Here is a 144,179-nt window from a genome sequence, read left to right on the forward strand (position 1 = left end):
AAAATTCCAAAAGAAAGAAATGCTTACCACAGAAAGAAAATGTGTCCTGCTGTGCACCCTCCTCCCACCCCGTGGTGCAACAGATGTCCCTTTCTCCAAAAATGTACTCAATGGGATCGTAATGTTGCTACCACACACAAGTTGACCTGCTGTGAGGAAAAAACGAGTTAGTACATTTCAAACATGATAAAGGTCATTTTAAAATCAACATGAAAAACCAAAATTCCAAAAGAAAGAAATGCTTACCACAGAAAGAAAATGTGTCCTGCTGTGCACCCTCCTCCCACCCCGTGGCGCAACAGATGTCCCTTTCTCCAAAAATGTACTCAATGGGATCGTAATGTTGCCACCACACACAAGTTGACCTGCTGTGAGGAAAAAACGAGTTAGTACATTTCAAACATGGTAAAGGTCATTTTAAAATCAACATGAAAAACCAAAATTAAAAAGAAAGAAATGCTTACCACAGAAAGAAAATGTGTCCTGCTGTGCACCCTCCTCCCACCCCGTGGTGCAACAGATGTCCCTTTCTCCAAAAATGTTCTCAATGGGATCGTAATGTTGCTACCACACACAAGTTGACCTGCTGTGAGGAAAAAACGAGTTAGTACATTTGAAACATGATAAAGGTCATTTTAAAATCAACATGAAAAACCAAAATTAAAAAGAAAAAAATGCTTATCACAGAAAGAAAATGTGTCCTGCTGTGCATCCTCCTCCCACCCCTTGATGCAACAGATGTCACTTTCTCCAAAAATGTACTCAATGGGATCGTAATGTTGCTACCACACACAAGTTGACCTGCTGTGAGGAAAAAACGAGTTAGTACATTTCAAACATGATAAAGGTCATTTTAAAATCAACATGAAAAACCAAAATTCCAAAAGAAAGAAATGCTTACCACAGAAAGAAAATGTGTCCTGCTGTGCACCCTCCTCCCACCCCGTGGTGCAACAGATGTCCCTTTCTCCAAAAATGTACTCAATGGGATCGTAATGTTGCTACCACACACAAGTTGACCTGCTGTGAGGAAACAACGAGTTAGTACATTTCAAACATGATAAAGGTCATTTTAAAATCAACATGAAAAACCAAAATTCCAAAAGAAAGAAATGCTTACCACAGAAAGAAAATGTGTCCTGCTGTGCACCCTCCTCCCACCCCGTGGTGCAACAGATGTCCCTTTCTCCAAAAATGTACTCAATGGGATCGTAATGTTGCTACCACACACAAGGTGACCTGCTGTGAGGAAAAAATGAGTTAGTACATTTCAAACATGATAAAGGTCATTTTAAAAACAACATGAAAACCAAAATTCCAAAAGAAAGAAATGCTTACCACAGAAAGAAAATGTGTCCTGCTGTGCACCCTCCTCCCACCCCGTGGTGCAACAGATGTCCCTTTCTCCAAAAATGTACTCAATGGGATCGTAATGTTGCTACCTCACTCACGTTGACCTGCTGTGAGGAAAAAACGAGTTAGTACATTTCAAACATGATAAAGGTCATTTTAAAATCAACATGAAAAACCAAAATTCCAAAAGAAAGAAATGCTTACCACAGAAAGAAAATGTGTCCTGCTGTGCACCCTCCTCCCACCCCGTGGTGCAACAGATGTCCCTTTCTCCAAAAATGTACTCAATGGGATCGTAATGTTGCTACCACACACAAGTTGACCTGCTGTGAGGAAAAAACGAGTTAGTACATTTCAAACATGATAAAGGTCATTTTAAAATCAACATGAAAAACCAAAATTCCAAAAGAAAGAAATGCTTACCACAGAAAGCAAATGTGTCCTGCTGTGCACCCTCCTCCCACCCCGTGGTGCAACAGATGTCCCTTTCTCCAAAAATGTACTCAATGGGATCGTAATGTTGCTACCACACACAAGTTGACCTGCTGTGAGGAAAAAACGAGTTAGTACATTTCAAACATGATAAAGGTCATTTTAAAATCAACATGAAAAACCAAAATTCCAAAAGAAAGAAATGCTTACCACAGAAAGAAAATGTGTCCTGCTGTGCACCCTCCTCCCACCCCGTGGTGCAACAGATGTCCCTTTCTCCAAAAATGTACTCAATGGGATCGTAATGTTGCTACCACACACAAGTTGAACTGCTGTGAGGAAAAAATGAGTTACTACATTTCAAACATGATAGAGGTCATTTTAAAATCAACATGAAAAACCAAAATTCCAAAAGAAAGAAATGCTTACCACAGAAAGAAAATGTGTCCTGCTGTGCACCCTCCTCCCACCCCGTGGTGCAACAGATGTCCCTTTCTCCAAAAATGTACTCAATGGGATCGTAATGTTGCTACCTCACTCAAGTTGACCTGTTGTGAGGAAAAAACGAGTTAGTACATTTCAAACATGATAAAGGTCATTTTAAAATCAACATGAAAAACCAAAATTCCAAAAGAAAGAAATGCTTACCACAGAAAGAAAATGTGTCCTGCTGTGCACCCTCCTCCCACCCCGTGGTGCAACAGATGTCCCTTTCTCCAAAAATGTACTCAATGGGATCGTAATGTTGCTACCACACACAAGTTGACCTGCTGTGAGGAAAAAACGAGTTAGTACATTTCAAACATGATAAAGGTCATTTTAAAATCAACATGAAAAACCAAAATTCCAAAAGAAAGAAATGCTTACCACAGAAAGAAAATGTGTCCTGCTGTGCACCCTCCTCCCACCCCGTGGTGCAACAGATGTCCCTTTCTCCAAAAATGTACTCAATGGGATCGTAATGTTGCTACCACACACAAGTTGACCTGCTGTGAGGAAAAAACGAGTTAGTACATTTCAAACATGATAAAGGTCATTTTAAAATCAACATGAAAAACCAAAATTCCAAATGAAAGAAATGCTTACCACAGAAAGAAAATGTGTCGTGCTGTGCACCCTCCTCCCACCCCATGGTGCAACAGATGTCCCTTTCTCCAAAAATGTACTCAATGGGATCGTAATGTTGCTACCACACACAAGTTGATCTGCTGTGAGGAAAAAACGAGTTAGTACATTTCAAACATGATAAAGGTCATTTTAAAATCAACATGAAAAACCAAAATTCCAAAAGAAAGAAATGCTTACCACAGAAAGAAAATGTGTCCTGCTGTGCACCCTCCTCCCACCCCGTGGTGCAACAGATGTCCCTTTCTCCAAAAATGTACTCAATGGGATCGTAATGTTGCTACCACACACAAGTTGACCTGCTGTGAGGAAAAAACGAGTTAGTACATTTCAAACATGATAAAGGTCATTTTAAAATCAACATGAAAAACCAAAATTTCAAAAGAAAGAAATGCTTACCACAGAAAGAAAATGTGTCCTGCTGTGCACCCTCCTCCCACCCCGTGGCGCAACAGATGTCCCTTTCTCCAAAAATGTACTCAATGGGATCGTAATGTTGCTACCACACACAAGTTGACCTGCTGTGAGGAAAAAACGAGTTAGTACATTTCAAACATGGTAAAGGTCATTTTAAAATCAACATGAAAAACCAAAATTCCAAAAGAAAGAAATGCTTACCACAGAAAGAAAATGTGTCCTGCTGTGCACCCTCCTCCCACCCCGTGGTGCAACAGATGTCCCTTTCTCCAAAAATGTACTCAATGGGATCGTAATGTTGCTACCACACACAAGTTGACGTGCTGTGAGGAAAAAACGAGTTAGTACATTTCAAACATGATATAGGTCATTTTAAAATCAACATGAAAAACCAAAATTCCAAAAGAAAGAAATGCGTACCACAGAAAGAAAATGTGTCCTGCTGTGCACCCTCCTCCCACCCCATGGTACAACAGATGTCCCTTTCTCCAAAAATGTACTCAATGGGATCGTAATGTTGCTACCACACACAAGTTGACCTGCTGTGAGGAAAAAACGAGTTAGCACATCTAAAACAGATAAAGGTCATTTTAAAATCAACATGAAAAACCAAAATTCCAAAAGAAAGAAATGCGTACCACAGAAAGAAAATGTGTCCTGCTGTGCACCCTCCTCCCACCCCGTGGTGCAACAGATGTCCCTTTCTCCAAAAATGTACTCAATGGGATCGTAATGTTGCTACCACACACAAGTTGACCTGCTGTGAGGAAAAAACGAGTTTGTACATTTCAAACATGATAAAGGTCATTTTAAAATCAACATGAAAAACCAAAATTCCAAAAGAAAGAAATGCTTACCACAGAAAGAAAATGTGTCCTCCTGTGCACCTTCCTCCCACCCAGTGGTGCAACAGATGTCCCTTTCTCCAAAAATGTACTCAATGGGATCGTAATGTTGCTACCACACACAAGTTGACCTGCTGTGAGGAAAAAACGAGTTAGTACATTTCAAACATGATAAAGGTCATTTTAAAATCAACATGAAAAACCAAAATTCCAAAAGAAAGAAATGCTTACCACAGAAAGAAAATGTGTCCTGCTGTGCACCCTCCTCCCACCCCGTGGTGCAACAGATGTCCCTTTCTCCAAAAATGTACTCAATGGGATCGTAATGTTGCTACCACACACAAGTTGACCTGCTGTGAGGAAAAAACGAGTTAGTACATTTCAAACATGATAAAGGTCATTTTAAAATCAACATGAAAAACCAAAATTCCAAAAGAAAGAAATGCTTACCACAGAAAGAAAATGTGTCCTGCTGTGCACCCTCCTCCCACCCCGTGGTGCAACAGATGTCCCTTTCTCCAAAAATGTACTCAATGGGATCCTAATGTTGCTACAACACACAAGTTGACCTGCTGTGAGGAAAAAACGAGTTAGTACATTTCAAACATGATAAAGCTCATTTTAAAATCAACATAAAGAACCAAAATTCCAAAAGAAGGAAATGCTTACCACAGAAAGAAAATGTGTCCTGCTGTGCACCCCCTCCCACCCCGTGGTGCAACAGATGTCCCTTTCTCCAAAAATGTACTCAATGGGATCGTAATGTTGCTACCACACACAAGTTGACCTGCTGTGAGGAAAAAACGAGTTAGTACATTTCAAACATGATAAAGGTCATTTTAAAATCAACATGAAAAACCAAAATTCCAAAAGAAAGAAATGCTTACCACAGAAAGAAAATGTGTCCTGCTGTGCACCCTCCTCCCACCCCGTGGTGCAACAGATGTCCCTTTCTCCAAAAATGTACTCAATGGGATCGTAATGTTGCTACCACACACAAGTTGACCTGCTGTGAGGAAAAAACGAGTTAGTACATTTCAAACATGATAAAGGTCATTTTAAAATCAACATGAAAAACCAAAATTCCAAAAGAAAGAAATGCTTACCACAGAAAGAAAATGTGTCCTGCTGTGCACCCTCCTCCCACCCCGTGGTGCAACAGATGTCCCTTTCTCCAAAAATGTACTCAATGGGATCGTAATGTTGCTACCACACACAAGTTGACCTGCTGTGAGGAAAAAACGAGTTAGTACATTTCAAACATGATAAAGGTCATTTTAAAATCAACATGAAAAACCAAAATTCCAAAAGAAAGAAATGCTTACCACAGAAAGAAAATGTGTCCTGCTGTGCACCCTCCTCCCACCCCGTGGTGCAACAGATGTCCCTTTCTCCAAAAATGTACTCAATGGGATCGTAATGTTGCTACCACACACAAGTTGACCTGCTGTGAGGAAAAAACGAGTTAGTACATTTCAAACATGATAAAGGTCATTTTAAAATCAACATGAAAAACCAAAATTCCAAATGAAAGAAATGCTTACCACAGAAAGAAAATGTGTCGTGCTGTGCACCCTCCTCCCACCCCATGGTGCAACAGATGTCCCTTTCTCCAAAAATGTACTCAATGGGATCGTAATGTTGCTACCACACACAAGTTGATCTGCTGTGAGGAAAAAACGAGTTAGTACATTTCAAACATGATAAAGGTCATTTTAAAATCAACATGAAAAACCAAAATTCCAAAAGAAAGAAATGCTTACCACAGAAAGAAAATGTGTCCTGCTGTGCACCCTCCTCCCACCCCGTGGTGCAACAGATGTCCCTTTCTCCAAAAATGTACTCAATGGGATCGTAATGTTGCTACCACACACAAGTTGACCTGCTGTGAGGAAAAAACGAGTTAGTACATTTCAAACATGATAAAGGTCATTTTAAAATCAACATGAAAAAACAAAATTTCAAAAGAAAGAAATGCTTACCACAGAAAGAAAATGTGTCCTGCTGTGCACCCTCCTCCCACCCTGTGGCGCAACAGATGTCCCTTTCTCCAAAAATGTACTCAATGGGATCGTAATGTTGCTACCACACACAAGTTGACCTGCTGTGAGGAAAAAACGAGTTAGTACATTTCAAACATGGTAAAGGTCATTTTAAAATCAACATGAAAAACCAAAATTCCAAAAGAAAGAAATGCTTACCACAGAAAGAAAATGTGTCCTGCTGTGCACCCTCCTCCCACCCCGTGGTGCAACAGATGTCCCTTTCTCCAAAAATGTTCGCAATGGGATCGTAATGTTGCTACCACACACAAGTTGACCTGCTGTGAGGAAAAAACGAGTTAGTACATTTGAAACATGATAAAGGTCATTTTAAAATCAACATGAAAAACCAAAATTAAAAAGAAAAAAATGCTTATCACAGAAAGAAAATGTGTCCTGCTGTGTAACCTCCTCCCACCCCTTGATGCAACAGATGTCCCTTTCTCCAAAAATGTACTCAATGGGATCGTAATGTTGCTACCACACACAAGTTGACCTGCTGTGAGGAAAAAACGAGTTAGTACATTTCAAACATGATAAAGGTCATTTTAAAATCAACATGAAAAACCAAAATTCCAAAAGAAAGAAATGCTTACCACAGAAAGAAAATGTGTCCTGCTGTGCACCCTCCTCCCACCCCGTGGTGCAACAGATGTCCCTTTCTCCAAAAATGTACTCAATGGGATCGTAATGTTGCTACCACACACAAGTTGACCTGCTGTGAGGAAACAACGAGTTAGTACATTTCAAACATGATAAAGGTCTTTTTAAAATCAACATGAAAAACCAAAATTCCAAAAGAAAGAAATGCATACCACAGAAAGCAAATGTGTCCTGCTGTGCACCCTCCTCCCACCCCGTGGTGCAACAGATGTCCCTTTCTCCAAAAATGTACTCAATGGGATCGTAATGTTGCTACCACACACAAGTTGACCTGCTGTGAGGAAAAAACGAGTTAGTACATTTCAAACATGATAAAGGTCATTTTAAAATCAACATGAAAAACCAAAATTCCAAAAGAAAGAAATGCTTACCACAGAAAGAAAATGTGTCGTCCTGTGCACCCTCCTCCCACCCCGTGGTGCAACAGATGTCCCTTTCTCCAAAAATGTACTCAATGGGATCGTAATGTTGCTACCACACACAAGTTGACCTGCTGTGAGGAAAAAACGAGATAGTACATTTCAAACATGATAAAGGTCATTTTAAAATCAACATGAAAAACCAAAATTCCAAAAGCAAGAAATGCTTACCACAGAAAGAAAATGTGTCCTGCTGTGCACCCTCCTCCCACCCCGTGGTGCAACAGATGTCCCTTTCTCCAAAAATGTACTCAATGGGATCGTAATGTTGCTACCACACACAAGTTGAACTGCTGTGAGGAAAAAATGAGTTAGTACATTTCAAACATGATAGAGGTCATTTTAAAATCAACATGAAAAACCAAAATTCCAAAAGAGAGAAATGCTTACCACAGAAAGAAAATGTGTCGTGCTGTGCACCCTCCTCCCACCCCGTGGCGCAACAGATGTCCCTTTCTCCAAAAATGTACTCAATGGGATCATAATGTTGCTACCTCACTCAAGTTGACCTGTTGTGAGGAAAAAACGAGTTAGTACATTTCAAACATGATAAAGGTCATTTTAAAATCAACATGAAAAACCAAAATTCCAAAAGAAAGAAATGCTTACCACAGAAAGAAAATGTGTCGTGCTGTGCACCCTCCTCCCACCCCGTGGTGCAACAGATGTCCCTTTCTCCAAAAATGTACTCAATGGGATCGTAATGTTGCTACCACACACAAGTTGACCTGCTGTGAGGAAAAATCGAGTTAGTACATTTCAAACATGATAAAGGTCATTTTAAAATCAACATGAAAAACCAAAATTCCAAAAGAAAGAAATGCTTACCACAGAAAGAAAATGTGTCCTGCTGTGCACCCTCCTCCCACCCCGTGGTGCAACAGATGTCCCTTTCTCCAAAAATGTACTCAATGGGATCGTAATGTTGCTACCACACACAAGTTGACCTGCTGTGAGGAAAAAACGAGTTAGTACATTTCAAACATGATAAAGGTCATTTTAAAATCAACATGAAAAACCAAAATTCCAAAAAAAAGAAATGCTTACCACAGAAAGAAAATGTGTCCTGCTGTGCACCCTCCTCCCACCCCGTGGTGCAACAGATGTCCCTTTCTCCAAAAATGTACTCAATGGGATCGTAATGTTGCTACCACACACAAGTTGACCTGCTGTGAGGAAAAAACGAGTTAGTACATTTCAAACATGATATAGGTCATTTTAAAATCAACATGAAAAACCAAAATTCCAAAAGAAAGAAATGCTTACCACAGAAAGAAAATGTGTCCTGCTGTGCACCCTCCTCCCACCCCATGGTACAACAGATGTCCCTTTCTCCAAAAATGTACTCAATGGGATCGTAATGTTGCTACCACACACAAGTTGACCTGCTGTGAGGAAAAAACGAGTTAGCACATCTCAAACATGATAAAGGTCATTTTAAAATCAACATGAAAAACCAAAATTCCAAAAGAAAGAAATGCGTACCACAGAAAGAAAATGTGCCCTGCTGTGCACCCTCCTCCCACCCCGTGGTGCAACAGATGTCCCTTTCTCCAAAAATGTACTCAATGGGATCGTAATGTTGCTACCACACACAAGTTGACCTGCTGTGAGGAAAAAACTTGTTAGTACATTTCAAACATGATAAAGGTCATTTTAAAATCAACATGAAAAACCAAAATTCCAAAAGAAAGAAATGCTTACCACATAAAGAAAATGTGTCCTGCTGTGCACCCTCGTCCCACCCCGTGGCGCAACAGATGTCCCTTTCTCCAAAAATGTACTCAATGGGATCGTAATGTTGCTACCACACACAAGTTGAACTGCTGTGAGGAAAAAACGAGTTAGTACATTTCAAACATGGTAAAGGTCATTTTAAAATCAACATGAAAAACCAAAATTCCAAAAGAAAGAAATGCTTACCACAGAAAGAAAATGTGTCCTGCTGTGCACCCTCCTCCCACCCCGTGGTGCAACAGATGTCCCTTTCTCCAAAAATGTTCTCAATGGGATCGTAATGTTGCTACCACACACAAGTTGACCTGCTGTGAGGAAAAAACGAGTTAGTACATTTGAAACATGATAAAGGTCATTTTAAAATCAACATGAAAAACCAAAATTAAAAAGAAAAAAATGCTTATCACAGAAAGAAAATGTGTCCTGCTGTGCAGCCTCCTCCCACCCCTTGATGCAACAGACGTCCCTTTCTCCAAAAATGTACTCAATGGGATCGTAATGTTGCTACCACACACAAGTTGACCTGCTGTGAGGAAAAAACGAGTTAGTACATTTCAAACATGATAAAGGTCATTTTAAAATCAACATGAAAAACCAAAATTCCAAAAGAAAGAAATGCTTACCACAGAAAGAAAATGTGTCCTGCTGTGCACCCTCCTCCCACCCCGTGGTGCAACAGATGTCCCTTTCTCCAAAAATGTACTCAATGGGATCGTAATGTTGCTACCACACACAAGTTGACCTGCTGTGAGGAAAAAACGAGTTTGTACATTTCAAACATGATAAAGGTCATTTTAAAATCAACATGAAAAACCAAAATTCCAAAAGAAAGAAATGCTTACCACAGAAAGAAAATGTGTCCTGCTGTGCACCTTCCTCCCACCCCGTGGTGCAACAGATGTCCCTTTCTCCAAAAATGTACTCAATGGGATCGTAATGTTGTTACCACACACAAGTTGACCTGCTGTGAGGAAAAAACGAGTTAGTACATTTCAAACATGATAAAGGTCATTTTAAAATCAACATGAAAAACCAAAATTCCAAAAGAAAGAAATGCTTACCACAGAAAGAAAATGTGTCCTGCTGTGCACCCTCCTCCCACCCCGTGGTGCAACAGATGTCCCTTTCTCCAAAAATGTACTCAATGGGATCGTAATGTTGCTACCACACACAAGTTGACCTGCTGTGAGGAAAAAACGAGTTAGTACATTTCAAACATGATAAAGGTCATTTTAAAATCAACATGAAAAACCAAAATTCCAAAAGAAAGAAATGCTTACCACAGAAAGAAAATGTGTCCTGCTGTGCACCCTCCTCCCACCCCGTGGTGCAACAGATGTCCCTTTCTCCAAAAATGTACTCAATGGGATCGTAATGTTGCTACCACACACAAGTTGACCTGCTGTGAGGAAAAAACGAGTTAGTACATTTCAAACATGATAAAGGTCATTTTAAAATCAACATAAAGAACCAAAATTCCAAAAGAAGGAAATGCTTACCACAGAAAGAAAATGTGTCCTGTTGTGCACCCCCTCCCACCCCGTGGTGCAACAGATGTCCCTTTCTCCAAAAATGTACTCAATGGGATCGTAATGTTGCTACCACACACAAGTTGACCTGCTGTGAGGAAAAAACGAGTTAGTACATTTCAAACATGATAAAGGTCATTTTAAAATCAACATGAAAAACCAAAATTCCAAAAGAAAGAAATGCTTACCACAGAAAGAAAATGTGTCCTGCTGTGCACCCTCCTCCCACCCCGTGGTGCAACAGATGTCCCTTTCTCCAAAAATGTACTCAATGGGATCGTAATGTTGCTACCACACACAAGTTGACCTGCTGTGAGGAAAAAACGAGTTAGTACATTTCAAACATGATAAAGGTCATTTTAAAATCAACATGAAAAACCAAAATTCCAAAAGAAAGAAATGCTTACCACAGAAAGAAAATGTGTCCTGCTGTGCACCCTCCTCCCACCCCGTGGTGCAACAGATGTCCCTTTCTCCAAAAATGTACTCAATGGGATCGTAATGTTGCTACCACACACAAGTTGACCTGCTGTGAGGAAAAAACGAGTTAGTACATTTCAAACATGATAAAGGTCATTTAAAAATCAACATGAAAAACCAAAATTCCAAAAGAAAGAAATGCTTACCACAGAAAGAAAATGTGTCCTGCTGTGCACCCTCCTCCCACCCCGTGGTGCAACAGATGTCCCTTTCTCCAAAAATGTACTCAATGGGATCGTAATGTTGCTACCACACACAAGTTGACGTGCTGTGAGGAAAAAACGAGTTAGTGCATTTCAAACATGATAAAGGTCATTTTAAAATCAACATGAAAAACCAAAATTCCAAAAGAAAGAAATGCTTACCACAGAAAGAAAATGTGTCCTGCTGTGCACCCTCCTCCCACCCCGTGGTGCAACAGATGTCCCTTTCTCCAAAAATGTACTCAATGGGATCGTAATGTTGCTACCACACACAAGTTGACCTGCTGTGAGGAAGAAACGAGTTAGTACATTTCAAACATGATAAAGGTCATTTTAAAATCAACATGAAAAACCAAAATTCCAAAAGAAAGAAATGCTTACCACAGAAAGAAAATGTGTCCTGCTGTGCACCCTCCTCCCACCCCGTGGCGCAACAGATGTCCCTTTCTCCAAAAATGTACTCAATGGGATCGTAATGTTGCCACCACACACAAGTTGACCTGCTGTGAGGAAATAACGAGTTAGTACATTTCAAACATGGTAAAGGTCATTTTAAAATCAACATGAAAAACCAAAATTAAAAAGAAAGAAATGCTTACCACAGAAAGAAAATGTGTCCTGCTGTGCACCCTCCTCCCACCCCGTGGTGCAACAGATGTCCCTTTCTCCAAAAATGTTCTCAATGGGATCGTAATGTTGCTACCACACACAAGTTGACCTGCTGTGAGGAAAAAACGAGTTAGTACATTTGAAACATGATAAAGGTCATTTTAAAATCAACATGAAAAACCAAAATTAAAAAGAAAAAAATGCTTATCACAGAAAGAAAATGTGTCCTGCTGTGCATCCTCCTCCCACCCCTTGATGCAACAGATGTCACTTTCTCCAAAAATGTACTCAATGGGATCGTAATGTTGCTACCACACACAAGTTGACCTGCTGTGAGGAAAAAACGAGTTAGTACATTTCAAACATGATAAAGGTCATTTTAAAATCAACATGAAAAACCAAAATTCCAAAAGAAAGAAATGCTTACCACAGAAAGAAAATGTGTCCTGCTGTGCACCCTCCTCCCACCCCGTGGTGCAACAGATGTCCCTTTCTCCAAAAATGTACTCAATGGGATCGTAATGTTGCTACCACACACAAGTTGACCTGCTGTGAGGAAACAACGAGTTAGTACATTTCAAACATGATAAAGGTCATTTTAAAATCAACATGAAAAACCAAAATTCCAAAAGAAAGAAATGCTTACCACAGAAAGAAAATGTGTCCTGCTGTGCACCCTCCTCCCACCCCGTGGTGCAACAGATGTCCCTTTCTCCAAAAATGTACTCAATGGGATCGTAATGTTGCTACCACACACAAGGTGACCTGCTGTGAGGAAAAAATGAGTTAGTACATTTCAAACATGATAAAGGTCATTTTAAAAACAACATGAAAACCAAAATTCCAAAAGAAAGAAATGCTTACCACAGAAAGAAAATGTGTCCTGCTGTGCACCCTCCTCCCACCCCGTGGTGCAACAGATGTCCCTTTCTCCAAAAATGTACTCAATGGGATCGTAATGTTGCTACCTCACTCACGTTGACCTGCTGTGAGGAAAAAACGAGTTAGTACATTTCAAACATGATAAAGGTCATTTTAAAATCAACATGAAAAACCAAAATTCCAAAAGAAAGAAATGCTTACCACAGAAAGAAAATGTGTCCTGCTGTGCACCCTCCTCCCACCCCGTGGTGCAACAGATGTCCCTTTCTCCAAAAATGTACTCAATGGGATCGTAATGTTGCTACCACACACAAGTTGACCTGCTGTGAGGAAAAAACGAGTTAGTACATTTCAAACATGATAAAGGTCATTTTAAAATCAACATGAAAAACCAAAATTCCAAAAGAAAGAAATGCTTACCACAGAAAGCAAATGTGTCCTGCTGTGCACCCTCCTCCCACCCCGTGGTGCAACAGATGTCCCTTTCTCCAAAAATGTACTCAATGGGATCGTAATGTTGCTACCACACACAAGTTGACCTGCTGTGAGGAAAAAACGAGTTAGTACATTTCAAACATGATAAAGGTCATTTTAAAATCAACATGAAAAACCAAAATTCCAAAAGAAAGAAATGCTTACCACAGAAAGAAAATGTGTCCTGCTGTGCACCCTCCTCCCACCCCGTGGTGCAACAGATGTCCCTTTCTCCAAAAATGTACTCAATGGGATCGTAATGTTGCTACCACACACAAGTTGAACTGCTGTGAGGAAAAAATGAGTTACTACATTTCAAACATGATAGAGGTCATTTTAAAATCAACATGAAAAACCAAAATTCCAAAAGAAAGAAATGCTTACCACAGAAAGAAAATGTGTCCTGCTGTGCACCCTCCTCCCACCCCGTGGTGCAACAGATGTCCCTTTCTCCAAAAATGTACTCAATGGGATCGTAATGTTGCTACCTCACTCAAGTTGACCTGTTGTGAGGAAAAAACGAGTTAGTACATTTCAAACATGATAAAGGTCATTTTAAAATCAACATGAAAAACCAAAATTCCAAAAGAAAGAAATGCTTACCACAGAAAGAAAATGTGTCCTGCTGTGCACCCTCCTCCCACCCCGTGGTGCAACTGATGTCCCTTTCTCCAAAAATGTACTCAATGGGATCGTAATGTTGCTACCACACACAAGTTGACCCGCTGTGAGGAAAAAACAAGTTAGTACATTTCAAACATGGTAAAGGTCATTTCAAAATCAACATGAAAAACCAAAATTCCAAAAGAAAGAAATGCTTACCACAGAAAGAAAATGTGTCCTGCTGTGCACCCTCCTCCCACCCCGTGGTGCAACAGATGTCCCTTTCTCCAAAAATGTACTCAATGGGATCGTAATGTTGCTACCACACACAAGTTGACCTGCTGTGAGGAAAAAACGAGTTAGTACATTTCAAACATGATAAAGGTCATTTTAAAATCAACATGAAAAACCAAAATTCCAAAAGAAAGAAATGCTTACCACAGAAAGAAAATGTGTCCTGCTGTGCACCCTCCTCCCACCCCGTGGTGCAACAGATGTCCCTTTCTCCAAAAATGTACTCAATGGGATCGTAATGTTGCTACCACACACAAGTTGACCTGCTGTGAGGAAAAAACGAGTTAGTACATTTCAAACATGATAAAGGTCATTTTAAAATCAACATGAAAAACCAAAATTCCAAAAGAAAGAAATGCTTACCACAGAAAGAAAATGTGTCCTGCTGTGCACCCTCCTCCCACCCCGTGGTGCAACAGATGTCCCTTTCTCCAAAAATGTACTCAATGGGATCGTAATGTTGCTACCACACACAAGTTGACCTGCTGTGAGGAAAAAACGAGTTAGTACATTTCAAACATGATAAAGGTCATTTTAAAATCAACATGAAAAACCAAAATTCCAAAAGAAAGAAATGCTTACCACAGAAAGAAAATGTGTCCTGCTGTGCACCCTCCTCCCACCCCGTGGCGCAACAGATGTCCCTTTCTCCAAAAATGTACTCAATGGGATCGTAATGTTGCTACCACACACAAGTTGACCTGCTGTGAGGAAAAAACGAGTTAGTACATTTCAAACATGGTAAAGGTCATTTCAAAATCAACATGAAAAACCAAAATTCCAAAAGAAAGAAATGCTTACCACAGAAAGAAAATGTGTCCTGCTGTGCACCCTCCTCCCACCCCGTGGTGCAACAGATGTCCCTTTCTCCAAAAATGTACTCAATGGGATCGTAATGTTGCTACCACACACAAGTTGACCTGCTGTGAGGAAAAAACGAGTTAGTACATTTCAAACATGATAAAGGTCATTTTAAAATCAACATGAAAAACCAAAATTCCAAAAGAAAGAAATGCTTACCACAGAAAGAAAATGTGTCCTGCTGTGCACCCTCCTCCCACCCCGTGGTGCAACAGATGTCCCTTTCTCCAAAAATGTACTCAATGGGATCGTAATGTTGCTACCACACACAAGTTGACCTGCTGTGAGGAAAAAACGAGATAGTACATTTCAAACATGATAAAGGTCATTTTAAAATCAACATGAAAAACCAAAATTCCAAAAGAAAGAAATGCTTACCACAGAAAGAAAATGTGTCCTGCTGTGCACCCTCCTCCCACCCCGTGGTGCAACAGATGTCCCTTTCTCCAAAAATGTACTCAATGGGATCGTAATGTTGCTACCACACACAAGTTGACCTGCTGTGAGGAAAAAACGAGTTAGTACATTTCAAACATGATAAAGGTCATTTTAAAATCAACATGAAAAACCAAAATTCCAAAAGAAAGAAATGCTTACCACAGAAAGAAAATGTGTCCTGCTGTGCACCCTCCTCCCACCCCGTGGTGCAACAGATGTCCCTTTCTCCAAAAATGTACTCAATGGGATCGTAATGTTGCTACCACACACAAGTTGACCTGCTGTGAGGAAAAAACGAGATAGTACATTTCAAACATGATAAAGGTCATTTTAAAATCAACATGAAAAACCAAAATTCCAAAAGAAAGAAATGCTTACCACAGAAAGAAAATGTGTCCTGCTGTGCACCCTCCTCCCACCCCGTGGTGCAACAGATGTCCCTTTCTCCAAAAATGTACTCAATGGGATCGAAATGTTGCTACCACACACAAGTTGACCTGCTGTGAGGAAAAAACGAGTTAGTACATTTCAAACATGATAAAGGTCATTTTAAAATCAACATGAAAAACCAAAATTCCAAAAGAAAGAAATGCTTACCACAGAAAGAAAATGTGTCCTGCTGTGCACCCTCCTCCCACCCCGTGGTGCAACAGATGTCCCTTTCTCCAAAAATGTACTCAATGGGATCGTAATGTTGCTACCACACACAAGTTGACCTGCTGTGAGGAAAAAACGAGTTAGTACATTTCAAACATGATAAAGGTCATTTTAAAATCAACATGAAAACCCAAAATTCCAAAAGAAAGAAATGCTTACCCCAGAAAGAAAATGTGTCCTGCTGTGCACCCTCCTCCCACCCCGTGGTGCAACAGATGTCCCTTTCTCCAAAAATGTACTCAATGGGATCGTAATGTTGCTACCACACACAAGTTGACCTGCTGTGAGGAAAAAACGAGTTAGTACATTTCAAACATGATAAAGGTCATTTTAAAATCAACATGAAAAACCAAAATTCCAAAAGAAAGAAATGCTTACCCAGAAAGAAAATGTGTCCTGCTGTGCACCCTCCTCCCACCCCGTGGTGCAACAGATGTCCCTTTCTCCAAAAATGTACTCAATGGGATCGTAATGTTGCTACCACACACAAGTTGACCTGCTGTGAGGAAAAAACGAGTTAGTACATTTCAAACATGATAAAGGTCATTTTAAAATCAACATGAAAAACCAAAATTCCAAAAGAAAGAAATGCTTACCACAGAAAGAAAATGTGTCCTGCTGTGCACCCTCCTCCCACCCCGTGGTGCAACAGATGTCCCTTTCTCCAAAAATGTACTCAATGGGATCGTAATGTTGCTACCACACACAAGTTGACCTGCTGTGAGGAAAAAACGAGTTAGTACATTTCAAACATGATAAAGGTCATTTTAAAATCAACATGAAAAACCAAAATTCCAAAAGAAAGAAATGCTTACCACAGAAAGAAAATGTGTCGTGCTGTGCACCCTCCTCCCACCCCGTGGTGCAACAGATGTCCCTTTCTCCACAAATGTACTCAATGGGATCGTAATGTTGCTACCACACACAAGTTGACCTGCTGTGAGGAAAAAACGAGTTAGTACATTTCAAACATGATAAAGGTCATTTTAAAATCAACATGAAAAACCAAAATTCCAAAAGAAAGAAATGCTTACCACAGAAAGAAAATGTGTCCTGCTGTGCACCCTCCTCCCACTCCGTGGTGCAACAGATGTCCCTATCTCAAAAATGTACTCAATGGGATCGTAATGTTGCTACCACACACAAGTTGACCTGCTGTGAGGAAAAAACGAGTTAGTACATTTCAAACATGATAAAGGTCATTTTAAAATCAACATGAAAAACCAAAGTTCCAAAAGAAAGAAATGCTTACCACAGAAAGAAAATGTGTCCTGCTGTGCACCCTCCTCCCACCCCGTGGTGCAACAGATGTCCCTTTCTCCAAAAATGTACTCAATGGGATCGTAATGTTGCTACCACACACAAGTTGACCTGCTGTGAGGAAACAACGAGTTAGTACATTTCAAACATGATAAAGGTCATTTTAAAATCAACATGAAAAACCAAAATTCCAAAAGAAAGAAATGCTTACCACAGAAAGAAAATGTGTCCTGCTGTGCACCCTCCTCCCACCCCGTGGTGCAACAGATGTCCCTTTCTCCAAAAATGTACTCAATGGGATCGTAATGTTGCTACCACACACAAGGTGACCTGCTGTGAGGAAAAAATGAGTTAGTACATTTCAAACATGATAAAGGTCATTTTAAAATCAACATGAAAAACCAAAATTCCAAAAGAAAGAAATGCTTACCACAGAAAGCAAATGTGTCCTGCTGTGCACCCTCCTCCCACCCCGTGGTGCAACAGATGTCCCTTTCTCCAAAAATGAACTCAATGGGATCGTAATGTTGCTACCACACACAAGTTGACCTGCTGTGAGGAAAAAACGAGTTAGTACATTTCAAACATGATAAAGGTCATTTTAAAATCAACATGAAAAACCAAAATTCCAAAAGAAAGAAATGCTTACCACAGAAAGAAAATGTGTCCTGCTGTGCACCCTCCTCCCACCCCGTGGTGCAACAGATGTCCCTTTCTCCAAAAATGTACTCAATGGGATCGTAATGTTGCTACCACACACAAGTTGACCTGCTGTGAGGAAAAAACGAGATAGTACATTTCAAACATGATAAAGGTCATTTTTAAATCAACATGAAAAACCAAAATTCCAAAAGAAAGAAATGCTTACCACAGAAAGAAAATGTGTCCTGCTGTGCACCCTCCTCCCACCCCGTGGTGCAACAGATGTCCCTTTCTCCAAAAATGAACTCAATGGGATCGTAATGTTGCTACCACACACAAGTTGACCTGCTGTGAGGAAAAAACGAGTTAGTACATTTCAAACATGATAAAGGTCATTTTAAAATCAACATGAAAAACCAAAATTCCAAAAGAAAGAAATGCTTACCACAGAAAGAAAATGTGTCCTGCTGTGCACCCTCCTCCCACCCCGTGGTGCAACAGATGTCCCTTTCTCCAAAAATGTACTCAATGGGATCGTAATGTTGCTACCACACACAAGTTGACCTGCTGTGAGGAAAAAACGAGATAGTACATTTCAAACATGATAAAGGTCATTTTAAAATCAACATGAAAAACCAAAATTCCAAAAGAAAGAAATGCTTACCACAGAAAGAAAATGTGTCCTGCTGTGCACCCTCCTCCCACCCCGTGGTGCAACAGATGTCCCTTTCTCCAAAAATGTACTCAATGGGATCGTAATGTTGCTACCACACACAAGTTGAACTGCTGTGAGGAAAAAATGAGTTAGTACATTTCAAACATGATAGAGGTCATTTTAAAATCAACATGAAAAACCAAAATTCCAAAAGAAAGAAATGCTTACCACAGAAAGAAAATGTGTCCTGCTGTGCACCCTCCTCCCACCCCGTGGTGCAACAGATGTCCCTTTCTCCAAAAATGTACTCAATGGGATCGTAATGTTGCTACCTCACTCAAGTTGACCTGTTGTGAGGAAAAAACGAGTTAGTACATTTCAAACATGATAAAGGTCATTTTAAAATCAACATGAAAAACCAAAATTCCAAAAGAAAGAAATGCTTACCACAGAAAGAAAATGTGTCCTGCTGTGCACCCTCCTCCCACCCCGTGGTGCAACAGATGTCCCTTTCTCCAAAAATGTACTCAATGGGATCGTAATGTTGCTACCACACACAAGTTGACCTGCTGTGAGGAAAAAACGAGTTAGTACATTTCAAACATGGTAAAGGTCATTTCAAAATCAACATGAAAAACCAAAATTCCAAAAGAAAGAAATGCTTACCACAGAAAGAAAATGTGTCCTGCTGTGCACCCTCCTCCCACCCCGTGGTGCAACAGATGTCCCTTTCTCCAAAAATGTACTCAATGGGATCGTAATGTTGCTACCACACACAAGTTGACCTGCTGTGAGGAAAAAACGAGTTAGTACATTTCAAACATGATAAAGGTCATTTTAAAATCAACATGAAAAACCAAAATTCCAAAAGAAAGAAATGCTTACCACAGAAAGAAAATGTGTCCTGCTGTGCACCCTCCTCCCACCCCGTGGTGCAACAGATGTCCCTTTCTCCAAAAATGTACTCAATGGGATCGTAATGTTGCTACCACACACAAGTTGACCTGTTGTGAGGAAACAACGAGTTAGTACATTTCAAACATGATAAAGGTCATTTTAAAATCAACATGAAAAACCAAAATTCCAAAAGAAAGAAATGCTTACCACAGAAAGAAAATGTGTCCTGCTGTGCACCCTCCTCCCACCCCGTGGTGCAACAGATGTCCCTTTCTCCAAAAATGTACTCAATGGGATCGTAATGTTGCTACCACACACAAGGTGACCTGCTGTGAGGAAAAAATGAGTTAGTACATTTCAAACATGATAAAGGTCATTTTAAAAACAACATGAAAACCAAAATTCCAAAAGAAAGAAATGCTTACCACAGAAAGAAAATGTGTCCTGCTGTGCACCCTCCTCCCACCCCGTGGTGCAACAGATGTCCCTTTCTCCAAAAATGTACTCAATGGGATCGTAATGTTGCTACCTCACTCACGTTGACCTGCTGTGAGGAAAAAACGAGTTAGTACATTTCAAACATGATAAAGGTCATTTTAAAATCAACATGAAAAACCAAAATTCCAAAAGAAAGAAATGCTTACCACAGAAAGAAAATGTGTCGTGCTGTGCACCCTCCTCCCACCCCGTGGTGCAACAGATGTCCCTTTCTCCAAAAATGTACTCAATGGGATCGTAATGTTGCTACCACACACAAGTTGACCTGCTGTGAGGAAAAAACGAGTTAGTACATTTCAAACATGATAAAGGTCATTTTAAAATCAACATGAAAAACCAAAATTCCAAAAGAAAGAAATGCTTACCACAGAAAGAAAATGTGTCCTGCTGTGCACCCTCCTCCCACCCCGTGGTGCAACAGATGTCCCTTTCTCCAAAAATGTACTCAATGGGATCGTAATGTTGCTACCACACACAAGTTGACCTGCTGTGAGGAAAAAACGAGTTAGTACATTTCAAACATGATAAAGGTCATTTTAAAATCAACATGAAAAACCAAAATTCCAAAAGAAAGAAATGCTTACCACAGAAAGAAAATGTGTCCTGCTGTGCACCCTCCTCCCACCCCGTGGTGCAACAGATGTCCCTTTCTCCAAAAATGTACTCAATGGGATCGTAATGTTGCTACCACACACAAGTTGACCTGCTGTGAGGAAAAAACGAGTTAGTACATTTCAAACATGATAGAGGTCATTTTAAAATCAACATGAAAAACCAAAATCCCAAAAGAAAGAAATGCTTACCACAGAAAGAAAATGTGTCCTGCTGTGCACCCTCCTCCCACCCCGTGGCGCAACAGATGTCCCTTTCTCCAAAAATGTACTCAATGGGATCGTAATGTTGCTACCACACACAAGTTGACCTGCTGTGAGGAAAAAACGAGTTAGTACATTTCAAACATGGTAAAGGTCATTTCAAAATCAACATGAAAAACCAAAATTCCAAAAGAAAGAAATGCTTACCACAGAAAGAAAATGTGTCCTGCTGTGCACCCTCCTCCCACCCCGTGGTGCAACAGATGTCCCTTTCTCCAAAAATGTACTCAATGGGATCGTAATGTTGCTACCACACACAAGTTGACCTGCTGTGAGGAAAAAACGAGTTAGTACATTTCAAACATGATAAAGGTCATTTTAAAATCAACATGAAAAACCAAAATTCCAAAAGAAAGAAATGCTTACCACAGAAAGAAAATGTGTCCTGCTGTGCACCCTCCTCCCACCCCGTGGTGCAACAGATGTCCCTTTCTCCAAAAATGTACTCAATGGGATCGTAATGTTGCTACCACACACAAGTTGACCTGCTGTGAGGAAAAAACGAGATAGTACATTTCAAACATGATAAAGGTCATTTTAAAATCAACATGAAAAACCAAAATTCCAAAAGAAAGAAATGCTTACCACAGAAAGAAAATGTGTCCTGCTGTGCACCCTCCTCCCACCCCGTGGTGCAACAGATGTCCCTTTCTCCAAAAATGTACTCAATGGGATCGTAATGTTGCTACCACACACAAGTTGACCTGCTGTGAGGAAAAAACGAGTTAGTACATTTCAAACATGATAAAGGTCATTTTAAAATCAACATGAAAAACCAAAATTCCAAAAGAAAGAAATGCTTACCACAGAAAGAAAATGTGTCCTGCTGTGCACCCTCCTCCCACCCCGTGGTGCAACAGATGTCCCTTTCTCCAAAAATGTACTCAATGGGATCGTAATGTTGCTACCACACACAAGTTGACCTGCTGTGAGGAAAAAACGAGATAGTACATTTCAAACATGATAAAGGTCATTTTAAAATCAACATGAAAAACCAAAATTCCAAAAGAAAGAAATGCTTACCACAGAAAGAAAATGTGTCCTGCTGTGCACCCTCCTCCCACCCCGTGGTGCAACAGATGTCCCTTTCTCCAAAAATGTACTCAATGGGATCGAAATGTTGCTACCACACACAAGTTGACCTGCTGTGAGGAAAAAACGAGTTAGTACATTTCAAACATGATAAAGGTCATTTTAAAATCAACATGAAAAACCAAAATTCCAAAAGAAAGAAATGCTTACCACAGAAAGAAAATGTGTCCTGCTGTGCACCCTCCTCCCACCCCGTGGTGCAACAGATGTCCCTTTCTCCAAAAATGTACTCAATGGGATCGTAATGTTGCTACCACACACAAGTTGACCTGCTGTGAGGAAAAAACGAGTTAGTACATTTCAAACATGATAAAGGTCATTTTAAAATCAACATGAAAACCCAAAATTCCAAAAGAAAGAAATGCTTACCCCAGAAAGAAAATGTGTCCTGCTGTGCACCCTCCTCCCACCCCGTGGTGCAACAGATGTCCCTTTCTCCAAAAATGTACTCAATGGGATCGTAATGTTGCTACCACACACAAGTTGACCTGCTGTGAGGAAAAAATGAGTTAGTACATTTCAAACATGATAAAGGTCATTTTAAAATCAACATGAAAAACCAAAATTCCAAAAGAAAGAAATGCTTACCCAGAAAGAAAATGTGTCCTGCTGTGCACCCTCCTCCCACCCCGTGGTGCAACAGATGTCCCTTTCTCCAAAAATGTACTCAATGGGATCGTAATGTTGCTACCACACACAAGTTGACCTGCTGTGAGGAAAAAACGAGTTAGTACATTTCAACCATGATAAAGGTCATTTTAAAATCAACATGAAAAACCAAAATTCCAAAAGAAAGAAATGCTTACCACAGAAAGAAAATGTGTCCTGCTGTGCACCCTCCTCCCACCCCGTGGTGCAACAGATGTCCCTTTCTCCAAAAATGTACTCAATGGGATCGTAATGTTGCTACCACACACAAGTTGACCTGCTGTGAGGAAAAAACGAGTTAGTACATTTCAAACATGATAAAGGTCATTTTAAAATCAACATGAAAAACCAAAATTCCAAAAGAAAGAAATGCTTACCACAGAAAGAAAATGTGTCGTGCTGTGCACCCTCCTCCCACCCCGTGGTGCAACAGATGTCCCTTTCTCCACAAATGTACTCAATGGGATCGTAATGTTGCTACCACACACAAGTTGACCTGCTGTGAGGAAAAAACGAGTTAGTACATTTCAAACATGATAAAGGTCATTTTAAAATCAACATGAAAAACCAAAATTCCAAAAGAAAGAAATGCTTACCACAGAAAGAAAATGTGTCCTGCTGTGCACCCTCCTCCCACTCCGTGGTGCAACAGATGTCCCTATCTCAAAAATGTACTCAATGGGATCGTAATGTTGCTACCACACACAAGTTGACCTGCTGTGAGGAAAAAACGAGTTAGTACATTTCAAACATGATAAAGGTCATTTTAAAATCAACATGAAAAACCAAAGTTCCAAAAGAAAGAAATGCTTACCACAGAAAGAAAATGTGTCCTGCTGTGCACCCTCCTCCCACCCCGTGGTGCAACAGATGTCCCTTTCTCCAAAAATGTACTCAATGGGATCGTAATGTTGCTACCACACACAAGTTGACCTGCTGTGAGGAAACAACGAGTTAGTACATTTCAAACATGATAAAGGTCATTTTAAAATCAACATGAAAAACCAAAATTCCAAAAGAAAGAAATGCTTACCACAGAAAGAAAATGTGTCCTGCTGTGCACCCTCCTCCCACCCCGTGGTGCAACAGATGTCCCTTTCTCCAAAAATGTACTCAATGGGATCGTAATGTTGCTACCACACACAAGGTGACCTGCTGTGAGGAAAAAATGAGTTAGTACATTTCAAACATGATAAAGGTCATTTTAAAATCAACATGAAAAACCAAAATTCCAAAAGAAAGAAATGCTTACCACAGAAAGCAAATGTGTCCTGCTGTGCACCCTCCTCCCACCCCGTGGTGCAACAGATGTCCCTTTCTCCAAAAATGAACTCAATGGGATCGTAATGTTGCTACCACACACAAGTTGACCTGCTGTGAGGAAAAAACGAGTTAGTACATTTCAAACATGATAAAGGTCATTTTAAAATCAACATGAAAAACCAAAATTCCAAAAGAAAGAAATGCTTACCACAGAAAGAAAATGTGTCCTGCTGTGCACCCTCCTCCCACCCCGTGGTGCAACAGATGTCCCTTTCTCCAAAAATGTACTCAATGGGATCGTAATGTTGCTACCACACACAAGTTGACCTGCTGTGAGGAAAAAACGAGATACTACATTTCAAACATGATAAAGGTCATTTTAAAATCAACATGAAAAACCAAAATTCCAAAAGAAAGAAATGCTTACCACAGAAAGAAAATGTGTCCTGCTGTGCACCCTCCTCCCACCCCGTGGTGCAACAGATGTCCCTTTCTCCAAAAATGAACTCAATGGGATCGTAATGTTGCTACCACACACAAGTTGACCTGCTGTGAGGAAAAAACGAGTTAGTACATTTCAAACATGATAAAGGTCATTTTAAAATCAACATGAAAAACCAAAATTCCAAAAGAAAGAAATGCTTACCACAGAAAGAAAATGTGTCCTGCTGTGCACCCTCCTCCCACCCCGTGGTGCAACAGATGTCCCTTTCTCCAAAAATGTACTCAATGGGATCGTAATGTTGCTACCACACACAAGTTGACCTGCTGTGAGGAAAAAACGAGATAGTACATTTCAAACATGATAAAGGTCATTTTAAAATCAACATGAAAAACCAAAATTCCAAAAGAAAGAAATGCTTACCACAGAAAGAAAATGTGTCCTGCTGTGCACCCTCCTCCCACCCCGTGGTGCAACAGATGTCCCTTTCTCCAAAAATGTACTCAATGGGATCGTAATGTTGCTACCACACACAAGTTGAACTGCTGTGAGGAAAAAATGAGTTAGTACATTTCAAACATGATAGAGGTCATTTTAAAATCAACATGAAAAACCAAAATTCCAAAAGAAAGAAATGCTTACCACAGAAAGAAAATGTGTCCTGCTGTGCACCCTCCTCCCACCCCGTGGTGCAACAGATGTCCCTTTCTCCAAAAATGTACTCAATGGGATCGTAATGTTGCTACCTCACTCAAGTTGACCTGTTGTGAGGAAAAAACGAGTTAGTACATTTCAAACATGATAAAGGTCATTTTAAAATCAACATGAAAAACCAAAATTCCAAAAGAAAGAAATGCTTACCACAGAAAGAAAATGTGTCCTGCTGTGCACCCTCCTCCCACCCCGTGGTGCAACAGATGTCCCTTTCTCCAAAAATGTACTCAATGGGATCGTAATGTTGCTACCACACACAAGTTGACCTGCTGTGAGGAAAAAACGAGTTAGTACATTTCAAACATGGTAAAGGTCATTTCAAAATCAACATGAAAAACCAAAATTCCAAAAGAAAGAAATGCTTACCACAGAAAGAAAATGTGTCCTGCTGTGCACCCTCCTCCCACCCCGTGGTGCAACAGATGTCCCTTTCTCCAAAAATGTACTCAATGGGATCGTAATGTTGCTACCACACACAAGTTGACCTGCTGTGAGGAAAAAACGAGTTAGTACATTTCAAACATGATAAAGGTCATTTTAAAATCAACATGAAAAACCAAAATTCCAAAAGAAAGAAATGCTTACCACAGAAAGAAAATGTGTCCTGCTGTGCACCCTCCTCCCACCCCGTGGTGCAACAGATGTCCCTTTCTCCAAAAATGTACTCAATGGGATCGTAATGTTGCTACCACACACAAGTTGACCTGCTGTGAGGAAAAAACGAGTTAGTACATTTCAAACATGATAGAGGTCATTTTAAAATCAACATGAAAAACCAAAATTCCAAAAGAAAGAAATGCTTACCACAGAAAGAAAATGTGTCCTGCTGTGCACCCTCCTCCCACCCCGTGGCGCAACAGATGTCCCTTTCTCCAAAAATGTACTCAATGGGATCGTAATGTTGCTACCTCACTCAAGTTGACCTGTTGTAAGGAAAAAACGAGGTAGTACATTTCAAACATGATAAAGGTCATTTTAAAGTCAACATGAAAAACCAAAATTCCAAAAGAAAGAAATGCTTACCACAGAAAGAAAATGTGTCCTGCTGTGCACCCTCCTCCCACCCCGTGGTGCAACAGATGTCCCTTTCTCCAAAAATGTACTCAATGGGATCGTAATGTTGCTACCACACACAAGTTGACCTGCTGTGAGGAAAAAACGAGTTAGTACATTTCAAACATGGTAAAGGTCATTTCAAAATCAACATGAAAAACCAAAATTCCAAAAGAAAGAAATGCTTACCACAGAAAGAAAATGTGTCCTGCTGTGCACCCTCCTCCCACCCCGTGGTGCAACAGATGTCCCTTTCTCCAAAAATGTACTCAATGGGATCGTAATGTTGCTACCACACACAAGTTGACCTGCTGTGAGGAAAAAACGAGTTAGTACATTTCAAACATGGTAAAGGTCATTTCAAAATCAACATGAAAAACCAAAATTCCAAAAGAAAGAAATGCTTACCACAGAAAGAAAATGTGTCCTGCTGTGCACCCTCCTCCCACCCCGTGGTGCAACAGATGTCCCTTTCTCCAAAAATGTACTCAATGGGATCGTAATGTTGCTACCACACACAAGTTGACCTGCTGTGAGGAAAAAACGAGTTAGTACATTTCAAACATGATAAAGGTCATTTTAAAATCAACATGAAAACCCAAAATTCCAAAAGAAAGAAATGCTTACCCCAGAAAGAAAATGTGTCCTGCTGTGCACCCTCCTCCCACCCCGTGGTGCAACAGATGTCCCTTTCTCCAAAAATGTACTCAATGGGATCGTAATGTTGCTACCACACACAAGTTGACCTGCTGTGAGGAAAAAACGAGTTAGTACATTTCAAACATGGTAAAGGTCATTTTAAAATCAACATGAAAAACCAAAATTCCAAAAGAAAGAAATGCTTACCCAGAAAGAAAATGTGTCCTGCTGTGCACCCTCCTCCCACCCCGTGGTGCAACAGATGTCCCTTTCTCCAAAAATGTACTCAATGGGATCGTAATGTTGCTACCACACACAAGTTGACCTGCTGTGAGGAAAAAACGAGTTAGTACATTTCAACCATGATAAAGGTCATTTTAAAATCAACATGAAAAACCAAAATTCCAAAAGAAAGAAATGCTTACCACAGAAAGAAAATGTGTCCTGCTGTGCACCCTCCTCCCACCCCGTGGTGCAACAGATGTCCCTTTCTCCAAAAATGTACTCAATGGGATCGTAATGTTGCTACCACACACAAGTTGACCTGCTGTGAGGAAAAAACGAGTTAGTACATTTCAAACATGATAAAGGTCATTTTAAAATCAACATGAAAAACCAAAATTCCAAAAGAAAGAAATGCTTACCACAGAAAGAAAATGTGTCGTGCTGTGCACCCTCCTCCCACCCCGTGGTGCAACAGATGTCCCTTTCTCCACAAATGTACTCAATGGGATCGTAATGTTGCTACCACACACAAGTTGACCTGCTGTGAGGAAAAAACGAGTTAGTACATTTCAAACATGATAAAGGTCATTTTAAAATCAACATGAAAAACCAAAATTCCAAAAGAAAGAAATGCTTACCACAGAAAGAAAATGTGTCCTGCTGTGCACCCTCCTCCCACCCCGTGGTGCAACAGATGTCCCTTTCTCCAAAAATGTACTCAATGGGATCGTAATGTTGCTACCACACACAAGTTGACCTGCTGTGAGGAAAAAACGAGTTAGTACATTTCAAACATGATAAAGGTCATTTTAAAATCAACATGAAAACCCAAAATTCCAAAAGAAAGAAATGCTTACCCCAGAAAGAAAATGTGTCCTGCTGTGCACCCTCCTCCCACCCCGTGGTGCAACAGATGTCCCTTTCTCCAAAAATGTACTCAATGGGATCGTAATGTTGCTACCACACACAAGTTGACCTGCTGTGAGGAAAAAACGAGTTAGTACATTTCAAACATGATAAAGGTCATTTTAAAATCAACATGAAAAACCAAAATTCCAAAAGAAAGAAATGCTTACCCAGAAAGAAAATGTGTCCTGCTGTGCACCCTCCTCCCACCCCGTGGTGCAACAGATGTCCCTTTCTCCAAAAATGTACTCAATGGGATCGTAATGTTGCTACCACACACAAGTTGACCTGCTGTGAGGAAAAAACGAGTTAGTACATTTCAACCATGATAAAGGTCATTTTAAAATCAACATGAAAAACCAAAATTCCAAAAGAAAGAAATGCTTACCACAGAAAGAAAATGTGTCCTGCTGTGCACCCTCCTCCCACCCCGTGGTGCAACAGATGTCCCTTTCTCCAAAAATGTACTCAATGGGATCGTAATGTTGCTACCACACACAAGTTGACCTGCTGTGAGGAAAAAACGAGTTAGTACATTTCAAACATGATAAAGGTCATTTTAAAATCAACATGAAAAACCAAAATTCCAAAAGAAAGAAATGCTTACCACAGAAAGAAAATGTGTCCTGCTGTGCACCCTCCTCCCACCCCGTGGTGCAACAGATGTCCCTTTCTCCACAAATGTACTCAATGGGATCGTAATGTTGCTACCACACATAAGTTGACCTGCTGTGAGGAAAAAACGAGTTAGTACATTTCAAACATGATAAAGGTCATTTTAAAATCAACATGAAAAACCAAAATTCCAAAAGAAAGAAATGCTTACCACAGAAAGAAAATGTGTCCTGCTGTGCACCCTCCTCCCACTCCGTGGTGCAACAGATGTCCCTATCTCAAAAATGTACTCAATGGGATCGTAATGTTGCTACCACAAACAAGTTGACCTGCTGTGAGGAAAAAACGAGTTAGTACATTTCAAACATGATAAAGGTCATTTTAAAATCAACATGAAAAACCAAAGTTCCAAAAGAAAGAAATGCTTACCACAGAAAGAAAATGTGTCGTGCTGTGCACCCTCCTCCCACCCCGTGGTGCAACAGATGTCCCTTTCTCCAAAAATGTACTCAATGGGATCGTAATGTTGCTACCACACGCAAGTTGGCCTGCTGTGAGGAAAAAACGAGTTAGTACATTTCAATCATGATAAAGGTCATTTTACAATCAACATGAAAAACCAAAATTCCAAAAGAAAGAAATGCTTACCACAGAAAGAAAATGTGTCCTGCTGTGCACCCTCCTCCCACCCCGTGGTGCAACAGATGTCCCTTTCTCCAAAAATGTACTCAATGGGATCGTAATGTTGCTACCACACACAAGTTGAACTGCTGTGAGGAGAAAATGAGTTAGTACATTTCAAACATGATAAAGGTCATTTTAAAATCAACATGAAAAACCAAAATTCCAAAAGAAAGAAATGCTTACCACAGAAAGAAAATGTGTCGTCCTGTGCACCCTCCTCCCACCCCGTGGTGCAACAGATGTCCCTTTCTCCAAAAATGTACTCAATGGGATCGTAATGTTGCTACCACACACAAGTTGACCTGCTGTGAGGAAAAAACGAGTTAGTACATTTCAAACATGATAAAGGTCATTTTAAAATCAACATGAAAAACCAAAATTCCGAAAGAAAGAAATGCTTACCACAGAAAGAAAATGTGTCCTGCTGTGCACCCTCCTCCCACCCTGTGGTGCAACAGATGTCCCTTTCTCCAAAAATGTACTCAATGGGATCGTAATGTTGCTACCACACACAAGTTGACCTGCTGTGAGGAAAAAACGAGTTAGTACATTTCAAACATGATAAAGGTCATTTTAAAATCAACATGAAAAACCAAAATTCCAAAAGAAAGAAATGCTTACCACAGAAAGAAAATATGTCCTGCTGTGCACCCTCCTCCCACCCCGTGGCGCAACAGATGTCCCTTTCTCCAAAAATGTACTCAATTGGATCGTAATGTTGCTACCACACACAAGTTGACCTGCTGTGAGGAAAAAACGAGATAGTACATTTCAAACATGATAAAGGTCATTTTAAAATCAACATGTAAAACCAAAATTCCAAAAGAAAGAAATGCTTACCACTGAAAGAAAATGTGTCCTGCTGTGCACCCTCCTCCCACCCCGTGGTGCAACAGATGTCCCTTTCTCCAAAAATGTACTCAATGGGATCGTAATGTTGCTACCACACACAAGTTGACCTGCTGTGAGGAAAAAACAAGTTAGTACATTTCAAACATGATAAAGGTCATTTTAAAATCAACATGTAAAACCAAAATTCCAAAAGAATGAAATGCTTACCACAGAAAGAAAATGTGTCCTGCTGTGCACCCTCCTCCCACCCCGTGGTGCAACCGATGTCCCTTTCTCCAAAAACGTACTCAATGGGATCGTAATGTTGCTACCACACACAAGTTGACCTGCTGTGAGGAAAAAACGAGTTAGTACATTTCAAACATGATAAAGGTCATTTTAAAATCAACATGAAGAACCAAAATTCCAAAAGAAAGAAATGCTTACCACAGAAAGAAAATGTGTCCTGCTGTGCACCCTCCTCCCACCCCGTGGTGCAACAGATGTCCCTTTCTCCAAAAATGTACTCAATGGGATCGTAATGTTGCTACCACACACAAGTTGACCTGCTGTGAGGAAAAAACGAGTTAGTACATTTCAAACATGATAAAGGTCATTTTAAAATCAACATGAAAAACCAAAATTCCAAAAGAAAGAAATGCATACCACAGAAAGAAAATGTGTCCTGCTGTGCACCCTCCTCCCACCCCGTGGTGCAACAGATGTCCCTTTCTCCAAAAATGTACTCAATGGGATCGTAATGTTGCTACCACACACAAGTTGACCTGCTGTGAGGAAAAAACGAGTTAGTACATTTCAAACATGATAAAGGTCATTTTAAAATCAACATGAAAAACCAAAATTCCAAAAGAAAGAAATGCTTACCACAGAAAGAAAATGTGTCCTGCTGTGCACCCTCCTCCCACCCCGTGGTGCAACAGATGTCCCTTTCTCCAAAAATGTACTCAATGGGATCGTAATGTTGCTACCACACACAAGTTGACCTGCTGTGAGGAAAAAACGAGTTAGTACATTTCAAACATGATAAAGGTCATTTTAAAATCAACATGAAAAACCAAAATTCCAAAAGAAAGAAATGCTTACCACAGAAAGAAAATATGTCCTGCTGTGCACCCTCCTCCCATCCCGTGGCGCAACAGATGTCCCTTTCTCCAAAAATGTACTCAATTGGATCGTAATGTTGCTACCACACACAAGTTGACCTGCTGTGAGGAAAAAACGAGATAGTACATTTCAAACATGATAAAGGTCATTTTAAAATCAACATGTAAAACCAAAATTCCAAAAGAAAGAAATGCTTACCACAGAAAGAAAATGTGTCGTGCTGTGCACCCTCCTCCCACCCCGTGGTGCAACAGATGTCCCTTTCTCCAAAAATGTACTCAATGGGATCGTAATGTTGCTACCACACACAAGTTGACCTGCTGTGAGGAAAAAACGAGTTAGTACATTTCAAACATGATAAAGGTCATTTTAAAATCAACATGTAAAACCAAAATTCCAAAAGAAAGAAATGCTTACCACAGAAAGAAAATGTGTCCTGCTGTGCACCCTCCTCCCACCCCGTGGTGCAACAGATGTCCCTTTCTCCAAAAATGTACTCAATGGGATCGTAATGTTGCTACCACACACAAGTTGACCTGCTGTGAGGAAAAAACGAGTTAGTACATTTCAAACATGATAAAGGTCATTTTAAAATCAACATAAAAAACCAAAATTCCAAAAGAAAGAAATGCTTACCACAGAAAGAAAATGTGTCCTGCTGTGCACCCTCCTCCCACCCCGTGGTGCAACAGATATCCCTTTCTACAAAAATGTACTCAATGGGATCGTAACGTTGCTACCACACACAAGTTGACCTGCTGTGAGGAAAAAACGAGTTAGTACATTTCAAACATGATAAAGGTCATTTTAAAATCAACATGAAAAACCAAAATTCCAAAAGAAAGAAATGCTTACCACAGAAAGAAAATGTGTCCTGCTGTGCACCCTCCTCCCACCCCGTGGTGCAACAGATGTCCCTTTCTCCAAAAATGTACTCAATGGGATCGTAATGTTGCTACCACACACAAGTTGACCTGCTGTGAGGAAAAAACGAGTTAGTACATTTCAAACATGATAAAGGTCATTTTAAAATCAACATGAAAAACCAAAATTCCAAAAGAAAGAAATGCTTACCACAGAAAGAAAATGTGTCCTGCTGTGCACCCTCCTCCCACACCATGGTGCAACAGATGGCCCTTTCTCCAAAATTTACTCAATGGGATCGTAATGTTGCTACCACACACAAGTTGACCTGCAGTGAGGAAAAAACGAGTTAGTACATTTCAAACATGATAAAGGTCATTTAAAAATCAACATGAAAAACCAAAATTCCAAAAGAAAGAAATGCTTACCACAGAAAGAAAATGTGTCCTGCTGTGCACCCTCCTCCCACCCCGTGGTGCAACAGATGTCCCATTCTCCAAAAATGTACTCAATAGGATCGAAATGTTGCTACCACACACAAGTTGACCTGCTGTGAGGAAAAAACGAGTTAGTACATTTCAAACATGATAAAGGTCATTTTAAAATCAACATGAAAAACCAAAATTCCAAAAGAAAGAAATGCTTACCACAGAAAGAAAATGTGTCCTGCTGTGCACCCTCCTCCCACCCCGTGGTGCAACAGATGTCCCTTTCTCCAAAAATGTACTCAATGGGATCGTAATGTTGCTACCACACACAAATTGACCTGCTGTGAGGAAAAAATGAGTTAGTACATTTCAAACATGATAAAGGTCATTTTAAAATCAACATGAAAATCCAAAATTCCAAAAGAAAGAAATGCTTACCACAGAAATAATATGTGTCCTGCTGTGCACCCTCCTCCCACCCCGTGGTGCAACAGATGTCCCTTTCTCCAAAAATGTACTCAATGGGATCGTAATGTTGCTACCACACACAAGTTGACCTGCTGTGAGGAAAAAACGAGTTAGTACATTTCAAACATGATAAAGGTCATTTTAAAATCAACATGAAAAACCAAAATTCCAAAAGAAAGAAATGCTTACCACAGAAAGAAAATGTGTCCTGCTGTGCACCCTCTTCCCATCCCGTGGTGCAACAGATGTCCCTTTCTCCAAAAATGTACTCAATGGGATCGTAATGTTGCTACCACACACAAGTTGACCTGCTGTGAGGAAAAAACGAGTTAGTACATTTCAAACATGATAAAGGTCATTTTAAAATCAACATGAAAAACCAAAATTCCAAAAGAAAGAAATGCTTACCACAGAAAGAAAATGTGTCCTGCTGTGCACCCTCCTCCCACCCCGTGGTGCAACACATGTCCCTTTCTCCAAAAATGTACTCAATGGGATCGTAATGTTGCTACCACACACAAGTTGCCCTCTGTGAGGTAAAAACGAGTTTGTACATTTCAAACATGATAAAGGTCATTTTAAAATCAACATGAAAAACCAAAATTCCAAAAGAAAGAAATGCTTACCACAGAAAGAAAATGTGTCCTGCTGTGCACCCTCCTCCCACCCCGTGGTGCAACAGATGTCCCTTTCTCCAAAAATGTACTCAATGGGATCGTAATGTTGCTACCACACACAAGTTGACCTGCTGTGAGGAAAAAACGAGTTAGTACATTTCAAACATGATAAAGGTCATTTTAAAATCAACATGAAAAACCAAAATTCCAAAAGAAAGAAATGCTTACCACAGAAAGAAAATGTGTCCTGCTGTGCACCCTCCTCCCACCCCGTGGTGCAACAGATGTCCCTTTCTCCAAAAATGTACTCAATGGGATCGTAATGTTGCTACCACACACAAGTTGGCCTGCTGTGAGGAAAAAACGAGTTAGTACATTTCAAACATGATAAAGGTCATTTTAAAATCAACATGAAAAACCAAAATTCCAAAAGAAAGAAATGCTTACCACAGAAAGAAAATGTGTCCTGCTGTGCACCCTCCTCCCACCCCGTGGTGCAACAGATGTCCCTTTCTCCAAAAATGTTCTCAATGGGATCGTAATGTTGCTACCACACACACGTTGACCTGCTGTGAGGAAAAAACGAGTTAGTACATTTCAAACATGATAAAGGTCATTTTAAAATCAACATGAAAAACCAAAATTCCAAAAGAAAGAAATGCTTACCACAGAAAGAAAATGTGTCCTGCTGTGCACCCTCCTCCCACCCCGTGGTGCAACAGATGTCCCTTTCTCCAAAAATGTACTCAATGGGATCGTAATGTTGCTACCACACACAAGTTGACCTGCTGTGAGGAAAAAACGAGTTAGTACATTTCAAACATGATAAAGGTCATTTTAAAATCAACATGAAAAACCAAAATTCCAAAAGAAAGAAATGCTTACCACAGAAAGAAAATGTGTCCTGCTGTGCACCCTCCTCCCACCCCGTGGCGCAACAGATGTCCCTTTCTCCAAAAATGTACTCAATGGGATCGTAATGTTGCTACCTCACTCAATTTGACCTGCTGTGAGGAAAAAACGAGTTAGTACATTTCAAACATGATAAAGGTCATTTTAAAATCAACATGAAAAACCAAAATTCCAAAAGAAAGAAATGCTTACCACAGAAAGAAAATGTGTCCTGCTGTGCACCCACCTCCCACCCCGTGGTGCAACAGATGTCCCTTTCTCGAAAAATGTACTCAATGGGATCATAATGTTGCTACCACACACAAGTTGACCTGCTGTGAGGAAAAAACGAGTTAGTACATTTCAAACATGATAAAGGTCATTTTAAAATCAACATGAAAAACCAAAATTCCAAAAGAAAGAAATGCTTACCACAGAAAGAAAATGTGTCCTGCTATGCACCCTCCTCCCACCCCGTGGTGCAACAGATGTCCCTTTCTCCAAAAATGTACTCAATGGGATCGTAATGTTGCTACCACACACAAGTTGACCTGCTGTGAGGAAAAAACGAGTTAGTACATTTAAAACATGATAAAGGTCATTTTAAAATCAACATGAAAAACCAAAATTCCAAAAGAAAGAAATGCTTACCACAGAAAGAAAATGTGTCCTGCTGTGCACCCTCCTCCCACCCCGTGGTGCAACAGATGTCCCTTTCTCCAAAAATGTACTCAATGGGATCGTAATGTTGCTACCACACACAAGTTGACCTGCTGTGAGGAAAAAACGAGTTAGTACATTTCAAACATGATAAAGGTCATTTTAAAATCAACATGAAAATCCAAAATTCCAAAAGAAAGAAATGCTTACCACAGAAAGAAAATGTGTCCTGCTGTGCACCCTCCTCCCACCCCGTGGTGCAACAGATGTCCCTTTCTCCAAAAATGTACTCAATGGGATCGTAATGTTGCTACCACACACAAGTTGACCTGCTGTGAGGAAAAAACGAGTTAGTACATTTCAAACATGATAAAGGTCATTTTAAAATCAACATGAAAAACCAAAATTCCAAAAGAAAGAAATGCTTACCACAGAAAGAAAATGTGTCCTGCTGTGCACCCTCCTCCCACCCCGTGGTGCAACAGATGTCCCTTTCTCCAAAAATGTACTCAATGGGATCGTAATGTTGCTACCACACACAAGTCGACCTGCTGTGAGGAAAAAACGAGTTAGTACATTTCAAACATGATAAAGGTCATTTTAAAATCAACATGAAAAACCAAAATTCCAAAAGAAAGAAATGCTTACCACAGAAAGAAAATGTGTCGTGCTGTGCACCCTCCTCCCACCCCGTGGTGCAACAGATGTCCCTTTCTCCAAAAATGTACTCAATGGGATCGTAATGTTGCTACCACACACAAGTTGACCTGCTGTGAGGAAAAAACGAGTTAGTACATTTCAAACATGATAAAGGTCATTTTACAATCAACATGAAAAACCAAAATTCCAAAAGAAAGAAATGCTTACCACAGAAAGAAAATGTGTCCTGCTGTGCACCCTCCTCCCACCCCGTGGTGCAACAGATGTCCCTATCTCCAAAAATGTACTCAATGGGATCGTAATGTTGCTACCACACACAAGTTGACCTGCTGTGAGGAAAAAACGAGTTAGTACATTTCAAACATGATAAAGGTCATTTTAAAATCAACATGTAAAACCAAAATTCCAAAAGAAAGAAATGCTTACCACAGAAAGAAAATGTGTCCTGCTGTGCACCCTCCTCCCACCCCGTGGTGCAACACATGTCCCTTTCTCCAAAAATGTACTCAATGGGATCGTAATGTTGCTACCACACACAAGTTGACCTGCTGTGAGGAAAAAACGAGTTAGTACATTTCAAACATGATAAAGGTCATTTTAAAATCAACGTGAAAAACCAAAATTCCAAAAGAAAGAAATGCTTACCACAGAAAGAAAATGTTTCCTGCTGTGCACCCTCCTCCCACCCTGTGGTGCAACAGATATCCCTTTCTCCAAAAATGTACTCAATGGGATCGTAATGTTGCTACCTCACACAAGTTGACCTGCTGTGAGGAAAAAACGAGTTAGTACATTTCAAACATGATAAAGGTCATTTTAAAATCAACATGAAAAACCAAAATTCCAAAAGAAAGAAATGCTTACCACAGAAAGAAAATGTGTCCTGCTGTGCACCCTCCTCCCACCCTGTGGTGCAACAGATGTCCCTTTCTCCAAAAATGTACTCAATGGGATCGTAATGTTGCTACCACACACAAGTTGACCTGCTGTGAGGAAAAAACGAGTTAGTACATTTCAAACATGATAAAGGTCATTTTAAAATCAACATGTAAAACCAAAATTCCAAAAGAAAGAAATGCTTACCACAGAAAGAAAATATGTCCTGCTGTGCACCCTCCTCCCACCCCGTGGCGCAACAGATGTCCCTTTCTCCAAAAATGTACTCAATTGGATCGTAATGTTGCTACCACACACAAGTTGACCTGCTGTGAGGAAAAAACGAGATAGTACATTTCAAACATGATAAAGGTCATTTTAAAATCAACATGTAAAACCAAAATTCCAAAAGAAAGAAATGCTTACCACAGAAAGAAAATGTGTCCTGCTGTGCACCCTCCTCCCACCCCGTGGTGCAACAGATGTCCCTTTCTCCAAAAATGTACTCAATGGGATCGTAATGTTGCTACCACACACAAGTTGACCTGCTGTGAGGAAAAAACGAGTTAGTACATTTCAAACATGATAAAGGTCATTTTAAAATCAACATGTAAAACCAAAATTACAAAAGAAAGAAATGCTTACCACAGAAAGAAAATGTGTCCTGCTGTGCACCCTCCTCCCACCCCGTGGTGCAACCGATGTCCCTTTCTCCAAAAATGTACTCAATGGGATCGTAATGTTGCTACCACACACAAGTTGACCTGCTCTGAGGAAAAAACGAGTTAGTACATTTCAAACATGATAAAGGTCATTTTAAAATCAACATGAAAAACCAAAATTCCAAAAGAAAGAAATGCTTACCACAGAAAGAAAATGTGTCCTGCTGTGCACCCTCCTCCCACCCCGTGGTGCAACAGATGTCCCTTTCTCCAAAAATGTACTCAATGGGATCGTAATGTTGCTACCACGCACAAGTTGACCTGCTGTGAGGAAAAAACGAGTTAGTACATTTCAAACATGATAAAGGTCATTTTAAAATCAACATGAAAAACCAAAATTCCAAAAGAAAGAAATGCTTACCACAGAAAGAAAATGTGTCCTGCTGTGCACCCTCCTCCCACCCCGTGGTGCAACAGATGTCCCTTTCTCCAAAAATGTACTCAATGGGATCGTAATGTTGCTACCACACACAAGTTGACCTGCTGTGAGGAAAAAACGAGTTAGTACATTTCAAACATGATAAAGGTCATTTTAAAATCAACATGAAAAACCAAAATTCCAAAAGAAAGAAATGCTTACCACAGAAAGAAAATGTGTCCTGCTGTGCACCCTCCTCCCACCCCGTGGTGCAACAGATGTCCCTTTCTCCAAAAATGTACTCAATGGGATCGTAATGTTGCTACCACACACAAGTTGACCTGCTGTGAGGAAAAAACGAGTTAGTACATTTCAAACATGATAAAGGTCATTTTAAAATCAACATGAAAAACCAAAATTCCAAAAGAAAGAAATGCTTACCACAGAAAGAAAATATGTCATGCTGTGCACCCTCCTCCCATCCCGTGGCGCAACAGATGTCCCTTTCTCCAAAAATGTACTCAATTGGATCGTAATGTTGCTACCACACACAAGTTGACCTGCTGTGAGGAAAAAACGAGATAGTACATTTCAAACATGATAAAGGTCATTTTAAAATCAACATGTAAAACCAAAATTCCAAAAGAAAGAAATGCTTACCACAGAAAGAAAATGTGTCCTGCTGTGCACCCTCCTCCCACCCCGTGGTGCAACAGATGTCCCTTTCTCCAAAAATGTACTCAATGGGATCGTAATGTTGCTACCACACACAAGTTGACCTGCTGTGAGGAAAAAACGAGTTAGTACATTTCAAACATGATAAAGGTCATTTTAAAATCAACATGTAAAACCAAAATTCCAAAAGAAAGAAATGCTTACCACAGAAAGAAAATGTGTCCTGCTGTGCACGCTCCTCCCACCCCGTGGTGCAACAGATGTCCCTTTCTCCAAAAATGTACTCAATGGGATCGTAATGTTGCTACCACACACAAGTTGACCTGCTGTGAGGAAAAAACGAGTTAGTACATTTCAAACATGATAAAGGTCATTTTAAAATCAACATGAAAAACCAAAATTCCAAAAGAAAGAAATGCTTACCACAGAAAGAAAATGTGTCCTGCTGTGCACCCTCCTCCCACCCCGTGGTGCAACAGATATCCCTTTCTCCCAAAATGTACTCAATGGGATCGTAATGTTGCTACCACACACAAGTTGTCCTGCTGTGAGGAAAAAACGAGTTAGTACATTTCAAACATGATAAAGGTCATTTTAAAATCAACATGAAAAACCAAAATTCCAAAAGAAAGAAATGCTTACCACAGAAAGAAAATGTATCCTGCTGTGCACCCTCCTCCCACCCCGTGGTGCAACAGATGTCCCTTTCTCCAAAAATGTACTCAATGGGATCGTAATGTTGCTACCACACACAAGTTGACCTGCTGTGAGGAAAAAACGAGTTAGTACATTTCAAACATGATAAAGGTCATTTTAAAATCAACATGAAAAACCAAAATTCCAAAAGAAAGAAATGCTTACCACAGAAAGAAAATGTGTCCTGCTGTGCACCCTCCTCCCACCCCATGGTGCAACAGATGGCCCTTTCTCCAAAATTTACTCAATGGGATCGTAATGTTGCTACCACACACAAGTTGACCTGCAGTGAGGAAAAAACGAGTTAGTACATTTCAAACATGATAAAGGTCATTTAAAAATCAACATGAAAAACCAAAATTCCAAAAGAAAGAAATGCTTACCACAGAAAGAAAATGTGTCCTGCTGTGCACCCTCCTCCCACCCCGTGGTGCAACAGATGTCCCATTCTCCAAAAATGTACTCAATGGGATCGTAATGTTGCTACCACACACAATTTGACCTGCTGTGAGGAAAAAACGAGTTAGTACATTTCAAACATGATAAAGGTCATTTTAAAATCAACATGAAAAACCAAAATTCCAAAAAAAGAAATGCTTATCACAGAAAGAAAATGTGTCCTGCTGTGCATCCTCCTCCCACCCCGTGGTGCAACAGATGTCCCTTTCTCCAAAAATGTACTCAATGGGATCGTAATGTTGCTACCACACACAAATTGACCTGCTGTGAGGAAAAAATGAGTTAGTACATTTCAAACATGATAAAGGTCATTTTAAAATCAACATGAAAATCCAAAATTCCAAAAGAAAGAAATGCTTAACATAGAAAGAAAATGTGTCCTGCTGTGCACCCTCCTCCCACCCCGTGGTGCAACACATGTCCCTTTCTCCAAAAATGTACTCAATGGGATCGTAATGTTGCTACCACACACAAGTTGACCTGCTGTGAGGAAAAAACGAGTTTGTACATTTCAAACATGATAAAGGTCATTTTAAAATCAACATGAAAAACCAAAATTCCAAAAGAAATAAATGCTTACCACAGAAAGAAAATGTGTCCTGCTGTGCACCCTCCTCCCACCCCGTGGTGCAACAGATGTCCCTTTCCTCAAAAATGTACTCAATGGGATCGTAATGTTGCTACCACACACAAGTTGACCTGCTGTGAGGAAAAAACGAGTTAGTACATTTCAAACATGATAAAGGTCATTTTAAAATCAACATGTAAAACCAAAATTCCAAAAGAAAGAAATGCTTACCACAGAAAGAAAATGTGTCCTGCTGTGCACCCTCCCCCACCCCGTGGTGCAACAGATGGCCCTTTCTCCAAAAATGTACTCAATGGGATCGTAATGTTGCTACCACACACAAGTTGGCCTGCTGTGAGGAAAAAACGAGTTAGTACATTTCAAACATGATAAAGGTCATTTTAAAATCAACATGAAAAACCAAAATTCCAAAAGAAAGAAATGCTTACCACAGAAAGAAAATGTGTCCTGCTGTGCACCCTCCTCCCACCCCGTGGTGCAACAGATGTCCCTTTCTCCAAAAATGTACTCAATGGGATCGTAATGTTGCTACCACACACACGTTGACCTGCTGTGAGGAAAAAACGAGTTAGTACATTTCAAACATGATAAAGGTCATTTTAAAATCAACATGAAAAACCAAAATTCCAAAAGAAAGAAATGCTTACCACAGAAAGAAAATGTGTCCTGCTGTGCACCCTCCTCCCACCCCGTGGTGCAACAGATGTCCCTTTCTCCAAAAATGTACTCAATGGGATCGTAATGTTGCTACCACACACAAGTTGACCTGCTGTGAGGAAAAAACGAGTTAGTACATTTCAAACATGATAAAGGTCATTTTAAAATCAACATGAAAAACCAAAATTCCAAAAGAAAGAAATGCTTACCACAGAAAGAAAATGTGTCCTGCTGTGCACCCTCCTCCCACCCCGTGGTGCAACAGATGTCCCTTTCTCCAAAAATGTAGTCAATGGGATCGTAATGTTGCTACCACACACAAGTTGACCTGCTGTGAGGAAAAAACGAGTTAGTACATTTCAAACATGATAAAGGTCATTTTAAAATCAACATGAAAAACCAAAATTCCAAAAGAAAGAAATGCTTACCACAGAAAGAAAATGTGTCCTGCTGTGCACCCTCCACCCAGCCTGTGGTGCAACAGATGTCCCTTTCTCCAAAAATGTACTCAATGGGATCGTAATGTTGCTACCACACACAAGTTGACCTGCTGTGAGGAAAAAACGAGTTAGTACATTTCAAACATGATAAAGGTCATTTTAAAATCAACATGAAAAACCAAAATTCCAAAAGAAAGAAATGCTTACCACAGAAAGAAAATGTGTCCTGCTGTGCACCCTCCTCCCACCCCGTGGTGCAACAGATGTCCCTTTCTCCAAAAATGTACTCAATGGGATCGTAATGTTGCTACCACACACAAGTTGACCTGCTGTGAGGAAAAAACGAGTTAGTACATTTCAAACATGATAAAGGTCATTTTAAAATCAACATGAAAATCCAAAATTCCAAAAGAAAGAAATGCTTACCACAGAAAGAAAATGTGTCGTGCTGTGCACCCTCCTCCCACCCCGTGGTGCAACAGATGTCCCTTTCTCCAAAAATGTACTCAATGGGATCGTAATGTTGCTACCACACACAAGTTGACCTGCTGTGAGGAAAAAACGAGTTAGTACATTTCAAACATGATAAAGGTCATTTTAAAATCAACATGAAAAACCAAAATTCCAAAAGAAAGAAATGCTTACCACAGAAAGAAAATGTGTCCTGCTGTGCACCCTCCTCCCACCCCGTGGTGCAACAGATGTCCCTTTCTCCAAAAATGTACTCAATGGGATCGTAATGTTGCTACCACACACAAGTCGACCTGCTGTGAGGAAAAAACGAGTTAGTACATTTCAAACATGATAAAGGTCATTTTAAAATCAACATGAAAAACCAAAATTCCAAAAGAAAGAAATGCTTACCACAGAAAGAAAATGTGTCGTGCTGTGCACCCTCCTCCCACCCCGTGGTGCAACAGATGTCCCTTTCTCCAAAAATGTACTCAATGGGATCGTAATGTTGCTACCACACACAAGTTGACCTGCTGTGAGGAAAAAACGAGTTAGTACATTTCAAACATGATAAAGGTCATTTTACAATCAACATGAAAAACCAAAATTCCAAAAGAAAGAAATGCTTACCACAGAAAGAAAATGTGTCCTGCTGTGCACCCTCCTCCCACCCCGTGGTGCAACAGATGTCCCTATCTCCAAAAATGTACTCAATGGGATCGTAATGTTGCTACCACACACAAGTTGACCTGCTGTGAGGAAAAAACGAGTTAGTACATTTCAAACATGATAAAGGTCATTTTAAAATCAACATGTAAAACCAAAATTCCAAAAGAAAGAAATGCTTACCACAGAAAGAAAATGTGTCCTGCTGTGCACCCTCCTCCCACCCCGTGGTGCAACAGATGTCCCTTTCTCCAAAAATGTACTCAATGGGATCGTAATGTTGCTACCACACACAAGTTGACCTGCTGTGAGGAAAAAACGAGTTAGTACATTTCAAACATGATAAAGGTCATTTTAAAATCAACGTGAAAAACCAAAATTCCAAAAGAAAGAAATGCTTACCACAGAAAGAAAATGTTTCCTGCTGTGCACCCTCCTCCCACCCTGTGGTGCAACAGATATCCCTTTCTCCAAAAATGTACTCAATGGGATCGTAATGTTGCTACCTCACACAAGTTGACCTGCTGTGAGGAAAAAACGAGTTAGTACATTTCAAACATGATAAAGGTCATTTTAAAATCAACATGAAAAACCAAAATTCCAAAAGAAAGAAATGCTTACCACAGAAAGAAAATGTGTCCTGCTGTGCACCCTCCTCCCACCCTGTGGTGCAACAGATGTCCCTTTCTCCAAAAATGTACTCAATGGGATCGTAATGTTGCTACCACACACAAGTTGACCTGCTGTGAGGAAAAAACGAGTTAGTACATTTCAAACATGATAAAGGTCATTTTAAAATCAACATGTAAAACCAAAATTCCAAAAGAAAGAAATGCTTACCACAGAAAGAAAATATGTCCTGCTGTGCACCCTCCTCCCACCCCGTGGCGCAACAGATGTCCCTTTCTCCAAAAATGTACTCAATTGGATCGTAATGTTGCTACCACACACAAGTTGACCTGCTGTGAGGAAAAAACGAGATAGTACATTTCAAACATGATAAAGGTCATTTTAAAATCAACATGTAAAACCAAAATTCCAAAAGAAAGAAATGCTTACCACAGAAAGAAAATGTGTCCTGCTGTGCACCCTCCTCCCACCCCGTGGTGCAACAGATGTCCCTTTCTCCAAAAATGTACTCAATGGGATCGTAATGTTGCTACCACACACAAGTTGACCTGCTGTGAGGAAAAAACGAGTTAGTACATTTCAAACATGATAAAGGTCATTTTAAAATCAACATGTAAAACCAAAATTACAAAAGAAAGAAATGCTTACCACAGAAAGAAAATGTGTCCTGCTGTGCACCCTCCTCCCACCCCGTGGTGCAACCGATGTCCCTTTCTCCAAAAATGTACTCAATGGGATCGTAATGTTGCTACCACACACAAGTTGACCTGCTCTGAGGAAAAAACGAGTTAGTACATTTCAAACATGATAAAGGTCATTTTAAAATCAACATGAAAAACCAAAATTCCAAAAGAAAGAAATGCTTACCACAGAAAGAAAATGTGTCCTGCTGTGCACCCTCCTCCCACCCCGTGGTGCAACAGATGTCCCTTTCTCCAAAAATGTACTCAATGGGATCGTAATGTTGCTACCACACACAAGTTGACCTGCTGTGAGGAAAAAACGAGTTAGTACATTTCAAACATGATAAAGGTCATTTTAAAATCAACATGAAAAACCAAAATTCCAAAAGAAAGAAATGCTTACCACAGAAAGAAAATGTGTCCTGCTGTGCACCCTCCTCCCACCCCGTGGTGCAACAGATGTCCCTTTCTCCAAAAATGTACTCAATGGGATCGTAATGTTGCTACCACACACAAGTTGACCTGCTGTGAGGAAAAAACGAGTTAGTACATTTCAAACATGATAAAGGTCATTTTAAAATCAACATGAAAAACCAAAATTCCAAAAGAAAGAAATGCTTACCACAGAAAGAAAATGTGTCCTGCTGTGCACCCACCTCCCACCCCGTGGTGCAACAGATGTCCCTTTCTCCAAAAATGTACTCAATGGGATCGTAATGTTGCTACCACACACAAGTTGACCTGCTGTGAGGAAAAAACGAGTTAGTACATTTCAAACATGATAAAGGTCATTTTAAAATCAACATGAAAAACCAAAATTCCAAAAGAAAGAAATGCTTACCACAGAAAGAAAATATGTCATGCTGTGCACCCTCCTCCCATCCCGTGGCGCAACAGATGTCCCTTTCTCCAAAAATGTACTCAATTGGATCGTAATGTTGCTACCACACACAAGTTGACCTGCTGTGAGGAAAAAACGAGATAGTACATTTCAAACATGATAAAGGTCATTTTAAAATCAACATGTAAAACCAAAATTCCAAAAGAAAGAAATGCTTACCACAGAAAGAAAATGTGTCCTGCTGTGCACCCTCCTCCCACCCCGTGGTGCAACAGATGTCCCTTTCTCCAAAAATGTACTCAATGGGATCGTAATGTTGCTACCACACACAAGTTGACCTGCTGTGAGGAAAAAACGAGTTAGTACATTTCAAACATGATAAAGGTCATTTTAAAATCAACATGTAAAACCAAAATTCCAAAAGAAAGAAATGCTTACCACAGAAAGAAAATGTGTCGTGCTGTGCACCCTCCTCCCACCCCGTGGTGCAACAGATGTCCCTTTCTCCAAAAATGTACTCAATGGGATCGTAATGTTGCTACCACACACAAGTTGACCTGCTGTGAGGAAAAAACGAGTTAGTACATTTCAAACATGATAAAGGTCATTTTAAAATCAACATGAAAAACCAAAATTCCAAAAGAAAGAAATGCTTACCACAGAAAGAAAATGTGTCCTGCTGTGCACCCTCCTCCCACCCCGTGGTGCAACAGATATCCCTTTCTCCCAAAATGTACTCAATGGGATCGTAATGTTGCTACCACACACAAGTTGTCCTGCTGTGAGGAAAAAACGAGTTAGTACATTTCAAACATGATAAAGGTCATTTTAAAATCAACATGAAAAACCAAAATTCCAAAAGAAAGAAATGCTTACCACAGAAAGAAAATGTATCCTGCTGTGCACCCTCCTCCCACCCCGTGGTGCAACAGATGTCCCTTTCTCCAAAAATGTACTCAATGGGATCGTAATGTTGCTACCACACACAAGTTGACCTGCTGTGAGGAAAAAACGAGTTAGTACATTTCAAACATGATAAAGGTCATTTTAAAATCAACATGAAAAACCAAAATTCCAAAAGAAAGAAATGCTTACCACAGAAAGAAAATGTGTCCTGCTGTGCACCCTCCTCCCACCCCATGGTGCAACAGATGGCCCTTTCTCCAAAATTTACTCAATGGGATCGTAATGTTGCTACCACACACAAGTTGACCTGCAGTGAGGAAAAAACGAGTTAGTACATTTCAAACATGATAAAGGTCATTTAAAAATCAACATGAAAAACCAAAATTCCAAAAGAAAGAAATGCTTACCACAGAAAGAAAATGTGTCCTGCTGTGCACCCTCCTCCCACCCCGTGGTGCAACAGATGTCCCATTCTCCAAAAATGTACTCAATGGGATCGTAATGTTGCTACCACACACAATTTGACCTGCTGTGAGGAAAAAACGAGTTAGTACATTTCAAACATGATAAAGGTCATTTTAAAATCAACATGAAAAACCAAAATTCCAAAAAAAGAAATGCTTATCACAGAAAGAAAATGTGTCCTGCTGTGCATCCTCCTCCCACCCCGTGGTGCAACAGATGTCCCTTTCTCCAAAAATGTACTCAATGGGATCGTAATGTTGCTACCACACACAAATTGACCTGCTGTGAGGAAAAAATGAGTTAGTACATTTCAAACATGATAAAGGTCATTTTAAAATCAACATGAAAATCCAAAATTCCAAAAGAAAGAAATGCTTAACATAGAAAGAAAATGTGTCCTGCTGTGCACCCTCCTCCCACCCCGTGGTGCAACACATGTCCCTTTCTCCAAAAATGTACTCAATGGGATCGTAATGTTGCTACCACACACAAGTTGACCTGCTGTGAGGAAAAAACGAGTTTGTACATTTCAAACATGATAAAGGTCATTTTAAAATCAACATGAAAAACCAAAATTCCAAAAGAAAGAAATGCTTACCACAGAAAGAAAATGTGTCCTGCTGTGCACCCTCCTCCCACCCCGTGGTGCAACAGATGTCCCTTTCCTCAAAAATGTACTCAATGGGATCGTAATGTTGCTACCACACACAAGTTGACCTGCTGTGAGGAAAAAACGAGTTAGTACATTTCAAACATGATAAAGGTCATTTTAAAATCAACATGTAAAACCAAAATTCCAAAAGAAAGAAATGCTTACCACAGAAAGAAAATGTGTCCTGCTGTGCACCCTCCCCCACCCCGTGGTGCAACAGATGGCCCTTTCTCCAAAAATGTACTCAATGGGATCGTAATGTTGCTACCACACACAAGTTGGCCTGCTGTGAGGAAAAAACGAGTTAGTACATTTCAAACATGATAAAGGTCATTTTAAAATCAACATGAAAAACCAAAATTCCAAAAGAAAGAAATGCTTACCACAGAAAGAAAATGTGTCCTGCTGTGCACCCTCCTCCCACCCCGTGGTGCAACAGATGTCCCTTTCTCCAAAAATGTACTCAATGGGATCGTAATGTTGCTACCACACACACGTTGACCTGCTGTGAGGAAAAAACGAGTTAGTACATTTCAAACATGATAAAGGTCATTTTAAAATCAACATGAAAAACCAAAATTCCAAAAGAAAGAAATGCTTACCACAGAAAGAAAATGTGTCCTGCTGTGCACCCTCCTCCCACCCCGTGGTGCAACAGATGTCCCTTTCTCCAAAAATGTACTCAATGGGATCGTAATGTTGCTACCACACACAAGTTGACCTGCTGTGAGGAAAAAACGAGTTAGTACATTTCAAACATGATAAAGGTCATTTTAAAATCAACATGAAAAACCAAAATTCCAAAAGAAAGAAATGCTTACCACAGAAAGAAAATGTGTCCTGCTGTGCACCCTCCTCCCACCCCGTGGCGCAACAGATGTCCCTTTCTCCAAAAATGTACTCAATGGGATCGTAATGTTGCTACCTCACTCAATTTGACCTGCTGTGAGGAAAAAACGAGTTAGTACATTTCAAACATGATAAAGGTCATTTTAAAATCAACATGAAAAACCAAAATTCCAAAAGAAAGAAATGCTTACCACAGAAAGAAAATGTGTCCTGCTGTGCACCCACCTCCCACCCCGTGGTGCAACAGATGTCCCTTTCTCGAAAAATGTACTCAATGGGATCATAATGTTGCTACCACACACAAGTTGACCTGCTGTGAGGAAAAAACGAGTTAGTACATTTCAAACATGATAAAGGTCATTTTAAAATCAACATGAAAAACCAAAATTCCAAAAGAAAGAAATGCTTACCACAGAAAGAAAATGTGTCCTGCTATGCACCCTCCTCCCACCCCGTGGTGCAACAGATGTCCCTTTCTCCAAAAATGTACTCAATGGGATCGTAATGTTGCTACCACACACAAGTTGACCTGCTGTGAGGAAAAAACGAGTTAGTACATTTCAAACATGATAAAGGTCATTTTAAAATCAACATGAAAAACCAAAATTCCAAAAGAAAGAAATGCTTACCACAGAAAGAAAATGTGTCCTGCTGTGCACCCTCCTCCCACCCCGTGGTGCAACAGATGTCCCTTTCTCCAAAAATGTACTCAATGGGATCGTAATGTTGCTACCACACACAAGTTGACCTGCTGTGAGGAAAAAACGAGTTAGTACATTTCAAACATGATAAAGGTCATTTTAAAATCAACATGAAAATCCAAAATTCCAAAAGAAAGAAATGCTTACCACAGAAAGAAAATGTGTCGTGCTGTGCACCCTCCTCCCACCCCGTGGTGCAACAGATGTCCCTTTCTCCAAAAATGTACTCAATGGGATCGTAATGTTGCTACCACACACAAGTTGACCTGCTGTGAGGAAAAAACGAGTTAGTACATTTCAAACATGATAAAGGTCATTTTAAAATCAACATGAAAAACCAAAATTCCAAAAGAAAGAAATGCTTACCACAGAAAGAAAATGTGTCCTGCTGTGCACCCTCCTCCCACCCCGTGGTGCAACAGATGTCCCTTTCTCCAAAAATGTACTCAATGGGATCGTAATGTTGCTACCACACACAAGTCGACCTGCTGTGAGGAAAAAACGAGTTAGTACATTTCAAACATGATAAAGGTCATTTTAAAATCAACATGAAAAACCAAAATTCCAAAAGAAAGAAATGCTTACCACAGAAAGAAAATGTGTCGTGCTGTGCACCCTCCTCCCACCCCGTGGTGCAACAGATGTCCCTTTCTCCAAAAATGTACTCAATGGGATCGTAATGTTGCTACCACACACAAGTTGACCTGCTGTGAGGAAAAAACGAGTTAGTACATTTCAAACATGATAAAGGTCATTTTACAATCAACATGAAAAACCAAAATTCCAAAAGAAAGAAATGCTTACCACAGAAAGAAAATGTGTCCTGCTGTGCACCCTCCTCCCACCCCGTGGTGCAACAGATGTCCCTATCTCCAAAAATGTACTCAATGGGATCGTAATGTTGCTACCACACACAAGTTGACCTGCTGTGAGGAAAAAACGAGTTAGTACATTTCAAACATGATAAAGGTCATTTTAAAATCAACATGTAAAACCAAAATTCCAAAAGAAAGAAATGCTTACCACAGAAAGAAAATGTGTCCTGCTGTGCACCCTCCTCCCACCCCGTGGTGCAACAGATGTCCCTTTCTCCAAAAATGTACTCAATGGGATCGTAATGTTGCTACCACACACAAGTTGACCTGCTGTGAGGAAAAAACGAGTTAGTACATTTCAAACATGATAAAGGTCATTTTAAAATCAACGTGAAAAACCAAAATTCCAAAAGAAAGAAATGCTTACCACAGAAAGAAAATGTTTCCTGCTGTGCACCCTCCTCCCACCCTGTGGTGCAACAGATATCCCTTTCTCCAAAAATGTACTCAATGGGATCGTAATGTTGCTACCTCACACAAGTTGACCTGCTGTGAGGAAAAAACGAGTTAGTACATTTCAAACATGATAAAGGTCATTTTAAAATCAACATGAAAAACCAAAATTCCAAAAGAAAGAAATGCTTACCACAGAAAGAAAATGTGTCCTGCTGTGCACCCTCCTCCCACCCTGTGGTGCAACAGATGTCCCTTTCTCCAAAAATGTACTCAATGGGATCGTAATGTTGCTACCACACACAAGTTGACCTGCTGTGAGGAAAAAACGAGTTAGTACATTTCAAACATGATAAAGGTCATTTTAAAATCAACATGTAAAACCAAAATTCCAAAAGAAAGAAATGCTTACCACAGATAGAAAATATGTCCTGCTGTGCACCCTCCTCCCACCCCGTGGCGCAACAGATGTCCCTTTCTCCAAAAATGTACTCAATTGGATCGTAATGTTGCTACCACACACAAGTTGACCTGCTGTGAGGAAAAAACGAGATAGTACATTTCAAACATGATAAAGGTCATTTTAAAATCAACATGTAAAACCAAAATTCCAAAAGAAAGAAATGCTTACCACAGAAAGAAAATGTGTCCTGCTGTGCACCCTCCTCCCACCCCGTGGTGCAACAGATGTCCCTTTCTCCAAAAATGTACTCAATGGGATCGTAATGTTGCTACCACACACAAGTCGACCTGCTGTGAGGAAAAAACGAGTTAGTACATTTCAAACATGATAAAGGTCATTTTAAAATCAACATGTAAAACCAAAATTACAAAAGAAAGAAATGCTTACCACAGAAAGAAAATGTGTCCTGCTGTGCACCCTCCTCCCACCCCGTGGTGCAACCGATGTCCCTTTCTCCAAAAATGTACTCAATGGGATCGTAATGTTGCTACCACACACAAGTTGACCTGCTCTGAGGAAAAAACGAGTTAGTACATTTCAAACATGATAAAGGTCATTTTAAAATCAACATGAAAAACCAAAATTCCAAAAGAAAGAAATGCTTACCACAGAAAGAAAATGTGTCCTGCTGTGCACCCTCCTCCCACCCCGTGGTGCAACAGATGTCCCTTTCTCCAAAAATGTACTCAATGGGATCGTAATGTTGCTACCACGCACAAGTTGACCTGCTGTGAGGAAAAAACGAGTTAGTACATTTCAAACATGATAAAGGTCATTTTAAAATCAACATGAAAAACCAAAATTCCAAAAGAAAGAAATGCTTACCACAGAAAGAAAATGTGTCCTGCTGTGCACCCTCCTCCCACCCCGTGGTGCAACAGATGTCCCTTTCTCCAAAAATGTACTCAATGGGATCGTAATGTTGCTACCACACACAAGTTGACCTGCTGTGAGGAAAAAACGAGTTAGTACATTTCAAACATGATAAAGGTCATTTTAAAATCAACATGAAAAACCAAAATTCCAAAAGAAAGAAATGCTTACCACAGAAAGAAAATGTGTCCTGCTGTGCACCCTCCTCCCACCCCGTGGTGCAACAGATGTCCCTTTCTCCAAAAATGTACTCAATGGGATCGTAATGTTGCTACCACACACAAGTTGACCTGCTGTGAGGAAAAAACGAGTTAGTACATTTCAAACATGATAAAGGTCATTTTAAAATAAACATGAAAAACCAAAATTCCAAAAGAAAGAAATGCTTACCACAGAAAGAAAATATGTCATGCTGTGCACCCTCCTCCCATCCCGTGGCGCAACAGATGTCCCTTTCTCCAAAAATGTACTCAATTGGATCGTAATGTTGCTACCACACACAAGTTGACCTGCTGTGAGGAAAAAACGAGATAGTACATTTCAAACATGATAAAGGTCATTTTAAAATCAACATGTAAAACCAAAATTCCAAAAGAAAGAAATGCTTACCACAGAAAGAAAATGTGTCCTGCTGTGCACCCTCCTCCCACCCCGTGGTGCAACAGATGTCCCTTTCTCCAAAAATGTACTCAATGGGATCGTAATGTTGCTACCACACACAAGTTGACCTGCTGTGAGGAAAAAACGAGTTAGTACATTTCAAACATGATAAAGGTCATTTTAAAATCAACATGTAAAACCAAAATTCCAAAAGAAAGAAATGCTTACCACAGAAAGAAAATGTGTCCTGCTGTGCACGCTCCTCCCACCCCGTGGTGCAACAGATGTCCCTTTCTCCAAAAATGTACTCAATGGGATCGTAATGTTGCTACCACACACAAGTTGACCTGCTGTGAGGAAAAAACGAGTTAGTACATTTCAAACATGATAAAGGTCATTTTAAAATCAACATGAAAAACCAAAATTCCAAAAGAAAGAAATGCTTACCACAGAAAGAAAATGTGTCCTGCTGTGCACCCTCCTCCCACCCCGTGGTGCAACAGATATCCCTTTCTCCCAAAATGTACTCAATGGGATCGTAATGTTGCTACCACACACAAGTTGTCCTGCTGTGAGGAAAAAACGAGTTAGTACATTTCAAACATGATAAAGGTCATTTTAAAATCAACATGAAAAACCAAAATTCCAAAAGAAAGAAATGCTTACCACAGAAAGAAAATGTATCCTGCTGTGCACCCTCCTCCCACCCCGTGGTGCAACAGATGTCCCTTTCTCCAAAAATGTACTCAATGGGATCGTAATGTTGCTACCACACACAAGTTGACCTGCTGTGAGGAAAAAACGAGTTAGTACATTTCAAACATGATAAAGGTCATTTTAAAATCAACATGAAAAACCAAAATTCCAAAAGAAAGAAATGCTTACCACAGAAAGAAAATGTGTCCTGCTGTGCACCCTCCTCCCACCCCATGGTGCAACAGATGGCCCTTTCTCCAAAATTTACTCAATGGGATCGTAATGTTGCTACCACACACAAGTTGACCTGCAGTGAGGAAAAAACGAGTTAGTACATTTCAAACATGATAAAGGTCATTTAAAAATCAACATGAAAAACCAAAATTCCAAAAGAAAGAAATGCTTACCACAGAAAGAAAATGTGTCCTGCTGTGCACCCTCCTCCCACCCCGTGGTGCAACAGATGTCCCATTCTCCAAAAATGTACTCAATGGGATCGTAATGTTGCTACCACACACAATTTGACCTGCTGTGAGGAAAAAACGAGTTAGTACATTTCAAACATGATAAAGGTCATTTTAAAATCAACATGAAAAACCAAAATTCCAAAAAAAGAAATGCTTATCACAGAAAGAAAATGTGTCCTGCTGTGCATCCTCCTCCCACCCCGTGGTGCAACAGATGTCCCTTTCTCCAAAAATGTACTCAATGGGATCGTAATGTTGCTACCACACACAAATTGACCTGCTGTGAGGAAAAAATGAGTTAGTACATTTCAAACATGATAAAGGTCATTTTAAAATCAACATGAAAATCCAAAATTCCAAAAGAAAGAAATGCTTAACATAGAAAGAAAATGTGTCCTGCTGTGCACCCTCCTCCCACCCCGTGGTGCAACACATGTCCCTTTCTCCAAAAATGTACTCAATGGGATCGTAATGTTGCTACCACACACAAGTTGACCTGCTGTGAGGAAAAAACGAGTTTGTACATTTCAAACATGATAAAGGTCATTTTAAAATCAACATGAAAAACCAAAATTCCAAAAGAAAGAAATGCTTACCACAGAAAGAAAATGTGTCCTGCTGTGCACCCTCCTCCCACCCCGTGGTGCAACAGATGTCCCTTTCCTCAAAAATGTACTCAATGGGATCGTAATGTTGCTACCACACACAAGTTGACCTGCTGTGAGGAAAAAACGAGTTAGTACATTTCAAACATGATAAAGGTCATTTTAAAATCAACATGTAAAACCAAAATTCCAAAAGAAAGAAATGCTTACCACAGAAAGAAAATGTGTCCTGCTGTGCACCCTCCCCCACCCCGTGGTGCAACAGATGGCCCTTTCTCCAAAAATGTACTCAATGGGATCGTAATGTTGCTACCACACACAAGTTGGCGTGCTGTGAGGAAAAAACGAGTTAGTACATTTCAAACATGATAAAGGTCATTTTAAAATCAACATGAAAAACCAAAATTCCAAAAGAAAGAAATGCTTACCACAGAAAGAAAATGTGTCCTGCTGTGCACCCTCCTCCCACCCCGTGGTGCAACAGATGTCCCTTTCTCCAAAAATGTACTCAATGGGATCGTAATGTTGCTACCACACACACGTTGACCTGCTGTGAGGAAAAAACGAGTTAGTACATTTCAAACATGATAAAGGTCATTTTAAAATCAACATGAAAAACCAAAATTCCAAAAGAAAGAAATGCTTACCACAGAAAGAAAATGTGTCCTGCTGTGCACCCTCCTCCCACCCTGTGGTGCAACAGATGTCCCTTTCTCCAAAAATGTACTCAATGGGATCGTAATGTTGCTACCACACACAAGTTGACCTGCTGTGAGGAAAAAACGAGTTAGTACATTTCAAACATGATAAAGGTCATTTTAAAATCAACATGAAAAACCAAAATTCCAAAAGAAAGAAATGCTTACCACAGAAAGAAAATGTGTCCTGCTGTGCACCCTCCTCCCACCCCGTGGTGCAACAGATGTCCCTTTCTCCAAAAATGTAGTCAATGGGATCGTAATGTTGCTACCACACACAAGTTGACCTGCTGTGAGGAAAAAACGAGTTAGTACATTTCAAACATGATAAAGGTCATTTTAAAATCAACATGAAAAACCAAAATTCCAAAAGAAAGAAATGCTTACCACAGAAAGAAAATGTGTCCTGCTGTGCACCCTCCACCCACCCTGTGGTGCAACAGATGTCCCTTTCTCCAAAAATGTACTCAATGGGATCGTAATGTTGCTACCACACACAAGTTGACCTGCTGTGAGGAAAAAACGAGTTAGTACATTTCAAACATGATAAAGGTCATTTTAAAATCAACATGAAAAACCAAAATTCCAAAAGAAAGAAATGCTTACCACAGAAAGAAAATGTGTCCTGCTGTGCACCCTCCTCCCACCCCGTGGTGCAACAGATGTCCCTTTCTCCAAAAATGTACTCAATGGGATCGTAATGTTGCTACCACACACAAGTTGACCTGCTGTGAGGAAAAAACGAGTTAGTACATTTCAAACATGATAAAGGTCATTTTAAAATCAACATGAAAATCCAAAATTCCAAAAGAAAGAAATGCTTACCACAGAAAGAAAATGTGTCGTGCTGTGCACCCTCCTCCCACCCCGTGGTGCAACAGATGTCCCTTTCTCCAAAAATGTACTCAATGGGATCGTAATGTTGCTACCACACACAAGTTGACCTGCTGTGAGGAAAAAACGAGTTAGTACATTTCAAACATGATAAAGGTCATTTTAAAATCAACATGAAAAACCAAAATTCCAAAAGAAAGAAATGCTTACCACAGAAAGAAAATGTGTCCTGCTGTGCACCCTCCTCCCACCCCGTGGTGCAACAGATGTCCCTTTCTCCAAAAATGTACTCAATGGGATCGTAATGTTGCTACCACACACAAGTCGACCTGCTGTGAGGAAAAAACGAGTTAGTACATTTCAAACATGATAAAGGTCATTTTAAAATCAACATGAAAAACCAAAATTCCAAAAGAAAGAAATGCTTACCACAGAAAGAAAATGTGTCGTGCTGTGCACCCTCCTCCCACCCCGTGGTGCAACAGATGTCCCTTTCTCCAAAAATGTACTCAATGGGATCGTAATGTTGCTACCACACACAAGTTGACCTGCTGTGAGGAAAAAACGAGTTAGTACATTTCAAACATGATAAAGGTCATTTTACAATCAACATGAAAAACCAAAATTCCAAAAGAAAGAAATGCTTACCACAGAAAGAAAATGTGTCCTGCTGTGCACCCTCCTCCCACCCCGTGGTGCAACAGATGTCCCTATCTCCAAAAATGTACTCAATGGGATCGTAATGTTGCTACCACACACAAGTTGACCTGCTGTGAGGAAAAAACGAGTTAGTACATTTCAAACATGATAAAGGTCATTTTAAAATCAACATGTAAAACCAAAATTCCAAAAGAAAGAAATGCTTACCACAGAAAGAAAATGTGTCCTGCTGTGCACCCTCCTCCCACCCCGTGGTGCAACAGATGTCCCTTTCTCCAAAAATGTACTCAATGGGATCGTAATGTTGCTACCACACACAAGTTGACCTGCTGTGAGGAAAAAACGAGTTAGTACATTTCAAACATGATAAAGGTCATTTTAAAATCAACGTGAAAAACCAAAATTCCAAAAGAAAGAAATGCTTACCACAGAAAGAAAATGTTTCCTGCTGTGCACCCTCCTCCCACCCTGTGGTGCAACAGATATCCCTTTCTCCAAAAATGTACTCAATGGGATCGTAATGTTGCTACCACACACAAGTTGACCTGCTGTGAGGAAAAAACGAGTTAGTACATTTCAAACATGATAAAGGTCATTTTAAAATCAACATGAAAAACCAAAATTCCAAAAGAAAGAAATGCTTACCACAGAAAGAAAATGTGTCCTGCTGTGCACCCTCCTCCCACCCTGTGGTGCAACAGATGTCCCTTTCTCCAAAAATGTACTCAATGGGATCGTAATGTTGCTACCACACACAAGTTGACCTGCTGTGAGGAAAAAACGAGTTAGTACATTTCAAACATGATAAAGGTCATTTTAAAATCAACATGTAAAACCAAAATTCCAAAAGAAAGAAATGCTTACCACAGAAAGAAAATATGTCCTGCTGTGCACCCTCCTCCCACCCCGTGGCGCAACAGATGTCCCTTTCTCCAAAAATGTACTCAATTGGATCGTAATGTTGCTACCACACACAAGTTGACCTGCTGTGAGGAAAAAACGAGATAGTACATTTCAAACATGATAAAGGTCATTTCAAAATCAACATGTAAAACCAAAATTCCAAAAGAAAGAAATGCTTACCACAGAAAGAAAATGTGTCCTGCTGTGCACCCTCCTCCCACCCCGTGGTGCAACAGATGTCCCTTTCTCCAAAAATGTACTCAATGGGATCGTAATGTTGCTACCACACACAAGTTGACCTGCTGTGAGGAAAAAACGAGTTAGTACATTTCAAACATGATAAAGGTCATTTTAAAATCAACATGTAAAACCAAAATTACAAAAGAAAGAAATGCTTACCACAGAAAGAAAATGTGTCCTGCTGTGCACCCTCCTCCCACCCCGTGGTGCAACCGATGTCCCTTTCTCCAAAAATGTACTCAATGGGATCGTAATGTTGCTACCACACACAAGTTGACCTGCTCTGAGGAAAAAACGAGTTAGTACATTTCAAACATGATAAAGGTCATTTTAAAATCAACATGAAAAACCAAAATTCCAAAAGAAAGAAATGCTTACCACAGAAAGAAAATGTGTCCTGCTGTGCACCCTCCTCCCACCCCGTGGTGCAACAGATGTCCCTTTCTCCAAAAATGTACTCAATTGGATCGTAATGTTGCTACCACACACAAGTTGACCTGCTCTGAGGAAAAAACGAGTTAGTACATTTCAAACATGATAAAGGTCATTTTAAAATCAACATGAAAAACCAAAATTCCAAAAGAAAGAAATGCTTACCACAGAAAGAAAATGTGTCCTGCTGTGCACCCTCCTCCCACCCCGTGGTGCAACAGATGTCCCTTTCTCCAAAAATGTACTCAATGGGATCGTAATGTTGCTACCACACACAAGTTGACCTGCTGTGAGGAAAAAACGAGTTAGTACATTTCAAACATGATAAAGGTCATTTTAAAATCAACATGAAAAACCAAAATTCCAAAAGAAAGAAATGCTTACCACAGAAAGAAAATGTGTCCTGCTGTGCACCCTCCTCCCACCCCGTGGTGCAACAGATGTCCCTTTCTCCAAAAATGTACTCAATGGGATCGTAATGTTGCTACCACACACAAGTTGACCTGCTGTGAGTAAAAAACGAGTTAGTACATTTCAAACATGATAAAGGTCATTTTAAAATCAACATGTAAAACCAAAATTCCAAAAGAAAGAAATGCTTACCACAGAAAGAAAATATGTCATGCTGTGCACCCTCCTCCCATCCCGTGGCGCAACAGATGTCCCTTTCTCCAAAAATGTACTCAATTGGATCGTAATGTTGCTACCACACACAAGTTGACCTGCTGTGAGGAAAAAACGAGATAGTACATTTCAAACATGATAAAGGTCATTTTAAAATCAACATGTAAAACCAAAATTCCAAAAGAAAGAAATGCTTACCACAGAAAGAAAATGTGTCCTGCTGTGCACCCTCCTCCCACCCCGTGGTGCAACAGATGTCCCTTTCTCCAAAAATGTACTCAATGGGATCGTAATGTTGCTACCACACACAAGTTGACCTGCTGTGAGGAAAAAACGAGTTAGTACATTTCAAACATGATAAAGGTCATTTTAAAATCAACATGTAAAACCAAAATTCCAAAAGAAAGAAATGCTTACCACAGAAAGAAAATGTGTCCTGCTGTGCACCCTCCTCCCACCCCGTGGTGCAACAGATGTCCCTTTCTCCAAAAATGTACTCAATGGGATCGTAATGTTGCTACCACACACAAGTTGACCTGCTGTGAGGAAAAAACGAGTTAGTACATTTCAAACATGATAAAGGTCATTTTAAAATCAACATGAAAAACCAAAATTCCAAAAGAAAGAAATGCTTACCACAGAAAGAAAATGTGTCCTGCTGTGCACCCTCCTCCCACCCCGTGGTGCAACAGATATCCCTTTCTCCCAAAATGTACTCAATGGGATCGTAATGTTGCTACCACACACAAGTTGTCCTGCTGTGAGGAAAAAACGAGTTAGTACATTTCAAACATGATAAAGGTCATTTTAAAATCAACATGAAAAACCAAAATTCCAAAAGAAAGAAATGCTTACCACAGAAAGAAAATGTATCCTGCTGTGCACCCTCCTCCCACCCCGTGGTGCAACAGATGTCCCTTTCTCCAAAAATGTACTCAATGGGATCGTAATGTTGCTACCACACACAAGTTGACCTGCTGTGAGGAAAAAACGAGTTAGTACATTTCAAACATGATAAAGGTCATTTTAAAATCAACATGAAAAACCAAAATTCCAAAAGAAAGAAATGCTTACCACAGAAAGAAAATGTGTCCTGCTGTGCACCCTCCTCCCACCCCATGGTGCAACAGATGGCCCTTTCTCCAAAATTTACTCAATGGGATCGTAATGTTGCTACCACACACAAGTTGACCTGCAGTGAGGAAAAAACGAGTTAGTACATTTCAAACATGATAAAGGTCATTTAAAAATCAACATGAAAAACCAAAATTCCAAAAGAAAGAAATGCTTACCACAGAAAGAAAATGTGTCCTGCTGTGCACCCTCCTCCCACCCCGTGGTGCAACAGATGTCCCATTCTCCAAAAATGTACTCAATGGGATCGTAATGTTGCTACCACACACAATTTGACCTGCTGTGAGGAAAAAACGAGTTAGTACATTTCAAACATGATAAAGGTCATTTTAAAATCAACATGAAAAACCAAAATTCCAAAAAAAGAAATGCTTATCACAGAAAGAAAATGTGTCCTGCTGTGCATCCTCCTCCCACCCCGTGGTGCAACAGATGTCCCTTTCTCCAAAAATGTACTCAATGGGATCGTAATGTTGCTACCACACACAAATTGACCTGCTGTGAGGAAAAAATGAGTTAGTACATTTCAAACATGATAAAGGTCATTTTAAAATCAACATGAAAATCCAAAATTCCAAAAGAAAGAAATGCTTAACATAGAAAGAAAATGTGTCCTGCTGTGCACCCTCCTCCCACCCCGTGGTGCAACACATGTCCCTTTCTCCAAAAATGTACTCAATGGGATCGTAATGTTGCTACCACACACAAGTTGACCTGCTGTGAGGAAAAAACGAGTTTGTACATTTCAAACATGATAAAGGTCATTTTAAAATCAACATGAAAAACCAAAATTCCAAAAGAAAGAAATGCTTACCACAGAAAGAAAATGTGTCCTGCTGTGCACCCTCCTCCCACCCCGTGGTGCAACAGATGTCCCTTTCCTCAAAAATGTACTCAATGGGATCGTAATGTTGCTACCACACACAAGTTGACCTGCTGTGAGGAAAAAACGAGTTAGTACATTTCAAACATGATAAAGGTCATTTTAAAATCAACATGTAAAACCAAAATTACAAAAGAAAGAAATGCTTACCACAGAAAGAAAATGTGTCCTGCTGTGCACCCTCCTCCCACCCCGTGGTGCAACCGATGTCCCTTTCTCCAAAAATGTACTCAATGGGATCGTAATGTTGCTACCACACACAAGTTGACCTGCTCTGAGGAAAAAACGAGTTAGTACATTTCAAACATGATAAAGGTCATTTTAAAATCAACATGAAAAACCAAAATTCCAAAAGAAAGAAATGCTTACCACAGAAAGAAAATGTGTCCTGCTGTGCACCCTCCTCCCACCCCGTGGTGCAACAGATGTCCCTTTCTCCAAAAATGTACTCAATTGGATCGTAATGTTGCTACCACACACAAGTTGACCTGCTCTGAGGAAAAAACGAGTTAGTACATTTCAAACATGATAAAGGTCATTTTAAAATCAACATGAAAAACCAAAATTCCAAAAGAAAGAAATGCTTACCACAGAAAGAAAATGTGTCCTGCTGTGCACCCTCCTCCCACCCCGTGGTGCAACAGATGTCCCTTTCTCCAAAAATGTACTCAATGGGATCGTAATGTTGCTACCACACACAAGTTGACCTGCTGTGAGGAAAAAACGAGTTAGTACATTTCAAACATGATAAAGGTCATTTTAAAATCAACATGAAAAACCAAAATTCCAAAAGAAAGAAATGCTTACCACAGAAAGAAAATGTGTCCTGCTGTGCACCCTCCTCCCACCCCGTGGTGCAACAGATGTCCCTTTCTCCAAAAATGTACTCAATGGGATCGTAATGTTGCTACCACACACAAGTTGACCTGCTGTGAGTAAAAAACGAGTTAGTACATTTCAAACATGATAAAGGTCATTTTAAAATCAACATGAAAAACCAAAAATCCAAAAGAAAGAAATGCTTACCACAGAAAGAAAATATGTCATGCTGTGCACCCTCCTCCCATCCCGTGGCGCAACAGATGTCCCTTTCTCCAAAAATGTACTCAATTGGATCGTAATGTTGCTACCACACACAAGTTGACCTGCTGTGAGGAAAAAACGAGATAGTACATTTCAAACATGATAAAGGTCATTTTAAAATCAACATGTAAAACCAAAATTCCAAAAGAAAGAAATGCTTACCACAGAAAGAAAATGTGTCCTGCTGTGCACCCTCCTCCCACCCCGTGGTGCAACAGATGTCCCTTTCTCCAAAAATGTACTCAATGGGATCGTAATGTTGCTACCACACACAAGTTGACCTGCTGTGAGGATAAAACGAGTTAGTACATTTCAAACATGATAAAGGTCATTTTAAAATCAACATGTAAAACCAAAATTCCAAAAGAAAGAAATGCTTACCACAGAAAGAAAATGTGTCCTGCTGTGCACCCTCCTCCCACCCCGTGGTGCAACAGATGTCCCTTTCTCCAAAAATGTACTCAATGGGATCGTAATGTTGCTACCACACACAAGTTGACCTGCTGTGAGGAAAAAACGAGTTAGTACATTTCAAACATGATAAAGGTCATTTTAAAATAAACATGAAAAACCAAAATTCCAAAAGAAAGAAATGCTTACCACAGAAAGAAAATGTGTCCTGCTGTGCACCCTCCTCCCACCCCGTGGTGCAACAGATATCCCTTTCTCCCAAAATGTACTCAATGGGATCGTAATGTTGCTACCACACACAAGTTGTCCTGCTGTGAGGAAAAAACGAGTTAGTACATTTCAAACATGATAAAGGTCATTTTAAAATCAACATGAAAAACCAAAATTCCAAAAGAAAGAAATGCTTACCACAGAAAGAAAATGTATCCTGCTGTGCACCCTCCTCCCACCCCGTGGTGCAACAGATGTCCCTTTCTCCAAAAATGTACTCAATGGGATCGTAATGTTGCTACCACACACAAGTTGACCTGCTGTGAGGAAAAAACGAGTTAGTACATTTCAAACATGATAAAGGTCATTTTAAAATCAACATGAAAAACCAAAATTCCAAAAGAAAGAAATGCTTACCACAGAAAGAAAATGTGTCCTGCTGTGCACCCTCCTCCCACCCCATGGTGCAACAGATGGCCCTTTCTCCAAAATTTACTCAATGGGATCGTAATGTTGCTACCACACACAAGTTGACCTGCAGTGAGGAAAAAACGAGTTAGTACATTTCAAACATGATAAAGGTCATTTAAAAATCAACATGAAAAACCAAAATTCCAAAAGAAAGAAATGCTTACCACAGAAAGAAAATGTGTCCTGCTGTGCACCCTCCTCCCACCCCGTGGTGCAACAGATGTCCCATTCTCCAAAAATGTACTCAATGGGATCGTAATGTTGCTACCACACACAATTTGACCTGCTGTGAGGAAAAAACGAGTTAGTACATTTCAAACATGATAAAGGTCATTTTAAAATCAACATGAAAAACCAAAATTCCAAAAAAAGAAATGCTTATCACAGAAAGAAAATGTGTCCTGCTGTGCATCCTCCTCCCACCCCGTGGTGCAACAGATGTCCCTTTCTCCAAAAATGTACTCAATGGGATCGTAATGTTGCTACCACACACAAATTGACCTGCTGTGAGGAAAAAATGAGTTAGTACATTTCAAACATGATAAAGGTCATTTTAAAATCAACATGAAAATCCAAAATTCCAAAAGAAAGAAATGCTTAACATAGAAAGAAAATGTGTCCTGCTGTGCACCCTCCTCCCACCCCGTGGTGCAACACATGTCCCTTTCTCCAAAAATGTACTCAATGGGATCGTAATGTTGCTACCACACACAAGTTGACCTGCTGTGAGGAAAAAACGAGTTTGTACATTTCAAACATGATAAAGGTCATTTTAAAATCAACATGAAAAACCAAAATTCCAAAAGAAAGAAATGCTTACCACAGAAAGAAAATGTGTCCTGCTGTGCACCCTCCTCCCACCCCGTGGTGCAACAGATGTCCCTTTCCTCAAAAATGTACTCAATGGGATCGTAATGTTGCTACCACACACAAGTTGACCTGCTGTGAGGAAAAAACGAGTTAGTACATTTCAAACATGATAAAGGTCATTTTAAAATCAACATGTAAAACCAAAATTCCAAAAGAAAGAAATGCTTACCACAGAAAGAAAATGTGTCCTGCTGTGCACCCTCCCCCACCCCGTGGTGCAACAGATGGCCCTTTCTCCAAAAATGTACTCAATGGGATCGTAATGTTGCTACCACACACAAGTTGGCCTGCTGTGAGGAAAAAACGAGTTAGTACATTTCAAACATGATAAAGGTCATTTTAAAATCAACATGAAAAACCAAAATTCCAAAAGAAAGAAATGCTTACCACAGAAAGAAAATGTGTCCTGCTGTGCACCCTCCTCCCACCCCGTGGTGCAACAGATGTCCCTTTCTCCAAAAATGTACTCAATGGGATCGTAATGTTGCTACCACACACACGTTGACCTGCTGTGAGGAAAAAACGAGTTAGTACATTTCAAACATGATAAAGGTCATTTTAAAATCAACATGAAAAACCAAAATTCCAAAAGAAAGAAATGCTTACCACAGAAAGAAAATGTGTCCTGCTGTGCACCCTCCTCCCACCCCGTGGTGCAACAGATGTCCCTTTCTCCAAAAATGTACTCAATGGGATCGTAATGTTGCTACCACACACAAGTTGACCTGCTGTGAGGAAAAAACGAGTTAGTACATTTCAAACATGATAAAGGTCATTTTAAAATCAACATGAAAAACCAAAATTCCAAAAGAAAGAAATGCTTACCACAGAAAGAAAATGTGTCCTGCTGTGCACCCTCCTCCCACCCCGTGGTGCAACAGATGTCCCTTTCTCCAAAAATGTAGTCAATGGGATCGTAATGTTGCTACCACACACAAGTTGACCTGCTGTGAGGAAAAAACGAGTTAGTACATTTCAAACATGATAAAGGTCATTTTAAAATCAACATGAAAAACCAAAATTCCAAAAGAAAGAAATGCTTACCACAGAAAGAAAATGTGTCCTGCTGTGCACCCTCCACCCACCCTGTGGTGCAACAGATGTCCCTTTCTCCAAAAATGTACTCAATGGGATCGTAATGTTGCTACCACACACAAGTTGACCTGCTGTGAGGAAAAAACGAGTTAGTACATTTCAAACATGATAAAGGTCATTTTAAAATCAACATGAAAAACCAAAATTCCAAAAGAAAGAAATGCTTACCACAGAAAGAAAATGTGTCCTGCTGTGCACCCTCCTCCCACCCCGTGGTGCAACAGATGTCCCTTTCTCCAAAAATGTACTCAATGGGATCGTAATGTTGCTACCACACACAAGTTGACCTGCTGTGAGGAAAAAACGAGTTAGTACATTTCAAACATGATAAAGGTCATTTTAAAATCAACATGAAAATCCAAAATTCCAAAAGAAAGAAATGCTTACCACAGAAAGAAAATGTGTCGTGCTGTGCACCCTCCTCCCACCCCGTGGTGCAACAGATGCCCCTTTCTCCAAAAATGTACTCAATGGGATCGTAATGTTGCTACCACACACAAGTTGACCTGCTGTGAGGAAAAAACGAGTTAGTACATTTCAAACATGATAAAGGTCATTTTAAAATCAACATGAAAAACCAAAGTTCCAAAAGAAAGAAATGCTTACCACAGAAAGAAAATGTGTCCTGCTGTGCACCCTCCTCCCACCCCGTGGTGCAACAGATGTCCCTTTCTCCAAAAATGTACTCAATGGGATCGTAATGTTGCTACCACACACAAGTTGACCTGCTGTGAGGAAAAAACGAGTTAGTACATTTCAAACATGATAAAGGTCATTTTACAATCAACATGAAAAACCAAAATTCCAAAAGAAAGAAATGCTTACCACAGAAAGAAAATGTGTCCTGCTGTGCACCCTCCTCCCACCCCGTGGTGCAACAGATGTCCCTTTCTCCAAAAATGTACTCAATGGGATCGTAATGTTGCTACCACACACAAGTTGACCTGCTGTGAGGAAAAAACGAGTTAGTACATTTCAAACATGATAAAGGTCATTTTAAAATCAACATGTAAAACCAAAATTCCAAAAGAAAGAAATGCTTACCACAGAAAGAAAATGTGTCCTGCTGTGCACCCTCCTCCCACCCCGTGGTGCAACAGATGTTCCTTTCTCCAAAAATGTTCTCAATGGGATCGTAATGTTGCTACCACACACAAGTTGACCTGCTGTGAGGAAAAAACGAGTTAGTACATTTCAAACATGATAAAGGTCATTTTAAAATCAACATGAAAAACCAAAATTCCAAAAGAAAGAAATGCTTACCACAGAAAGAAAATGTGTCCTGCTGTGCACCCTCCTCCCACCCTGTGGTGCAACAGATATCCCTTTCTCCAAAAATGTACTCAATGGGATCGTAATGTTGCTACCACACACAAGTTGACCTGCTGTGAGGAAAAAACGAGTTAGTACATTTCAAACATGATAAAGGTCATTTTAAAATCAACATGTAAAACCAAAATTCCAAAAGAAAGAAATGCTTACCACTGAAAGAAAATGTGTCCTGCTGTGCACCCTCCTCCCACCCCGTGGTGCAACAGATGTCCCTTTCTCCAAAAATGTACTCAATGGGATCGTAATGTTGCTACCACACACAAGTTGACCTGCTGTGAGGAAAAAACGAGTTAGTGCATTTCAAACGTGATAAAGGTCATTTTAAAATCAACATGTAAAACCAAAATTCCAAAAGAAAGAAATGCTTACCACAGAAAGAAAATGTGTCCTGCTGTGCACCCTCCTCCCACCCCGTGGTGCAACAGATGTCCCTTTCTCCAAAAATGTACTCAATGGGATCGTAATGTTGCTACCACACACAAGTTGACCTGCTGTGAGGAAAAAACGAGTTAGTACATTTCAAACATGATAAAGGTCATTTTAAAATCAACATGAAAAACCAAAATTCCAAAAGAAAGAAATGCTTACCACAGAAAGAAAATGTGTCCTGCTGTGCACCCTCCTCCCACCCCGTGGTGCAACAGATGTCCCTTTCTCCAAAAATGTACTCAATGGGATCGTAATGTTGCTACCACACACAAGTTGACCTGCTGTGAGGAAAAAACGAGTTAGTACATTTCAAACATGATAAAGGTCATTTTAAAATCAACATGAAAAACAAAAATTCCAAAAGAAAGAAATGCTTACCACAGAAAGAAAATGTGTCCTGCTGTGCACCCTCCTCCCACCCCGTGGTGCAACAGATGTCCCTTTCTCCAAAAATGTACTCAATGGGATCGTAATGTTGCTACCACACACAAGATGACCTGCTGTGAGGAAAAAACGAGTTAGTACATTTCAAACATGATAAAGGTCATTTTAAAATCAACATGAAAAACCAAAATTCCAAAAGAAAGAAATGCTTACCACAGAAAGAAAATGTGTCCTGCTGTGCACCCTCCTCCCACCCCATGGTGCAACAGATGGCCCTTTCTCCAAAATTTACTCAATGGGATCGTAATGTTGCTACCACACACAAGTTGACCTGCTGTGAGGAAAAAACGAGTTAGTACATTTCAAACATGATAAAGGTCATTTTAAAATCAACATGAAAAACCAAAATTCCAAAAGAAAGAAATGCTTCCCACAGAAAGAAAATGTGTCCTGCAGTGCACCCTCCTCCCGCCCTGTGGTGCAACAGATGTCCCATTCTCCAAAAATGTACTCAATGGGATCGTAATGTTGCTACCACACACAAATTGACCTGCTGTGAGGAAAAAATGAGTTAGTACATTTCAAACATGATAAAGGTCATTTTAAAATCAACATGAAAATCCAAAATTCCAAAAGAAAGAAATGCTTACCACAGAAAGAAAATGTGTCCTGCTGTGCACCCTCCTCCCACCCCGTGGTGCAACAGATGTCCCTTTCTCCAAAAATGTACTCAATGGGATCGTAATGTTGCTACCACACACAAGTTGACCTGCTGTGAGGCAAAAACGAGTTAGTACATTTCAAACATGATAAAGGTCATTTTAAAATCAACATGAAAAACCAAAATTCCAAAAGAAAGAAATGCTTACCACAGAAAGAAAATGTGTCCTGCTGTGCACCCTCCTCCCACCCCGTGGTGCAACAGATGTCCCTTTCTCCAAAAATGTACTCAATGGGATCGTAATGTTGCTACCACACACAAGTTGACCTGCTGTGAGGAAAAAACGAGTTAGTACATTTCAAACATGATAAAGGTCATTTTAAAATCAACATGTAAAACCAAAATTCCAAAAGAAAGAAATGCTTACCACAGAAAGAAAATGTGTCCTGCTGTGCACCCTCCTCCCACCCCGTGGTGCAACAGATGTTCCTTTCTCCAAAAATGTTCTCAATGGGATCGTAATGTTGCTACCACACACAAGTTGACCTGCTGTGAGGAAAAAACGAGTTAGTACATTTCAAACATGATAAAGGTCATTTTAAAATCAACATGAAAAACCAAAATTCCAAAAGAAAGAAATGCTTACCACAGAAAGAAAATGTGTCCTGCTGTGCACCCTCCTCCCACCCTGTGGTGCAACAGATATCCCTTTCTCCAAAAATGTACTCAATGGGATCGTAATGTTGCTACCACACACAAGTTGACCTGCTGTGAGGAAAAAACGAGTTAGTACATTTCAAACATGATAAAGGTCATTTTAAAATCAACATGTAAAACCAAAATTCCAAAAGAAAGAAATGCTTACCACTGAAAGAAAATGTGTCCTGCTGTGCACCCTCCTCCCACCCCGTGGTGCAACAGATGTCCCTTTCTCCAAAAATGTACTCAATGGGATCGTAATGTTGCTACCACACACAAGTTGACCTGCTGTGAGGAAAAAACGAGTTAGTACATTTCAAACATGATAAAGGTCATTTTAAAATCAACATGTAAAACCAAAATTCCAAAAGAAAGAAATGCTTACCACAGAAAGAAAATGTGTCCTGCTGTGCACCCTCCTCCCACCCCGTGGTGCAACAAATGTCCCTTTCTCCAAAAATGTACTCAATGGGATCGTAATGTTGCTACCACACACAAGTTGACCTGCTGTGAGGAAAAAACGAGTTAGTACATTTCAAACATGATAAAGGTCATTTTAAAATCAACATGAAAAACCAAAATTCCAAAAGAAAGAAATGCTTACCACAGAAAGAAAATGTGTCCTGCTGTGCACCCTCCTCCCACCCCGTGGTGCAACAGATGTCGCTTTCTCCAAAAATGTACTCAATGGGATCGTAATGTTGCTACCACACACAAGTTGACCTGCTGTGAGGAAAAAACGAGTTAGTACATTTCAAACATGATAAAGGTCATTTTAAAATCAACATGAAAAACAAAAATTCCAAAAGAAAGAAATGCTTACCACAGAAAGAAAATGTGTCCTGCTGTGCACCCTCCTCCCACCCCGTGGTGCAACAGATGTCCCTTTCTCCAAAAATGTACTCAATGGGATCGTAATGTTGCTACCACACACAAGTTGACCTGCTGTGAGGAAAAAACGAGTTAGTACATTTCAAACATGATAAAGGTCATTTTAAAATCAACATGAAAAACCAAAATTCCAAAAGAAAGAAATGCTTACCACAGAAAGAAAATGTGTCCTGCTGTGCACCCTCCTCCCACCCCATGGTGCAACAGATGGCCCTTTCTCCAAAATTTACTCAATGGGATCGTAATGTTGCTACCACACACAAGTTGACCTGCTGTGAGGAAAAAACGAGTTAGTACATTTCAAACATGATAAAGGTCATTTTAAAATCAACATGAAAAACCAAAATTCCAAAAGAAAGAAATGCTTCCCACAGAAAGAAAATGTGTCCTGCAGTGCACCCTCCTCCCACCCTGTGGTGCAACAGATGTCCCATTCTCCAAAAATGTACTCAATGGGATCGTAATGTTGCTACCACACACAAATTGACCTGCTGTGAGGAAACAATGAGTTAGTACATTTCAAACATGATAAAGGTCATTTTAAAATCAACATGAAAATCCAAAATTCCAAAAGAAAGAAATGCTTACCACAGAAAGAAAATGTGTCCTGCTGTGCACCCTCCTCCCACCCCGTGGTGCAACAGATGTCCCTTTCTCCAAAAATGTACTCAATGGGATCGTAATGTTGCTACCACACACAAGTTGACCTGCTGTGAGGAAAAAACGAGTTAGTACATTTCAAACATGATAAAGGTCATTTTAAAATCAACATGAAAAACCAAAATTCCAAAAGAAAGAAATGCTTACCACAGAAAGAAAATGTGTCCTGCTGTGCACCCTCCTCCCACCCCGTGGTGCAACAGATGTCCCTTTCTCCAAAAATGTACTCAATGGGATCGTAATGTTGCTACCACACACAAGTTGACCTGCTGTGAGGAAAAAACGAGTTAGTACATTTCAAACATGATAAAGGTCATTTTAAAATCAACATGAAAAACCAAAATTCCAAAAGAAAGAAATGCTTACCACAGAAAGAAAATGTGTCCTGCTGTGCACCCTCCTCCCACCCCGTGGTGCAACACATGTCCCTTTCTCCAAAAATGTACTCAATGGGATCGTAATGTTGCTACCACACACACTCTGTGAGGAAAAAACGAGTTTGTACATTTCAAACATGATAAAGGTCATTTTAAAATCAACATGAAAAACCAAAATTCCAAAAGAAAGAAATGCTTACCACAGAAAGAAAATGTGTCCTGCTGTGCACCCTCCTCCCACCCCGTGGTGCAACAGATGTCCCTTTCTCCAAAAATGTACTCAATGGGATCGTAATGTTGCTACCACACACAAGTTGACCTGCTGTGAGGAAAAAACGAGTTAGTACATTTCAAACATGATAAAGGTCATTTTAAAATCAACATGAAAAACCAAAATTCCAAAAGAAAGAAATGCTTACCACAGAAAGAAAATGTGTCCTGCTGTGCACCCTCCTCCCACCCTGTGGTGCAACAGATGTCCCTTTCTCCAAAAATGTACTCAATGGGATCGTAATGTTGCTACCACACACAAGTTGGCCTGCTGTGAGGAAAAAACGAGTTTGTACATTTCAAACATGACAAAGGTCATTTTAAAATCAACATGAAAAACCAAAATTCCAAAAGAAAGAAATGCTTACCACAGAAAGAAAATGTGTCCTGCTGTGCACCCTCCTCCCACCCCGTGGTGCAACAGATGTACCTTTCTCCAAAAATGTACTCAATGGGATCGTAATGTTCCTACCACACACACGTTGACCTGCTGTGAGGAAAAAACGAGTTAGTACATTTCAAACATGATAAAGGTCATTTTAAAATCAACATGAAAAACCAAAATTCCAAAAGAAAGAAATGCTTACCACAGAAAGAAATTGTATCCTGCTGTGCACCCTCCTCCCACCCCGTGGTGCAACAGATGTCCCTTTCTCCAAAAATGTACTCAATGGGATCGTAATGTTGCTACCACACACAAGTTGACCTGCTGTGAGGAAAAAACGAGTTAGTACATGTCAAACATGATAAAGGTCATTTTAAAATCAACATGAAAAACCAAAATTCCAAAAGAAAGAAATGCTTACCACAGAAAGAAAATGTGTCCTGCTGTGCACCCTCCTCCCACCCCGTGGCGCAATAGATGTCCCTTTCTCCAAAAATGTACTCAATGGGATCGTAATGTTGCTACCTCACTCAAGTTGACCTGCTGTGAGGAAAAAACGAGTTAGTACATTTCAAACATGATAAAGGTCATTTTAAAATCAACATGAAAAACCAAAATTCCAAAAGAAAGAAATGCTTACCACAGAAAGAAAATGTGTCCTGCTATGCACCCTCCGCCCACCCCGTGGTGCAACAGATGTCCCTTTCTCCAAAAATGTACTCAATGGGATCGTAATGTTGCTACCACACACAAGTTGACCTGCTGTGAGGAAAAAACGAGTTAGTACATTTCAAACATGATAAAGGTCATTTTAAAATCAACATGAAAAACCAAAATTCCAAAAGAAAGAAATGCTTACCACAGAAAGAAAATGTGTCCTACTGTGCACCCTCCTCCCACCCCGTGGTGCAACAGATGTCCCTTTCTCCAAAAATGTACTCAATGGGATCGTAATGTTGCTACCACACACAAGTTGACCTGCTGTGAGGAAAAAACGAGTTAGTACATTTCAAACATGATAAAGGTCATTTTAAAATCAACATGAAAAACCAAAATTCCAAAAGAAAGAAATGCTTACCACAGAAAGAAAATGTGTCCTGCTGTGCACCCTCCTCCCACCCTGTGGTGCAACAGATGTCCCTTTCTCCAAAAATGTACTCAATGGGATCGTAATGTTGCTACCACACACAAGTTGACCTGCTGTGAGGAAAAAACGAGTTAGTACATTTCAAACATGATAAAGGTCATTTTAAAATCAACATGAAAAACCAAAATTCCAAAAGAAAGAAATGCTTACCACAGAAAGAAAATGTGTCCTGCTGTGCACCCTCCTCCCACCCTGTGGTGCAACAGATGTCCCTTTCTCCAAAAATGTACTCAATGGGATCGTAATGTTGCTACCACACACAAGTTGACCTGCTGTGAGGAAAAAACGAGTTAGTACATTTCAAACATGATAAAGGTCATTTTAAAATCAACATGAAAAACCAAAATTCCAAAAGAAAGAAATGCTTACCACAGAAAGAAAATGTGTCCTGCTGTGCACCCTCCTCCCAACCTGTGGTGCAACAGATGTCCCTTTCTCCAAAAATGTACTCAATGGGATCGTAATGTTGCTACCACACACAAGTTGACCTGCTGTGAGTAAAAAACGAGTTAGTACATTTCAAACATGATAAAGGTATTTTAAAATCAACATGAAAAACCAAAATTCCAAAAGAAAGAAATGCTTACCACAGAAAGAAAATGTGTCCTGCTGTGCACCCTCCTCCCACCCTGTGGTGCAACAGATGTCCCTTTCTCCAAAAATGTACTCAATGGGATCGTAATGTTGCTACCACACACAAGTTGACCTGCTGTGAGGAAAAAACGAGTTAGTATATTTCAAACATGATAAAGGTCATTTTAAAATCAACATGTAAAACCAAAATTCCAAAAGAAAGAAATGCTTACCACAGAAAGAAAATGTGTCCTGCTGTGCACCCTCCTCCCACCCCGTGATGCAACAGATGTCCCTTTCTCCAAAAATGTACTCAATGGGATCGTAATGTTGCTACCACACACAAGTTGACCTGCTGTGAGGAAAAAACGAGTTAGTACATTTCAAACATGATAAAGGTCATTTTAAAATCAACATGAAAGACCAAAATTCCAAAAGAAAGAAATGCTTACCACAGAAAGAAAATGTGTCCTGCTGTGCACCCTCCTCCCACCCTGTGGTGCAACAGATGTCCCTTTCTCCAAAAATGTACTCAATGGGATCGTAATGTTGCTACCACACACAAGTTGACCTGCTGTGAGTAAAAAACGAGTTAGTACATTTCAAACATGATAAAGGTCATTTTAAAATCAACATGAAAAACCAAAATTCCAAAAGAAAGAAATGCTTACCACAGAAAGAAAATGTGTCCTGCTGTGCACCCTCCTCCCACCCTGTGGTGCAACAGATGTCCCTTTCTCCAAAAATGTACTCAATGGGATCGTAATGTTGCTACCACACACAAGTTGACCTGCTGTGAGGAAAAAACGAGTTAGTACATTTCAAACATGATAAAGGTCATTTTAAAATCAACATGAAAAACCAAAATTCCAAAAGAAAGAAATGCTTACCACAGAAAGAAAATGTGTCCTGCTGTGCACCCTCCTCCCACCCCGTGGTGCAACAGATGTCCCTTTCTCCAACAATGTACTCAATGGGATCATAATGTTGCTACCACACACAAGTTGTCCTGCTGTGAGGAAAAAACGAGTTAGTACATTTCAAACATGATAAAGGTCATTTTAAAATCAACATGAAAAACCAAAATTCCAAAAGAAAGAAATGCTTACCACAGAAAGAAAATGTGTCCTGCTGTGCACCCTCCTCCCACCCCGTGGTGCAACAGATGTCCCTTTCTCCAACAATGTACTCAATGGGATCATAATGTTGCTACCACACACAAGTTGTCCTGCTGTGAGGAAAAAACGAGTTAGTACATTTCAAACATGATAAAGGTCATTTTAAAATCAACATGAAAAACCAAAATTCCAAAAGAAAGAAATGCTTACCACAGAAAGAAAATGTGTCCTGCTGTGCACCCTCCTCCCACCCCGTGGTGCAACAGATGTCCCTTTCTCCAAAAATGTACTCAATGGGATCGTAATGTTGCTACCACACACAAGTTGACCTGCTGTGAGGAAAAAACGAGTTAGTACATTTCAAACATGATAAAGGTCATTTTAAAATCAACATGAAAAACCAAAATTCCAAAAGAAAGAAATGCTTACCACAGAAAGAAAATGTGTCCTGCTGTGCACCCTCCTCCCACCCCATGGTGCAACAGATGGCCCTTTCTCCAAAATTTACTCAATGGGATCGTAATGTTGCTACCACACACAAGTTGACCTGCTGTGAGTAAAAAACGAGTTAGTACATTTCAAACATGATAAAGGTCATTTTAAAATCAACATGAAAAACCAAAATTCCAAAAGAAAGAAATGCTTACCACAGAAAGAAAATGTGTCCTGCTGTGCACCCTCCTCCCACCCTGTGGTGCAACAGATGTCCCTTTCTCCAAAAATGTACTCAATGGGATCGTAATGTTGCTACCACACACAAGTTGACCTGCTGTGAGTAAAAAACGAGTTAGTACATTTCAAACATGATAAAGGTCATTTTAAAATCAACATGAAAAACCAAAATTCCAAAAGAAAGAAATGCTTACCACAGAAAGAAAATGTGTCCTGCTGTGCACCCTCCTCCCACCCCGTGGTGCAACAGATGTCCCTTTCTCCAACAATGTACTCAATGGGATCATAATGTTGCTACCACACACAAGTTGACCTGCTGTAGGGAAAAAACGAGTTAGTACATTTCAAACATGATAAAGGTCATTTTAAAATCAACATGAAAGACCAAAATTCCAAAAGAAAGAAATGCTTACCACAGAAAGAAAATGTGTCCTGCTGTGCACCCTCCTCCCACCCCGTGGTGCAACAGATGTCCCTTTCTCCAACAATGTACTCAATGGGATCATAATGTTGCTACCACACACAAGTTGTCCTGCTGTGAGGAAAAAACGAGTTAGTACATTTCAAACATGATAAAGGTCATTTTAAAATCAACATGAAAAACCAAAATTCCAAAAGAAAGAAATGCTTACCACAGAAAGAAAATGTGTCCTGCTGTGCACCCTCCTCCCACCCCGTGGTGCAACAGATGTCCCTTTCTCCAAAAATGTACTCAATGGGATCGTAATGTTGCTACCACACACAAGTTGACCTGCTGTGAGGAAAAAACGAGTTAGTACATTTCAAACATGATAAAGGTCATTTTAAAATCAACATGAAAAACCAAAATTCCAAAAGAAAGAAATGCTTACCACAGAAAGAAAATGTGTCCTGCTGTGCACCCTCCTCCCACCCCATGGTGCAACAGATGGCCCTTTCTCCAAAAATGTACTCAATGGGATCGTAATGTTGCTACCACACACAAGTTGACCTGCTGTGAGTAAAAAACGAGTTAGTACATTTCAAACATGATAAAGGTCATTTTAAAATCAACATGAAAAACCAAAATTCCAAAAGAAAGAAATGCTTACCACAGAAAGAAAATGTGTCCTGCTGTGCACCCTCCTCCCACCCCATGGTGCAACAGATGGCCCTTTCTCCAAAATTTACTCAATGGGATCGTAATGTTGCTACCACACACAAGTTGACCTGCTGTGAGGAAAAATCGAGTTAGTACATTTCAAACATGATAAAGGTCATTTTAAAATCAACATGAAAAACCAAAATTCCAAAAGAAAGAAATGCTTCCCACAGAAAGAAAATGTGTCCTGCTGTGCACCCTCCTCCCACCCCGTGGTGCAACAGATGTCCCATTCTCCAAAAATGTACTCAATGGGATCGTAATGTTGCTACCACACACAAGTTGACCTGCTGTGAGGAAAAAACGAGTTAGTACATTTCAAACATGATAAAGGTCATTTTAAAATCAACATGAAAAACCAAAATTCCAAAAGAAAGAAATGCTTACCACAGAAAGAAAATGTGTCCTGCTGTGCACCCTCCTCCCACCCCGTGGTGCAACAGATGTCCCTTTCTCCAAAAATGTACTCAATGGGATCGTAATGTTGCTACCACACACAAGTTGACCTGCTGTGAGGAAAAAACGAGTTAGTACATTTCAAACATGATAAAGGTCATTTTAAAATCAACATGAAAAACCAAAATTCCAAAAGAAAGGAATGCTTACCACAGAAAGAAAATGTGTCCTGCTGTGCACCCTCCTCCCACCCCGTGGTGCAACAGATGTCCCTTTCTCCAAAAATGTACTCAATGGGATCGTAATGTTGCTACCACACACAAGTTGACCTGCTGTGAGGAAACAATGAGTTAGTACATTTCAAACATGATAAAGGTCATTTTAAAATCAACATGTAAAACCAAAATTCCAAAAGAAAGAAATGCTTACCACAGAAAGAAAATGTGTCCTGCTGTGCACCCTCCTCCCACCCCGTGGTGCAACACATGTCCCTTACTCCAAAAATGTACACAATGGGATCGTAATGTTGCTACCACACACAAGTTGACCTGCTGTGAGGAAAAAACGAGTTAGTATATTTCAAACATGATAAAGGTCATTTTAAAATCAACATGTAAAACCAAAATTCCAAAAGAAAGAAATGCTTACCACAGAAAGAAAATGTGTCCTGCTGTGCACCCTCCTCCCACCCCGTGATGCAACAGATGTCCCTTTATCCAAAAATGTACTCAATGGGATCGTAATGTTGCTACCACACACAAGTTGACCTGCTGTGAGGAAAAAACGAGTTAGTACATTTCAAACATGATAAAGGTCATTTTAAAATCAACATGAAAGACCAAAATTCCAAAAGAAAGAAATGCTTACCACAGAAAGAAAATGTGTCCTGCTGTGCACCCTCCTCCCACCCTGTGGTGCAACAGATGTCCCTTTCTCCAAAAATGTACTCAATGGGATCGTAATGTTGCTACCACACACAAGTTGACCTGCTGTGAGTAAAAAACGAGTTAGTACATTTCAAACATGATAAAGGTCATTTTAAAATCAACATGAAAAACCAAAATTCCAAAAGAAAGAAATGCTTACCACAGAAAGAAAATGTGTCCTGCTGTGCACCCTCCTCCCACCCTGTGGTGCAACAGATGTCCCTTTCTCCAAAAATGTACTCAATGGGATCGTAATGTTGCTACCACACACAAGTTGACCTGCTGTGAGGAAAAAACGAGTTAGTATATTTCAAACATGATAAAGGTCATTTTAAAATCAACATGTAAAACCAAAATTCCAAAAGAAAGAAATGCTTACCACAGAAAGAAAATGTGTCCTGCTGTGCACCCTCCCCCCACCCCGTGATGCAACAGATGTCCCTTTCTCCAAAAATGTACTCAATGGGATCGTAATGTTGCTACCACACACAAGTTGACCTGCTGTGAGGAAAAAACGAGTTAGTACATTTCAAACATGATAAAGGTCATTTTAAAATCAACATGAAAGACCAAAATTCCAAAAGAAAGAAATGCTTACCACAGAAAGAAAATGTGTCCTGCTGTGCACCCTCCTCCCACCCCGTGGTGCAACAGATGTCCCTTTCTCCAACAATGTACTCAATGGGATCGTAATGTTGCTACCACACACAAGTTGACCTGCTGTGAGGAAAAAACGAGTTAGTACATTTCAAACATGATAAAGGTCATTTTAAAATCAACATGAAAAACCAAAATTCCAAAAGAAAGAAATGCTTACCACAGAAAGAAAATGTGTCCTGCTGTGCACCCTCCTCCCACCCCGTGGTGCAACAGATGTCCCTTTCTCCAAAAATGTACTCAATGGGATCGTAATGTTGCTACCACACACAAGTTGACCTGCTGTGAGGAAAAAACGAGTTAGTACATTTCAAACATGATAAAGGTCATTTTAAAATCAACATGAAAAACCAAAATTCCAAAAGAAAGAAATGCTTACCACAGAAAGAAAATGTGTCCTGCTGTGCACCCTCCTCCCACCCCATGGTGCAACAGATGGCCCTTTCTCCAAAATTTACTCAATGGGATCGTAATGTTGCTACCACACACAAGTTGACCTGCTGTGAGGAAAAAACGAGTTAGTACATTTCAAACATGATAAAGGTCATTTTAAAATCAACATGAAAAACCAAAATTCCAAAAGAAAGAAATGCTTACCACAGAAAGAAAATGTGTCCTGCTGTGCACCCTCCTCCCACCCCGTGGTGCAACAGATGTCCCATTCTCCAAAAATGTACTCAATGGGATCGTAATGTTGCTACCACACACAAGTTGACCTGCTGTGAGGAAAAAACGAGTTAGTACATTTCAAACATGATAAAGGTCATTTTAAAATCAACATGAAAAACCAAAATTCCAAAAGAAAGAAATGCTTACCACAGAAAGAAAATGTGTCCTGCTGTGCACCCTCCTCCCACCCCGTGGTGCAACAGATGTCCCTTTCTCCAAAAATGTACTCAATGGGATCGTAATGTTGGTACCACACACAAGTTGACCTGCTGTGAGGAAAAAACGAGTTAGTACATTTCAAACATGATAAAGGTCATTTTAAAATCAACATGAAAAACCAAAATTCCAAAAGAAAGAAATGCTTACCACAGAAAGAAAATGTGTCCTGCTGTGCACCCTCCTCCCACCCCGTGGTGCAACAGATGTCCCTTTCTCCAAAAATGTACTCAATGGGATCGTAATGTTGCTACCACACACAAGTTGACCTGCTGTGAGGAAACAATGAGTTAGTACATTTCAAACATGATAAAGGTCATTTTAAAATCAACATGAAAAACCAAAATTCCAAAAGAAAGAAATGCTTACCACAGAAAGAAAATGTGTCCTGCTGTGCACCCTCCTCCCACCCCGTGGTGCAACAGATGTCCCTTACTCCAAAAATGTACACAATGGGATCGTAATGTTGCTACCACACACAAGTTGACCTGCTGTGAGGAAAAAACGAGTTAGTACATTTCAAACATGATAAAGGTCATTTTAAAATCAACATGAAAAACCAAAATTCCAAAAGAAAGAAATGCTTACCACAGAAAGAAAATGTGTCCTGCTGTGCACCCTCCTCCCACCCCGTGGTGCAACAGATGTCCCTTTCTCCAAAAATGTACTCAATGGGATCGTAATGTTACTACCACACACAAGTTGACCTGCTGTGAGGAAAAAACGAGTTTGTACATTTCAAACATGATAAAGGTCATTTTAAAATCAACATGAAAAACCAAAATTCCAAAAGAAAGAAATGCTTACCACAGAAAGAAAATGTGTCCTGCTGTGCACCCTCCTCCCACCCCGTGGTGCAACAGATGTCCCTTTCTCCAAAAATGTACTCAATGGGATCGTAATGTTGCTACCACACACAAGTTGACCTGCTGTGAGGAAAAAACGAGTTAGTACATTTCAAACATGATAAAGGTCATTTTAAAATCAACATGAAAAACCAAAATTCCAAAAGAAAGAAATGCTTACCACAGAAAGAAAATGTGTCCTGCTGTGCACCCTCCTCCCACCCCGTGGTGCAACACATGTCCCTTTCTCCAAAAATGTACTCAATGGGATCGTAATGTTGCTACCACACACAAGTTGACCCGCTGTGAGGAAAAAACGAGTTAGTACATTTCAAACATGATATAGGTCATTTTAAAATCAACATGAAAAACCAAAATTCCAAAAGAAAGAAATGCTTACCACAGAAAGAAAATGTGTCCTGCTGTGCACCCTCCTCCCACCCCGTGGTGCAACAGATGTCCCTTTCTCCAAAAATGTACTCAATGGGATCGTAATGTTGCTACCACACACAAGTTGACCTGCAGTGAGGAAAAAACGAGTTAGTACATTTCAAACATGATAAAGGTCATTTTAAAATCAACATGAAAAACCAAAATTCCAAAAGAAAGAAATGCTTACCACAGAAAGAAAATGTGTCCTGCTGTGCACCCTCCTCCCACCCCGTGGTGCAACAGATGTCCCTTTCTCCAAAAATGTACTCAATGGGATCGTAATGTTGCTACCACACACAAGTTAACCTGCTGTGAGGAAAAAACAAGTTAGTACATTTCAAACATGATAAAGGTCATTTTAAAATCAACATGAAAAACCAAAATTCCAAAAGAAAGAAATGCTTACCACAGAAAGAAAATGTGTCCTGCTGTGCACCCTCCTCTCACCCCGTGGTGCAACAGATGTCCCTTTCTCCAAAAATGTACTCAATGGGATCGTAATGTTGCTACCACACACAAGTTGACCTGCTGTGAGGAAAAAACGAGTTAGTACATTTCAAACATGATAAAGGTCATTTTAAAATCAACATGAAAAACCAAAATTCCAAAAGAAAGAAATGCTTACCACAGAAAGAAAATGTGTCCTGCTGTGCACCCTCCTCCCACCCCGTGGTGCAACAGATGTCCCTTTCTCCAAAAATGTACTCAATGGGATCGTAATGTTGCTACCACACACAAGTTGACCTGCTGTGAGGAAAAAACGAGTTAGTACATTTCAAACATGATAAAGGTCATTTTAAAATCAACATGAAAAACCAAAATTCCAAAAGAAAGAAATGCTTACCACAGAAAGAAAATGTGTCCTGCTGTGCACCCTCCTCCCACCCCGTGGTGCAACAGATGTCCCTTTCTCCAAAAATGTACTCAATGGGATCGTAATGTTGCTACCACACACAAGTTGACCTGCTGTGAGGAAAAAACGAGTTAGTACATTTCAAACATGATAAAGGTCATTTTAAAATCAACATGAAAAACCAAAATTCCAAAAGAAAGAAATGCTTACCACAGAAAGAAAATGTGTCCTGCTGTGCACCCTCCTCCCACCCCGTGGTGCAACAGATGTCTCTTTCTCCAAAAATGTACTCAATGGGATCGTAATGTTGCTACCACACACAAGTTGACCTGCTGTGAGGAAAAAACGAGTTAGTACATTTCAAACATGATAAAGGTCATTTTAAAATCAACATGAAAAACCAAAATTCCAAAAGAAAGAAATGCTTACCACAGAAAGAAAATGTGTCCTGCTGTGCACCCTCCTCCCACCCCGTGGTGCAACAGATGTCCCTTTCTCCAAAAATGTACTCAATGGGATCGTAATGTTGCTACCACACACAAGTTGACCTGCTGTGAGGAAAAAACGAGTTAGTACATTTCAAACATGATAAAGGTCATTTTAAAATCAACATGAAAAACCAAAATTCCAAAAGAAAGAAATGCTTACCACAGAAAGAAAATGTGTCCTGCTGTGCACCCTCCTCCCACCCTGTGGTGCAACAGATGTCCCTTTCTCCAAAAATGTACTCAATGGGATCGTAATGTTGCTACCACACACAAGTTGACCTGCTGTGAGGAAAAAACGAGTTAGTATATTTCAAACATGATAAAGGTCATTTTAAAATCAACATGAAAAACCAAAATTCCAAAAGAAAGAAATGCTTACCACAGAAAGAAAATGTGTCCTGCTGTGCACCCTCCTCCCACCCCGTCATGCAACAGATGTCCCTTTCTCCAAAAATGTACTCAATGGGATCGTAATGTTGCTACCACACACAAGTTGACCTGCTGTGAGGAAAAAACGAGTTAGTACATTTCAAACATGATAAAGGTCATTTTAAAATCAACATGAAAGACCAAAATTCCAAAAGAAAGAAATGCTTACCACAGAAAGAAAATGTGTCCTGCTGTGCACCCTCCTCCCACCCCGTGGTGCAACAGATGTCCCTTTCTCCAACAATGTACTCAATGGGATCGTAATGTTGCTACCACACACAAGTTGTCCTGCTGTGAGGAAAAAACGAGTTAGTACATTTCAAACATGATAAAGGTCATTTTAAAATCAACATGAAAAACCAAAATTCCAAAAGAAAGAAATGCTTACCACAGAAAGAAAATGTGTCCTGCTGTGCACCCTCCTCCCACCCCGTGGTGCAACAGATGTCCCTTTCTCCAAAAATGTACTCAATGGGATCGTAATGTTGCTACCACACACAAGTTGACCTGCTGTGAGGAAAAAACGAGTTAGTACATTTCAAACATGATAAAGGTCATTTTAAAATCAACATGAAAAACCAAAATTCCAAAAGAAAGAAATGCTTACCACAGAAAGAAAATGTGTCCTGCTGTGCACCCTCCTCCCACCCCATGGTGCAACAGATGGCCCTTTCTCCAAAATTTACTCAATGGGATCGTAATGTTGCTACCACACACAAGTTGACCTGCTGTGAGGAAAAAACGAGTTAGTACATTTCAAACATGATAAAGGTCATTTTAAAATCAACATGAAAAACCAAAATTCCAAAAGAAAGAAATGCTTCCCACAGAAAGAAAATGTGTCCTGCTGTGCACCCTCCTCCCACCCCGTGGTGCAACAGATGTCCCATTCTCCAAAAATGTACTCAATGGGATCGTAATGTTGCTACCACACACAAGTTGACCTGCTGTGAGGAAAAAACGAGTTAGTACATTTCAAACATGATAAAGGTCATTTTAAAATCAACATGAAAAACCAAAATTCCAAAAGAAAGAAATGCTTACCACAGAAAGAAAATGTGTCCTGCTGTGCACCCTCCTCCCACCCCGTGGTGCAACAGATGTCCCTTTCTCCAAAAATGTACTCAATGGGATCGTAATGTTGCTACCACACACAAGTTGACCTGCTGTGAGGAAAAAACGAGTTAGTACATTTCAAACATGATAAAGGTCATTTTAAAATCAACATGAAAAACCAAAATTCCAAAAGAAAGAAATGCTTACCACAGAAAGAAAATGTGTCCTGCTGTGCACCCTCCTCCCACCCCGTGGTGCAACAGATGTCCCTTTCTCCAAAAATGTACTCAATGGGATCGTAATGTTGCTACCACACACAAGTTGACCTGCTGTGAGGAAACAATGAGTTAGTACATTTCAAACATGATAAAGGTCATTTTAAAATCAACATGAAAAACCAAAATTCCAAAAGAAAGAAATGCTTACCACAGAAAGAAAATGTGTCCTGCTGTGCACCCTCCTCCCACCCCGTGGTGCAACAGATGTCCCTTACTCCAAAAATGTACACAATGGGATCGTAATGTTGCTACCACACACAAGTTGACCTGCTGTGAGGAAAAAACGAGTTAGTATATTTCAAACATGATAAAGGTCATTTTAAAATCAACATGTAAAACCAAAATTCCAAAAGAAAGAAATGCTTACCACAGAAAGAAAATGTGTCCTGCTGTGCACCCTCCTCCCACCCCGTGATGCAACAGATGTCCCTTTCTCCAAAAATGTACTCAATGGGATCGTAATGTTGCTACCACACACAAGTTGACCTGCTGTGAGGAAAAAACGAGTTAGTACATTTCAAACATGATAAAGGTCATTTTAAAATCAACATGAAAGACCAAAATTCCAAAAGAAAGAAATGCTTACCACAGAAAGAAAATGTGTCCTGCTGTGCACCCTCCTCCCACCCTGTGGTGCAACAGATGTCCCTTTCTCCAAAAATGTACTCAATGGGATCGTAATGTTGCTACCACACACAAGTTGACCTGCTGTGAGTAAAAAACGAGTTAGTACATTTCAAACATGATAAAGGTCATTTTAAAATCAACATGAAAAACCAAAATTCCAAAAGAAAGAAATGCTTACCACAGGAAGAAAATGTGTCCTGCTGTGCACCCTCCTCCCACCCTGTGGTGCAACAGATGTCCCTTTCTCCAAAAATGTACTCAATGGGATCGTAATGTTGCTACCACACACAAGTTGACCTGCTGTGAGGAAAAAACGAGTTAGTATATTTCATACATGATAAAGGTCATTTTAAAATCAACATGTAAAACCAAAATTCCAAAAGAAAGAAATGCTTACCACAGAAAGAAAATGTGTCCTGCTGTGCACCCTCCCCCCACCCCGTGATGCAACAGATGTCCCTTTCTCCAAAAATGTACTCAATGGGATCGTAATGTTGCTACCACACACAAGTTGACCTGCTGTGAGGAAAAAACGAGTTAGTACATTTCAAACATGATAAAGGTCATTTTAAAATCAACATGAAAGACCAAAATTCCAAAAGAAAGAAATGCTTACCACAGAAAGAAAATGTGTCCTGCTGTGCACCCTCCTCCCACCCCGTGGTGCAACAGATGTCCCTTTCTCCAACAATGTACTCAATGGGATCGTAATGTTGCTACCACACACAAGTTGACCTGCTGTGAGGAAAAAACGAGTTAGTACATTTCAAACATGATAAAGGTCATTTTAAAATCAACATGAAAAACCAAAATTCCAAAAGAAAGAAATGCTTACCACAGAAAGAAAATGTGTCCTGCTGTGCACCCTCCTCCCACCCCGTGGTGCAACAGATGTCCCTTTCTCCAAAAATGTACTCAATGGGATCGTAATGTTGCTACCACACACAAGTTGACCTGCTGTGAGGAAAAAACGAGTTAGTACATTTCAAACATGATAAAGGTCATTTTAAAATCAACATGAAAAACCAAAATTCCAAAAGAAAGAAATGCTTACCACAGAAAGAAAATGTGTCCTGCTGTGCACCCTCCTCCCACCCCATGGTGCAACAGATGGCCCTTTCTCCAAAATTTACTCAATGGGATCGTAATGTTGCTACCACACACAAGTTGACCTGCTGTGAGGAAAAAACGAGTTAGTACATTTCAAACATGATAAAGGTCATTTTAAAATCAACATGAAAAACCAAAATTCCAAAAGAAAGAAATGCTTCCCACAGAAAGAAAATGTGTCCTGCTGTGCACCCTCCTCCCACCCCGTGGTGCAACAGATGTCCCATTCTCCAAAAATGTACTCAATGGGATCGTAATGTTGCTACCACACACAAGTTGACCTGCTGTGAGGAAAAAACGAGTTAGTACATTTCAAACATGATAAAGGTCATTTTAAAATCAACATGAAAAACCAAAATTCCAAAAGAAAGAAATGCTTACCACAGAAAGAAAATGTGTCCTGCTGTGCACCCTCCTCCCACCCCGTGGTGCAACAGATGTCCCTTTCTCCAAAAATGTACTCAATGGGATCGTAATGTTGCTACCACACACAAGTTGACCTGCTGTGAGGAAAAAACGAGTTAGTACATTTCAAACATGATAAAGGTCATTTTAAAATAAACATGAAAAACCAAAATTCCAAAAGAAAGAAATGCTTACCACAGAAAGAAAATGTGTCCTGCTGTGCACCCTCCTCCCACCCCGTGGTGCAACAGATGTCCCTTTCTCCAAAAATGTACTCAATGGGATCGTAATGTTGCTACCACACACAAGTTGACCTGCTGTGAGGAAACAATGAGTTAGTACATTTCAAACATGATAAAGGTCATTTTAAAATCAACATGAAAAACCAAAATTCCAAAAGAAAGAAATGCTTACCACAGAAAGAAAATGTGTCCTGCTGTGCACCCTCCTCCCACCCCGTGGTGCAACAGATGTCCCTTACTCCAAAAATGTACACAATGGGATCGTAATGTTGCTACCACACACAAGTTGACCTGCTGCGAGGAAAAAACGAGTTAGTACATTTCAAACATGATAAAGGTCATTTTAAAATCAACATGAAAAACCAAAATTCCAAAAGAAAGAAATGCTTACCACAGAAAGAAAATGTGTCCTGCTGTGCACCCTCCTCCCACCCCGTGGTGCAACAGATGTCCCTTTCTCCAAAAATGTACTCAATGGGATCGTAATGTTACTACCACACACAAGTTGACCTGCTGTGAGGAAAAAACGAGTTTGTACATTTCAAACATGATAAAGGTCATTTTAAAATCAACATGAAAAACCAAAATTCCAAAAGAAAGAAATGCTTACCACAGAAAGAAAATGTGTCCTGCTGTGCACCCTCCTCCCACCCCGTGGTGCAACAGATGTCCCTTTCTCCAAAAATGTACTCAATGGGATCGTAATGTTGCTACCACACACAAGTTGACCTACTGTGAGGAAAAATCGAGTTAGTACATTTCAAACATGATAAAGGTCATTTTAAAATCAACATGAAAAACCAAAATTCCAAAAGAAAGAAATGCTTACCACAGAAAGAAAATGTGTCCTGCTGTGCACCCTCCTCCCACCCCGTGGTGCAACACATGTCCCTTTCTCCAAAAATGTACTCAATGGGATCGTAATGTTGCTACCACACACAAGTTGACCCGCTGTGAGGAAAAAACGAGTTAGTACATTTCAAACATGATATAGGTCATTTTAAAATCAACATGAAAAACCAAAATTCCAAAAGAAAGAAATGCTTACCACAGAAAGAAAATGTGTCCTGCTGTGCACCCTCCTCCCACCCCGTGGTGCAACAGATGTCCCTTTCTCCAAAAATGTACTCAATGGGATCGTAATGTTGCTACCACACACAAGTTGACCTGCAGTGAGGAAAAAACGAATTAGTACATTTCAAACATGATAAAGGTCATTTTAAAATCAACATGAAAAACCAAAATTCCAAAAGAAAGAAATGCTTACCACAGAAAGAAAATGTGTCCTGCTGTGCACCCTCCTCCCACCCCGTGGTGCAACAGATGTCCCTTTCTCCAAAAATGTACTCAATGGGATCGTAATGTTGCTACCACACACAAGTTGATCTGCTGTGAGGAAAAAACAAGTTAGTACATTTCAAACATGATAAAGGTCATTTTAAAATCAACATGAAAAACCAAAATTCCAAAAGAAAGAAATGCTTACCACAGAAAGAAAATGTGTCCTGCTGTGCACCCTCCTCTCACCCCGTGGTGCAACAGATGTCCCTTTCTCCAAAAATGTACTCAATGGGATCGTAATGTTGCTACCACACACAAGTTGACCTGCTGTGAGGAAAAAACGAGTTAGTACATTTCAAACATGATAAAGGTCATTTTAAAATCAACATGAAAAACCAAAATTCCAAAAGAAAGAAATGCTTACCACAGAAAGAAAATGTGTCCTGCTGTGCACCCTCCTCCCACCCCGTGGTGCAACAGATGTCCCTTTCTCCAAAAATGTACTCAATGGGATCGTAATGTTGCTACCACACACAAGTTGACCTGCTGTGAGGAAAAAACGAGTTAGTACATTTCAAACATGATAAAGGTCATTTTAAAATCAACATGAAAAACCAAAATTCCAAAAGAAAGAAATGCTTACCACAGAAAGAAAATGTGTCCTGCTGTGCACCCTCCTCCCACCCCGTGGTGCAACAGATGTCCCTTTCTCCAAAAATGTACTCAATGGGATCGTAATGTTGCTACCACACACAAGTTGACCTGCTGTGAGGAAAAAACGAGTTAGTACATTTCAAACATGGTAAAGGTCATTTTAAAATCAACATGAAAAACCAAAATTCCAAAAGAAAGAAATGCTTACCACAGAAAGAAAATGTGTCCTGCTGTGCACCCTCCTCCCACCCCGTGGTGCAACAGATGTCTCTTTCTCCAAAAATGTACTCAATGGGATCGTAATGTTGCTACCACACACAAGTTGACCTGCTGTGAGGAAAAAACGAGTTAGTACATTTCAAACATGATAAAGGTCATTTTAAAATCAACATGAAAAACCAAAATTCCAAAAGAAAGAAATGCTTACCACAGAAAGAAAATGTGTCCTGCTGTGCACCCTCCTCCCACCCCGTGGTGCAACAGATGTCCCTTTCTCCAAAAATGTACTCAATGGGATCGTAATGTTGCTACCACACACAAGTTGACCTGCTGTGAGGAAAAAACGAGTTAGTACATTTCAAACATGATAAAGGTCATTTTAAAATCAACATGAAAAACCAAAATTCCAAAAGAAAGAAATGCTTACCACAGAAAGAAAATGTGTCCTGCTGTGCACCCTCCTCCCACCCCGTGGTGCAACAGATGTCCCTTTCTCCAAAAATGTACTCAATGGGATCGTAATGTTGCTGCCCCACACAATTTGACCTGCTGTGAGGAAAAAACGAGTTAGTACATTTCAAACATGATAAAGGTCATTTTAAAATCAACATGAAAAACCAAAATTCCAAAAGAAAGAAATGCTTACCACAGAAAGAAAATGTGTCCTGCTGTGCACCCTCCTCCCACCCCGTAGTGCAACAGATGTCCCTTTCTCCAAAAATGTACTCAATGGGATCGTAATGTTGCTACCACACACAAGATGACCTGCTGTGAGGAAAAAAATGAGTTAGTATATTTCAAACATGATAAAGGTCATTTTAAAATCAACATGAAAAACCAAAGTTCCAAAAGAAAGAAATGCTTACCACAGAAAGAAAATGTGTCCTGCTGTGCACCCTCCTCCCACCCCGTGGTGCAACAGATGTCCCTTTCTCCAAAAATGTACTCAATGGGATCGTAATGTTGCTACCACACACAAGTTGACCTGCTGTGAGGAAAAAACGAGTTAGTACATTTCAAACATGATAAAGGTCATTTTAAAATCAACATGAAAAACCAAAATTCCAAAAGAAAGAAATGCTTACCACAGAAAGAAAATGTGTCCTGCTGTGCACCCTCCTCCCACCCCGTGGTGCAACAGATGTCCCTTTCTCCAAAAATGTACTCAATGGGATCGTAATGTTGCTACCACACACAAGTTGACCTGCTGTGAGGAAAAAACGAGTTAGTACATTTCAAACATGATAAAGGTCATTTTAAAATCAACATGAAAAACCAAAATTCCAAAAGAAAGAAATGCTTACCACAGAAAGAAAATGTGTCCTGCTGTGCACCCTCCTCCCACCCCGTGGTGCAACAGATGTCCCTTTCTCCAAAAATGTACTCAATGGGATCGTAATGTTGCTACCACACACAAGTTGACCTGCTGTGAGGAAAAAACGAGTTAGTACATTTCAAACATGATAAAGGTCATTTTAAAATCAACATGAAAAACCAAAATTCCAAAAGAAAGAAATGCTTACCACAGAAAGAAAATGTGTCCTGCTGTGCACCCTCCTCCCACCCCGTGGTGCAACAGATGTCCCTTTCTCCAAAAATGTACTCAATGGGATCGTAATGTTGCTACCACACACAAGATGACCTGCTGTGAGGAAAAAAACGAGTTAGTACATTTCAAACATGATAAAGGTCATTTTAAAATCAACATGAAAAACCAAAATTCCAAAAGAAAGAAATGCTTACCACAGAAAGAAAATGTGTCCTGCTGTGCACCCTACTCCCACCCCGTGGTGCAACAGATGTCCCTTTCTCCAAAAATGTACTCAATGGGATCGTAATGTTGCTACCACACACAAGTTGACCTGCAGTGAGGAAAAAACGAGTTAGTACATTTCAAACATGATAAAGGTCATTTTAAAATCAACATGAAAAACCAAAATTCCAAAAGAAAGAAATGCTTACCACAGAAAGAAAATGTGTCCTGCTGTGCACCCTCCTCCCACCCCGTGGTGCAACAGATGGCCCTTTCTCCAAAAATGTACTCAATGGGATCGTAATGTTGCTACCACACACAAGTTGACCTGCTGTGAGGAAAAAACAAGTTAGTACATTTCAAACATGATAAAGGTCATTTTAAAATCAACATGAAAAACCAAAATTCCAAAAGAAAGAAATGCTTACCACAGAAAGAAAATGTGTCCTGCTGTGCACCCTCCCCCCACCCCGTGGTGCAACAGATGTCCCTTTCTCCAAAAATGTACTCAATGGGATCGTAATGTTGCTACCACACACAAGTTGACCTGCTGTGAGGAAAAAACGAGTTAGTACATTTCAAACATGATAAAGGTCATTTTAAAATCAACATGAAAAGCCAAAATTCCAAAAGAAAGAAATGCTTACCACAGAAAGAAAATGTGTCCTGCTGTGCACCCTCCTCCCACCCCGGGGTGCAACAGATGTCCCTTTCTCCAAAAATGTACTCAATGGGATCGTAATGTTGCTACCACACACAAGTTGACCTGCTGTGAGGAAAAAACGAGTTAGTACATTTCAAACATGATAAAGGACATTTTAAAATCAACATGAAAAACCAAAATTCCAAAAGAAAGAAATGCTTACCACAGAAAGAAAATGTGTCCTGCTGTGCACCCTCCTCCCACCCCGTGGTGCAACACATGTCCCTTTCTCCAAAAATGTACTCAATGGGATCGTAATGTTGCTACCACACACAAGTTGACCTGCTGTGAGGAAAAAACGAGTTAGTACATTTCAAACATGATAAAGGTCATTTTAAAATCAACATGAAAAACCAAAATTCCAAAAGAAAGAAATGCTTACCACAGAAAGAAAATGTGTCCTGCTGTGCACCCTCCTCCCACCCCGTGGTGCAACAGATGTCCCTTTCTCCAAAAATGTACTCAATGGGATCGTAATGTTGCTACCACACACAAGTTGACCTGCTGTGAGGAAAAAACGAGTTAGTACATTTCAAACATGATAAAGGTCATTTTAAAATCAACATGAAAAACCAAAGTTCCAAAAGAAAGAAATGCTTACCACAGAAAGAAAATGTGTCCTGTTGTGCACCCTCCTCCCACCCCGTGGTGCAACAGATGTCCCTTTCTCCAAAAATGTACTCAATGGGATCGTAATGTTGCTACCACACACAAGTTGACCTGCTGTGAGGAAAAAACGAGTTAGTACATTTCAAACATGATAAAGGTCATTTTAAAATCAACATGAAAAACCAAAATTCCAAAAGAAAGAAATGCTTACCACAGAAAGAAAATGTGTCCTGCTGCGCACCCTCCTCCCACCCCGTGGTGAAACAGATGTCCCTTTCTCCAAAAATGTACTCAATGGGATCGTAATGTTGCTACCACACACAAGTTGACCTGCTGTGAGGAAAAAACAAGTTAGTACATTTCAAACATGATAAAGGTCATTTTAAAATCAACATGAAAAACCAAAATTCCAAAAGAAAGAAATGCTTACCACAGAAAGAAAATGTGTCCTGCTGTGCACCCTCCTCCCACCCCGTGGTGCAACAGATGTCCCTTTCTCCAAAAATGTACTCAATGGGATCGTAATGTTGCTACCACACACAAGTTGACCTGCTGTGAGGAAAAAACGAGTTAGTACATTTCAAACATGATAAAGGTCATTTTAAAATCAACATGAAAAACCAAAATTCCAAAAGAAAGAAATGCTTACCACAGAAAGAAAATGTGTCCTGCTGTGCACCCTCCTCCCACCCCGTGGTGCAACAGATGTCCCTTTCTCCACAAATGTACTCAATGGGATCGTAATGTTGCTACCACACACAAGTTGACCTGCTGTGAGGAAAAAACGAGTTAGTACATTTCAAACATGATAAAGGTCATTTTAAAATCAACATGAAAAACCAAAATTCCAAAAGAAAGAAATGCTTACCACAGAAAGAAAATGTGTCCTGCTGTGCACCCTCCTCCCACCCCGTGGTGCAACAGATGTCCCTTTCCCCAAAAATGTACTCAATGGGATCGTAATGTTGCTACCACACACAAGTTGACCTGCTGTGAGGAAAAAACGAGTTAGTACATTTCAAACATGATAAAGGTCATTTTAAAATCAACATGAAAAACCAAAATTCCAAAAGAAAGAAATGCTTACCACACAAAGAAAATGTGTCCTGCTGTGCACCCTCCTCCCACCCCGGGGTGAAACAGATGTCCCTTTCTCCAAAAATGTACTCAATGGGATCGTAATGTTGCTACCACACACAAGTTGACCTGCTGTGAGGAAAAAACGAGTTAGTACATTTCAAACATGATAAAGGTCATTTTAAAATCAACATGAAAAACCAAAATTCCAAAAGAAAGAAATGCTTACCACAGAAAGAAAATGTGTCCTGCTGTGCACCCTCCTCCCACCCCGTTGTGCAACAGATGTCCCTTTCTCCAAAAATGTACTCAATGGGATCGTAATGTTGCTACCACACACAAGTTGACCTGCTGTGAGGAAAAAACGAGTTAGTACATTTCAAACATGATAAAGGTCATTTTAAAATCAACATGAAAAACCAAAATTCCAAAAGAAAGAAATGCTTACCACAGAAAGAAAATGTGTCCTGCTGTGCACCCTCCTCCCACCCCGTGGTGCAACAGATGTCCCTTTCTCCAAAAATGTACTCAATGGGATCGTAATGTTGCTACCACACACAAGTTGACCTGCTGTGAGGAAACAATGAGTTAGTACATTTCAAACATGATAAAGGTCATTTTAAAATCAACATGAAAAACCAAAATTCCAAAAGAAAGAAATGCTTACCACAGAAAGAAAATGTGTCCTGCTGTGCACCCTCCTCCCACCCCGTGGTGCAACAGATGTCCCTTTCTCCAAAAATGTACTCAATGGGATCGTAATGTTGCTACCACACACAAGTTGACCTGCTGTGAGGAAAAAACGAGTTTGTACATTTCAAACATGATAAAGGTCATTTTAAAATCAACATGAAAAACCAAAATTCCAAAAGAAAGAAATGCTTACCACAGAAAGAAAATGTGCCCTGCTGTGCACCCTCCTCCCACCCCGTGGTGCAACAGATGTCCCTTTCTCCAAAAATGTACTCAATGGGATCGTAATGTTGCTACCACACACAAGTTGACCTGCTGTGAGGAAAAAACGAGTTTGTACATTTCAAACATGATAAAGGTCATTTTAAAATCAACATGAAAAACCAAAATTCCAAAAGAAAGAAATGCTTACCACAGAAAGAAAATGTGTCCTGCTGTGCACCCTCCTCCCACCCCGTGGTGCAACAGATGTCCCTTTCTCCAAAAATGTACTCAATGGGATCGTAATGTTGCTACCACACACAAGTTGACCTGCTGTGAGGAAAAAACGAGTTAGTACATTTCAAACATGATAAAGGTCATTTTAAAATCAACATGAAAAACCAAAATTCCAAAAGAAAGAAATGCTTACCACAGAAAGAAAATGTGTCCTGCTGTGCACCCTCCCCCCACCCCGTGGTGCAACAGATGTCCCTTTCTCCAAAAATGTACTCAATGGGATCGTAATGTTGCTACCACACACAAGTTGAGCTGCTGTGAGGAAAAAACGAGTTAGTACATTTCAAACATGATAAAGGTCATTTTAAAATCAACATGAAAAACCAAAATTCCAAAAGAAAGAAATGCTTACCACAGAAAGAAAATGTGTCCTGCTGTGCACCCTCCTCCCACCCCGTGGTGCAACAGATGTCCCTTTCTCCAAAAATGTACTCAATGGGATCGTAATGTTGCTACCACACACAAGTTGACCTGCTGTGAGGAAAAAACGAGTTAGTACATTTCAAACATGATAAAGGTCATTTTAAAATCAACATGAAAAACCAAAATTCCAAAAGAAAGAAATGCTTACCACAGAAAGAAAATGTGTCCTGCTGTGCACCCTCCTCTCACCCCGTGGTGCAACAGATGTCCCTTTCTCCAAAAATGTACTAAACGGGATCGTAATGTTGCTACCACACACAAGTTGACCTGCTGTGAGGAAAAAACGAGTTAGTACATTTCAAACATGATAAAGGTCATTTTAAAATCAACATGAAAAACCAAAATTCCAAAAGAAAGAAATGCTTACCACAGAAAGAAAATGTGTCCTGCTGTGCACCCTCCTCCCACCCCGTGGTGCAACAGATGTCCCTTTCTCCAAAAATGTACTCAATGGGATCGTAATGTTGCTACCACACACAAGTTGACCTGCTGTGAGGAAAAAACGAGTTAGTACATTTCAAACATGATAAAGGTCATTTTAAAATCAACATGAAAAACCAAAATTCCAAAAGAAAGAAATGCTTACCACAGAAAGAAAATGTGTCCTGCTGTGCACCCTCCTCCCACCCCGTGGTGCAACAGATGTCCCTTTCTCCAAAAATGTACTCAATGGGATCGTAATGTTGCTACCACACACAAGTTGACCTGCTGTGAGGAAAAAACGAGTTAGTACATTTCAAACATGATAAAGGTCATTTTAAAATCAACATGAAAAACCAAAATTCCAAAAGAAAGAAATGCTTACCACAGAAAGAAAATGTGTCCTGCTGTGCACCCTCCTCCCACCCCGTGGTGCAACAGATGTCCCTTTCTCCAAAAATGTACTCAATGGGATCATAATGTTGCTACCACACACAAGTTGACCTGCTGTGAGGAAAAAACGAGTTAGTACATTTCAAACATGATAAGGGTCATTTTAAAATCAACATGAAAAACCAAAATTCCAAAAGAAAGAAATGCTTACCACAGAAAGAAAATGTGTCCTGCTGTGCACCCTCCTCCCACCCCGTGGTGCAACAGATGTCCCTTTCTCCAAAAATGTACTCAATGGGATCGTAATGTTGCTACCACACACAAGTTGACCTGCTGTGAGGAAAAAACGAGTTAGTACATTTCAAACATGATAAAGGTCATTTTAAAATCAACATGAAAAACCAAAATTCCAAAAGAAAGAAATGCTTACCACAGAAAGAAAATGTGTCCTGCTGTGCACCCTCCTCCCACCCCGTTGTGCAACAGATGTCCCTTTCTCCAAAAATGTACTCAATGGGATCGTAATGTTGCTACCACACACAAGTTGACCTGCTGTGAGGAAAAAACGAGTTAGTACATTTCAAACATGATAAAGGTCATTTTAAAATCAACATGAAAAGCCAAAATTCCAAAAGAAAGAAATGCTTACCACAGAAAGAAAATGTGTCCTGCTGTGCACCCTCCTCCCACCCCGTGGTGCAACAGATGTCCCTTTCTCCAAAAATGTACTCAATGGGATCGTAATGTTGCTACCACACACAAGTTGACCTGCTGTGAGGAAACAATGAGTTAGTACATTTCAAACATGATAAAGGTCATTTTAAAATCAACATGAAAAACCAAAATTCCAAAAGAAAGAAATGCTTACCACAGAAAGAAAATGTGTCCTGCTGTGCACCCTCCTCCCACCCCGTGGTGCAACAGATGTCCCTTTCTCCAAAAATGTACTCAATGGGATCGTAATGTTGCTACCACACACAAGTTGACCTGCTGTGAGGAAAAAACGAGTTTGTACATTTCAAACATGATAAAGGTCATTTTAAAATCAACAGGAAAAACCAAAATTCCAAAAGAAAGAAATGCTTACCACAGAAAGAAAATGTGCCCTGCTGTGCACCCTCCTCCCACCCCGTGGTGCAACACATGTCCCTTTCTCCAAAAATGTACTCAATGGGATCGTAATGTTGCTACCACACACAAGTTGACCTGCTGTGAGGAAAAAACGAGTTTGTACATTTCAAACATGATAAAGGTCATTTTAAAATCAACATGAAAAACCAAAATTCCAAAAGAAAGAAATGCTTACCACAGAAAGAAAATGTGTCCTGCTGTGCACCCTCCTCCCACCCCGTGGTGCAACAGATGTCCCTTTCTCCAAAAATGTACTCAATGGGATCGTAATGTTGCTACCACACACAAGTTGACCTGCTGTGAGGAAAAAACGAGTTAGTACATTTCAAACATGATAAAGGTCATTTTAAAATCAACATGAAAAACCAAAATTCCAAAAGAAAGAAATGCTTACCACAGAAAGAAAATGTGTCCTGCTGTGCACCCTCCCCCCACCCCGTGGTGCAACAGATGTCCCTTTCTCCAAAAATGTACTCAATGGGATCGTAATGTTGCTACCACACACAAGTTGAGCTGCTGTGAGGAAAAAACGAGTTAGTACATTTCAAACATGATAAAGGTCATTTTAAAATCAACATGAAAAACCAAAAATTCCAAAAGAAAGAAATGCTTACCACAGAAAGAAAATGTGTCCTGCTGTGCACCCTCCTCCCACCCCGTGGTGCAACAGATGTCCCTTTCTCCAAAAATGTACTCAATGGGATCGTAATGTTGCTACCACACACAAGTTGACCTGCTGTGAGGAAAAAACGAGTTAGTACATTTCAAACATGATAAAGGTCATTTTAAAATCAACATGAAAAACCAAAATTCCAAAAGAAAGAAATGCTTACCACAGAAAGAAAATGTGTCCTGCTGTGCACCCTCCTCTCACCCCGTGGTGCAACAGATGTCCCTTTCTCCAAAAATGTACTAAACGGGATCGTAATGTTGCTACCACACACAAGTTGACCTGCTGTGAGGAAAAAACGAGTTAGTACATTTCAAACATGATAAAGGTCATTTTAAAATCAACATGAAAAACCAAAATTCCAAAAGAAAGAAATGCTTACCACAGAAAGAAAATGTGTCCTGCTGTGCACCCTCCTCCCACCCCGTGGTGCAACAGATGTCCCTTTCTCCAAAAATGTACTCAATGGGATCGTAATGTTGCTACCACACACAAGTTGACCTGCTGTGAGGAAAAAACAAGTTAGTACATTTCAAACATGATAAAGGTCATTTTAAAATCAACATGAAAAACCAAAATTCCAAAAGAAAGAAATGCTTACCACAGAAAGAAAATGTGTCCTGCTGTGCACCCTCCTCCCACCCCGTGGTGCAACAGATGTCCCTTTCTCCAAAAATGTACTCAATGGGATCGTAATGTTGCTACCACACACAAGTTGACCTGCTGTGAGGAAACAATGAGTTAGTACATTTCAAACATGATAAAGGTCATTTTAAAATCAACATGAAAAACCAAAATTCCAAAAGAAAGAAATGCTTACCACAGAAAGAAAATGTGTCCTGCTGTGCACCCTCCTCCCACCACGTGATGCAACAGATGTCCCTTTCTCCAAAAATGTACTCAATGGGATCGTAATGTTGCTACCACACACAAGTTGACCTGCTGTGAGGAAAAAACGAGTTAGTACATTTCAAACATGATAAAGGTCATTTTAAAATCAACATGAAAGACCAAAATTCCAAAAGAAAGAAATGCTTACCACAGAAAGAAAATGTGTCCTGCTGTGCACCCTCCTCCCACCCCGTGGTGCAACAGATGTCCCTTTCTCCAACAATGTACTCAATGGGATCGTAATGTTGCTACCACACACAAGTTGACCTGCTGTGAGGAAAAAACGAGTTAGTACATTTCAAACATGATAAAGGTCATTTTAAAATCAACATGAAAAACCAAAATTCCAAAAGAAAGAAATGCTTACCACAGAAAGAAAATGTGTCCTGCTGTGCACCCTCCTCCCACCCCGTGGTGCAACAGATGTCCCTTTCTCCAAAAATGTACTCAATGGGATCGTAATGTTGCTACCACACACAAGTTGACCTGCTGTGAGGAAAAAACGAGTTAGTACATTTCAAACATGATAAAGGTCATTTTAAAATCAACATGAAAAACCAAAATTCCAAAAGAAAGAAATGCTTACCACAGAAAGAAAATGTGTCCTGCTGTGCACCCTCCTCCCACCCCATGGTGCAACAGATGGCCCTTTCTCCAAAATTTACTCAATGGGATCGTAATGTTGCTACCACACACAAGTTGACCTGCTGTGAGGAAACAATGAGTTAGTACATTTCAAACATGATAAAGGTCATTTTAAAATCAACATGAAAAACCAAAATTCCAAAAGAAAGAAATGCTTACCACAGAAAGAAAATGTGTCCTGCTGTGCACCCTCCTCCCACCCGTGATGCAACAGATGTCCCTTTCTCCAAAAATGTACTCAATGGGATCGTAATGTTGCTACCACACACAAGTTGACCTGCTGTGAGGAAAAAACGAGTTAGTACATTTCAAACATGATAAAGGTCATTTTAAAATCAACATGAAAGACCAAAATTCCAAAAGAAAGAAATGCTTACCACAGAAAGAAAATGTGTCCTGCTGTGCACCCTCCTCCCACCCCGTGGTGCAACAGATGTCCCTTTCTCCAACAATGTACTCAATGGGATTGTAATGTTGCTACCACACACAAGTTGACCTGCTGTGAGGAAAAAACGAGTTTGTACATTTCAAACATGATAAAGGTCATTTTAAAATCAACATGAAAAACCAAAATTCCAAAAGAAAGAAATGCTTACCACAGAAAGAAAATGTGTCCTGCTGTGCACCCTCCTCTCACCCCGTGGTGCAACAGATGTCCCTTTCTCCAAAAATGTACTCAATGGGATCGTAATGTTGCTACCACACACAAGTTGACCTGCTGTGAGGAAAAAACGAGTTAGTACATTTCAAACATGATAAAGGTCATTTTAAAATCAACATGAAAAACCAAAATTCCAAAAGAAAGAAATGCTTACCACAGAAAGAAAATGTGTCCTGCTGTGCAGCCTCCTCCCACCCCATGGTGCAACAGATGGCCCTTTCTCCAAAATTTACTCAATGGGATCGTAATGTTGCTACCACACACAAGTTGACCTGCTGTGAGGAAAAAACGAGTTAGTACATTTCAAACATGATAAAGGTCATTTTAAAATCAACATGAAAAACCAAAATTCCAAAAGAAAGAAATGCTTCCCACAGAAAGAAAATGTGTCCTGCTGTGCACCCTCCTCCCACCCCGTGGTGCAACAGATGTCCCATTCTCCAAAAATGTACTCAATGGGATCGTAATGTTGCTACCACACACAAGTTGACCTGCTGTGAGGAAAAAACGAGTTAGTACATTTCAAACATGATAAAGGTCATTTTAAAATCAACATGAAAAACCAAAATTCCAAAAGAAAGAAATGCTTACCACAGAAAGAAAATGTGTCCTGCTGTGCACCCTCCTCCCACCCCGTGGTGCAACAGATGTCCCTTTCTCCAAAAATGTACTCAATGGGATCGTAATGTTGCTACCACACACAATTTGACCTGCTGTGAGGAAAAAACGAGTTAGTACATTTCAAACATGATAAAGGTCATTTTAAAATCAACATGAAAAACCAAAATTCCAAAAGAAAGAAATGCTTACCACAGAAAGAAAATGTGTCCTGCTGTGCACCCTCCTCCCACCCCGTGGTGCAACAGATGTCCCTTTCTCCAAAAATGTACTCAATGGGATCGTAATGTTGCTACCACACACAAGTTGACCTGCTGTGAGGAAACAATGAGTTAGTACATTTCAAACATGATAAAGGTCATTTTAAAATCAACATGAAAAACCAAAATTCCAAAAGAAAGAAATGCTTACCACAGAAAGAAAATGTGTCCTGCTGTGCACCCTCCTCCCACCCCGTGGTGCAACAGATGTCCCTTACTCCAAAAATGTACACAATGGGATCGTAATGTTGCTACCACACACAAGTTGACCTGCTGTGAGGAAAAAACGAGTTAGTACATTTCAAACATGATAAAGGTCATTTTAAAATCAACATGAAAAACCAAAATTCCAAAAGAAAGAAATGCTTACCACAGAAAGAAAATGTGTCCTGCTGTGCACCCTCCTCCCACCCCGTGGTGCAACAGATGTCCCTTTCTCCAAAAATGTACTCAATGGGATCGTAATGTTACTACCACACACAAGTTGACCTGCTGTGAGGAAAAAACGAGTTTGTACATTTCAAACATGATAAAGGTCATTTTAAAATCAACATGAAAAACCGAAATTCCAAAAGAAAGAAATGCTTACCACAGAAAGAAAATGTGTCGTGCTGTGCACCCTCCTCCCACCCCGTGGTGCAACAGATGTCCCTTTCTCCAAAAATGTACTCAATGGGATCGTAATGTTGCTACCACACACAAGTTGACCTGCTGTGAGGAAAAAACGAGTTAGTACATTTCAAACATGATAAAGGTCATTTTAAAATCAACATGAAAAACCAAAATTCCAAAAGAAAGAAATGCTTACCACAGAAAGAAAATGTGTCCTGCTGTGCACCCTCCTCCCACCCCGTGGTGCAACACATGTCCCTTTCTCCAAAAATGTACTCAATGGGATCGTAATGTTGCTACCACACACAAGTTGACCCGCTGTGAGGAAAAAACGAGTTAGTACATTTCAAACATGATATAGGTCATTTTAAAATCAACATGAAAAACCAAAATTCCAAAAGAAAGAAATGCTTACCACAGAAAGAAAATGTGTCCTGCTGTGCACCCTCCTCCCACCCCGTGGTGCAACCGATGTCCCTTTCTCCAAAAATGTACTCAATGGGATCGTAATGTTGCTACCACACACAAGTTGACCTGCAGTGAGGAAAAAATGAGTTAGTACATTTCAAACATGATAAAGGTCATTTTAAAATCAACATGAAAAACCAAAATTCCAAAAGAAAGAAATGCTTACCACAGAAAGAAAATGTGTCCTGCTGTGCACCCTCCTCCCACCCCGTGGTGCAACAGATGTCCCTTTCTCCAAAAATGTAATCAATGGGATCGTAATGTTGCTACCACACACAAGTTGACCTGCTGTGAGGAAAAAACGAGTTAGTACATTTCAAACATGATAAAGGTCATTTTAAAATCAACATGAAAAACCAAAATTCCAAAAGAAAGAAATGCTTACCACAGAAAGAAAATGTGTCCTGCTGTGCACCCTCCTCTCACCCCGTGGTGCAACAGATGTCCCTTTCTCCAAAAATGTACTCAATGGGATCGTAATGTTGCTACCACACACAAGTTGACCTGCTGTGAGGAAAAAACGAGTTAGTACATTTCAAACATGATAAAGGTCATTTTAAAATCAACATGAAAAACCAAAATTCCAAAAGAAAGAAATGCTTACCACAGAAAGAAAATGTGTCCTGCTGTGCACCCTCCTCCCACCCCGTGGTGCAACAGATGTCCCTTTCTCCAAAAATGTACTCAATGGGATCGTAATGTTGCTACCACACACAAGTTGACCTGCTGTGAGGAAAAAACGAGTTAGTACATTTCAAACATGATAAAGGTCATTTTAAAATCAACATGAAAAACCAAAATTCCAAAAGAAAGAAATGCTTACCACAGAAAGAAAATGTGTCCTGCTGTGCACCCTCCTCCCACCCCGTGGTGCAACAGATGTCCCTTTCTCCAAAAATGTACTCAATGGGATCGTAATGTTGCTACCACACACAAGTTGACCTGCTGTGAGGAAAAAACGAGTTAGTACATTTCAAACATGATAAAGGTCATTTTAAAATCAACATGAAAAACCAAAATTCCAAAAGAAAGAAATGCTTACCACAGAAAGAAAATGTGTCCTGCTGTGCACCCTCCTCCCACCCCGTGGTGCAACAGATGTCTCTTTCTCCAAAAATGTACTCAATGGGATCGTAATGTTGCTACCACACACAAGTTGACCTGCTGTGAGGAAAAAACGAGTTAGTACATTTCAAACATGATAAAGGTCATTTTAAAATCAACATGAAAAACCAAAATTCCAAAAGAAAGAAATGCTTACCACAGAAAGAAAATGTGTCCTGCTGTGCACCCTCCTCCCACCCCGGGGTGAAACAGATGTCCCTTTCTCCAAAAATGTACTCAATGGGATCGTAATGTTGCTACCACACACAAGTTGACCTGCTGTGAGGAAAAAACGAGTTAGTACATTTCAAACATGATAAAGGACATTTTAAAATCAACATGAAAAACCAAAATTCCAAAAGAAAGAAATGCTTACCACAGAAAGAAAATGTGTCCTGCTGTGCACCCTCCTCCCACCCCGTGGTGCAACAGATGTCCCTTTCTCCAAAAATGTACTCAATGGGATCGTAATGTTGCTGCCACACACAAGTTGACCTGCTGTGAGGAAAAAACGAGTTAGTACATTTCAAACATGATAAAGGTCATTTTAAAATCAACATGAAAAACCAAAATTCCAAAAGAAAGAAATGCTTACCACAGAAAGAAAATGTGTCCTGCTGTGCACCCTCCTCCCACCCCGTAGTGCAACAGATGTCCCTTTCTCCAAAAATGTACTCAATGGGATCGTAATGTTGCTACCACACACAAGATGACCTGCTGTGAGGAAAAAAACGAGTTAGTACATTTCAAACATGATAAAGGTCATTTTAAAATCAACATGAAAAACCAAAGTTCCAAAAGAAAGAAATGCTTACCACAGAAAGAAAATGTGTCCTGCTGTGCACCCTCCTCCCACCCCGTGGTGCAACAGATGTCCCTTTCTCCAAAAATGTACTCAATGGGATCGTAATGTTGCTACCACACACAAGTTGACCTGCTGTGAGGAAAAAACGAGTTAGTACATTTCAAACATGATAAAGGTCATTTTAAAATCAACATGAAAAACCAAAATTCCAAAAGAAAGAAATGCTTACCACAGAAAGAAAATGTGTCCTGCTGTGCACCCTCCTCCCACCCCGTGGTGCAACAGATGTCCCTTTCTCCAAAAATGTACTCAATGGGATCGTAATGTTGCTACCACACACAAGTTGACCTGCTGTGAGGAAAAAACGAGTTAGTACATTTCAAACATGATAAAGGTCATTTTAAAATCAACATGAAAAACCAAAATTCCAAAAGAAAGAAATGCTTACCACAGAAAGAAAATGTGTCCTGCTGTGCACCCTCCTCCCACCCCGTGGTGCAACACATGTCCCTTTCTCCAAAAATGTACTCAATGGGATCGTAATGTTGCTACCACACACAAGTTGACCTGCTGTGAGGAAAAAACGAGTTAGTACATTTCAAACATGATAAAGGTCATTTTAAAATCAACATGAAAAACCAAAATTCCAAAAGAAAGAAATGCTTACCACAGAAAGAAAATGTGTCCAGCTGTGCACCCTCCTCTCACCCCGTGGTGCAACAGATGTCCCTTTCTCCAAAAATGTACTAAATGGGATCGTAATGTTGCTACCACACACAAGTTGACCTGCTGTGAGGAAAAAACGAGTTAGTACATTTCAAACATGATAAAGGTCATTTTAAAATCAACATGAAAAACCAAAATTCCAAAAGAAAGAAATGCTTACCACAGAAAGAAAATGTGTCCTGCTGTGCACCCTCCTCCCACCCCGTGGTGCAACAGATGTCCCTTTCTCCAAAAATGTACTCAATGGGATCGTAATGTTGCTACCACACACAAGTTGACCTGCTGTGAGGAAAAAACAAGTTAGTACATTTCAAACATGATAAAGGTCATTTTAAAATCAACATGAAAAACCAAAATTCCAAAAGAAAGAAATGCTTACCACAGAAAGAAAATGTGTCCTGCTGTGCACCCTCCCCCCACCCCGTGGTGCAACAGATGTCCCTTTCTCCAACAATGTACTCAATGGGATCGTAATGTTGCTACCACACACAAGTTGACCTGCTGTGAGGAAAAAACGAGTTAGTACATTTCAAACATGATAAAGGTCATTTTAAAATCAACATGAAAAACCAAAATTCCAAAAGAAAGAAATGCTTACCACAGAAAGAAAATGTGTCCTGCTGTGCACCCTCCTCCCACCCCGTGGTGCAACAGATGTCCCTTTCTCCAAAAATGTACTCAATGGGATCGTAATGTTGCTACCACACACAAGTTGACCTGCTGTGAGGAAAAAACGAGTTAGTACATTACAAACATGATAAAGGTCATTTTAAAATCAACATGAAAAACCAAAATTCCAAAAGAAAGAAATGCTTACCACAGAAAGAAAATGTGTCCTGCTGTGCAGCCTCCTCCCACCCCATGGTGCAACAGATGGCCCTTTCTCCAAAATTTACTCAATGGGATCGTAATGTTGCTACCACACACAAGTTGACCTGCTGTGAGGAAACAATGAGTTAGTACATTTCAAACATGATAAAGGTCATTTTAAAATCAACATGAAAAACCAAAATTCCAAAAGAAAGAAATGCTTACCACAGAAAGAAAATGTGTCCTGCTGTGCCCCCTCCTCCCACCCGTGATGCAACAGATGTCCCTTTCTCCAAAAATGTACTCAATGGGATCGTAATGTTGCTACCACACACAAGTTGACCTGCTGTGAGGAAAAAACGAGTTAGTACATTTCAAACATGATAAAGGTCATTTTAAAATCAACATGAAAGACCAAAATTCCAAAAGAAAGAAATGCTTACCACAGAAAGAAAATGTGTCCTGCTGTGCACCCTCCTCCCACCCCGTGGTGCAACAGATGTCCCTTTCTCCAACAATGTACTCAATGGGATTGTAATGTTGCTACCACACACAAGTTGACCTGCTGTGAGGAAAAAACGAGTTAGTACATTTCAAACATGATAAAGGTCATTTTAAAATCAACATGAAAAACCAAAATTCCAAAAGAAAGAAATGCTTACCACAGAAAGAAAATGTGTCCTGCTGTGCACCCTCCTCCCACCCCGTGGTGCAACAGATGTCCCTTTCTCCAAAAATGTACTCAATGGGATCGTAATGTTGATACCACACACAAGTTGACCTGCTGTGAGGAAAAAACGAGTTAGTACATTTCAAACATGATAAAGGTCATTTTAAAATCAACATGAAAAACCAAAATTCCAAAAGAAAGAAATGCTTACCACAGAAAGAAAATGTGTCCTGCTGTGCAGCCTCCTCCCACCCCATGGTGCAACAGATGGCCCTTTCTCCAAAATTTACTCAATGGGATCGTAATGTTGCTACCACACACAAGTTGACCTGCTGTGAGGAAAAAACGAGTTAGTACATTTCAAACATGATAAAGGTCATTTTAAAATCAACATGAAAAACCAAAATTCCAAAAGAAAGAAATGCTTACCACAGAAAGAAAATGTGTCCTGCTGTGCACCCTCCTCCCACCCCGTGGTGCAACAGATGTCCCATTCTCCAAAAATGTACTCAATGGGATCGTAATGTTGCTACCACACACAAGTTGACCTGCTGTGAGGAAAAAACGAGTTAGTACATTTCAAACATGATAAAGGTCATTTTAAAATCAACATGAAAAACCAAAATTCCAAAAGAAAGAAATGCTTACCACAGAAAGAAAATGTGTCCTGCTGTGCACCCTCCTCCCACCCCGTGGTGCAACAGATGTCCCTTTCTCCAAAAATGTACTCAATGGGATCGTAATGTTGCTACCACACACAAGTTGACCTGCTGTGAGGAAAAAACGAGTTAGTACATTTCAAACATGATAAAGGTCATTTTAAAATAAACATGAAAAACCAAAATTCCAAAAGAAAGAAATGCTTACCACAGAAAGAAAATGTGTCCTGCTGTGCACCCTCCTCCCACCCCGTGGTGCAACAGATGTCCCTTTCTCCAAAAATGTACTCAATGGGATCGTAATGTTGCTACCACACACAAGTTGACCTGCTGTGAGGAAACAATGAGTTAGTACATTTCAAACATGATAAAGGTCATTTTAAAATCAACATGAAAAACCAAAATTCCAAAAGAAAGAAATGCTTACCACAGAAAGAAAATGTGTCCTGCTGTGCACCCTCCTCCCACCCCGTGGTGCAACAGATGTCCCTTACTCCAAAAATGTACACAATGGGATCGTAATGTTGCTACCACACACAAGTTGACCTGCTGTGAGGAAAAAACGAGTTAGTACATTTCAAACATGATAAAGGTCATTTTAAAATCAACATGAAAAACCAAAATTCCAAAAGAAAGAAATGCTTACCACAGAAAGAAAATGTGTCCTGCTGTGCACCCTCCTCCCACCCCGTGGTGCAACAGATGTCCCTTTCTCCAAAAATGTACTCAATGGGATCGTAATGTTACTACCACACACAAGTTGACCTGCTGTGAGGAAAAAACGAGTTTGTACATTTCAAACATGATAAAGGTCATTTTAAAATCAACATGAAAAACCAAAATTCCAAAAGAAAGAAATGCTTACCACAGAAAGAAAATGTGTCGTGCTGTGCACCCTCCTCCCACCCCGTGGTGCAACAGATGTCCCTTTCTCCAAAAATGTACTCAATGGGATCGTAATGTTGCTACCACACACAAGTTGACCTGCTGTGAGGAAAAAACGAGTTAGTACATTTCAAACATGATAAAGGTCATTTTAAAATCAACATGAAAAACCAAAATTCCAAAAGAAAGAAATGCTTACCACAGAAAGAAAATGTGTCCTGCTGTGCACCCTCCTCCCACCCCGTGGTGCAACACATGTCCCTTTCTCCAAAAATGTACTCAATGGGATCGTAATGTTGCTACCACACACAAGTTGACCCGCTGTGAGGAAAAAATGAGTTAGTACATTTCAAACATGATATAGGTCATTTTAAAATCAACATGAAAAACCAAAATTCCAAAAGAAAGAAATGCTTACCACAGAAAGAAAATGTGTCCTGCTGTGCACCCTCCTCCCACCCCGTGGTGCAACAGATGTCCCTTTCTCCAAAAATGTACTCAATGGGATCGTAATGTTGCTACCACACACAAGTTGACCTGCAGTGAGGAAAAAACGAGTTAGTACATTTCAAACATGATAAAGGTCATTTTAAAATCAACATGAAAAACCAAAATTCCAAAAGAAAGAAATGCTTACCACAGAAAGAAAATGTGTCCTGCTGTGCACCCTCCTCCCACCCCGTGGTGCAACAGATGTCCCTTTCTCCAAAAATGTAATCAATGGGATCGTAATGTTGCTACCACACACAAGTTGACCTGCTGTGAGGAAAAAACGAGTTAGTACATTTCAAACATGATAAAGGTCATTTTAAAATCAACATGAAAAACCAAAATTCCAAAAGAAAGAAATGCTTACCACAGAAAGAAAATGTGTCCTGCTGTGCACCCTCCTCTCACCCCGTGGTGCAACAGATGTCCCTTTCTCCAAAAATGTACTCAATGGGATCGTAATGTTGCTACCACACACAAGTTGACCTGCTGTGAGGAAAAAACGAGTTAGTACATTTCAAACATGATAAAGGTCATTTTAAAATCAACATGAAAAACCAAAATTCCAAAAGAAAGAAATGCTTACCACAGAAAGAAAATGTGTCCTGCTGTGCACCCTCCTCCCACCCCGTGGTGCAACAGATGTCCCTTTCTCCAAAAATGTACTCAATGGGATCGTAATGTTGCTACCACACACAAGTTGACCTGCTGTGAGGAAAAAACGAGTTAGTACATTTCAAACATGATAAAGGTCATTTTAAAATCAACATGAAAAACCAAAATTCCAAAAGAAAGAAATGCTTACCACAGAAAGAAAATGTGTCCTGCTGTGCACCCTCCTCCCACCCCGTGGTGCAACAGATGTCCCTTTCTCCAAAAATGTACTCAATGGGATCGTAATGTTGCTACCACACACAAGTTGACCTGCTGTGAGGAAAAAACGAGTTAGTACATTTCAAACATGATAAAGGTCATTTTAAAATCAACATGAAAAACCAAAATTCCAAAAGAAAGAAATGCTTACCACAGAAAGAAAATGTGTCCTGCTGTGCACCCTCCTCCCACCCCGTGGTGCAACAGATGTCTCTTTCTCCAAAAATGTACTCAATGGGATCGTAATGTTGCTACCACACACAAGTTGACCTGCTGTGAGGAAAAAACGAGTTAGTACATTTCAAACATGATAAAGGTCATTTTAAAATCAACATGAAAAACCAAAATTCCAAAAGAAAGAAATGCTTACCACAGAAAGAAAATGTGTCCTGCTGTGCACCCTCCTCCCACCCCGGGGTGAAAACAGATGTCCCTTTCTCCAAAAATGTACTCAATGGGATCGTAATGTTGCTACCACACACAAGTTGACCTGCTGTGAGGAAAAAACGAGTTAGTACATTTCAAACATGATAAAGGTCATTTTAAAATCAACATGAAAAACCAAAATTCCAAAAGAAAGAAATGCTTACCACAGAAAGAAAATGTGTCCTGCTGTGCACCCTCCTCCCACCCCGTGGTGCAACAGATGTCCCTTTCTCCAAAAATGTACTCAATGGGATCGTAATGTTGCTGCCACACACAAGTTGACCTGCTGTGAGGAAAAAACGAGTTAGTACATTTCAAACATGATAAAGGTCATTTTAAAATCAACATGAAAAACCAAAATTCCAAAAGAAAGAAATGCTTACCACAGAAAGAAAATGTGTCCTGCTGTGCACCCTCCTCCCACCCCGTAGTGCAACAGATGTCCCTTTCTCCAAAAATGTACTCAATGGGATCGTAATGTTGCTACCACACACAAGATGACCTGCTGTGAGGAAAAAAACGAGTTAGTACATTTCAAACATGATAAAGGTCATTTTAAAATCAACATGAAAAACCAAAGTTCCAAATGAAAGAAATGCTTACCACAGAAAGAAAATGTGTCCTGCTGTGCACCCTCCTCCCACCCCGTGGTGCAACAGATGTCCCTTTCTCCAAAAATGTACTCAATGGGATCGTAATGTTGCTACCACACACAAGTTGACCTGCTGTGAGGAAAAAACGAGTTAGTACATTTCAAACATGATAAAGGTCATTTTAAAATCAACATGAAAAACCAAAATTCCAAAAGAAAGAAATGCTTACCACAGAAAGAAAATGTGTCCTGCTGTGCACCCTCCTCCCACCCCGTGGTGCAACAGATGTCCCTTTCTCCAAAAATGTACTCAATGGGATCGTAATGTTGCTACCACACACAAGTTGACCTGCTGTGAGGAAAAAACGAGTTAGTACATTTCAAACATGATAAAGGTCATTTTAAAATCAACATGAAAAACCAAAATTCCAAAAGAAAGAAATGCTTACCACAGAAAGAAAATGTGTCCTGCTGTGCACCCTCCTCCCACCCCGTGGTGCAACAGATGTCCCTTTCTCCAAAAATGTACTCAATGGGATCGTAATGTTGCTACCACACACAAGTTGACCTGCTGTGAGGAAAAAACGAGTTAGTACATTTCAAACATGATAAAGGTCATTTTAAAATCAACATGAAAAACCAAAATTCCAAAAGAAAGAAATGCTTACCACAGAAAGAAAATGTGTCCTGCTGTGCACCCTACTCCCACCCCGTGGTGCAACAGATGTCCCTTTCTCCAAAAATGTACTCAATGGGATCGTAATGTTGCTACCACACACAAGTTGACCTGCAGTGAGGAAAAAACGAGTTAGTACATTTCAAACATGATAAAGTTCATTTTAAAATCAACATGAAAAGCCAAAATTCCAAAAGAAAGAAATGCTTACCACAGAAAGAAAATGTGTCCTGCTGTGCACCCTCCTCCCACCCCGTGGTGCAACAGATGTCCCTTTCTCCAAAAATGTACTCAATGGGATCGTAATGTTGCTACCACACACAAGTTGACCTGCTGTGAGGAAAAAACAAGTTAGTACATTTCAAACATGATAAAGGTCATTTTAAAATCAACATGAAAAACCAAAATTCCAAAAGAAAGAAATGCTTACCACAGAAAGAAAATGTGTCCTGCTGTGCACCCTCCCCCCACCCCGTGGTGCAACAGATGTCCCTTTCTCCAAAAATGTACTCAATGGGATCGTAATGTTGCTACCACACACAAGTTGACCTGCTGTGAGGAAAAAACGAGTTAGTACATTTCAAACATGATAAAGGTCATTTTAAAATCAACATGAAAAGCCAAAATTCCAAAAGAAAGAAATGCTTACCACAGAAAGAAAATGTGTCCTGCTGTGCACCCTCCTCCCACCCCGGGGTGCAACAGATGTCCCTTTCTCCAAAAATGTACTCAATGGGATCGTAATGTTGCTACCACACACAAGTTGACCTGCTGTGAGGAAAAAACGAGTTAGTACATTTCAAACATGATAAAGGACATTTTAAAATCAACATGAAAAACCAAAATTCCAAAAGAAAGAAATGCTTACCACAGAAAGAAAATGTGTCCTGCTGTGCACCCTCCTCCCACCCCGTGGTGCAACACATGTCCCTTTCTCCAAAAATGTACTCAATGGGATCGTAATGTTGCTACCACACACAAGTTGACCTGCTGTGAGGAAAAAACGAGTTAGTACATTTCAAACATGATAAAGGTCATTTTAAAATCAACATGAAAAACCAAAATTCCAAAAGAAAGAAATGCTTACCACAGAAAGAAAATGTGTCCTGCTGTGCACCCTCCTCCCACCCCGTGGTGCAACAGATGTCCCTTTCTCCAAAAATGTACTCAATGGGATCGTAATGTTGCTACCACACACAAGTTGACCTGCTGTGAGGAAAAAACGAGTTAGTACATTTCAAACATGATAAAGGTCATTTTAAAATCAACATGAAAAACCAAAGTTCCAAAAGAAAGAAATGCTTATCACAGAAAGAAAATGTGTCCTGCTGTGCACCCTCCTCCCACCCCGTGGTGCAACAGATGTCCCTTTCTCCAAAAATGTACTCAATGGGATCGTAATGTTGCTACCACACACAAGTTGACCTGCTGTGAGGAAAAAACGAGTTAGTACATTTCAAACATGATAAAGGTCATTTTAAAATCAACATGAAAAACCAAAATTCCAAAAGAAAGAAATGCTTACCACAGAAAGAAAATGTGTCCTGCTGTGCACCCTCCTCCCACCCCGTGGTGAAACAGATGTCCCTTTCTCCAAAAATGTACTCAATGGGATCGTAATGTTGCTACCACACACAAGTTGACCTGCTGTGAGGAAAAAACAAGTTAGTACATTTCAAACATGATAAAGGTCATTTTAAAATCAACATGAAAAACCAAAATTCCAAAAGAAAGAAATGCTTACCACAGAAAGAAAATGTGTCCTGCTGTGCACCCTCCTCCCACCCCGTGGTGCAACAGATGTCCCTTTCTCCAAAAATGTACTCAATGGGATCGTAATGTTGCTACCACACACAAGTTGACCTGCTGTGAGGAAAAAACGAGTTAGTACATTTCAAACATGATAAAGGTCATTTTAAAATCAACATGAAAAACCAAAATTCCAAAAGAAAGAAATGCTTACCACAGAAAGAAAATGTGTCCTGCTGTGCACCCTCCTCCCACCCCGTGGTGCAACAGATGTCCCTTTCTCCACAAATGTACTCAATGGGATCGTAATGTTGCTACCACACACAAGTTGACCTGCTGTGAGGAAAAAACGAGTTAGTACATTTCAAACATGATAAAGGTCATTTTAAAATCAACATGAAAAACCAAAATTCCAAAAGAAAGAAATGCTTACCACAGAAAGAAAATGTGTCCTGCTGTGCACCCTCCTCCCACCCCGTGGTGCAACAGATGTCCCTTTCCCCAAAAATGTACTCAATGGGATCGTAATGTTGCTACCACACACAAGTTGACCTGCTGTGAGGAAAAAACGAGTTAGTACATTTCAAACATGATAAAGGTCATTTTAAAATCAACATGAAAAACCAAAATTCCAAAAGAAAGAAATGCTTACCACAGAAAGAAAATGTGTCCTGCTGTGCACCCTCCTCCCACCCCGTGGTGCAACAGATGTCCCTTTCTCCAAAAATGTACTCAATGGGATCGTAATGTTGCTACCACACACAAGTTGACCTGCTGTGAGGAAAAAACGAGTTAGTACATTTCAAACATGATAAAGGTCATTTTAAAATCAACATGAAAAACCAAAATTCCAAAAGAAAGAAATGCTTACCACAGAAAGAAAATGTGTCCTGCTGTGCACCCTCCTCCCACCCCGTGGTGCAACAGATGTCCCTTTCTCCAAAAATGTACTCAATGGGATCGTAATGTTGCTACCACACACAAGTTGACCTGCTGTGAGGAAAAAACAAGTTAGTACATTTCAAACATGATAAAGGTCATTTTAAAATCAACATGAAAAACCAAAATTCCAAAAGAAAGAAATGCTTACCACAGAAAGAAAATGTGTCCTGCTGTGCACCCTCCCCCCACCCCGTGGTGCAACAGATGTCCCTTTCTCCAAAAATGTACTCAATGGGATCGTAATGTTGCTACCACACACAAGTTGACCTGCTGTGAGGAAAAAACGAGTTAGTACATTTCAAACATGATAAAGGTCATTTTAAAATCAACATGAAAAGCCAAAATTCCAAAAGAAAGAAATGCTTACCACAGAAAGAAAATGTGTCCTGCTGTGCACCCTCCTCCCACCCCGGGGTGCAACAGATGTCCCTTTCTCCAAAAATGTACTCAATGGGATCGTAATGTTGCTACCACACACAAGTTGACCTGCTGTGAGGAAAAAACGAGTTAGTACATTTCAAACATGATAAAGGACATTTTAAAATCAACATGAAAAACCAAAATTCCAAAAGAAAGAAATGCTTACCACAGAAAGAAAATGTGTCCTGCTGTGCACCCTCCTCCCACCCCGTGGTGCAACACATGTCCCTTTCTCCAAAAATGTACTCAATGGGATCGTAATGTTGCTACCACACACAAGTTGACCTGCTGTGAGGAAAAAACGAGTTAGTACATTTCAAACATGATAAAGGTCATTTTAAAATCAACATGAAAAACCAAAATTCCAAAAGAAAGAAATGCTTACCACAGAAAGAAAATGTGTCGTGCTGTGCACCCTCCTCCCACCCCGTGGTGCAACAGATGTCCCTTTCTCCAAAAATGTACTCAATGGGATCGTAATGTTGCTACCACACACAAGTTGACCTGCTGTGAGGAAAAAACGAGTTAGTACATTTCAAACATGATAAAGGTCATTTTAAAATCAACATGAAAAACCAAAGTTCCAAAAGAAAGAAATGCTTATCACAGAAAGAAAATGTGTCCTGCTGTGCACCCTCCTCCCACCCCGTGGTGCAACAGATGTCCCTTTCTCCAAAAATGTACTCAATGGGATCGTAATGTTGCTACCACACACAAGTTGACCTGCTGTGAGGAAAAAACGAGTTAGTACATTTCAAACATGATAAAGGTCATTTTAAAATCAACATGAAAAACCAAAATTCCAAAAGAAAGAAATGCTTACCACAGAAAGAAAATGTGTCCTGCTGTGCACCCTCCTCCCACCCCGTGGTGAAACAGATGTCCCTTTCTCCAAAAATGTACTCAAGGGGATTGTAATGTTGCTACCACACACAAGTTGACCTGCTGTGAGGAAAAAACAAGTTAGTACATTTCAAACATGATAAAGGTCATTTTAAAATCAACATGAAAAACCAAAATTCCAAAAGAAAGAAATGCTTACCACAGAAAGAAAATGTGTCCTGCTGTGCACCCTCCTCCCACCCCGTGGTGCAACAGATGTCCCTTTCTCCAAAAATGTACTCAATGGGATCGTAATGTTGCTACCACACACAAGTTGACCTGCTGTGAGGAAAAAACGAGTTAGTACATTTCAAACATGATAAAGGTCATTTTAAAATCAACATGAAAAACCAAAATTCCAAAAGAAAGAAATGCTTACCACAGAAAGAAAATGTGTCCTGCTGTGCACCCTCCTCCCACCCCGTGGTGCAACAGATGTCCCTTTCTCCACAAATGTACTCAATGGGATCGTAATGTTGCTACCACACACAAGTTGACCTGCTGTGAGGAAAAAACGAGTTAGTACATTTCAAACATGATAAAGGTCATTTTAAAATCAACATGAAAAACCAAAATTCCAAAAGAAAGAAATGCTTACCACAGAAAGAAAATGTGTCCTGCTGTGCACCCTCCTCCCACCCCGTGGTGCAACAGATGTCCCTTTCCCCAAAAATGTACTCAATGGGATCGTAATGTTGCTACCACACACAAGTTGACCTGCTGTGAGGAAAAAACGAGTTAGTACATTTCAAACATGATAAAGGTCATTTTAAAATCAACATGAAAAACCAAAATTCCAAAAGAAAGAAATGCTTACCACAGAAAGAAAATGTGTCCTGCTGTGCACCCTCCTCCCACCCCGTGGTGCAACAGATGTCCCTTTCTCCAAAAATGTACTCAATGGGATCGTAATGTTGCTACCACACACAAGTTGACCTGCTGTGAGGAAAAAACGAGTTAGTACATTTCAAACATGATAAAGGTCATTTTAAAATCAACATGAAAAACCAAAATTCCAAAAGAAAGAAATGCTTACCACAGAAAGAAAATGTGTCCTGCTGTGCACCCTCCTCCCACCCCGTTGTGCAACAGATGTCCCTTTCTCCAAAAATGTACTCAATGGGATCGTAATGTTGCTACCACACACAAGTTGACCTGCTGTGAGGAAAAAACGAGTTAGTACATTTCAAACATGATAAAGGTCATTTTAAAATCAACATGAAAAACCAAAATTCCAAAAGAAAGAAATGCTTACCACAGAAAGAAAATGTGTCCTGCTGTGCACCCTCCTCCCACCCCGTGGTGCAACAGATGTCCCTTTCTCCAAAAATGTACTCAATGGGATCGTAATGTTGCTACCACACACAAGTTGACCTGCTGTGAGGAAACAATGAGTTAGTACATTTCAAACATGATAAAGGTCATTTTAAAATCAACATGAAAAACCAAAATTCCAAAAGAAAGAAATGCTTACCACAGAAAGAAAATGTGTCCTGCTGTGCACCCTCCTCCCACCCCGTGGTGCAACAGATGTCCCTTTCTCCAAAAATGTACTCAATGGGATCGTAATGTTGCTACCACACACAAGTTGACCTGCTGTGAGGAAAAAACGAGTTTGTACATTTCAAACATGATAAAGGTCATTTTAAAATCAACATGAAAAACCAAAATTCCAAAAGAAAGAAATGCTTACCACAGAAATAAAATGTGCCCTGCTGTGCACCCTCCTCCCACCCCGTGGTGCAACAGATGTCCCTTTCTCCAAAAATGTACTCAATGGGATCGTAATGTTGCTACCACACACAAGTTGACCTGCTGTGAGGAAAAAACGAGTTTGTACATTTCAAACATGATAAAGGTCATTTTAAAATCAACATGAAAAACCAAAATTCCAAAAGAAAGAAATGCTTACCACAGAAAGAAAATGTGTCCTGCTGTGCACCCTCCTCCCACCCCGTGGTGCAACAGATGTCCCTTTCTCCAAAAATGTACTCAATGGGATCGTAATGTTGCTACCACACACAAGTTGACCTGCTGTGAGGAAAAAACGAGTTAGTACATTTCAAACATGATAAAGGTCATTTTAAAATCAACATGAAAAACCAAAATTCCAAAAGAAAGAAATGCTTACCACAGAAAGAAAATGTGTCCTGCTGTGCACCCTCCCCCCGCCCCGTGGTGCAACAGATGTCCCTTTCTCCAAAAATGTACTCAATGGGATCGTAATGTTGCTACCACACACAAGTTGAGCTGCTGTGAGGAAAAAACGAGTTAGTACATTTCAAACATGATAAAGGTCATTTTAAAATCAACATGAAAAACCAAAATTCCAAAAGAAAGAAATGCTTACCACAGAAAGAAAATGTGTCCTGCTGTGCACCCTCCTCCCACCCCGTGGTGCAACAGATGTCCCTTTCTCCAAAAATGTACTCAATGGGATCGTAATGTTGCTACCACACACAAGTTGACCTGCTGTGAGGAAAAAACGAGTTAGTACATTTCAAACATGATAAAGGTCATTTTAAAATCAACAGGAAAAACCAAAATTCCAAAAGAAAGAAATGCTTACCACAGAAAGAAAATGTGTCCTGCTGTGCACCCTCCTCCCACCCCGTGGTGCAACAGATGTCCCTTTCTCCAAAAATGTACTCAATGGGATCGTAATGTTGCTACCACACACAAGTTGACCTGCTGTGAGGAAAAAACGAGTTTGTACATTTCAAACATGATAAAGGTCATTTTAAAATCAACAGGAAAAACCAAAATTCCAAAAGAAAGAAATGCTTACCACAGAAAGAAAATGTGCCCTGCTGTGCACCCTCCTCCCACCCCGTGGTGCAACAGATGTCCCTTTCTCCAAAAATGTACTCAATGGGATCGTAATGTTGCTACCACACACAAGTTGACCTGCTGTGAGGAAAAAACGAGTTTGTACATTTCAAACATGATAAAGGTCATTTTAAAATCAACATGAAAAACCAAAATTCCAAAAGAAAGAAATGCTTACCACAGAAAGAAAATGTGTCCTGCTGTGCACCCTCCTCCCACCCCGTGGTGCAACAGATGTCCCTTTCTCCAAAAATGTACTCAATGGGATCGTAATGTTGCTACCACACACAAGTTGACCTGCTGTGAGGAAAAAACGAGTTAGTACATTTCAAACATGATAAAGGTCATTTTAAAATCAACATGAAAAACCAAAATTCCAAAAGAAAGAAATGCTTACCACAGAAAGAAAATGTGTCCTGCTGTGCACCCTCCCCCCACCCCGTGGTGCAACAGATGTCCCTTTCTCCAAAAATGTACTCAATGGGATCGTAATGTTGCTACCACACACAAGTTGACCTGCTGTGAGGAAAAAACGAGTTAGTACATTTCAAACATGATAAAGGTCATTTTAAAATCAACATGAAAAACCAAAATTCCAAAAGAAAGAAATGCTTACCACAGAAAGAAAATGTGTCCTGCTGTGCACCCTCCTCTCACCCCGTGGTGCAACAGATGTCCCTTTCTCCAAAAATGTACTAAACGGGATCGTAATGTTGCTACCACACACAAGTTGACCTGCTGTGAGGAAAAAACGAGTTAGTACATTTCAAACATGATAAAGGTCATTTTAAAATCAACATGAAAAACCAAAATTCCAAAAGAAAGAAATGCTTACCACAGAAAGAAAATGTGTCCTGCTGTGCACCCTCCTCCCACCCCATGGTGCAACAGATGTCCCTTTCTCCAAAAATGTACTCAATGGGATCGTAATGTTGCTACCACACACAAGTTGACCTGCTGTGAGGAAAAAACGAGTTAGTACATTTCAAACATGATAAAGGTCATTTTAAAATCAACATGAAAAACCAAAATTCCAAAAGAAAGAAATGCTTACCACAGAAAGAAAATGTGTCCTGCTGTGCACCCTCCTCCCACCCCGTGGTGCAACAGATGTCCCTTTCTCCAAAAATGTAGTCAATGGGATCGTAATGTTGCTACCACACACAAGTTGACCTGCTGTGAGGAAAAAACGAGTTAGTACATTTCAAACATGATAAAGGTCATTTTAAAATCAACATGAAAAACCAAAATTCCAAAAGAAAGAAATGCTTACCACAGAAAGAAAATGTGTCCTGCTGTGCACCCTCCTCCCACCCCGTGGTGCAACAGATGTCCCTTTCTCCAAAAATGTACTCAATGGGATCGTAATGTTGCTACCACACACAAGTTGACCTGGTGTGAGGAAAAAACGAGTTAGTACATTTCAAACATGATAAGGGTCATTTTAAAATCAACATGAAAAACCAAAATTCCAAAAGAAAGAAATGCTTACCACAGAAAGAAAATGTGTCCTGCTGTGCACCCTCCTCCCACCCCGTGGTGCAACAGATGTCCCTTTCTCCAAAAATGTACTCAATGGGATCGTAATGTTGCTACCACACACAAGTTGACCTGCTGTGAGGAAATAACGAGTTAGTACATTTCAAACATGATAAAGGTCATTTTAAAATCAACATGTAAAACCAAAATTCCAAAAGAAGGAAATGCTTACCACAGAAAGAAAATGTGTCCTGCTGTGCACCCTCCTCCCACCCCGTGGTGCAACAGATGTCCCTTTCTCCAAAAATGTACTCAATGGGATCGTAATGTTGCTACCACACACAAGTTGACCTGCTGTGAGGAAAAAACGAGTTAGTACATTTCAAACATGATAAAGGTCATTTTCAAATCAACATGAAAAACCAAAATTCCAAAAGAAAGAAATGCTTACCACAGAAAGAAAATGTGTCCTGCTGTGCACCCTCCTCCCACCCCGTGGTGCAACAGATGTCCCTTTCTCCAAAAATGTACTCAATGGGATCGTAATGTTGCTACCACACACAAGTTGACCTGCTGTGAGGAAAAAACGAGTTAGTACATTTCAAACATGATAAAGGTCATTTTAAAATCAACATGAAAAACCAAAATTCCAAAAGAAAGGAATGCTTACCACAGAAAGAAAATGTGTCCTGCTGTGCACCCTCCTCCCACCCCGTTGTGCAACAGATGTCCCTTTCTCCAAAAATGTACTCAATGGGATCGTAATGTTGCTAGCACACACAAGTTGACCTGCTGTGAGGAAAAAACGAGTTAGTACATTTCAAACATGATAAAGGTCATTTTAAAATCAACATGAAAAACCAAAATTCCAAAAGAAAGAAATGCTTACCACAGAAAGAAAATGTGTCCTGCTGTGCACCCTCCTCCCACCCCGTGGTGCAACAGATGTCCCTTTCTCCAAAAATGTACTCAATGGGATCGTAATGTTGCTACCACACACAAGTTGACCTGCTGTGAGGAAACAATGAGTTAGTACATTTCAAACATGATAAAGGTCATTTTAAAATCAACATGAAAAACCAAAATTCCAAAAGAAAGAAATGCTTACCACAGAAAGAAAATGTGTCCTGCTGTGCACCCTCCTCCCACCCCGTGGTGCAACAGATGTCCCTTTCTCCAAAAATGTACTCAATGGGATCGTAATGTTGCTACCACACACAAGTTGACCTGCTGTGAGGAAAAAACGAGTTTGTACATTTCAAACATGATAAAGGTCATTTTAAAATCAACATGAAAAACCAAAATTCAAAAAGAAAGAAATGCTTACCACAGAAATAAAATGTGCCCTGCTGTGCACCCTCCTCCCACCCCGTGGTGCAACAGATGTCCCTTTCTCCAAAAATGTACTCAATGGGATCGTAATGTTGCTACCACACACAAGTTGACCTGCTGTGAGGAAAAAACGAGTTTGTACATTTCAAACATGATAAAGGTCATTTTAAAATCAACATGAAAAACCAAAATTCCAAAAGAAAGAAATGCTTACCACAGAAAGAAAATGTGTCCTGCTGTGCACCCTCCTCCCACCCCGTGGTGCAACAGATGTCCCTTTCCCCAAAAATGTACTCAATGGGATCGTAATGTTGCTACCACACACAAGTTGACCTGCTGTGAGGAAAAAACGAGTTAGTACATTTCAAACATGATAAAGGTCATTTTAAAATCAACATGAAAAACCAAAATTCCAAAAGAAAGAAATGCTTACCACAGAAAGAAAATGTGTCCTGCTGTGCACCCTCCCCCCACCCCGTGGTGCAACAGATGTCCCTTTCTCCAAAAATGTACTCAATGGGATCGTAATGTTGCTACCACACACAAGTTGAGCTGCTGTGAGGAAAAAACGAGTTAGTACATTTCAAACATGATAAAGGTCATTTTAAAATCAACATGAAAAACCAAAATTCCAAAAGAAAGAAATGCTTACCACAGAAAGAAAATGTGTCCTGCTGTGCACCCTCCTCCCACCCCGTGGTGCAACAGATGTCCCTTTCTCCAAAAATGTACTCAATGGGATCGTAATGTTGCTACCACACACAAGTTGACCTGCTGTGAGGAAAAAACGAGTTAGTACATTTCAAACATGATAAAGGTCATTTTAAAATCAACATGAAAAACCAAAATTCCAAAAGAAAGAAATGCTTACCACAGAAAGAAAATGTGTCCTGCTGTGCACCCTCCTCTCACCCCGTGGTGCAACAGATGTCCCTTTCTCCAAAAATGTACTAAACGGGATCGTAATGTTGCTACCACACACAAGTTGACCTGCTGTGAGGAAAAAACGAGTTAGTACATTTCAAACATGATAAAGGTCATTTTAAAATCAACATGAAAAACCAAAATTCCAAAAGAAAGAAATGCTTACCACAGAAAGAAAATGTGTCCTGCTGTGCACCCTCCTCCCACCCCGTGGTGCAACAGATGTCCCTTTCTCCAAAAATGTACTCAATGGGATCGTAATGTTGCTACCACACACAAGTTGACCTGCTGTGAGGAAAAAACGAGTTAGTACATTTCAAACATGATAAAGGTCATTTTAAAATCAACATGAAAAACCAAAATTCCAAAAGAAAGAAATGCTTACCACAGAAAGAAAATGTGTCCTGCTGTGCACCCTCCTCCCACCCCGTGGTGCAACAGATGTCCCTTTCTCCAAAAATGTACTCAATGGGATCGTAATGTTGCTACCACACACAAGTTGACCTGCTGTGAGGAAAAAACGAGTTAGTACATTTCAAACATGATAAAGGTCATTTTAAAATCAACAGGAAAAACCAAAATTCCAAAAGAAAGAAATGCTTACCACAGAAAGAAAATGTGTCCTGCTGTGCACCCTCCTCCCACCCCGTGGTGCAACAGATGTCCCTTTCTCCAAAAATGTACTCAATGGGATCGTAATGTTGCTACCACACACAAGTTGACCTGCTGTGAGGAAAAAACGAGTTTGTACATTTCAAACATGATAAAGGTCATTTTAAAATCAACAGGAAAAACCAAAATTCCAAAAGAAAGAAATGCTTACCACAGAAAGAAAATGTGCCCTGCTGTGCACCCTCCTCCCACCCCGTGGTGCAACAGATGTCCCTTTCTCCAAAAATGTACTCAATGGGATCGTAATGTTGCTACCACACACAAGTTGACCTGCTGTGAGGAAAAAACGAGTTTGTACATTTCAAACATGATAAAGGTCATTTTAAAATCAACATGAAAAACCAAAATTCCAAAAGAAAGAAATGCTTACCACAGAAAGAAAATGTGTCCTGCTGTGCACCCTCCTCCCACCCCGTGGTGCAACAGATGTCCCTTTCTCCAAAAATGTACTCAATGGGATCGTAATGTTGCTACCACACACAAGTTGACCTGCTGTGAGGAAAAAACGAGTTAGTACATTTCAAACATGATAAAGGTCATTTTAAAATCAACATGAAAAACCAAAATTCCAAAAGAAAGAAATGCTTACCACAGAAAGAAAATGTGTCCTGCTGTGCACCCTCCCCCCACCCCGTGGTGCAACAGATGTCCCTTTCTCCAAAAATGTACTCAATGGGATCGTAATGTTGCTACCACACACAAGTTGACCTGCTGTGAGGAAAAAACGAGTTAGTACATTTCAAACATGATAAAGGTCATTTTAAAATCAACATGAAAAACCAAAATTCCAAAAGAAAGAAATGCTTACCACAGAAAGAAAATGTGTCCTGCTGTGCACCCTCCTCCCACCCCGTGGTGCAACAGATGTCCCTTTCTCCAAAAATGTACTCAATGGGATCGTAATGTTGCTACCACACACAAGTTGACCTGCTGTGAGGAAAAAACGAGTTAGTACATTTCAAACATGATAAAGGTCATTTTAAAATCAACATGAAAAACCAAAATTCCAAAAGAAAGAAATGCTTACCACAGAAAGAAAATGTGTCCTGCTGTGCACCCTCCTCTCACCCCGTGGTGCAACAGATGTCCCTTTCTCCAAAAATGTACTAAACGGGATCGTAATGTTGCTACCACACACAAGTTGACCTGCTGTGAGGAAAAAACGAGTTAGTACATTTCAAACATGATAAAGGTCATTTTAAAATCAACATGAAAAACCAAAATTCCAAAAGAAAGAAATGCTTACCACAGAAAGAAAATGTGTCCTGCTGTGCACCCTCCTCCCACCCCGTGGTGCAACAGATGTCCCTTTCTCCAAAAATGTACTCAATGGGATCGTAATGTTGCTACCACACACAAGTTGACCTGCTGTGAGGAAAAAACGAGTTAGTACATTTCAAACATGATAAAGGTCATTTTAAAATCAACATGAAAAACCAAAATTCCAAAAGAAAGAAATGCTTACCACAGAAAGAAAATGTGTCCTGCTGTGCACCCTCCTCCCACCCCGTTGTGCAACAGATGTCCCTTTCTCCAAAAATGTACTCAATGGGATCGTAATGTTGCTACCACACACAAGTTGACCTGCTGTGAGGAAAAAACGAGTTAGTACATTTCAAACATGATAAAGGTCATTTTAAAATCAACATGAAAAACCAAAATTCCAAAAGAAAGAAATGCTTACCACAGAAAGAAAATGTGTCCTGCTGTGCACCCTCCTCCCACCCCGTGGTGCAACAGATGTCCCTTTCTCCAAAAATGTACTCAATGGGATCGTAATGTTGCTACCACACACAAGTTGACCTGCTGTGAGGAAAAAACGAGTTAGTACATTTCAAACATGATAAGGGTCATTTTAAAATCAACATGAAAAACCAAAATTCCAAAAGAAAGAAATGCTTACCACAGAAAGAAAATGTGTCCTGCTGTGCACCCTCCTCCCACCCCGTGGTGCAACAGATGTCCCTTTCTCCAAAAATGTACTCAATGGGATCGTAATGTTGCTACCACACACAAGTTGACCTGCTGTGAGGAAAAAACGAGTTAGTACATTTCAAACATGATAAAGGTCATTTTAAAATCAACATGTAAAACCAAAATTCCAAAAGAAGGAAATGCTTACCACAGAAAGAAAATGTGTCCTGCTGTGCACCCTCCTCCCACCCCGCGGTGCAACAGATGTCCCTTTCTCCAAAAATGTACTCAATGGGATCGTAATGTTGCTACCACACACAAGTTGACCTGCTGTGAGGAAAAAACGAGTTAGTACATTTCAAACATGATAAAGGTCATTTTCAAATCAACATGAAAAACCAAAATTCCAAAAGAAAGAAATGCTTACCACAGAAAGAAAATGTGTCCTGCTGTGCACCCTCCTCCCACCCCGTGGTGCAACAGATGTCCCTTTCTCCAAAAATGTACTCAATGGGATCGTAATGTTGCTACCACACACAAGTTGACCTGCTGTGAGGAAAAAACGAGTTAGTACATTTCAAACATGATAAAGGTCATTTTAAAATCAACATGAAAAACCAAAATTCCAAAAGAAAGAAATGCTTACCACAGAAAGAAAATGTGTCCTGCTGTGCACCCTCCTCTCACCCCGTGGTGCAACAGATGTCCCTTTCTCCAAAAATGTACTAAATGGGATCGTAATGTTGCTACCACACACAAGTTGACCTGCTGTGAGGAAAAAACGAGTTAGTACATTTCAAACATGATAAAGGTCATTTTAAAATCAACATGAAAAACCAAAATTCCAAAAGAAAGAAATGCTTACCACAGAAAGAAAATGTGTCCTGCTGTGCACCCTCCTCCCACCCCGTGGTGCAACAGATGTCCCTTTCTCCAAAAATGTACTCAATGGGTTCGTAATGTTGCTACCACACACAAGTTGACCTGCTGTGAGGAAAAAACGAGTTAGTACATTTCAAACATGATAAAGGTCATTTTAAAATCAACATGAAAAACCAAAATTCCAAAAGAAAGAAATGCTTACCACAGAAAGAAAATGTGTCCTGCTGTGCACCCTCCTCCCACCCCGTGGTGCAACAGATGTCCCTTTCTCCAAAAATGTACTCAATGGGATCGTAATGTTGCTACCACACACAAGTTGACCTGCTGTGAGGAAAAAACGAGTTAGTACATTTCAAACATGATAAAGGTCATTTTAAAATCAACATGAAAAACCAAAATTCCAAAAGAAAGAAATGCTTACCACAGAAAGAAAATGTGTCCTGCTGTGCACCCTCCTCCCACCCCGTGGTGCAACAGATGTCCCTTTCTCCAAAAATGTACTCAATGGGATCGTAATGTTGCTACCACACACAAGTTGACCTGCTGTGAGTAAAAAACGAGATAGTACATTTCAAACATGATAAAGGTCATTTTAAAATCAACATGTAAAACCAAAATTCCAAAAGAAAGAAATGCTTACCACAGAAAGAAAATGTGTCCTGCTGTGCACCCTCCTATCACCCCGTGGTGCAACAGATGTCCCTTTCTCCAAAAATGTACTCAATGGGATCGTAATGTTGCTACCACACACAAGTTGACCTGCTGTGAGGAAAAAACGAGTTAGTACATTTCAAACATGATAAAGGTCATTTTAAAATCAACATGAAAAACCAAAATTCCAAAAGAAAGAAATGCTTACCACAGAAAGAAAATGTGTCCTGCTGTGCACCCTCCTCCCACCCTGTGGTGCAACAGATGTCCCTTTCTCCAAAAATGTACTCAATGGGATCGTAATGTTGCTACCACACACAAGTTGACCTGCTGTGAGGAAAAAACGAGTTAGTACATTTCAAACATGATAAAGGTCATTTTAAAATCAACATGAAAAACCAAAATTCCAAAAGAAAGAAATGCTTACCACAGAAAGAAAATGTGTCCTGCTGTGCACCCTCCTATCACCCCGTGGTGCAACAGATGTCCCTTTCTCCAAAAATGTACTCAATGGGATCGTAATGTTGCTACCACACACAAGTTGACCTGCTGTGAGTAAAAAACGAGATAGTACATTTCAAACATGATAAAGGTCATTTTAAAATCAACATGTAAAACCAAAATTCCAAAAGAAAGAAATGCTTACCACAGAAAGAAAATGTGTCCTGCTGTGCACCCTCCTCCCACCCCGTGGTGCAACAGATGTCCCTTTCTCCAAAAATGTACTCAATGGGATCGTAATGTTGCTACCACACACAAGTTGACCTGCTGTGAGGAAAAAACGAGTTAGTACATTTCATACATGATAAAGGTCATTTTCAAATCAACATGTAAAACCAAAATTCCAAAAGAAAGAAATGCTTACCACAGAAAGAAAATGTGTCCTGCTGTGCACCCTCCTCCCACCCCGTGGTGCAACAGATGTCCCTTTCTCCAAAAATGTACTCAATGGGATCGTAATGTTGCTACCACACACAAGTTGACCTGCTGTGAGGAAAAAACGAGTTTGTACATTTCAAACATGATAAAGGTCATTCTAAAATCAACATGAAAAACCAATATTCCAAAAGAAAGAAATGCTTACCACAGAAAGAAAATGTGTCCTGCTGTGCACCCTCCTCCCACCCCGTGGTGCAACAGATGTCCCTTTCTCCAAAAATGTACTCAATGGGATCGTAATGTTGCTACCACACACAAGTTGACCTGCTGTGAGGAAAAAACGAGTTAGTACATTTCAAACATGATAAAGGTCATTTTAAAATCAACATGAAAAACCAAAATTCCAAAAGAAAGAAATGATTACCACAGAAAGAAAATGTGTCCTGCTGTGCACCCTCCTCCCACCCCGTGGTGCAACAGATGTCCCTTTCTCCAAAAATGTACTCAATGGGATCGTAATGTTGCTACCACACACAAATTGACCTGCTGTGAGGAAAAAATGAGTTAGTACATTTCAAACATGATAAAGGTCATTTTAAAATCAACATGAAAAACCAAAATTCCAAAAGAAAGAAATGCTTACCACAGAAAGAAAATGTGTCCTGCTGTGCACCCTCCTCCCACCCCGTGGTGCAACAGATGTCCCTTTCTCCAAAAATGTACTCAATGGGATCGTAATGTTGCTACCACACACAAATTGACCTGCTGTGAGGAAAAAATGAGTTAGTACATTTCAAACATGATAAAGGTCATTTTAAAATCAACATGAAAAACCAAAATTCCAAAAGAAAGAAATGCTTACCACAGAAAGAAAATGTGTCCTGCTGTGCACCCTCCTCCCACCCCGTGGTGCAACAGATGTCCCTTTCTCCAAAAATGTACTCAATGGGATCGTAATGTTGCTACCACACACAAATTGACCTGCTGTGAGGAAAAAACGAGTTAGTACATTTCAAACATGATAAAGGTCATTTTAAAATCAACATGAAAAACCAAAATTCCAAAAGAAAGAAATGCTTACCACAGAAAGAAAATGTGTCCTGCTGTGCACCCTCCTATCACCCCGTGGTGCAACAGATGTCCCTTTCTCCAAAAATGTACTCAATGGGATCGTAATGTTGCTACCACACACAAGTTGACCTGCTGTGAGTAAAAAACGAGATAGTACATTTCAAACATGATAAAGGTCATTTTAAAATCAACATGTAAAACCAAAATTCCAAAAGAAAGAAATGCTTACCACAGAAAGAAAATGTGTCCTGCTGTGCACCCTCCTCCCACCCCGTGGTGCAACAGATGTCCCTTTCTCCAAAAATGTACTCAATGGGATCGTAATGTTGCTACCACACACAAGTTGACCTGCTGTGAGGAAAAAACGAGTTAGTACATTTCAAACATGATAAAGGTCATTTTAAAATCAACATGAAAAACCAAAATTCCAAAAGAAAGAAATGCTTACCACAGAAAGAAAATGTGTCCTGCTGTGCACCCTCCTATCACCCCGTGGTGCAACAGATGTCCCTTTCTCCAAAAATGTACTCAATGGGATCGTAATGTTGCTACCACACACAAGTTGACCTGCTGTGAGTAAAAAACGAGATAGTACATTTCAAACATGATAAAGGTCATTTTAAAATCAACATGTAAAACCAAAATTCCAAAAGAAAGAAATGCTTACCACAGAAAGAAAATGTGTCCTGCTGTGCACCCTCCTCCCACCCCGTGGTGCAACAGATGTCCCTTTCTCCAAAAATGTACTCAATGGGATCGTAATGTTGCTACCACACACAAGTTGACCTGCTGTGAGGAAAAAACGAGTTAGTACATTTCATACATGATAAAGGTCATTTTCAAATCAACATGTAAAACCAAAATTCCAAAAGAAAGAAATGCTTACCACAGAAAGAAAATGTGTCCTGCTGTGCACCCTCCTCCCACCCCGTGGTGCAACAGATGTCCCTTTCTCCAAAAATGTACTCAATGGGATCGTAATGTTGCTACCACACACAAGTTGACCTGCTGTGAGGAAAAAACGAGTTAGTACATTTCAAACATGATAAAGGTCATTTTAAAATCAACATGTAAAACCAAAATTCCAAAAGAAGGAAATGCTTACCACAGAAAGAAAATGTGTCCTGCTGTGCACCCTCCTCCCACCCCGTGGTGCAACAGATGTCCCTTTCTCCAAAAATGTACTCAATGGGATCGTAATGTTGCTACCACACACAAGTTGACCTGCTGTGAGGAAAAAACGAGTTAGTACATTTCAAACATGATAAAGGTCATTTTAAAATCAACATGAAAAACCAAAATTCCAAAAGAAAGAAATGCTTACCACAGAAAGAAAATGTGTCCTGCTGTGCACCCTCCTCCCACCCCGTGGTGCAACAGATGTCCCTTTCTCCAAAAATGTACTCAATGGGATCGTAATGTTGCTACCACACACAAGTTGACCTGCTGTGAGGAAAAAACGAGTTAGTACATTTCAAACATGATAAAGGTCATTTTAAAATCAACATGAAAAACCAAAATTCCAAAAGAAAGAAATGCTTACCACAGAAAGAAAATGTGTCCTGCTGTGCACCCTCCTCTCACCCCGTGGTGCAACAGATGTCCCTTTCTCCAAAAATGTACTAAACGGGATCGTAATGTTGCTACCACACACAAGTTGACCTGCTGTGAGGAAAAAACGAGTTAGTACATTTCAAACATGATAAAGGTCATTTTAAAATCAACATGAAAAACCAAAATTCCAAAAGAAAGAAATGCTTACCACAGAAAGAAAATGTGTCCTGCTGTGCACCCTCCTCCCACCCCGTGGTGCAACAGATGTCCCTTTCTCCAAAAATGTACTCAATGGGTTCGTAATGTTGCTACCACACACAAGTTGACCTGCTGTGAGGAAAAAACGAGTTAGTACATTTCAAACATGATAAAGGTCATTTTAAAATCAACATGAAAAACCAAAATTCCAAAAGAAAGAAATGCTTACCACAGAAAGAAAATGTGTCCTGCTGTGCACCCTCCTCCCACCCCGTGGTGCAACAGATGTCCCTTTCTCCAAAAATGTACTCAATGGGATCGTAATGTTGCTACCACACACAAGTTGACCTGCTGTGAGGAAAAAACGAGTTAGTACATTTCAAACATGATAAAGGTCATTTTAAAATCAACATGAAAAACCAAAATTCCAAAAGAAAGAAATGCTTACCACAGAAAGAAAATGTGTCCTGCTGTGCACCCTCCTCCCACCCCGTGGTGCAACAGATGTCCCTTTCTCCAAAAATGTACTCAATGGGATCGTAATGTTGCTACCACACACAAGTTGACCTGCTGTGAGTAAAAAACGAGATAGTACATTTCAAACATGATAAAGGTCATTTTAAAATCAACATGTAAAACCAAAATTCCAAAAGAAAGAAATGCTTACCACAGAAAGAAAATGTGTCCTGCTGTGCACCCTCCTATCACCCCGTGGTGCAACAGATGTCCCTTTCTCCAAAAATGTACTCAATGGGATCGTAATGTTGCTACCACACACAAGTTGACCTGCTGTGAGGAAAAAACGAGTTAGTACATTTCAAACATGATAAAGGTCATTTTAAAATCAACATGAAAAACCAAAATTCCAAAAGAAAGAAATGCTTACCACAGAAAGAAAATGTGTCCTGCTGTGCACCCTCCTCCCACCCTGTGGTGCAACAGATGTCCCTTTCTCCAAAAATGTACTCAATGGGATCGTAATGTTGCTACCACACACAAGTTGACCTGCTGTGAGGAAAAAACGAGTTAGTACATTTCAAACATGATAAAGGTCATTTTAAAATCAACATGAAAAACCAAAATTCCAAAAGAAAGAAATGCTTACCACAGAAAGAAAATGTGTCCTGCTGTGCACCCTCCTATCACCCCGTGGTGCAACAGATGTCCCTTTCTCCAAAAATGTACTCAATGGGATCGTAATGTTGCTACCACACACAAGTTGACCTGCTGTGAGTAAAAAACGAGATAGTACATTTCAAACATGATAAAGGTCATTTTAAAATCAACATGTAAAACCAAAATTCCAAAAGAAAGAAATGCTTACCACAGAAAGAAAATGTGTCCTGCTGTGCACCCTCCTCCCACCCCGTGGTGCAACAGATGTCCCTTTCTCCAAAAATGTACTCAATGGGATCGTAATGTTGCTACCACACACAAGTTGACCTGCTGTGAGGAAAAAACGAGTTAGTACATTTCATACATGATAAAGGTCATTTTCAAATCAACATGTAAAACCAAAATTCCAAAAGAAAGAAATGCTTACCACAGAAAGAAAATGTGTCCTGCTGTGAACCCTCCTCCCACCCCGTGGTGCAGCAGATGTCCCTTTCTCCAAAAATGTACTCAATGGGATCGTAATGTTGCTACCACACACAAGTTGACCTGCTGTGAGGAAAAAACGAGTTTGTACATTTCAAACATGATAAAGGTCATTTTAAAATCAACATGAAAAACCAATATTCCAAAAGAAAGAAATGCTTACCACAGAAAGAAAATGTGTCCTGCTGTGCACCCTCCTCCCACCCCGTGGTGCAACAGATGTCCCTTTCTCCAAAAATGTACTCAATGGGATCGTAATGTTGCTACCACACACAAGTTGACCTGCTGTGAGGAAAAAACGAGTTAGTACATTTCAAACATGATAAAGGTCATTTTAAAATCAACATGAAAAACCAAAATTCCAAAAGAAAGAAATGCTTACCACAGAAAGAAAATGTGTCCTGCTGTGCACCCTCCTCCCACCCCGTGGTGCAACAGATGTCCCTTTCTCCAAAAATGTACTCAATGGGATCGTAATGTTGCTACCACACACAAGTTGACCTGCTGTGAGGAAAAAACGAGTTAGTACATTTCAAACATGATAATGGTCATTTTAAAATCAACATGAAAAACCAAAATTCCAAAAGAAAGAAATGCTTACCACAGAAAGAAAATGTGTCCTGCTGTGCACCCTCCTCCCACCCCGTGGTGCAACAGATGTCCCTTTCTCCAAAAATGTACTCAATGGGATCGTAATTTTGCTACCACACACAAGTTGACCTGCTGTGAGGAAACAATGAGTTAGTACATTTCAAACATGATAAAGGTCATTTTAAAATCAACATGAAAAACCAAAATTCCAAAAGAAAGAAATGCTTACCACAGAAAGAAAATGTGTCCTGCTGTGCACCCTCCTCCCACCCCGTGGTGCAACAGATGTCCCTTTCTCCAAAAATGTACACAATGGGATCGTATTGTTGCTACCACACACAAGTTGAACCGCTGTGAGGAAAAAACGAGTTAGTACATTTCAAACATGATAAAGGTCATTTTAAAATCAACATGAAAAACCAAAATTCCAAAAGAAAGAAATGATTACCACAGAAAGAAAATGTGTCCTGCTGTGCACCCTCCTCCCACCCCGTGGTGCAACAGATGTCCCTTTCTCCAAAAATGTACTCAATGGGATCGTAATGTTGCTACCACACACAAGTTGACCTGCTGTGAGGAAAAAACGAGTTAGTACATTTCAAACATGATAAAGGTCATTTTAAAATCAACATGAAAAACCAAAATTCCAAAAGAAAGAAATGCTTACCACAGAAAGAAAATGTGTCCTGCTGTGCACCCTCCTCCCACCCCGTGGTGCAACAGATGTCCCTTTCTCCAAAAATGTACTCAATGGGATCGTAATGTTGCTACCACACACAAGTTGACCTGCTGTGAGGAAAAAACGAGTTAGTACATTTCAAACACGATAAAGGTCATTTTAAAATCAACATGAAAAACCAAAATTCCAAAAGAAAGAAATGCTTACCACAGAAAGAAAATGTGTCCTGCTGTGCACCCTCCTCCCACCCCGTGGTGCAACAGATGTCCCTTTCTCCAAAAATGTACTCAATGGGATCGTAATGTTGCTACCACACACAAGTTGACCTGCTGTGAGGAAACAACGAGTTAGTACATTTCAAACATGATAAAGGTCATTTTAAAATCAACATGTAAAACCAAAATTCCAAAAGAAAGAAATGCTTACCACAGAAAGAAAATGTGTCCTGCTGTGCACCCTCCTATCACCCCGTGGTGCAACAGATGTCCCTTTCTCCAAAAATGTACTCAATGTGATCGTAATGTTGCTACCACACACAAGTTGACCTGCTGTGAGGAAAAAACGAGTTAGTACATTTCAAACATGATAAAGGTCATTTTAAAATCAACATGAAAAACCAAAATTCCAAAAGAAAGAAATGCTTACCACAGAAAGAAAATGTGTCCTGCTGTGCACCCTCCTCCCACCCTGTGGTGCAACAGATATCCCTTTCTCCAAAAATGTACTCAATGGGATCGTAATGTTGCTACCACACACAAGTTGACCTGCTGTGAGGAAAAAACGAGTTAGTACATTTCAAACATGATAAAGGTCATTTTAAAATCAACATGAAAAACCAAAATTCCAAAAGAAAGAAATGCTTACCACAGAAAGAAAATGTGTCCTGCTGTGCACCCTCCTATCACCCCGTGGTGCAACAGATGTACCTTTCTCCAAAAATGTACTCAATGGGATCGTAATGTTGCTACCACACACAAGTTGACCTGCTGTGAGTAAAAAACGAGATAGTACATTTCAAACATGATAAAGGTCATTTTAAAATCAACATGTAAAACCAAAATTCCAAAAGAAAGAAATGCTTACCACAGAAAGAAAATGTGTCCTGCTGTGCACCCTCCTCCCACCCCGTGGTGCAACAGATGTCCCTTTCTCCAAAAATGTACTCAATGGGATCGTAATGTTGCTACCACACACAAGTTGACCTGCTGTGAGGAAAAAACGAGTTAGTACATTTCAAACATGATAAAGGTCATTTTCAAATCAACATGTAAAACCAAAATTCCAAAAGAAAGAAATGCTTACCACAGAAAGAAAATGTGTCCTGCTGTGCACCCTCCTCCCACCCCGTGGTGCAACAGATGTCCCTTTCTCCAAAAATGTACTCAATGGGATCGTAATGTTGCTACCACACTCAAGTTGACCTGCTGTGAGGAAAAAACGAGTTAGTACATTTCAAACATGATAAAGGTCATTTTAAAATCAACATGAAAAACCAATATTCCAAAAGAAAGAAATGCTTACCACAGAAAGAAAATGTGTCCTGCTGTGCACCCTCCTCCCACCCCGTGGTGCAACAGATGTCCCTTTCTCCAAAAATGTACTCAATGGGATCGTAATGTTGCTACCACACACAAGTTGACCTGCTGTGAGGAAAAAACGAGTTAGTACATTTCAAACATGATAAAGGTCATTTTAAAATCAACATGAAAAACCAAAATTCCAAAAGAAAGAAATGCTTACCACAGAAAGAAAATGTGTCCTGCTGTGCACCCTCCTCCCACCCCGTGGTGCAACAGATATCCCTTTCTCCAAAAATGTACTCAATGGGATTGTAATGTTGCTACCACACACAAGTTGACCTGCTGTGAGGAAAAAACGAGTTAGTACATTTCAAACATGATAAAGGTCATTTTAAAATCAACATGAAAAACCAAAATTCCAAAAGAAAGAAATGCTTACCACAGAAAGAAAATGTGTCCTGCTGTGCATCCTCCTCCCACCCCGTGGTGCAACACATGTCCCTTTCTCCAAAAATGTACTCAATGGGATCGTAATGTTGCTACCACACACAAGTTGACCTGCTGTGAGGAAAAAACGAGTTTGTACATTTCAAACATGATAAAGGTCATTTTAAAATCAACATGAAAAACCAAAATTCCAAAAGAAAGAAATGCTTACCACAGAAAGAAAATGTGTCCTGCTGTGCACCCTCCTCCCACCCCGTGGTGCAACAGATGTCCCTTTCTCCAAAAATGTACTCAATGGGATCGTAATGTTGCTACCACACACAAGTTGACCTGCTGTGAGGAAAAAACGAGTTAGTACATTTCAAACATGATAAAGGTCATTTTAAAATCAACATGAAAAACCAAAATTCCAAAAGAAAGAAATGCTTACCACAGAAAGAAAATGTGTCCTGCTGTGCACCCTCCCCCCACCCCGTGGTGCAACAGATGTCCCTTTTTTTCCAAAAATGTACTCAATGGGATCGTAATGTTGCTACCACACACAAGTTGAGCTGCTGTGAGGAAAAAACGAGTTAGTACATTTCAAACATGATAAAGGTCATTTTAAAATCAACATGAAAAACCAAAATTCCAAAAGAAAGAAATGCTTACCACAGAAAGAAAATGTGTCCTGCTGTGCACCCTCCTCCCACCCCGTGGTGCAACAGATGTCCCTTTCTCCAAAAATGTACTCAATGGGATCGTAATGTTGCTACCACACACAAGTTGACCTGCTGTGAGGAAAAAACGAGTTAGTACATTTCAAACATGATAAAGGTCATTTTAAAATCAACATGAAAAACCAAAATTCCAAAAGAAAGAAATGCTTACCACAGAAAGAAAATGTGTCCTGCTGTGCACCCTCCTCTCACCCCGTGGTGCAACAGATGTCCCTTTCTCCAAAAATGTACTAAATGGGATCGTAATGTTGCTACCACACACAAGTTGAACTGCTGTGAGGAAAAAACGAGTTAGTACATTTCAAACATGATAAAGGTCATTTTAAAATCAACATGAAAAACCAAAATTCCAAAAGAAAGAAATGCTTACCACAGAAAGAAAATGTGTCCTGCTGTGCACCCTCCTCCCACCCCGTGGTGCAACAGATGTCCCTTTCTCCAAAAATGTACTCAATGGGATCGTAATGTTGCTACCACACACAAGTTGACCTGCTGTGAGGAAAAAACGAGTTAGTACATTTCAAACATGATAAAGGTCATTTTAAAATCAACATGAAAAACCAAAATTCCAAAAGAAAGAAATGCTTACCACAGAAAGAAAATGTGTCCTGCTGTGCACCCTCCTCCCACCCCGTGGTGCAACAGATGTCCCTTTCTCCAAAAATGTACTCAATGGGATCGTAATGTTGCTACCACACACAAGTTGACCTGCTGTGAGGAAAAAACGAGTTAGTACATTTCAAACATGATAAAGGTCATTTTAAAATCAACATGAAAAACAAAAATTCCAAAAGAAAGAAATGCTTACCACAGAAAGAAAATGTGTCCTGCTGTGCACCCTCCTCCCACCCCGTGGTGCAACAGATGTCCCTTTCTCCAAAAATGTACTCAATGGGATCGTAATGTTGCTACCACACACAAGTTGACCTGCTGTGAGGAAAAAACGAGTTAGTACATTTCAAACATGATAAAGGTCATTTTAAAATCAACATGAAAAACCAAAATTCCAAAAGAAAGAAATGCTTACCACAGAAAGAAAATGTGTCCTGCTGTGCACCCTCCTCCCACCCCGTGGTGCAACAGATGTCCCTTTCTCCAAAAATGTACTCAATGGGATCGTAATGTTGCTACCACACACAAGTTGACCTGCTGTGAGGAAAAAACGAGTTAGTACATTTCAAACATGATAAGGGTCATTTTAAAATCAACATGAAAAACCAGAATTCCAAAAGAAAGAAATGCTTACCACAGAAAGAAAATGTGTCCTGCTGTGCACCCTCCTCCCACCCCGTGGTGCAACAGATGTCCCTTTCTCCAAAAATGTACTCAATGGGATCGTAATGTTGCTACCACACACAAGTTGACCTGCTGTGAGGAAAAAACGAGTTAGTACATTTCAAACATGATAAAGGTCATTTTAAAATCAACATGAAAAACCAAAATTCCAAAAGAAAGAAATGCTTACCACAGAAAGAAAATGTGTCCTGCTGTGCACCCTCCTCCCACCCCGTGGTGCAACAGATGTCCCTTTCTCCAAAAATGTACTCAATGGGATCGTAATGTTGCTACCACACACAAGTTGACCTGCTGTGAGGAAACAATGAGTTAGTACATTTCAAACATGATAAAGGTCATTTTAAAATCAACATGAAAAACCAAAATTCCAAAAGAAAGAAATGCTTACCACAGAAAGAAAATGTGTCCTGCTGTGCACCCTCCTCCCACCCCGTGGTGCAACAGATGTCCCTTTCTCCAAAAATGTACACAATGGGATCGTATTGTTGCTACCAAACACAAGTTGAACTGCTGTGAGGAAAAAACGAGTTAGTACATGTCAAACATGATAAAGGTCATTTTAAAATCAACATGAAAAACCAAAATTCCAAAAGAAAGAAATGATTACCACAGAAAGAAAATGTGTCCTGCTGTGCACCCTCCTCCCACCCCGTGGTGCAACAGATGTCCCTTTCTCCAAAAATGTACTCAATGGGATCGTAATGTTGCTACCACACACAAGTTGACCTGCTGTGAGGAAAAAACGAGTTAGTAAATTTCAAACATGATAAAGGTCATTTTAAAATCAACATGAAAAACCAAAATTCCAAAAGAAAGAAATGCTTACCACAGAAAGAAAATGTGTCCTGCTGTGCACCCTCCTCCCACCCCGGGGTGCAACAGATGTCCCTTTCTCCAAAAATGTACTCAATGGGATCGTAATGTTGCTCACACACACAAGTTGACCTGCTGTGAGGAAAAAACGAGTTAGTACATTTCAAACATGATAAAGGTCATTTTAAAATCAACATGAAAAACCAAAATTCCAAAAGAAAGAAATGCTTACCACAGAAAGAAAATGTGTCCTGCTGTGCACCCTCCTCCCACCCCGTGGTGCAACAGATGTCCCTTTCTCCAAAAATGTACTCAATGGGATCGTAATGTTGCTACCACACACAAGTTGAGCTGCTGTGAGGAAAAAACGAGTTAGTACATTTCAAACATGATAAAGGTCATTTTAAAATCAACATGAAAAACCAAAATTCCAAAAGAAAGAAATGCTTACCACAGAAAGAAAATGTGTCCTGCTGTGCACCCTCCTCCCACCCCGTGGTGCAACAGATGTCCCTTTCTCCAAAAATGTACTCAATGGGATCGTAATGTTGCTACCACACACAAGTTGACCTGCTGTGAGGAAAAAACGAGTTAGTACATTTCAAACATGATAAAGGTCATTTTAAAATCAACATGAAAAACCAAAATTCCAAAAGAAAGAAATGCTTACCACAGAAAGAAAATGTGTCCTGCTGTGCACCCTCCTCTCACCCCGTGGTGCAACAGATGTCCCTTTCTCCAAAAATGTACTAAATGGGATCGTAATGTTGCTACCACACACAAGTTGACCTGCTGTGAGGAAAAAACGAGTTAGTACATTTCAAACATGATAAAGGTCATTTTAAAATCAACATGAAAAACCAAAATTCCAAAAGAAAGAAATGCTTACCACAGAAAGAAAATGTGTCCTGCTGTGCACCCTCCTCCCACCCCGTGGTGCAACAGATGTCCCTTTCTCCAAAAATGTACTCAATGGGATCGTAATGTTGCTACCACACACAAGTTGACCTGCTGTGAGGAAAAAACGAGTTAGTACATTTCAAACATGATAAAGGTCATTTTAAAATCAACATGAAAAACCAAAATTCCAAAAGAAAGAAATGCTTACCACAGAAAGAAAATGTGTCCTGCTGTGCACCCTCCTCCCACCCCGTGGTGCAACAGATGTCCCTTTCTCCAAAAATGTACTCAATGGGATCGTAATGTTGCTACCACACACAAGTTGACCTGCTGTGAGGAAAAAACGAGTTAGTACATTTCAAACATGATAAAGGTCATTTTATAATCAACATGAAAAACCAAAATTCCAAAAGAAAGAAATGCTTACCACAGAAAGAAAATGTGTCCTGCTGTGCACCCTCCTCCGACCCCGTGGTGCAACAGATGTCCCTTTCTCCAAAAATGTACTCAATGGGATCGTAATGTTGCTACCACACACAAGTTGACCTGCTGTGAGAAAAAAACGAGTTAGTACATTTCAAACATGATAAAGGTCATTTTAAAATCAACATGAAAAACCAAAATTCCAAAAGAAAGAAATGCTTACCACAGAAAGAAAATGTGTCCAGCTGTGCACCCTCCTCTCACCCCGTGGTGCAACAGATGTCCCTTTCTCCAAAAATGTACTAAATGGGATCGTAATGTTGCTCACACACACAAGTTGACCTGCTGTGAGGAAAAAACGAGTTAGTACATTTCAAACATGATAAAGGTCATTTTAAAATCAACATGAAAAACCAATATTCCAAAAGAAAGAAATGATTACCACAGAAAGAAAATGTGTCCTGCTGTGCACCCTCCTCCCACCCCGTGGTGCAACAGATGTCCCTTTCTCCAAAAATGTACTCAATGGGATCGTAATGTTGCTACCACACACAAGTTGAGCTGCTGTGAGGAAAAAACGAGTTAGTACATTTCAAACATGATAAAGGTCATTTTAAAATCAACATGAAAAACCAAAATTCCAAAAGAAAGAAATGCTTACCACAGAAAGAAAATGTGTCCTGCTGTGCACCCTCCTCCCACCCCGTGGTGCAACAGATGTCCCTTTCTCCAAAAATGTACTCAATGGGATCGTAATGTTGCTACCACACACAAGTTGACCTGCTGTGAGGAAAAAACGAGTTAGTACATTTCAAACATGATAAAGGTCATTTTAAAATCAACATGAAAAACCAAAATTCCAAAAGAAAGAAATGCTTACCACAGAAAGAAAATGTGTCCTGCTGTGCACCCTCCTCTCACCCCGTGGTGCAACAGATGTCCCTTTCTCCAAAAATGTACTAAATGGGATCGTAATGTTGCTACCACACACAAGTTGACCTGCTGTGAGGAAAAAACGAGTTAGTACATTTCAAACATGATAAAGGTCATTTTAAAATCAACATGAAAAACCAAAATTCCAAAAGAAAGAAATGCTTACCACAGAAAGAAAATGTGTCCTGCTGTGCACCCTCCTCCCACCCCGTGGTGCAACAGATGTCCCTTTCTCCAAAAATGTACTCAATGGGATCGTAATGTTGCTACCACACACAAGTTGACCTGCTGTGAGGAAAAAACGAGTTAGTACATTTCAAACATGATAAAGGTCATTTTAAAATCAACATGAAAAACCAAAATTCCAAAAGAAAGAAATGCTTACCACAGAAAGAAAATGTGTCCTGCTGTGCACCCTCCTCCCACCCCGTGGTGCAACAGATGTCCCTTTCTCCAAAAATGTACTCAATGGGATCGTAATGTTGCTACCACACACAAGTTGACCTGCTGTGAGGAAAAAACGAGTTAGTACATTTCAAACATGATAAAGGTCATTTTATAATCAACATGAAAAACCAAAATTCCAAAAGAAAGAAATGCTTACCACAGAAAGAAAATGTGTCCTGCTGTGCACCCTCCTCCGACCCCGTGGTGCAACAGATGTCCCTTTCTCCAAAAATGTACTCAATGGGATCGTAATGTTGCTACCACACACAAGTTGACCTGCTGTGAGGAAAAAACGAGTTAGTACATTTCAAACATGATAAAGGTCATTTTAAAATCAACATGAAAAACCAAAATTCCAAAAGAAAGAAATGCTTACCACAGAAAGAAAATGTGTCCAGCTGTGCACCCTCCTCTCACCCCGTGGTGCAACAGATGTCCCTTTCTCCAAAAATGTACTCAATGGGATCGTAATGTTGCTACCACACACAAGTTGACCTGCTGTGAGGAAAAAACGAGTTAGTACATTTCAAACATGATAAAGGTCATTTTAAAATCAACATGAAAAACCAAAATTCCAAAAGAAAGAAATGCTTACCACAGAAAGAAAATGTGTCCTGCTGTGCACCCTCCTCCCACCCCGTGGTGCAACAGATGTCCCTTTCTCCAAAAATGTACTCAATGGGATCGTAATGTTGCTACCACACACAAGTTGACCTGCTGTGAGGAAAAAACGAGTTAGTACATTTCAAACATGATAAAGGTCATTTTAAAATCAACATGAAAAACCAAAATTCCAAAAGAAAGAAATGCTTACCACAGAAAGAAAATGTGTCCTGCTGTGCACCCTCCCCCCACCCCGTGGTGCAACAGATGTCCCTTTTTTTCCAAAAATGTACTCAATGGGATCGTAATGTTGCTACCACACACAAGTTGACCTGCTGTGAGGAAAAAACGAGTTAGTACATTTCAAACATGATAAAGGTCATTTTAAAATCAACATGAAAAACCAAAATTCCAAAAGAAAGAAATGCTTACCACAGAAAGAAAATGTGTCCTGCTGTGCACCCTCCTCCCACCCCGTGGTGCAACAGATGTCCCTTTCTCCAAAAATGTACTCAATGGGATCGTAATGTTGCTACCACACACAAGTTGACCTGCTGTGAGGAAAAAACGAGTTAGTACATTTCAAACATGATAAAGGTCATTTTAAAATCAACATGAAAAACCAAAATTCCAAAAGAAAGAAATGCTTACCACAGAAAGAAAATGTGTCCTGCTGTGCACCCTCCTCTCACCCCGTGGTGCAACAGATGTCCCTTTCTCCAAAAATGTACTAAATGGGATCGTAATGTTGCTACCACACACAAGTTGAACTGCTGTGAGGAAAAAACGAGTTAGTACATTTCAAACATGATAAAGGTCATTTTAAAATCAACATGAAAAACCAATATTCCAAAAGAAAGAAATGCTTACCACAGAAAGAAAATGTGTCCTGCTGTGCACCCTCCTCCCACCCCGTGGTGCAACAGATGTCCCTTTCTCCAAAAATGTACTCAATGGGATCGTAATGTTGCTACCACACACAAGTTGACCTGCTGTGAGGAAAAAACGAGTTAGTACATTTCAAACATGATAAAGGTCATTTTAAAATCAACATGAAAAACCAAAATTCCAAAAGAAAGAAATGCTTACCACAGAAAGAAAATGTGTCCTGCTGTGCACCCTCCTCCCACCCCGTGGTGCAACAGATGTCCCTTTCTCCAAAAATGTACTCAATGGGATCGTAATGTTGCTACCACACACAAGTTGACCTGCTGTGAGGAAAAAACGAGTTAGTACATTTCAAACATGATAAAGGTCATTTTAAAATCAACATGAAAAACAAAAATTCCAAAAGAAAGAAATGCTTACCACAGAAAGAAAATGTGTCCTGCTGTGCACCCTCCTCCCACCCCGTGGTGCAACAGATGTCCCTTTCTCCAAAAATGTACTCAATGGGATCGTAATGTTGCTACCACACACAAGTTGACCTGCTGTGAGGAAAAAACGAGTTAGTACATTTCAAACATGATAAAGGTCATTTTAAAATCAACATGAAAAACCAAAATTCCAAAAGAAAGAAATGCTTACCACAGAAAGAAAATGTGTCCTGCTGTGCACCCTCCTCCCACCCCGTGGTGCAACAGATGTCCCTTTCTCCAAAAATGTACTCAATGGGATCGTAATGTTGCTACCACACACAAGTTGACCTGCTGTGAGGAAAAAACGAGTTAGTACATTTCAAACATGATAAGGGTCATTTTAAAATCAACATGAAAAACCAGAATTCCAAAAGAAAGAAATGCTTACCACAGAAAGAAAATGTGTCCTGCTGTGCACCCTCCTCCCACCCCGTGGTGCAACAGATGTCCCTTTCTCCAAAAATGTACTCAATGGGATCGTAATGTTGCTACCACACACAAGTTGACCTGCTGTGAGGAAAAAACGAGTTAGTACATTTCAAACATGATAAAGGTCATTTTAAAATCAACATGAAAAACCAAAATTCCAAAAGAAAGAAATGCTTACCACAGAAAGAAAATGTGTCCTGCTGTGCACCCTCCTCCCACCCCGTGGTGCAACAGATGTCCCTTTCTCCAAAAATGTACTCAATGGGATCGTAATGTTGCTACCACACACAAGTTGACCTGCTGTGAGGAAACAATGAGTTAGTACATTTCAAACATGATAAAGGTCATTTTAAAATCAACATGAAAAACCAAAATTCCAAAAGAAAGAAATGCTTACCACAGAAAGAAAATGTGTCCTGCTGTGCACCCTCCTCCCACCCCGTGGTGCAACAGATGTCCCTTTCTCCAAAAATGTACACAATGGGATCGTATTGTTGCTACCACACACAAGTTGAACTGCTGTGAGGAAAAAACGAGTTAGTACATGTCAAACATGATAAAGGTCATTTTAAAATCAACATGAAAAACCAAAATTCCAAAAGAAAGAAATGATTACCACAGAAAGAAAATGTGTCCTGCTGTGCACCCTCCTCCCACCCCGTGGTGCAACAGATGTCCCTTTCTCCAAAAATGTACTCAATGGGATCGTAATGTTGCTACCACACACAAGTTGACCTGCTGTGAGGAAAAAACGAGTTAGTAAATTTCAAACATGATAAAGGTCATTTTAAAATCAACATGAAAAACCAAAATTCCAAAAGAAAGAAATGCTTACCACAGAAAGAAAATGTGTCCTGCTGTGCACCCTCCTCCCACCCCGGGGTGCAACAGATGTCCCTTTCTCCAAAAATGTACTCAATGGGATCGTAATGTTGCTCACACACACAAGTTGACCTGCTGTGAGGAAAAAACGAGTTAGTACATTTCAAACATGATAAAGGTCATTTTAAAATCAACATGAAAAACCAATATTCCAAAAGAAAGAAATGATTACCACAGAAAGAAAATGTGTCCTGCTGTGCACCCTCCTCCCACCCCGTGGTGCAACAGATGTCCCTTTCTCCAAAAATGTACTCAATGGGATCGTAATGTTGCTACCACACACAAGTTGAGCTGCTGTGAGGAAAAAACGAGTTAGTACATTTCAAACATGATAAAGGTCATTTTAAAATCAACATGAAAAACCAAAATTCCAAAAGAAAGAAATGCTTACCACAGAAAGAAAATGTGTCCTGCTGTGCACCCTCCTCCCACCCCGTGGTGCAACAGATGTCCCTTTCTCCAAAAATGTACTCAATGGGATCGTAATGTTGCTAGCACACACAAGTTGACCTGCTGTGAGGAAAAAACGAGTTAGTACATTTCAAACATGATAAAGGTCATTTTAAAATCAACATGAAAAACCAAAATTCCAAAAGAAAGAAATGCTTACCACAGAAAGAAAATGTGTCCTGCTGTGCACCCTCCTCTCACCCCGTGGTGCAACAGATGTCCCTTTCTCCAAAAATGTACTAAATGGGATCGTAATGTTGCTACCACACACAAGTTGACCTGCTGTGAGGAAAAAACGAGTTAGTACATTTCAAACATGATAAAGGTCATTTTAAAATCAACATGAAAAACCAAAATTCCAAAAGAAAGAAATGCTTACCACAGAAAGAAAATGTGTCCTGCTGTGCACCCTCCTCCCACCCCGTGGTGCAACAGATGTCCCTTTCTCCAAAAATGTACTCAATGGGATCGTAATGTTGCTACCACACACAAGTTGACCTGCTGTGAGGAAAAAACGAGTTAGTACATTTCAAACATGATAAAGGTCATTTTAAAATCAACATGAAAAACCAAAATTCCAAAAGAAAGAAATGCTTACCACAGAAAGAAAATGTGTCCTGCTGTGCACCCTCCTCCCACCCCGTGGTGCAACAGATGTCCCTTTCTCCAAAAATGTACTCAATGGGATCGTAATGTTGCTACCACACACAAGTTGACCTGCTGTGAGGAAAAAACGAGTTAGTACATTTCAAACATGATAAAGGTCATTTTATAATCAACATGAAAAACCAAAATTCCAAAAGAAAGAAATGCTTACCACAGAAAGAAAATGTGTCCTGCTGTGCACCCTCCTCCGACCCCGTGGTGCAACAGATGTCCCTTTCTCCAAAAATGTACTCAATGGGATCGTAATGTTGCTACCACACACAAGTTGACCTGCTGTGAGGAAAAAACGAGTTAGTACATTTCAAACATGATAAAGGTCATTTTAAAATCAACATGAAAAACCAAAATTCCAAAAGAAAGAAATGCTTACCACAGAAAGAAAATGTGTCCAGCTGTGCACCCTCCTCTCACCCCGTGGTGCAACAGATGTCCCTTTCTCCAAAAATGTACTAAATGGGATCGTAATGTTGCTACCACACACAAGTTGACCTGCTGTGAGGAAAAAACGAGTTAGTACATTTCAAACATGATAAAGGTCATTTTAAAATCAACATGAAAAACCAAAATTCGAAAAGAAAGAAATGCTTACCACAGAAAGAAAATGTGTCCTGCTGTGCACCCTCCTACCACCCCGTGGTGCAACAGATGTCCCTTTCTCCAAAAATGTACTCAATGGGATCGTAATGTTGCTACCACACACAAGTTGACCTGCTGTGAGGAAAAAACGAGTTAGTACATTTCAAACATGATAAGGGTCATTTTAAAATCAACATGAAAAACCAAAATTCCAAAAGAAAGAAATGCTTACCACAGAAAGAAAATGTGTCCTGCTGTGCACCCTCCTCCCACCCCGGGGTGCAACAGATGTCCCTTTCTCCAAAAATGTACTCAATGGGATCGTAATGTTGCTACCACACACAAGTTGACCTGCTGTGAGGAAAAAACGAGTTAGTACATTTCAAACATGATAAAGGTCATTTTAAAATCAACATGAAAAACCAAAATTCCAAAAGAAAGAAATGCTTACCACAGAAAGAAAATGTGTCCTGCTGTGCACCCTCCTCCCACCCCGTGGTGCAACAGATGTCCCTTTCTCCAAAAATGTACTCAATGGGATCGTAATGTTGCTACCACACACAAGTTGACCTGCTGTGAGGAAAAAACGAGTTAGTACATTTCAAACATGATAAAGGTCATTTTAAAATCAACATGAAAAACCAAAATTCCAAAAGAAAGAAATGCTTACCACAGAAAGAAAATGTGTCCTTCTGTGCACCCTCCTCCCACCCCGTGGTGCAACAGATGTCCCTTTCTCCAAAAATGTACTCAATGGGATCGTAATGTTGCTACCACACACAAGTTGACCTGCTGTGAGGAAAAAACGAGTTAGTACATTTCAAACATGATAAAGGTCATTTTAAAATCAACATGAAAAACCAAAATTCCAAAAGAAAGAAATGCTTACCACAGAAAGAAAATGTGTCCTGCTGTGCACCCTCCTCCCACCCCGTGATGCAACAGATGTCCCTTTCTCCAAAAATGTACTCAATGGGATCGTAATGTTGCTACCACACACAAGTTGACCTGCTGTGAGGAAAAAACGAGTTAGTACATTTCAAACATGATAAAGGTCATTTTAAAATCAACATGAAAACCCAAAATTCCAAAAGAAAGAAATGCTTACCACAGAAAGAAAATGTGTCCTGCTGTGCACCCTCCTCCCACCCCGTGGTGCAACAGATTTCCCTTTCTCCAAAAATGTACTCAATGGGATCGTAATGTTGCTACCACACACAAGTTGACCTGCTGTGAGGAAAAAACGAGTTAGTACATTTCAAACATGATAAAGGTCATTTTAAAATCAACATGAAAAACCAAAATTCCGAAAGAAAGAAATGATTACCACAGAAAGAAAATGTGTCCTGCTGTGCACCCTCCTCCCACCCCGTGGTGCAACAGATGTCCCTTTCTCCAAAAATGTACTCAATGGGATCGTAATGTTGCTACCACACACAAGTTGACCTGCTGTGAGGAAAAAACGAGTTAGTACATTTCAAACATGATAAAGGTCATTTTAAAATCAACATGAAAAACCAAAATTCCAAAAGAAAGAAATGCTTACCACAGAAAGAAAATGTGTCCTGCTGTGCACCCTCCTCCCACCCCGTGGTGCAACAGATGTCCCTTTCTCCAAAAATGTACTCAATGGGATCGTAATGTTGCTACCACACACAAGTTGACCTGCTGTGAGGAAAAAACGAGTTAGTACATTTCAAACATGATAAAGGTCATTTTAAAATCAACATGAAAAACCAAAATTCCAAAAGAAAGAAATGCTTACCACAGAAAGAAAATGTGTCCTGCTGTGCACCCTCCTCCCACCCCGTGGTGCAACAGATGTCCCTTTCTCCAAAAATGTACTCAATGGGATCGTAATGTTGCTACCACACACAAGTTGACCTGCTGTGAGGAAAAAACGAGTTAGTACATTTCAAACATGATAAAGGTCATTTTAAAATCAACATGTAAAACCAAAATTCCAAAAGAAAGAAATGCTTACCACAGAAAGAAAATGTGTCCTGCTGTGCACCCTCCTATCACCCCGTGGTGCAACAGATGTCCCTTTCTCCAAAAATGTACTCAATGGGATCGTAATGTTGCTACCACACACAAGTTGACCTGCTGTGAGGAAAAAACGAGTTAGTACATTTCAAACATGATAAAGGTCATTTTAAAATCAACATGAAAAACCAAAATTCCAAAAGAAAGAAATGCTTACCACAGAAAGAAAATGTGTCCTGCTGTGCACCCTCCTCCCACCCTGTGGTGCAACAGATATCCCTTTCTCCAAAAATGTACTCAATGGGATCGTAATGTTGCTACCACACACAAGTTGACCTGCTGTGAGGAAAAAACGAGTTAGTACATTTCAAATATGATAAAGGTCATTTTAAAATCAACATGAAAAACCAAAATTCCAAAAGAAAGAAATGCTTACCACAGAAAGAAAATGTGTCCTGCTGTGCACCCTCCTATCACCCCGTGGTGCAACAGATGTCCCTTTCTCCAAAAATGTACACAATGGGATCGTAATGTTGCTACCACACACAAGTTGACCTGCTGTGAGTAAAAAACGAGATAGTACATTTCAAACATGATAAAGGTCATTTTAAAATCAACATGTAAAACCAAAATTCCACAAGAAAGAAATGCTTACCACAGAAAGAAAATGTGTCCTGCTGTGCACCCTCCTCCCACCCCGTGGTGCAACAGATGTCCCTTTCTCCAAAAATGTACTCAATGGGATCGTAATGTTGCTACCACACACAAGTTGACCTGCTGTGAGGAAAAAACGAGTTAGTACATTTCAAACATGATAAAGGTCATTTTAAAATCAACATGAAAAACCAAAATTCCAAAAGAAAGAAATGCTTACCACAGAAAGAAAATGTGTCCTGCTGTGCACCCTCCTCCCACCCCGTGGTGCAACAGATGCCCTTTCTCCAAAAATGTACTCAATGGGATCGTAATGTTGCTACCACACACAAGTTGACCTGCTGTGAGGAAAAAACGAGTTAGTACATTTCAAACATGATAAAGGTCATTTTAAAATCAACATGAAAAACCAATATTCCAAAAGAAAGAAATGCTTACCACAGAAAGAAAATGTGTCCTGCTGTGCACCCTCCTCCCACCCCGTGGTGCAACAGATGTCCCTTTCTCCAAAAATGTACTCAATGGGATCGTAACGT

The sequence above is a fragment of the Schistocerca nitens genome, chromosome 8 (assembly GCF_023898315.1).
Source record: "Schistocerca nitens isolate TAMUIC-IGC-003100 chromosome 8, iqSchNite1.1, whole genome shotgun sequence".
Taxonomy (NCBI): Eukaryota; Metazoa; Arthropoda; class Insecta; order Orthoptera; family Acrididae; genus Schistocerca; species Schistocerca nitens.